Source organism: Wyeomyia smithii, chromosome 1 (assembly GCF_029784165.1).
Source record: "Wyeomyia smithii strain HCP4-BCI-WySm-NY-G18 chromosome 1, ASM2978416v1, whole genome shotgun sequence".
NCBI classification, from domain to species: domain Eukaryota; kingdom Metazoa; phylum Arthropoda; class Insecta; order Diptera; family Culicidae; genus Wyeomyia; species Wyeomyia smithii.
In genome coordinates, this window is record NC_073694.1 from 133,450,183 (window position 1) to 133,569,164 (window position 118,982).

Sequence of the window (118,982 nt, forward strand, 5' to 3'; positions counted from 1 at the left end):
GTCAAAAAATCTCTCAATTTTTCAAACGCTTTTTGACATTCATCTGTCCAGACGAAACGTACGTTTTTCTTCAACAATTCGTTTAAAGGTTTTCTGATTTCTGCAATTTTTGGTATGAATTTGCCATAAAAATTTACCGTACCTAAGAATGATCGCACTCCCTTTACTGTTTTAGGAATAGGCATATTTCTTACAGCTGTTATGTTATCCTTCATTGGGCGTATGCCTTTTTCGTCAACTATGTGTCCTAAATAATTAATTTCGGTGCGCAGAACTTGACATTTGGTTGACTCAATTTTTAAATTATGTTTTCGTAACGCTTTCAGAACCCTTACTAATTCTTGGTTGTGTTCTTAAATTGTTCTACCATATACAATTATGTCATCCAAGTAAACAATAGCTTGAATGTCCCCAAGTTCATAAAGTACTGTTTTCATCAATCTTTGAAATGTTGATGGACTGTTCCTTAGCCCCATAGGCATTCTAGTGAATTCATAATGGCCTTTTGGGGTTGAAAATGCCGTTTTAGCTGCATCTTTTGGGTTAATAGGCACCTGATAAAAGCCTGATTTTAAATCCACTGTAGTAAAATATTTGCTATGTCCAAGGTTATCGAGAATTTCATCGATTAGTGGTATAGGATAAACAAAAGGTTTAGTAATCAAATTAAGTTCTCTGAAATCTATCACAATTCTATATTTCTTACTTCCGTCGGCATCTAAGTCTTTCTTAGGTATGCACAGTGCTGGTGCATTCCATGGACGTACTAGGCGTACTAGGCCTTATTATACCTTGACGGTACATTTCATCAATTTCTTCGTTTATTAATTTCTTTGTACTTTCTGGGAATCTATATTGTCTTTTATTTATTGGTATATTAGTAGTTGTTTCTATATTGTGAATTGCTGCATCTGTAATGGTCAATTTATCTCCCTTTAAATAGAATACGTCACTGTATTCTGACATGATAGCCTTCATTACCGTAAATTCATGTTGTTCTAAATGATTCATGTTAAGTGAGTCTATTACTTTAGAAATTCTTTCTACTCCTTTCAGTTCACTTAGGTTTCTACTCTCTACTAGACTATAGTCTTGTCTGAAATCTATATCTTCAGCCTCAACTGCTTCCGTGTATAACTGCACATCATTGTTCGAGTAATCTGCACTCATTTGTTCATAAGTATCAAATTCTTGTTCCATCCTATTAAAATCATCTTGTTCATTTCCTACAGATATTCCTATGTGCTTATCTGTTAGATCGAAATATGTGTCCTCTAAACAATCAGTTTGACATTCTTTTTCGTTATTATTTTTAACTCCAATATATTCTTCAATGCATTCAGTTTGACATGATTTTTCATTTGATAATGTATATTTATGTTCAGAACGTTTCTGAAGCTCAGAATCTTTGCAATGCGGCTTTACCTTGCACTCAATTAACCCTCTGTTTTCATTAAATACCTCAGTATATGTGCTTCCCATATTTAGCTCTTTGTTACACCCATTGTCATTTTCACATGGCTTGCGCAAAATAATTGAAGTAAACTGTTCGCTTATATATATTGTATATTGTTTTAAAAATTGAGCCCCAATGATTGCCGGGACACATAAATCTTTCATTATAAAAAATTTAACCATGTAACATGAATCCCCTATTAATAATCCTACTTTTACTGATCCTTATGTTTCTTCTTGAGTTAGATTAAACCCTGTTAGTAATACCTTATCTGTATAATCTACATTTTCCAATTCCATATTGATAACGGTATTCCATCTAATTAGATTATTGTACGCTCCTGTGTCTAGCATGTACCGTTCTGTTTTTCTCGGGTTATCAACCGTAGCAATGTTTAAAATGAATTGATTATTCGCAGTAAATTCGATACTTAACTTCTCGTGTGCTGGGATGTAAGTGTTAAACTTTTCCCATAAGTTAGTAGTACTTTGACACATTTTGCTCTGATAATTTTCCGTCACGCTTGCTGAAATATAATTGCATTCGGTCGTATCCCTCTGAATGCGTCTCTGTTCGTTATTTTCTATATGTCGGAGTATTTGGACGCCATATTCGACACCCCCAGAATTCAGTTTTTTTGTTGGTTGTAGTTTCTTCCTTCATTGTATCCTCTATCGGTTGTATCCTGTCTAGGAAATTGATTTTGATTTCTATCGTAATTGTTGTTTGGATAATAAGTGCCACCCCTATTTTCAGTGTATACTCTATTTTGATTAAACGCTTGATAGTTATGAGGTTGTGAAGGCTGATTGAAATTGCTTCTATTATAAGAACCATTAGACTGGTACCGATTGTTCGTATAACCATTTTGAAAGCCGTTATCTCAAAAATTTTGCTGATTCAAGTTTCTAGAATTCCATGAATTATTATTGTTCCCTCTATTATGATTATTGCTTCCACGAAAATTATTATTGTAGTTATATTGCTGATTATTGTTTCCTCTAGAATAATTATTGTTAGTTCCACGGATGTTATTGTTGTAGTTCTGATGCTGATTATTGTTTCCTCTAGAATGATTATTATTAGGGTTTTGTCGTGTGCTGCCTACCATTCTCGTAGGGTGAAGTCTGTTATGAAAGTCTTTCAGTTCTTCTTCATCGTCATATTCTTTTTGGAGCCACTCTAATAAATCTAGAAATGATTTTTCCCTTTGTGATTTTCCTGCAAACGCTAATGCTCGACTGTTCAGACCTGCTAAAAAGTGTCTTCTTAATGACGCTCCTACAAAACATTCGTCATCGTTATCATGGTTTTTCAATTGGGTTGTTTGGTGGTAAAGTTTTGCAGCCCTACTTCTGTATTTTTCAAAACTTTCGGTATCTCCTTGAACTAAAGTTTCGATTTGTTTGATTAGAGATCCTATCGTCGATTCTCCATTGAAAGCGCTTTCTAAATTCGTTTTAACTTTCTCCCAGTTGTCGTCTTCTATTTCTGTGAGTCGCGTTAGCGCTTCTCCTCTTAGCTTTGTGTATACAACATTCAAGAGCGGTGTCTGATCTTCTTTTTCTGGTATTTTTTCTGCGAAGTAGTCGATTAATATCAGAAATGGACGAAGTTGTTCGTGCTTCCCATGAAACTCCGGAATCGATTGCATAGCCATGACCATTGGAAATTCGTAAGGTGCTGGGTCTGCCATCATGAATTTTGGTTTCAACATCCGATTGAAGTAGAAACTGTCTCTCGAAAATCGGTCTTTCAATTTCTCTATAACTACGCAAAAACTGGTTTCGTCTAAGTCTAAATCTTCAATTTGCTTTAGACTTATTTGGTTGATGGAAATATTATTTTCCACAAATTCTTCTTCTAGATCTTTGATATGATCTAGGAATTTACTTTCTATGTAGCTACCACTTTTTTCTTTTTCTACTTGCTTGAATGACGAAGTAAAAGGAAGATCCTCCCAAGCTTGTGATATCTCTAAAACAGATATGTCGTTCTGTTCGTATGCTGGAATGACAATTTCTAGACAATATTCCGAATTTCGGCGTTGTTTTCGTGCCTTTTCAGGGATTAAAACTGTTCTATTCAAAATTTTCAAAGATAATTCGACTTTTGTCTTAACGAACTCAAAGTCATCTGTTAATTTATTCCAATCTCTTGTCGGAATTTTATCTTCATATTTCTTTAGGATAGATTCAAACTCTTCTAAATGCTCTTCTAGCAACCGCCTCTTTGTATTAACTCCCGTTTGTGTTCTCGCCCTGTTTATGCTCTTGCAGAGGTTCTTATACTCCCTGTCAATATATTCTTTAATGTCTTCCAACCTAGTCTTCTACTATATTTTTTCACTTTAATCTATCACTAGCGATCACACACATCTTACGAAAAGAAAAAAAAAAACAAAAAAAATGGCTTGAGTTACTCACCACAGCTTGCCTACTTCCATGTTGCACGGTTGATTTCGTCCTTTATTGCTGGCGTTCCTAACACTTCCTAGTGTTTTTCCTGCTGTCACCATATGTAGCGGCGGCTGGGGCACTAGCTTTTTCCCTATTGATGTGATATTGCACTCGGCGTTTCACTTACAACTTCTTCCGATTTACTTGGTATTTATTCACACATCAACTTACACTACTTATAACTACACTCTACCTTTACACCTTCCTTTTTTTTTTCTTCGGTGGGACTCCGTGGTTTCTCCTCACCGGCTTGATCTCTACTCTTTCTGACTCAATTCAATTATCCAATTATATCCCTCTGGCCGCAGAACAGACCAGATAGCTCCTCAACCGCGGTCTTTATTTTGTAAACCTAAACATAAACTTTAAACAAAACATTGTTACCGTTGCGCATAAACCTAAACATTAACCTGACATAAACCTTGCTGCTCTGCTGCGCATGACTAAGGTCAATAACTGTTTACCTAATGTGTTGTTCTTGAACTTCTTGCGACTGTGTTGCTTGTCGCAGCTTATGTAAGTAAAAGGTTAGGTCATTGCAAGAAAGCTGAACAATTGTTGAACCGAGTTCCTCTAGCTGACCAACCTACTGAGATGTTTTTTTTTTTGTTTCTTTTTTTTTTATAATTTCTCTTCTACGTAATACTACAGGAATCGAAACGATACACTTGTATGGACTAAAGCAAGCAAGTAGATCCTGGAACAAACGTTTCAATGATGCTATGGCAGAGCTTGCATTTGTTCCACTTAAGAACGATTGCTGCATCTACAAATCAAAATCCAAGGGGATAATCCTAATACTCTATTTAGATGACATTCTGCTAATTGCCAAGAACATAGATGAGATATCATGGATTAAGGAAAAACTTGGAAGGTTATTCAAAATGAAAGATCTTTCTGAAGTGAAGCATTTTCTGGGAATGGAAATCAATCGTGATTTTGAAAATCAAATAATCGAGATTTCTCAGAAGAAATATGTTGAGAGACTTCTAGAAAGATATGGAATGGCTGAGTGTAAACCAGTGGGGACACCTCTGGATAGTAGCACTAAATGGTCGAAATCAGAAGGGGAACTTACTGATCAACCATATAGAGAATTGATCGGATGTCTTCAATATCTCTCATTAACATCAAGACCAGATATCTGTGCTGCAGTAAACGCCCTAAGCAAGTATACATTGCATTGGTCAGGATTAAAACGAATCCTGAGATACTTGAGGGGATCAAGTAACACGAAGATTGTGTATGTAAAACACAATGATGGACCAGCATTAGTTGGATTTGGAGATGCGGATTTTGCGAATGATCCTGACGACAGGAAGTCGGTATCAGGATATGCATATCAACTTTATGGAAATCTGGTTTCGTGGTCAACGAAACGACAGCCAACAATAAGCCTATCAACAAGCGAAGCAGAATTAATTGCATTGTGTGCTGCTGCGAAAGAAGGGATGTGGATAACAAAACTTCTTAATGAATTGGATGTGGTTATAACACCATTCATTATAATGGAGGATAGCATTCCGTGCATTAGCATAGCAGAGGAGCCGAGATCGCACCAGAGGATGGAACATCTGGACATCAAATATCTCTTCATACGGGATCTCATCAAGCAAGGACGAGTCAAGCTGCAATTCATCCCGAGTGTAAATCAACCAGCCGACGCGTTCACAAAGGGGTTACCTAAGAACACGCATCGGAGATTGCTGAATGTGCAAATTGTGGGGAAGTGTTGAGAATAACATTTCACTACAGTCACTATGAAATGTAAATAAAAGCAATTTGCCATTCATCAGGCGCTTTACTTATATCAGTTAAGAATGTATCTTGATAAGCCAGCATGCATACATAGCATGCATATTGCACGTAAAGCTTTAGGTGGGAAACTTAAAGCTGTACAACACGTGCGCGGCAGCTTAGGTGTGTGTGCTACAAGCAATAGTAGGTAGACAAGTCTAAGAAAGAGAAACACAAATTAAATGTAATAATCGCTAGACCAACACGGTCGCTTGTAATGACTTGACGAGATGAGTTCGATTAAAGATTACCTTTTAACCTGGAATTAAAACCGAGTAGTTTAATTTGGCTTTACATTCCAACACGACAATCGTTTGTAATTCCGAACCAATTTACTATTAACTGCTGCTAGGACGATGTTTACTTTTTTGACAGTACTTTCTGGTTTGTAGGTTATGTTTTCGTGCATAGGTAAGGCAATTTTGCCCCTACCAGCAGTGCCCGTTCTGCCCCATGAGAAACACTTATGAGAAAGAGCTGTTTTTAGATGATGTTTCATTTGAAAACACTGCATTATTTATTGAAACTGTTTGAATATCAATAACGATTACCGAAAATAAACTTTCGAGCCCAAACCGACACATACGCATGCAAAAACCCTCATTTTTCGCGCTTGTGAACTATAATATTATACGCAAGACGTGCATGAATGATACAATTGTCTATTGTGTAAAAGCGAACTTGTTTTGCCTTTCTCCTAGAAAGGTATAGCAATCACTGGAAAAACCAAAGGTATAAAAGTGCTCCAAAGGGTCGAATCTCGTATATCAATCGACTTAGTTTGACGAGCTGAGCATTTTCTGTATGTGTGTGTGTGTGTATGTAACGCTCTCCCAATCTCACTCGATTTTCTCAGAGATGGCTGGACCGATCTTCATGAAATTAATCGCAAATGAGAGGTCTAGTTGCCCCATAAGACCCTATTGAATTTTATTGCAATCGGATTTTTAGTTAGAGGTTATGTTTAAAAATGTGAAAATCACGAAACATCATTATCTCAGAAACTACTCAACCGATTTTAACAAAATTGGTTTTAAATGAACGAGCTACTTAAAACTTAAAACCCTTAACTTTTGAGTTTCATGAAGATTGAACTTGTGGTTCAGAAGTTATGAAAAGAAACGTGTTCTGGAGAGTGTTTAATCTCACTCATGTTTCTCAGAGATAGCTGAACCGATTTCCACAAAATCAGTGTCATTTGGAAGGTCTAATTACCCCATAAGACCCTATTGATTTTTTTTGCAATCGGACTATTACTTTGCCTGTTATGTTTAAAAATGTGAAATCCAGCTTTGAAAAGAAACATATTCCGAAAACTACTTGAACTCACTCACTCAGAGATGGCTGAACCGATTTTCACGAAATCAGTGTCAAATGAAAGGTCTAGCTGACTCATAACACTCTATTGAATTTTACTGTAATCGAACTGTGACTTCGTCTGTAATGTACCGAATTGTGAAAATCACGAAACTTCATTATCTCAGAAAGTACACAACCGATTTGATCAATCGTATTATCAGATGAACGGGCTAGTGAAGGGTTAATTGATGAATTATGATTTAATTCGTGGTTTCAAAGTTTGGCTGCCCTATCTATTATCTCAAAGATTACACGACTTATTTAAACATAACTAGTGTCATACGAACGAGTCATCTCTCAAACTTACAAATAACAAACTTCATAACAATTTGATATGTGGTTCAAAAGTTATGGAAAGAAAACAAATTCAAAGGCTATTTAAAACTATACCTGCTATGATCAGTATATGTGGCCACAATATAATTTAAATGTTGTATCGTACCATTTGAATGTTCGCGGTATCGCTCGTGATTGAATTGTTCGAAATTAAGAGTCATTTCTTTTATTTCGCTATTTCTTGAGCATTTACATTACGTCAAATTTCATATTTTATACTTCTGTTACAACATCATTATTTCAGAACCCAAAAAGTGAATACACATTTATTGGACTGAAGCGTTCATGTAAATATATTTTTACAAATAATAAGTTTGAACGAGAAAGGCTGGGTCTGACCGCTAGGTGGATTAATTTAGGTTTTTTCCAGTTATTTTGAATAAAATTACATCTTCAGATTAATGTTAATGATTCAAATTTATAACAGTTCCAAAATTACTACCAGAAACCTAGAAACAACATATGCCCATTCTGCCCCGTATGCCCCTTGTTCCCCTATTTGTGTTGGTAGCGTAACGGAAAAGTAGAGGGTAGGCTGATAATACCTTTCCTTACCCTATGAAAAAAATCGACGCGATTTTGCTTTTGTAATAAGTAATACTCAAAACTAACGTATCTCTATGTATTAACATGTTTTGTTGATTATTACGAGTAACAAATTACATTGAAATTCAAAACGTAAATATAATCTAGAGAAAATCTACTGTATTATGATATGTCCACATCCAGAACGTTCAATACCATGTCGAAAGCAAACACGGAAGAATAAAAAACGTACGGTTTACTGCGTATCACTCCGTAATCTGGTCCGAGGATCGGTTCCATTTGCATTAATGTCGGATCCGGTGGCACCAAACATCCAACTGGTTTCTTTACGTTTTTGCGCATCTTTTCTTTTCGCTGAACAAGTTTTTTCGTTTCACGTAACATGTAAATGGCTTCACGCGAAATCATATAACGTCGAATAATCTAAATTTTGAAAAAATATAAAATTATTATACTCGTTTTGAGTATTTCACAAACAGTTACATTTTTCTTGTGGGTATCGTGGGACAGGATCCAGAGAAGCGTACAAAGCGTATTGAAGATACCGCATTCTTTATCGCACCAACGAAGCAACATTTGCGACACAGTTACAAGACCGTTTTCCTGAGAAAGAGCATAATTTTGTTAATTTGTATGATATGTATTATAATTTTTATGGTATCATATATCAATTACCTGAAATGCCTGTTCCTTAGTACCCTCATACCTTGCCATGTTCAGAATTATGCGAGCGCATATTTCTATTAACTGCTTATCAAGTTCTGAACGAATGGCCTGTGCCATCGTCATGTAACAAAAACTAGCCAAAAATATTGAATATTTCGTAAGTAAATGTGGTACAAGCCGCGATATGTGCTCAATTCTTAGCAGGACTTTTATTGCCTCAGCGACCGCAAATCTTGTTTTCATGAACTTCATGCAAGATTTTAAAATATTGCCGACTCGATTTGACGGATCTCGTAATGCCTCTCTTCTACTGGCAACTATTCGCATAGCTACATCGCGCATGGTTACTGTTTGCTGTTTTTTTCTATGCTGATAACCTCGCCAATATGCTTGAATTACTTTAGCATTTTGCTCTCGAATGCGACGTTCTAGGTATTCTGGAGTAAGCTTTGCTCGAAATGCCTGACGAGCCAAGAAACCACGACTTCTGGTCTGAAGCCGGAGAGTTATTTCCTCTAAGAGCTGATATTGCGCTCGTTGGACGCGCATCTGTTGTGTGGCACGAAACTTACGCTGAATAGTAATTATAGCACTCCTGATATGTCTATAATTGATCTGCTCCACCACGCGCAATTGATAGGATCGGTAATAGTTTTGAATTACTCTGGCTGCTTTAATGGCGCTTTGGTACTGCAAATATTGTGTTCTCATTATCAATGTTGCTCGCCACTTCCGTTGAATAATTAGCGTGGCACATCGAAGAGTACCGTATTGGTATCTTTTTTCGAGCATTGCTACATTTGCACGGTATCGTCGTTGAAAAACCACACAAGCTTGCTTAATCTGTAAGAAATGTGTGCGGAAATATTTCATTTTAAGATATCCTCGGAAATAGCGTTGAATTATGATAGCTGAAGATCTCTGTTTCAGATATTGTTTTCTTAGCAACTGCATTTTTGTTAAAGCACGATATTTTTGCTGAATACAAAGTGTTGCTTGTTTCAATTGAATGTATATGGCCCTTTGCCGTTTCATTTCCATGAAACTACGGAAATATCGTTGTATTTGAATCGCTGCACTTTTCAAGCGCAAGTATTGGAAACAGATCTGCTTCATTTCACGTGTGGCTCTATATTTTCGTTGAATATGGATTACTGCTAACCTAATCTTTACAAATTCAGATCGAGTTGTTTTCATAGCTGTTAAAGCTCGGTAGCGATTTTGCAAAACAATAACTGCATATTTAAGTGTTTGATACTTTGTTCGATATGTTCTCGTGAGGATATTTGCACGCCAACGTCGTTGTATACAAGTAGTAGCTTGTCTTAGTTTCATGTATTCAATTCTCTGTTTGCGACCTATCAGGATTGCTCTATACCTGCGCTGACACAATATTATTGCTCTCAATGTGTTTTGAAAAACTTGCCTTTGCTTCTGCATCAACTTCGTAGCTCGGTATCTTTGCTGTATCATAACGACTGCTGTTCTAGTGATTGTAAAATTTAAGCGAGCTTTTTTGAACAATTTATACGCACGGTACTGTCGTTGAATATGAATAGCAGCTTGTCGTTTCTCCAAATACAGGTTTCTGTTAGATCGCATTAGCTGAATATTTCTCCAAAATCTTTGTATTACAATTATAGCTTTGCGTTTCATATGATAATCAGTTTGTACACACCGAGCGATCAATGTAGCTCGAAATCTTTTTTGAATACACATGGTAGCACTTTTAAGCTTTACATATTCCAATCGCTTTAATTTTGCTTCAACATTTGCTCTGAACTGTCTTTGTAGAACAATGGTGTAATATTGAAGTGTTAGGAATTCTAACCTCTGCTTCCTCATGACAAGGGTAGCTCTTAATCGACGTTGAATGGTGATGCATGCTGATCGCGCTTGTTGATAGCTATTAAGAGCTTGAATCATTGCAGTTTTAGCTCTAAATTTACACTGAACTGTGAGAACTGCTCGTTTCAATTCCAAAAACTTATGGTTTTCTATTTTCATTAGCCTTTGCGCTCGAAAACGTCGCTGTATTATTAATGCAGCAGATTTCAAACACTGAAACTCTCGCTGGTACATTCTCATGGTAATTAAAGATCGATAGCGTTGCTGAAAAGCTATCGCGGCATTCTTCAATTTCAAATATCTAAAACGCTCTTGTCTCATAACTAGCTTGGCTCTGAATTTTTGCTGAATGAACACTATCGTTGATATTTGTCGCTTATATTCTGCTTTGATCTGCATCATCAAACGGTACCCCCGTAATCTTTGCTGAATTATAATAGCACATTTTTTCATCTTTATATATTCTAACCTCTCCCTTCTGGCCTGCAAGTATTCCTTCCATCGACGTTGAATCGTAATTACTGCAACACGGAGGTTCAAGAATTCCTTACGCGATTTATGCATTCGTACCATGGCTTGAATCTTTGACGCAGATGAATGTTGCAGTGCTCTATGCCTGTTGTAAGTTACCATACCCAGCACAATTGACTGCAGTTTACGATGTATGACATAGGATTTAAGCGTTCTCTTGATAACAACAGCTTTCTCGTACTTCAAACGTGCTTCGATTTGTAACGAGCGTATAACACCAGAAGCTGCCAACAACCGCTTTGCAAGAGCGTGACGTCGAAAGCTGGTTTGTAGAAGAATTGCACTTTTCCGTTGCAACAGAAATCGTTCCCGTACAATCTTGGTTTTTTGAACAGACCGCCACCACCGCTGGATGCGTAAAAGTGCTGAATATTGGAGAGCAGCTTTCTTTTGTGCTAAGTATCTGTAAAGAGCGTGCAATGATTATCTCGAGATAAAATGGTGGATTGTGATCATCGTCTACTTTAATACTATTGTTTGTTGTTGAAATAATTTTGAAGAATGTTTTGAAACTATTGTGCAGGATGCAGAAGAAAATATTCAAAAATACTTCTCATAAGAAGAAACTATGAGAATATTGGACCGTTTAACTATACTAATAAGCATAAGACAAAAAAGGTAATAAAAAACGTAACAATTCGGAAAAGTTAGCAAAACTAGAAATATACCTTCGAGTGTATTTTTGAAGTACTATCACAGCCTGCGTTTTTTGATGTCGCATTTGTTTGAAGAGTCGCCTAGTGAAATGCCCTCGATAAAAGGACTGAATGAGTATTGCTGCTGTCTCCTTGCGTCGTAGCCATTTTTGTGTAATTCGTCTGCCGATGATAACCCTAAGCCAATTTTTTTTCCACCAGTTACGTATTACGTTTGCAGCGGCGTTGAACTTTGGTGCCCTGAACTTATACACAATTTGCCATAGTAACGAAAGAGTTTTCTCGCGATGACCATCGCAGATATCTTTGGCAGCTATGTCTCCCGCAATCTGGTAATTAGCTTCTGCGAGTGCCTTCAACGCTAGGTTAACATTATGAACCTTTTGCAGTCTTGAGATTGCAGGAACCCTCAAACTTTGCGTGAGGTCATCTCTCAGCAAAATTATTTCCATGACTCGAGTAAGCCGAATGCCATCACGAAGATCTGTGGCTAGATTTTCAAAGGCGTAATCAAACTCGTCTAAGAAAGTTTGTTTATGCGTTAGAATAAATCCAAATCTTTTTAAATATTTTGTGACGTCTCCGATTCCTGCTATAAGGTAGGATGAGAACCGAATCAAAATTTCTTTTGTTTCTTTATATGGTGCAGTCTTGACGAAGAGGCAGGGATTATGTCTGATAAGCCTCTGATTTTTAGCCATGTCCAGGAAGAACAATAGATACAAAACCATACGCAGAGTAAATTTCTTCATGTGCTCTGCATATGCAGGTGACAAATTATAGGCTCTGGAGTTTTTCGCTTCAAGATAACGATCTCGGAACAATCGGTTTATGATGAACGTACTTAATCCGATTACATCCCGATTAGATTGAAGTTCAATTTGTTCTCCGAAAGTCACTTCCAATCCAAGTCGCAACCAAAGTGGATTGAAACAAAGTAGTAACTCCAGAACATTCCTTTGTAATACCAGGTCCAAATGCAACTCCCGATCTGTTCGTAAAGCCATTGACTTCTTTTCAATGGCAGCTCGAACTTTTCGCAAAGGTTCAGCGACGTTCTCACTGAAATACAGTGAAATGCCTGCATTTCTCAGTTGGTTTAATCGGTTTCGGTAATAGTTCGATGAGATTAGCTCTTTCGTTGGCGCTAGTGTTAATTCTTTGCCCTTCACCTCATCGAATAATTTGGCAACATCAACAGGTTTATTTGGTTCCGTGTCTAAATCGGCTGGAATGGTTACTAGAGCGTTAAGCCATTTCTTCAACTGACGTTCGTATTTTTCAAAGCTTCGTTCGTCCAGATACATCGTGGCAGCAAGAAAAGGGTCACACGTAGTTGTTGCTGCGAATGGGTCTGGATTAATCAGGGCTCTAAGATGTCGATCAGAGTCGTACAGAAACACCCTTTTTTCGTCAATATTATACTTCTTGACTGCTGTTGCAGGACCCGGTATCCTTTTAAGCGTAAGGTTGCGTGAAGCTGCGACTTTTGGAACCTGGGAAAATAAGGTATGAAATATTTCATTTAGATTCTGATGTGTGAAATACTCAAACTGTTTTCTGTATATTAGTTAAAAAATACATAACTACATAACAATACATAACATAACATATAAATACATAACCGTAAGAAGGCACGTAGGTAACTTTGAAAATTATTATATATTTTTTAAGCTATCAAAACTACATGAAAATGAATTAATGTTTTTTTTGCTAAAGGCAATTTAACATTGTGTCATCGTTAAATATTTACGGATTCTTATCGGGCTATGCAATAGAGAACTAGTTGGTCATAATAAATTGATGAGTCCTCAAAATTTCCTTTTCTTATTTATGTTTGATTCCCCTGATATTATATCTCTAGGATGGATAAAGCAAAGTAGATAATTTAATAACACTTACTTGAAAGCTACTTTTTTCACCACGAAACGAGGAGTAAGTTTTAGACACCTTTGTAGTTGCGAATATTGTGATTGCTGAAGAAGAAACCACCTTACACTTCTTGGGCGGTGAAATTTCCATAGACAGTGGTTCATCTTTCTCGCTTTCTATTGAACTTCTGTCAAGTACCCGTTTTCCTAATGTAGTTTTAATTTCGTCACCACCAAAATCGATTTCGTGTAAATTGAATCGGCTGGATTGGGCTCGAATTTCATGCTCTTTAAACATGCGTGCTTCCTCATCGTCGCCATTGCTCAAGTTAGGCATTGAACCCTGTGTGATAGAATGTTGTTTGTTGTCCATGGTAAGGTTTTTAACTATGTTATCATCGGAGTTGGACTTAACCATACTATTGATATGAAATGTTTTCTGGTGTATCTTCAGTTCTTCCGGTTCATGATCAACCGCCGGAATACTTGTATGGTAGGTCAAACCCAGTTCACGGGAATTTTCCTCAGCTATCATTGATAGCTGCTGGTGAGAGTCGTTTGTTGATACTGTTTGTGTTTTATTCAATATCTTAGGGTGTTCGTTAAGTGCCGCATCGAGACTGTCCAGAAATACCAGCTGAATTTCATTGCAAGGTGAGAAACTGTCTGCTGCTCCGTTAAATTCCGTTGTTTTCACAACTGCATGTGGAAATTCTTTGATTTGGACATCTCCTAATTCAAACTCACAGGAGAAATTTAATTGCCTATTAATATCATTATTCGACTCTTCAGTTTTAATTTCGAATTCCGATTGCTTCGTGTCTCTCGTAGTAGTTGAAAAACAATTAGGGTCGAACACGTTTTCCACAAGTGGACTTTTCCGATTTATTGGAGTTATAGTGATTCCAGGGATACCAGACTTTTTGTAGATTGATTTCGGCGTTTCTTCCATGGCAAGAACGCTTTGATCTGGCAATGATGAAATATCTTTTTCATACTGATCGCAATTTCGTGAGGCACTGAGTCCCTTAAATATGTTGCTAGTTTTGTCAAACAAAAAAGTGTTACCTTTCGATGGATTTACGGGTGTGGGCAAATCAGCAAGGTAAGAGTTATCCATACGTGATGGTGTGAATTTAATACCTTTAAATGGGTTGACATATTTTTCTGGTGTTTGAGGACTAACGTTTTCTTTGTTTTGCACTTTGCCGTGCTGTGTAGGTTCTGAAGACATGCGAGAAAAGTTTATTTCGCTGAAAATATTTGGTGCAGTTCGTTCTGTTAAAACGTTGTTTTTAACAACAGAACAACTGGACAATGGTGATAAAACAGGCTTTTTCACTGGTGACTCTCTTTTTTTCATTACCACAGTTCGTTTTATCATTAGTTTTGGTGGCGAAGGTGCTTTGAGTTTTAATTTTTTTGGAATAACTGCTGCTTGTTTAGAAACTGTTTTTTTAGGCGCTGTTTTTTTCACATCTACAGATTTCATGATAAGTGCTACATCTTTCTTGGTGCCACAACTGTCAATCATTTGCAAGGTTTCCAAATTATTCATAACTTTCAGTGGATTCCAGACTAGTTCAAGCTGACGCTCCTCTCCAGTGTCAATATCCATGGAAGTCCACTCCAGCACTAAATTGAACTCTGGTTTAGGAATTTTTGTAATGAGCACCTGTAAGAAAAGACAGATAACTTTTAATTTGCAAATGAAGTTATATGAATCTTCTATAATCAATTCCGTTAACCAAACTTCTCTTTCAAAGAAAGCGCATAAATAAAACTGAAAAAATGTGCATAGCCTAATTTCATATTTTTCAAACCAGTCCCGATTGATTTTCTTGGTTAACACCGATGCGGGTTTCATAGAAATAAAATATTCGGGCAGGTACGGATTTGAAAAATATCAAACCTGACCATGTCTGCAGTATAGCATCTAGGTTTTGCTTTTATTAGAACTTAACTATTGAATGTTATTAGAATTCAACTATTGATCTATTGAACAAGCTTAAGCAATTTCACAAAAACGAGCATCCATTTTACCCGATTGTTCCCTGCGCCGAGTGCCTAATAATAACCAAAATAATAAATTTTTTTGACACATTTTAATTTTTTTAATTTTTCAATTGCTATTTTAAGTTAGATTATATTGTGTAGTTTTTGTAGAAAAAAAAATCAAACTCATGAAAAGTTAGTTTTAAAATTATAATTATATTTTTCTTTTTAATCTTTTTATCTCATGGCGTTTTTTTTCTGGAAGCACGAAAATACTGTCTATAACTTTGCAGAGACCAAACGTTCTGGCTTCAATTTTTTTTCGTTTTTCGGAAAAATGTTAGCTTTTTTGTTTTTCTTCTCTCCATGATCGGATAGCCATCAATGCTTGGCTAATCTTTTGCAGTTTTTATGAAAAATCAGTGAGTGCATAAAACAAAATTAATATCTACAATTTTGCTGCAGACGTCACGCCAACCGAACCGTTTTAGCTCTTAAAAATTATTCGTTATCATCAATACCTCTTTACATAGCTTTTCAAAACGAGACGGGATTTAAAATAAAAGAACAATAGTACAAAGTGGGTTTTCATGCCCATGGAAACTTCTATACAAAGTTTCAACCAAATCAAAAATGACAATTGAAAACAACAATTGAAACAGTTTTTGTGGTATTGGTTTCATTTTAAGAACACAACACTTATTTAAGCAATGCCGAAAAAATCATAAATTCCTCTAAAAAACGAGTGCATTATTATATTGCGCGGAGTCGAATGTTTTGTGAATACATTATTCTGTACCGTTCAATCACGCGCTTATGCTACTGTTTTTGCAATTAAATATTGAGTTCTAATTTTTGTTAGTAATTATAAAACAACAAATAAAATCAAATAACTAACATCAGTAAAACATCATTGGTATAGTTTTTTACCTTTATTTGTTCATTGTAGGGGTTCTTGATGAGCATCTGTCGTCGCGCTGTTTTACCTACTGGTATTCCCTCAAAAACAACCGTTGCTTTGGGCGTAAACGGACCAAGTTGAACCAAAGTTGGCTCACGGGTTTCCGTACGCTGCTTCGGTGGACAGCGAGTGGGAGTAATGGTGATCTGTTAGACGCAGAATTACTCACTGAACGTAAAAATCAGAATCAAAAAAATATCGCTTACTTGGAAAGCGCTCATATTGGTTGTTTCTGCATCTTTTTTCAGCAAACCAGTAGAGAGATCGCCAACTTCTCCTATTCTATAAATTGTTTTTATTTTCGTTGACGAATACAGTACAGTAGCACAAGAATAATATAATTATACAAAAACCGAAAAAGAATTTAACGAAATAATATTAAACTGTTAAAACGTTAAATACCGCGCTTACTATCTGAAAGTCGTTGGAAAAACTTGTTTTGACAACTTTAAAATGTAGCCCTCTGGAGGAAAACGTGTTATTCAAAGACGGGTTATCATTTTCAGCAATGCGAACGAACATTAGCACGCTTGTTCAGTTTTACTGTAAATAGTGTAAAAGTTACTCATCATCGTATTTTCACCCAGAACATTAAAACATGAACACTCTTTGACCAATGGTCAAATATTTGACCTTCTGACATAATGGTCAAATTTATTTGACATGATGGTTGTTGTTTGCCCGTGTTTGCCCCATGTAAAAATTGGAGAGTGACAAACCATTATCCTTGACCAAATTTTTATCTGTCAAAATTTGACGCTTGGTCAAAGAGTGTATTACAGCCTTAACACTGAAAAATCAGAGTCTATGTTTATAATAAGAGTCCCGCAAAGATGAAACCAAAGGAACCAAATCAGTGTCAAACGAGGGTACCAATCGAGCAATTTAATAAACAAGGTGATAATGTTAGGAGTGGATGAAAAGTGTTGTAATTGAGCGTAATAAATAATATGTGTTTTTTCCGAAGTTTCACTTACACATTTCAATCCAACATTAACCCTGTATACTGGTTCACTCAAATTTAACAAAACATTACCGGTGTAATCTTTCAAAACTGTGTACCTTGTGAAGAATTTCAAAAAATGATGTCCGCTTATGCATGGTGAAAAACAGAACTGTATAGTTCTTGGCAACAAACGGCACAGAAACTGTGTTGCCGAAACGATAGATTTTCTCTTCGCGCGACTCTATATACACATAGACTCTGTGAAAAATGATCGATTTAGCTATCATGACCCAAAAAAAACATGTAACATTATGGAACCCCGATGGGTTCGAAATAAAAATAAAGCCATAAATATGTCACACACAACACAGTGCAAAAGTATAGGCGCGTCAAAAGGCTGTATTCTGTATTATACCCCGTTCACACTATACCGCATATCACCTGATATAAGGTGATTCGTGCTATCGAGGCTAAATCACTGTCACTGGCTGTCATCGGATATCACCTCGGCTACATGATATCGCGGATATCATATTCGAAAACCAATAAAATCCAGATTTGCAGCAGTTTACGAATTTCGCAGTTTGCGTTGCATGCGAGAAAGAAGGAAGAAAATATTTTTGCTTTTCTCATCCCGCACTTTTGGACATTTGCATATGAGAGTTCGCGTTGGTGCGAGCCAACTAGCTGACATCTCTATCTTGATCGCATTGCTGTTGTTGTCTTGTTTTTGTTTTGACTTGTTTTTTTTCTCTTTTCCCGATTACCTAAGCATATGTTAAATCATATCAGCTCGCTGAAATGTGAACACCCGAAGTGATATCCGATATCAAAGGAAATATTTTTGCTTTTTCCATCCCGCACTTTTGGACGTTTGCATATGAGAGTTCACGTTGGTGCGAGCCAACTAGCTGACATCTCTATGTTGATCGCATTGCTGTTGTTGTCTTCTTGTTTTGACCTGTTTTTTTCCTCTCTTTCCAATTACCTAAGCATATGTCAAATCATATCAGCTCGCTGAAATGTGAACACCCGAAGTGATATCCGATATCATCTGGCGATATCAGGTGATTTGCAACGTAGTCTTAATGCCTTGTTCAGACTACGCCGGATATCACCTGATATCGCCAGATGATATCGGATATCACCTCGAGCGTTCACATTGGAGTGAGCTGATATGTTTTGACATTTGCTTTGGTGATTGAAAAGAGAAGAGACAAAAACAGGTCAAAGCTAAAACAAGACAACAAGAGCAATGGGATTGGGATAGAGATGTCAGTGAGTTGGCTCGCACCAACGCGAACTCTCATATGCAATTGTCAACATGTGCGGGATGAAAATAGCAAAAATATTTCCTTTTTTTCTCGTATGCAACGCGAAATTTGTAGGGTTGCGTCAAATGTCTGTTGGCCGTGTTGCCAACTGCTTGAAATGTGGTTATTATTGGTTTTCGAACATGATATCCGCGATAGCATGTAGCCGAGGTGATATCCGTTGACAGCTCGATTGTATGGGATATCAGGTAATATGGATGGTGATATGGCCTCGATAGCACGAATCGCCTGATATCAGGTGATATGCGGTGTAGTGTGAACGGGGTATTAACTATGATGTGTTAGCTTTGATAGAGTGCGGCGAGTGCATAACATTTTATAGCGAAACATTTTTTTGCTGCACATACTTCTTGCTTTGTTACTTTTTCCTCGATAGTACTCCAGTAGAACGTAGTATATTGCGTCTAGTAAACCTTTTAAGCTGAAACAAACAGCGTGTCTGACTGATCCTGCGACTGCGACGGAATATCCATATGCTAAAGTATAATATTATATTTGAAATGAAAAGAAGGGACATAGATTTTTGTAATTGTCCAGTAGGTAAATTTATAAGAAAATGTCTGCGTAAACGTTGACATACGGGAAATTGAAATGGTTTTTAGCTGGGAGTGACAAAGCTAAGAAAGTATACACCTTTGTTGACCAATCTTCTGGGATGGAACATTTGTCCTTTTGTTCGGGTTTCGAAACCATAGCGCCTTTACTCGCTTGCACTGGTCAGTCCAGAATACCTTGTCATTAACGTACCCTGGAGTGGCGCAGAGTCTGAAACAAGAAAAACTGACAGTGGGCACAAATGAGATTAAGACCAGGGCATGAGTTCATTGTCTTTCACTGTTACTGGGTATAGGGACGTCAATGGCTCGGTACTCCTTGCTATAATCTGGGGATCTCTGTTTTGTACAATTTTGTAAGCAAAAAGTCCAAAAATCGAAAACTTCGATTAACCGACCTGAGTAAAATTTACTCATGTGTTAACTTTCCACACACTACCTATAAATATTCACAATGTGATGGGTGCAGTAGCGATTTTCACGAAATTAGTTTCGAACGGAAGCTATAGCACAGAGAACAGACATTCATGTTCATATAAAGAAATTTGAAAATCGTGTGTAAAAATTTGAATCAAAATACGTTAATACACTAACGACATCTATCTAATGGTGCCCCAGTTGCACTGCATAAATATTGCTGTATCGATATTTTATCGATATAAGTGCTTGGTTTGTAAGTGACAAAAGCGCCACATAGCGGGAGCATTACCACTTAGTGGTAAATGACGGTTGCAAGTTTTTACGCATGTTTTGAAAAGAAGATGAACGTCTGTTCTCTGTGGCTATAGTAGCTCCATAGGTTCCCATTTAATTTTATTGAGATGGCATAACCGATTTTCATGAAAAGAGTGTTAAACGAAAGGTCTAGGTGCCCTGCAGCAGTGGTTCTCAACCCTTTTGGCTCCGCGGCTCCGTGATGAGATGACGAAGAAGTACACATGACTGAAGCCGGGATAAGACAGGATCAACCTCTCACCACGAATTTAGATTAGCGGAATGAAATCGAGGTGGCACACGGGTTCGTGTACCTGGGCTCACTGGCGACAGCTGATAACGACACCAGCAGAGAAATTCGTCGACGCCTTATGGCAGTGAATGTGCCTACTTTGGACTCCGTAGGACACTCGAATAAAATACGCCGTCGCAAGTAGTTGACCACCATCAAAATATTGATCCGACCGACAGCCCTCTACGGTCACGAAACTTGGACCATACCCGTGGTGGACCAACGCGCCATTGGGTCTTCGAACGGAAGGTGCTGCGTACCGTTTGCGGTATAGTGCAGATGCAAGATCATGGCAGAGACGGATGAACCATGAGTTGTATCAGTTGCTGGTAGAACCACTTCAACCGTTCAACCGGCGAAAATCGGGAGGCTAGGAGGGCTAGGTATGTTGTAAGGACTGAAAACGGCCCACTGAAAATGGTTCTTGATAACGATACGACGAGGCGCGCAGCGAGCAAGGTGGATCGATCAAGTGGAAGCGACCTTCGGAGCCTCCGCAGACGACATGCTTGGTGAGCTGTAGCCATGGACCAAATTGAATGGATCGTGATTTCTACGAACAGCAAGGGAAACTTCGGTCTGGAACTGGCAGCAGTTATTGGTTGTCAAAAATTATTATTTTGATGAAAAAAGGCATCAATATCGGACAGTATTTTGACGTAGAATTACATCTTACAGCAACATACACATTAGTGTGGGGTTCATTTTCAATAATATGTGAGGGACCTGTTTTCTGAGGCAAAAAGACCTTCTTGGGGTTTAATAAGCAACATATAAAAAATTAACTTGATTTTCATTAAGGTCTAGGACCTAAATGTCAAATTTGAAACGAGAGCACTTTTTAAACAAAACAAATACCTGTACACATTTAATTTATCTCGGCAAACTTCCCAACAGCTGATCGAGCTCGGCGAAGCTTCTAGCATGTGTCAGCAATATATTTCGACGAACATTCAGCAAATATATCGATCTACCGCAAACCAGCATGTATTCCCAAGAAACAATTTCGTTGATCAACAGTTTATTAAGCTATTATTAAGCGGATTTCGGTTGAACCATAGCTTAATAAGTTATTATTCGACAAAATTGTGTGTTGGGTTGACATTTTGATTGCCGAAGTTCATGAAAATTTTGCTGGAAACTCGTAGAACATTTCGCTGAATTTCTTAGCTGTTAAGTTCTCGGCAATAAAATCCAAGTGTGTATAGGTAAACCGGTATACACGTGATTTTGTGAACCTGTAGGGCGTAAATTTTGTCCGTTTTGCGTTAAATCTGTTTTTAGCGTACGTTTAAATTATTCGCTTAATCAAAATATGTATTTAAAGTGTTTTGTCTTTGATTTTCTCGCTGAAACTGGAATGTTTTATGTAGGGAAACTGCAAGCTGTGTAGTAAGGCACCAATCAAACGGAGAAAAGAAAACAAAACAATAATAATCTGGGTCAATTCAACTATAAGTTTGCTTTGATTTTTGTATAACCCTTGACACAGAATAAATATGCAACTTCGAACAAAACTCTGCAGCAAATCGGTGCCCAAGCTTTCGCATTCATTTTTTGCTGTTCCATCCTACATTGATTTTACAGTGCATCGTTCGAACAGTTCGCTCCAATAGTTTGAACATGCACCAAAAAATTATTTTTCTTTGCTTCAATGACCAGGCAAAAAGGTGATCTTGAATAGTTGAATCTACCAAAATCAAGTTAAGACAGGACCGCATTCAAGAGATCTTTAAAGCGGAAATTCCGTAACAATTCACAATCAACGTCAATACAACAAATTAAACTAAAAATCTTTCAACATTTCAAACATTGTTTAACAAATTTACTTGGATTGTACATCTCGCAACTGTTGAAACTATTTTAACCTGTTAGTTGATTTACTTGAATATCTTCGTTGGACTTGGAAACCGAATTTCTCGACCAACGACAATATTTTTTTCTCGTACCGTAATGTAGAAAAATGATTATCGTTAGTCAAGATATTCAGTTTTCATCTTGGGCAACAATGAAATTCATTAAAAATATATCTACGTAAAAAACCGTTGCACGTATGCGGGTGGTACTGTACGATTATCATGAAAAGGCACCCTCGCTATACCAGTCCTGGGGAGAACAAAGGATTCTCTCGGGGAAAAGCGGCGAGAGCTCATACAGTTCTTTTATTGAATGAATGGAATATAAGCGTAATAAAATTTCGAGTGTAAAGTGCGTCCTCTCCACCGCTAGAGGTCGATACTTGAAATAAAGATTTTGTCTCATTTTTGGTTCTTCAGTTGAACAGATGTGCCCTTGATCATGGTTGATGCAATACTTGTTTTTGGTTGAATCAATGTGCTTGACCCAAACCAAAAATATGGTTGAAACAACTATATTTTGTGATTGAGTGGTTTTGAAAATTCAACTACAATGTTCGTTGATTCAGCTGATGCAAATCGGTTGATTCAAATACAACTCTTGTTAAATCAACAGTTCCAAAAAGTTTGGTTCAATCATTTTATATGGTTATTTCTATTTACATAATTTATTTACATATTTTAGTTATTAAACCATATTTATAAAGTGTAATTAATATTTATATTGGGAGGAACAGAGTTGTTTATTTGGCGAATTTGTGTTAGCCAACAAAGTGGCTGCAACACAGCTTCTATTTCTTCTCATACGATTACTTTCAGAGATCCCACATCATATCCACTGGCTTAAGAAAACAAAAATTCATTACCATGATTTAATGAGAATCTCCATGAACATACTTACCCTCAAACTTAAATAGAATGGTTTTTATAATACTATTATTCCTACGTCTAGCACATAATCTGCGAGGTTCTTTCGTTTTCCTCTTCGGACGCCATGATGAAACGTGGCGAAGTTTGTGGTTGTTGGTTTGATTTTACTCATTGTTGTTTCAACTATACACATTGGTTGAAATAATACACAATTTTTTTTGGTTTAACATATGACAGATTTGTGATACTGATGGTAATTTCAACTATGCAGAAGTATTGTTATTTACAATAGAGAGTTTTTATTACAACAATAAATTTTGAAGTTAAATTGACAATGAGATAGTTATAAAGTTCAACTATAAAAATATTTGTTTCAATCACTATGACCTTCAAATATCGTTCAGCGGTAGGGCTCAAAGTCGACAATTTTATGAACTACTTACTACTTTAACCGGTGCGGTTGCAATTTCAGCATCGAGTGGAAAATTTATCTAATTTTTGGTAACGCTGCAAGAGCGTGTTCACGTGAAAATAACCCTTATTATGGGTACTTTTGCGAGGGAGTGTATTAGTGAAAATTACCCGCACTTGAACACCCCCGCAGCAGCGTGTACCCAACATGACAACTGTCACCACTTGCGCTGAATTTATCGTTCACATAAGTTTGTTTATTTTCGTTTAAATTCGTTCGTTTTTCCGTTTGTGAACGATATTGTCGCGTGAGATAGGTTCGATAATGTTTATGTCATGTTTGTAGATAAATTGTTAGGGTTAGATAGGCCGGTATTTTCCTCTAGCTGCGAAAAAGTGGTGCTGAATTAAGTCTCGGCGGGTTTGTTGTGGTTGGCAGCCATCGCGGGATAGTTAGTTTAGCCTCGATCTCGGTACGGGACACACGTCGCGTTTTGTTTTGGTTCATTTTTGTGCGCGGTTTTAACTGTATTTTTTTGCAGTTGGTGTCCCGTTTTTGTGTTGTTTGCAGTGAAGGTTGTTCCACTGCCAAGTTCAGTGAAGGTTGTTCCACTGGCCCGGGATTCGTGTTCTACGACTTGTGTTGGCTCGCCGGTGGTAAGCAGTGTTCGCTACCCCGGCTAAGTGACAAGGGGCGAAGGAAATCACCCCGCCGGAGTTTGCTGCAGAAGCTGTTGGAAACCGCCATTTCGACAACGAGCAGCAGCGTCTCCGCAGCACCCCCACTACTGACAGCTAGGGGAACTAGAATAAACGGATGAGTTTTTGTTTTGTTTATTTATTTTGTTAATTTTTTTCTTCTTAGTGTTCTAGCAAAGATCCGAAAGTCCGTTAGAGGTATCTGGCCGCCCTGTAAGGGTTTCGCCGGGCAAATTTAGTGTGTACAGGGTGACCCCCTGTTACACTACCTGTGATTTTCTTCATCAGTCAAAATAAACTTTCACCGCTTTGAAGCATTCGTTTTCCAAGCCCAATTGAGCTGAAATTTTATATCTAGTCTTCTATATCTATAAATGCGAATGTCTGTCTGTCTGTTTGTTCCCTATAGACTCAAAAACTACTGGACCGATTACCGTGAAAATTTGTACATAGGGGTTTTCGAGTACGGGTAGTCATCCTAAAATATTAGTTTTGCTCTATCTCATAAGCGTAGGCAAGGGGGGGTGAACTTGTGGATCATGAACGTGAAAATTTACTCCCCGATAACCGTGCTAATTTATATACAGATGTTTTTGAGCCTAAGATGTATTTTTGCGACGTTACACTGTCCGACGACCTTTCTGTATCTCAGACGCGTTGTAAGGATGAAAGGGGGGGGGGTTAACAATGTCAACCTTTGATGATTCTGAAACTGCTGGGCCGATCAGTATTAAATTCGATATGTAGAATCTATAGTAGCTGATGTAATGACTGAATCTTACCTGTTCCATAAGCGTAGCAAGGGAGGGAAGGCTAAAATTTGTTATTTGTAAACTCCTAAACACATAAATTGATCACTGTTCCAAATTGTATAAGTAGGTCCTCAAGTATGTTTATATAACATTGATTTTCCTGTATCTTAGTGGCGTAGTAAAGAGGAGGATTATATTTCATTATTTGTAAATTACTAGAACGTTTACTGGTTTGGGGACATAACTCTACCCCCCTCATCATACCTCCTCATAACTAGTTAAGAGGAGGTATGATGAGGGGGGGCGGGGATAGATGAATGTTGTCAACCTTTATTAATTTGAAATCGCCAAATCGATTATCATTTAATTTGGTAAATACACGTCGTATAACAGCGTATATGTCTCAATTACTTTGAATTATATCTATCTCATAAGCGTAGTTAAAGGGAGGGGGAGCTACTATAACCTTCATTATTTTTGAACCGTCTAATAGTTCATCTTGAAAATTGGTATCTAGGAGTTTTTGCGTATCGGACTGTTTTGTATGATATTATGGTGTCGCTTCATTCCACTAGCGTGTGCGAGGGGGAGCGGGGGGCGAATTTTTCGTATTGCAAAGTAGAGATCGTTATTTCCTATAATCAATTCATATTAATTGTAAGAGATTTTAAGCCTGAAGGATGTTTTTTTATGATTTTTTTTCCTCATCTATAATTTATTTGACACGGCACAAATACAATTCAATGTTTAACGGCGCCAATTATATCTGGTAGCTTACTCTTACTTTCTAAAGTATCTTAATAACTGAAAGCAAATTTTTTATCCTCGCTGCCGACTACGAGCTGAAACTAAATCTAACTTAAAGCTAGAATGTTTTGCATTAAAAGCACTGATTTGTTGTTTGATGGTTTTCCATCGCCATAGGTAAGCAGCATATTGAATATGTTCCGCTGCTGGGCCAAGATATTACGGACTGGCATATTGGGTTGTCTCCCTCAGGACCTGAGAGTATCGTTCGGGTCTAGTTGCTGTTTTCGGATCCGGGGTCTTAACGTGTTCTTGTCGTTTGGTTGGATGTAGGCGGAAGGGAATAGGATTAAACTGGGGCGTGGATGGATTTCAGGAAAACGTATATAAGGGACATGTAGGATAGGTCACGGCTCGCCAAGACATCACGAACAGGAACAGCCGGCTGCCTTTTTTTTTATGATGTTGGTTTTCATCGGTTTTTTTTATGATGTTGGTTTTCATCGGAGTTCCTTTGTTTTTGCAATAATCGGTTGAGAAATTAGTTATGCCTCCATCAACAAGCGGCAAATTTGTAATGGTATGATAAGAACTTTTGAACTATTGACAAATGTCAAGACATGCTTTGAGCTCAGACTTCGACCAATTGGAGCTGAAAAGAAGGCCAATGGGTGTTTACGGAACCGAGGTTTTATCTAAAGACGGGAAATGAACAAGATATCAAGATGACTCTCTCCGGTTTCTGGAAAACATTCTAAAATGGTCCAATACCACAATACCATCCAATAGGGATGGGCGATACTGACGAAAGTATCGATACTTTGGTATCGCGATACTTCAATGAACTTCGATACCAGGTATCGAAGTAACGGTCGAGAGAGTATCGATTATCGATGCTTCGATAGTATCGGTATCACAACTGCAATTTTTTTTCAAAAATCATCATTTAGAAAGTATCGATACCGGTACTCATCTCTCGCGGTAAGTACCGATGCCAAAATACTCGATGCCGAGACGTCTAGTATCGATACCGCTGGTATCGATGCTAGTATCGCCCATCCCTACCACCCAATATAAATATTTCTCAAACCAGAAACTGGGATTGGAAATCAAATCTAAACGCCATTTTGAAATCCAATATGGCGACTTTCGGTTTCAGAAAATTATCAAATTCCACCCATTGTGGTTATTGTGGAAACCAAAATGATACCCAGAGGCCGAAAATCGAGTTTAGACACTATTTTTGGAATCCAAAATGGCGATTTCCGGTTTCCAGTAAGCAGCCTGAAATGACCGAATACCACCCTATATGGGTATTTTTGGAACCTAAAATTGGACCAAAAATCAAATTTAGACACTTTTTCGAAATCCAAGACTTGCGGTTACCGACAATATCCAAATATTGTACCAATACGCCATTTTGAAATTCAAAGTAGCAAATTCCTGGAAAACAGCCAAAATAGTTATTCCAGAACCGAGATGAAATACAGGATGACGAAAGACTTTTTTCCAGCTACCGAAAATGCCCAAATACTAAATTGTATGGTTATTTCGAAAATCCAAATGATAGCCAGCGGGCGAGATCCGACTTCACAGACCATTTTTAATCCAACATGACGACTCCCGGTTTCCGAAAAACAATCTGTAATAACCGAACACCACCCAATATGGATATTTCTGTAATCGCAATGATGCCAAGAGATCTGAAATCAACTTAAGACGCCGTTTCGAAATCCAAAATGGTAGCTTCCGGTTTCCAGAAATCACCAAATACCACCCAAAATGGGGTTTTCCGTAATCAAGATGATGCACATTGGCTCTGACACAAGTAAAACAGATTTTTAAGGCTGTTCGCACCTACGCGAATTCTCATATGCAATTGTCAATTTATGTGTGAAAACATAAGCAAAAATATTTCCCTCCTTCACTTTCGCAGGTAAAAACCAAACCAATATCAACAGAGTCGTCAGGGCCAATAGGCCGTCAGGGGTACCTGACGCCATTTAATCCAAAGTGGCAACTTCCGGCTATGGAAAAATAAAATATTCATTTCGGAATCGAGATGACGCCCGGATACCGGAGAATAAATCTAGATGCCACTTTGAAATCCAACGTGGCGACTCCCGGCTTTCGGAAAACAGCCTTCAATGGCCAAACACCACCCAATACGGTGTTTTGGAGATCAAAATGTGGCCCAGAGACCGAAAATCAAATCCAGACACCATTTGAAAATTCATTGTGGCAATTTCCGGTTCTTGGAAAAGGTCAAATACCACCCAATATGGATATTTTCGTAATCAATATGATACACGGAGGCCAAAAATCGACACCAAATGTCATTTTGAAATCCAAAGTGGCAACCTCCGGTTGCTGGAAATCAGCCAAAAATGGTCATTCCAGAATCGAGATGATGCTCAGCGACCGTGAATCAAATTCAGATCCCATTTCAAAATCCAAGATGGTGACTTCCGGTTGCTGGACTACAGCAAAAATGACCAAATACCAAATTCTGAAATCAAAATGATGTTCAGAGTCCAGAAATCCAGTTTCTGAAAACAGCTGGTCAAATGGTCAAATACCACCTAATATGAATATTTTCAAACAGCAAAGATATCCAAAGGCCGGCAATCGACCCCAAATGAAATTTTCAATCTTCACAGGGCCACCACACAATTTCTAGAGAGGTTTTTCATTAGTTTTGGAGTGAGAAGTTGGCTTCGAACTTATTCTTGGTGATCATTCTCAAATGCAATTATGCAAGTAATGTAACAAACAGCATTATGTTGAGGTACTTATCGAAATGGATGAATACCCTTTTGTATTCGCAAAACACTTCACAAATTATTTTGAATCGAAATAACAGATTTCAAATTGTTTACATTTGGCACCTGGGTTCTTTTGCACGCGTTCTTGACTGAAGATTGGCACAATACGTTCCGAACCGGAATGCAGAACCAAGGCTCTGCTTTTACATCCAGTCTTTTATATATATATATATATATATATATATATATATATATATATATATATATATATATATATATATATATATATATATATATATATATATATATATATATATATATATATATATATATATATATATATATATATAATAATACCCGCCGCGTAAAAGAAAACGCGTAAATTTTGGAATCCGCGTAAAAAAACCGCGTAAGTTCCGAAATCCGCGTAAAAAAACCGCGTAAATTCCGGAATCAGCGTAAAAAAACCTGCGTAAAAAACCCCCGTAAATTCCGGAATCCGCGTAAAAAAACCAGCGTTAATTCGGCATTCCGAGTGAAGGGAAACCGAAATCCGCGCAAAAAAAATTACGCGTGAATTCCGGAATCCGCGTAAAAAAAACCGCGTAAATTCCGGAATCCGCGTAAAAACCCGCGTAAATTCCGGAATCCGCGTGAAAAAGCCGCGTAAAAAAACCTGCGTAAAAAACCGCGTAAAAAGCGACCATAGTGTATTAACATTTGATTGATATTATGTATATTTGAGAGATATGCGATTGTTGTCGTAAACTTAATGACGCAGCAACGCGGGCCGGGAATCAGCTAGTTATATTATATGTTTCATTTGCCCAAGCTCAAAACTTTCTAAGCCGATTTAAAAGAAATGTTTTTTACTGTGCAGGCACCCGAATATGCTACGGATTCAGCGAATTCAGTAGGATAAGTAAGTGTTTAAGATTTGAACATTTGTGATGTATTGACACTCAAACATGTACCCACTAAACGCAAAAGTTCAAGCTTACATCAACCGATGTGTTCTATTAGAACGCACATTAAATGCTCTGGCTTTGCACAACAAATGTGTCAATGTGTTTGGATTTTGAGCCGTCCAATACAATGAGTACCGATATTAAGCGATTTTTTATTATGCCCATTATGATTACATAATGTATTGATTGCCTGAATAGGAAAAAGAAAGATAGTTTCTGTTTCTTGCTACAATGGCCAATCAGCTGGCAGCATTTGCTTGTCTGGAGACTGCTTCTATATCGATAATTTTGCTATACAATACTAGACAAGTTCCTTTTTGCGTGCGACACTATAGGAGGTGTCTGACCGCATCACCATCACCACGCATCATCATAGTGAATCCTGATCGGTCAGTTACGGTCATTTTGTTAGGTTTTGCTTAAAATAATGACAAATAACAACTATTAGCACAGACACACAGACGTACCACGAAATTTGCTTTTGTGGATCAAAATAACTACCAGATGGTCTCGCGGTACGACGCTGGCCTAACAAGCCAGTTGTCATAGCAGTCATAGGTCCGAGTCTCGGCTCGGGAGAGACTGTTAGTGTCAGTAGGATCGTAGCATTAGCCCCGCAATTGTCCTGTACACTAAACAGTCGGCTGCAAAGATTATATATAAATAAACAAGTCAAGTTCCGAATCGAAATGTAGCCCCCAAGGCTTTGGATCAAAATAACGGTAAATTCAAATGAGTTTCAGTTATGCGGAATATTCCCGCCGCAGCGGTGGTGGCGTTGGTGTACTTTCCCCCTTGATTTCAGTTGACAGTTATCGCGCGGCGTGCTGCCAAAACAGCAGAAAGGCTGAAAGCTTATATTTTGCGGAATAGGTCCAATAGGTGTCGCACAAGTTAGTCGAAACCACAATTTTCTTAGGGGCCATCCACATTGGGTAATGTCCACGGTCCTTACAAATTTTTTTAACAATAACGGTTTACGATTCTTAACAAATGCCAGCTTTGTTCAGTTAGATTGATATTTTGCAATGGAAATAGTTTTTTTTGACCTATTATGCAAAAGTGCAGGTTCAAGAGTTTAAAAATTATGTTTTTCTCGGGATTTTTTTTCTAATGAATTTGTTTTCAATGGAGACACAATAACACACATTTTGGGTTTGATGAATAAGAATCCATTTATTACTACAAGGTACTACAAATAGATATGCATTCATTTATTGCATAAAACTGTCAACCATAAAATTGCGGAAATTATGTACACTAAAACAATACATCAAGACCTGAAATGCAATGTTAGTCTATTTCAATCTAATCTAATTCGGCCGTTCTTAGTAGATATGGTTTGGAAAATGTAAATATATCTATTATAGTGAGTTATTTCCTTATACTAATTTTATTTATGGTCTTGGAATCGTACGATTGATTGGGATTGAATTCGCTCATATAATCGTGATTTGTTCTACATTCGGTATTTACTGCAATATATAGCTGCCTAGATATCGGGAATAAATTATTTGTCTTTTAATCTTGTTTTCGTTAATTTGTTCGATTTTGATATAATAATGTTTGAACATTGGCTGCAAAGTTTTCAAGTGAACACAAGCGAGTCAATATGACACAGATGATTTATTTACCTTTTTTATAATTCTGATATTTTTGATTAACGAACAGTATGCTGTAACGAAACACAATAGACGTAAGCCATAACAAATCTGATTAACTCATAGCAACTTAAATTATCGATTATAAGAAAAATAAACAAAAGAAAGATATACGAAAATTAAATCAGGATATTGATTTCACGATGAAAAAGAATAAATTCTGTTTTACTTACTTGGGAAATTTAGGTATACTATGATTCTATTGCAGGTGATGCGTGTCTTCACGACTTTGATTTTTTTTATAATTATAAACTGTCGCTATACTGTTGTTAGGTTATATAGGCTTCACATATTTCTTTAAACTAATTTCGATGCACCGTTAAGTACAAAATAAAACAAACTGAAAACATATTAACATACCCGACTTCGATGTTCACTTGATAACATATTATTTCAGCGCTTTACGTTACTAAATTAGTGCACTTTGCGCCGGAAGCCGACGCGTCTAGGCCTGTTTCATTCGATAGCTTGTGAAGACCGTATCTCATTACGTACTGAAAAACGAACCTTCGGATTCAAGTGCCGATGATGAACGAATATCTCGTAATCGTCGTCCTCGTCTTCGTCCAGGTCTTCGTCTGGTTCGATGACAGTGTTCTTGAGGGAACCCGGAAAGGGCGTGATTTCGGCACTCTCTGACAGATCCTCGTCTGTTGATTGGCCGTCGCCAAAAGGGCTGACTGCAACATATGAAGCGGAGAAACCCTTGAAACCTACTGTGTCATCAGAGCGGAAACGAACTAGTAGGGCTTCGTTCATGGAGATTATTTCCGGTGGATTCTGAAATAACAAATGGCTACTTTATTTACTGTAAAATTGCGCAACATTCAATGGCATACAGTATTCCCACAATATTTCCCGTGTAGTGGACCGCTGGCGTCATCAAGGCCTCCATATACTTCAACATAGTCGTACGAACACATCCGTTCTTCTTCCACGTCGAATGTAAGAAATTTTAGTTGTACATTTTTATCTCGATCCGCCTCGATTGACCATTCGCAGTCGGCTCCATTGTCGTACATGCCAGCACCATACTTTGCATGAGAGTATATATGTTTCACTTTACTAGTTGCCTGCAGGTGTCCGCCACAGGCTGTGGAATGGCTTGCAAAAAAGCCTTTGCGCTGAACACTGGTATCGGTATTAAAGACCATGTACATCTCATTAGATGTAGATGATAGTGGATGAGGCAGTTTAGCGCCGCAGAAACGTCCAAGGGCAAAACTATCCGGAGAATCTCCATCGTAGATAACAATGTGATCATAAGCGCATTCCTAGTAAGCAAACAATACATTTTACCTTGTTTCACCTAGTAGAAACAATTTGAAAACGCAACTTATCTCATACATAAAATTGCGAAAAAATTGCAAGCTACACGTTTTCTTGCCGCGCCGTCAATGTCATCTTCATTATGAGCAGTTCCACAAAAAATGTCCCAGTTTTAATATTTTTTTGTCATTTTTAATTTGACTGAAACTTTGCATAAACGTTTCTATAGGCAAAAGATGCCATTTTGTGCTATTGGTTTAATTTTTTGAAACACGACTTATTTTTAAAATGCTATCGAAAAATGCTATTGTGGGAAGGTATTGATAATTACAAATAATTTAAAAAAAATGCCCCTTGAGAAAAAAAATTTATTTTTTTTTTCAAAAAATACCAGATTTTTTCAAGATCGGACCGGTTGCCAGGTCCGGATTTGAGGGGGGGGGCGGTGCAAAGGGGGCAAACGCCCCAAGCCTCCCGATTGAAGGGGCCCGCTAGTCCTAGGGCGACCATTTTTTTTCCTCGTCACCTTCCAGAACGTTACCTCTAAATATTTTAAGGAAAGAGGGCCTCACAAACAAATTTGCACCGGGCCCCTCAGCTTCTAAATCCGGCCCTGACGGTTGCATTGTTTAGGTAATCTTTTGTAGGTTTTATGAACAAAATAAGATTTTGAAAAAATTAGCTTTTTTCATAATTAATTTTCGATTTTTCTTTTACCTTTTTTCGAAAGATAAATTATTTTTTTGGAGTGTATATTTTTTTTCTGTAAGACAAAATTATTATCTACAACTTTGTCGAAGACGTCACACCGATCAAGCAAACCGTTGTGGCCCTAAAAATATTTGTAATCATCAGTACCTTTCCAAAATAGCATTCTTCAATAGCTTCTCAAAAATGAGTCATATTCCAAAAAATCAAACCAATAGCACAAGATGGCTTCTTTTGTCTATAGAAACGTCTATGCAAGGTTTCAGCCAAATCAAAAATGGTCAAGAGACCATCCACATACCACGTGAACAGCGGGGGGGGGGGGGGGTCATTATATGGGCAGTTGTCCCCGAAGATGTGGGTGGGGGCAAAATCGTTATAAATCTGTCCACGTGGTATGTGGATGGCCCCCAATTAAATTGGTTGCCCGTTTTTTTGTGTGGAATTACTCTACTGCGAAAAACACAGAATTTTACATATTTTTATTTAGAATTTCTTACTTGGTGAGGCTCGATATCGAATACGTTGAATACTAATCGAATTCGATGTCCTGGAGTTGTTGTGAAATGCCAAATGCAGTCCTTTTTGGACGGATAATAGTCGGGATAATTTGGACTAAAGATCTGTCCGTTTGGTGATGTGACTTCATATTTACATCCGCCTTCTTTACAATCATGGCCATTATCTTGTAGCATGTACCCGTTGTGACAGGAGCAAACATACGATCCTAGTGTATTTTTGCACTCGTGCTGACAACCTCCATTATTAACCGCACATTCATCTACATCGGTAGAGAAAATTGCTGCGAAACCTGACTTTTGAATCGTCTTATCGGATTTGAATTCCACCCGAAGGGCATTTCCTTCGGAAGTTATTGTCGATGGCACTTTTGTACCGCAAAACACGCCATGACGCTTGAGGTTGTCTTCAGTTAGCTTGGAATAAATGGTCACCGAATCATACTCACATTCCGATGCTTGATAAAACGTATTACCTTCCAGCTCAAAGTGCGTGAAATTAAGCGTTATTTTATGCTGGGCCGGTGCTATAATTTCCCATACACATTCCTTCATGATTGGATATTCGTTTGGAAAAGATGGCGAAAGTATCGTTCCATTCAGTTGCTTCAAAGTTCCACCACAAGCATCTGAAAATTATAGTAAAACGTATACTGTGAAAGTAATTTTTATGTAATATGATGGATTGAACATTACATTAGGTTCTGATTGTTTACATATTTTTATTTCTTTCAATTATGATGTAAATAATGAAAACAAACTTCTATGTATTATAAAGGATTTTTAAACTCCACATAAACATGCAAAAATAGGTTTATATTGGAGACGAAACCATTTCTACCAGTAATTTTGAGAGTGATGGCCTAAGCTAAGATGAAGTGTCGAATGTTGTATGAAATGGTGGATCTAAAGTTTATTTTTCGAGTGACATGTACTTACTAAAGGTATAAAAGTGCTCAAAAGGGCCGGATGTCGTATATCACTCGACTCAGTTCGACGAGCTGAGCATTTTCTGTATGTGTGTGTGTGTGTGTGTGTAACGCTCTCCCAATCTCACTCGATTTTCTCAGAGATGGCTGAACCGATTTCAATGAAATTAATTGCAAATGAAAGGTCTAGTTGCCCCATAAGACCCTATTGAATTTTATTGTAATCGGATTTTTAGTTTCGAAATTATGTATCAAAATGTGAAAATCACGAAACATCAATATCTCAAAAACTACACAACCGATTTGAACAAAATTAATTTCAAATGAACGGGCTACCTGAAAAACCCTTAACTTTTGAATTTTATGAAGATTGAACTTGTGGTTCAAAAGTTATGAAAAGAAACGTGTTCTGGAGACTATTTAATCTCACTCATGTTTCTCAGAGATGGCTGGACCGATTTTCATGAAATCACTGTCATATGGAAGGTCTTGCTGCACCATAAGACCCTATTGATTTTTTTTGTAATCGGACTATTACTTTGCCTGTTATGTTTAAAAATGTGAAATCCAGGTATGAAAAGAAACATATTCCAAAGACTACATAAACTCACTCACTTTTCTCAGAGATGGTTGAACCGATTTCCACAAAACTAATGTCAAATGAAAGGTCTAGCTGCCTCATAACACCTTATTGAATTTTGCTGTAATCGGACTGTAACTTCGTCTGTAATGTATCGAAATGTGAAAATAACGAAACTTCATTATCTTAAAAACTACACAACCGATTTGAACAATATTGATATAAGATGAACGGGCTAGTTAAGGGTTACCCGATGAATTATGATTGAACACGTGGTTTCAAATGTTGGCTGCTCTATACGTTCCCTTTTCATTTGCTTATAATTAAACTTAAGCAACCGTTATGTAATAAATTGGAAGAACAACGAAAGTCTATTATCTCAAAGATAACACGACTTATTTGAACATAACTAGTGTCATACAAACGAGTCATCTCTCAAACTTACAAATAACAAACTTCATAACAATTTGATATGTGGTTCAGAAGTTTTGGAACGAAAAGAAATTTAAAGACTATTCAAAATTATACCTGCTTTGATCAAAATATATGGCCTCAACATGATTTAAATGTGGTATCGCACTATTTGAACGTTCCCGGTATCGCTTGTGATTAAATTGTTCGAAATCAAGAGTCATTTCTTTTATTTCGCTATTTCTTAAGCACTAACATTACGTCAAATTTCATATTTTATACTTCAATTACAACATCAATATTTTAGAACCCAAAAAGTGAATTTACCTTTATTGGATTTAAGCATTCATGTAAATCTATTTTTACAAATAATAAGTTTGAATGAGAAAGGCTGAGTCTGACTGCTAGGTGGATTAATTTAGGTTTTATACGTGACGTACGCACAGGATAAGGATGCGAATTAAAATTTCTTTCGCATCTCATGAAACACTTTCTGTAAAGTGCGGTATGAAATTTCTTTTTATGAGTGGTACGCAACTGAAGATATCATAAACGGAAAGCTAGAGTGTCTGTATATACAGGCATTCTACGGAAAGTGACAACAAGGTTTACTTGGTGGAAATACTACTGTGCAGAGCTAATATTTTTTTCGGCGCTTTTGCATGAAATGAAAAAGTAACCACCATATACGTTACCGACCAGGTCTTACCATAACAAAGAAATATTACTTCACGATCTCACTACATTTTTTAACTTATGACTACATTTCAAGTTTTGTAAAGTGGGCAATGTATATAATTTTACGAGGATGCGAAAAATGAACAAGGACAGAAGGTGTGACTTAAACTTAGGGAAAATTTTCCTCATTCAGACAAGACTCGAACCGGCAATCTACGACAACTCTGTCATTGAGTTGTGTGCAAGGTTATGAGATATATAATTCAAATATTTTCAAATATTTTAAGCGCATTTAATTTACTGTTAGAGAAGTAGATCTGCTAAAATCTATTCATCACTACACTACACGATTGCTTTTAACATAAACAAATATGTTTTACAAACTCAAACATTTTTATAATAAAAGTTGAAAAAAAAACTAACATGGGTAGTTATACGCTTGTAACCTTACTCGCAAGAAGCGAAATGTATATTTTTTTTGTTCACACAACACAAAGGAATGTAGGTACAGCTCCTCCACAATTATGGGTCAGCTACAATTATGGGTAATTTTTACGCAAATACGTTTATTCTCACGAAACTGAACAATTTTCATTGCAGTGGCATTTTTCATAACTCAATTGTAACCCTATTCATACGATTGAAATGATTTATAAATGTTACTAAAAACAATAATTCTGCTCAATTACAACAAGTAAAGTGACCCATAATTGTAGTAATGTTACGTTTTGCGGTGCACAGTTGTGAGTCAGTCCATATTTTGGGCTATTTTTATTACCTTTGCATGAAAATACATCACGACCTAACAAAATAACTAATTGTGAAGCTTTTACAACAATAAAATAACTTTTGTGGTGGATTTTGAAAATTTTATAAACTAAATGATCTTGGAGGCCAAAAGTGACCCATAATTGTGTCTTTTGCTATGCAAGTACTATTTTCTCTTAACCGATTTACACACATCAACTGCAGTGAAACTAATTGTCGATCGAAAGTATACATCAGAACACAGATACATTCGTAGTTGATAACTTTTCCGATTTTATATTCATTGTTGAACATTCAGACAACACGTTGACTGACCCATAATTGTAGAGGGACTGTATATATTGACAGGCGCACAACTGGGCGCATGGCTCTGTTGCGCGCAACTTGTTTGATGGTCTGCGGGTTTCAGAAAAGAACCGCAATATCTAGAATGCCTATAAATTATTATTTTGATAACGCTCGCTGTTTAATTTTTATTTTCGCTTCGACTACAGCGATAATCTTTAGGTTGTATTTTCGTTTGTTTTTATTGCGTTTCCATGAACGATGCGGGTGAAATATTACATAAGAGTATGTATGACAGATAGTTACAAGGATACTATAAACCAGCGGTTCTCAACCTTGGGTACGCGTACCCCTAGGGGTACGCGAAAGCCTCTAGGGGGTACGCGAAAATAAAATCAGTAATGGCGGACAGAGCAATTTTTTTTTATTATACTTCATTTATTTTACAATATTGCTCTTTTTTTTCTCATATCAGCACAATATTGCTCTTAAAACAGGACTGTAGCAATTAAACAAACCATAGTTAAATTGAAACCTGAACTAGACCTTTACAACATGATCAACTATTACTCTCTCCCACGCTGCGAGATCAAACCAAGTCAGGGGGTACAATTGATTTGAAAAATATCGCCAAGGGGTACGTGGACAAAAAAAGGTTGAGAACCGCTGCCATGAAAGGTTCGTGAGCCGCTCACTCATCGCTAGGTGTACTGCCGTTCCAAGTATAGTTGTCCCATGTTCTACACAAACCTTATTCACGCTGGGACAAATATACTTGGAACGGCAGTGTAGCTAATGCAGAGAAAATGTTGAAATGAAAAGTTCTAGTGTAGCTACACCGCAAAAACCAAATCTACATACAACAAAAAAAATGGCTTAGCTTGATTACTTACTTTCGCAGGACTTCTTGTCACTATGCAACTCGTAGCCAATATAACAGGCACATTCGTATCCACCTAAAGTGTTAATACATTCATGCTCACAGCCGTGGTCCATTCGTTCGCATTCGTCGACCTCTTTCATGAAGGTAGCAGAAAATCCTGCCTTCTGTACTGAACCATCTGACACAAATTTCACAAACATTTTGTTTGTGGTAGATCTGTGGAAATATAATGTACAAGATAGTGTTTTACTCTATTTACATACTTTAATTTAATTCACCTCATATCTGGCGGAATTTTGTACCCGCAGAATACACCAATTACTCGGGAATCAGCCGAATCTCCGTCCCGCACTTCAACGTAATCGTACACACAGTTGTCATGGTTTTCCACCTCAAAGGACTGAAACTTCAGTGCCACCTGGTAGTCCTTCGGAACGGTGATTTTCCAGATACACTCTTTGTTAGGTAGGTAATCCATTGGGTAATTAGGAGACTCTAGGCGCCCACCGCTTTCTAAATTAACGTTCCCACCGCAAACAGCTGCAATAGACAGTACACATAGCAGTTTAGGGTAATGATTCAGAGCTCTACTCTCTCTGTCACCTCCCCTCATAGTAACCTCGAATACCATTACAGATTCTTACAGTCACCTGAGTCCTGAGAGGCTGTACCATCCCGATCAGAAAGACAAAACAAAAATGTAACAGAAGCTGTTATTTTGTTATACAAAAAACCTTTCAGGTTGTGTTTCAAATTAGATCCCGTTAGGTGTTAAAATAACAGAAATTATAACAATAAATATTCTACTTATATCAAACCCATATCAAGTTTTGTTACTAACGTATCAGCTTCCTAACAAAATGAGATAGCATATGGAACAGTATAATAACAACCATTGTTATAAACTACAGGTTTTGATAGAGACGAAAAAAATGTGAGATTTGTCTCAAAACAACTTTGTTTCAGGATTTGTTTTTTCAAAACTCATTCAGATTATATTTCGATATCAAAAGCATATGGGAAAATACAAAATCGTATCAAATTATGTTATTTGTATCTCGTGTTGATAGAATTTTGTAATTTTTTTGTTATGCTCTTCTGATCGGGATATGTTTACATAGGTTCATCAAGTCACTGCTGCAAGCGTAAACTTGGCTTTTACAAAGTGAGGTGACTGTGAGAGTAGCGGACTTAGAGTGACGTTAGTTTAATTCTGAACATGAGTGATCCTACTTAAAAACCAAATTGAAGGCTAAATTTTTAAAATAGGATCACTCTCGTTTGGTATTGTCATTAATTATTGATTATTGTCTGGAATGTATTTTTTTGTTAAAATTGGGACCACTGCGACAATTGTTTTGATCTTTTGTAGTTTTGTGGTGTGTATTTGTGGGATATATACTTTGCGCAATTGTTCTATAATATTCTTTAGTTTAACAGCATCTGGGAACTGTGTGCCACCTGCTCTTATATTTAAGCTAACGCGTCACAACCCGTGCTTTCGTTTGGTGCACCTTAAGAATTCGGCATGCTTATATCTGATACTGACTATAATGATAGGAGAACTATTTTTGGAATGGCTGAAGCGTTTAAAAAAGAAGCGTTTGAATTTAGAAGCAGCTTCGATCTGTCGCGACAATAGGATCCCGCTGTTCTCAATTCTCCCACATAGCAGCCACAAGACCCACTCTTGTGAGAGATCGATGTTTTTTTTTCAAATCCCATCACCAAATACCAATAGCAGAATTATATGGTGTTGGTTGGCAAACGGCTGGGCAGTGCGTACCGGTAGTACACCCGTACTAGTTGGCAAAAATTAGACTCCAGTGTGGTCAAAAGCCGAATGCCTAGCAATTCCTGTCCCTACCTCCACGTGGTACTGACTGGGATACGAACAACCAAGAAAACATCAATGAGCCGGTGGTAACTTGGTCGTATGCTGACAGGGAAGGGGAAGTTGTTCTCTTCGGAGAGCAGCTTGTCGGAGCGTCTTTCCGCAGGTTAGGGAAGCTCAAACAGCGTCTGATCCAAAGCGGACGGCTGAACTATGAAATGCGGTGTCTTGCCAGCTACACCCAAGACGGCAGCCGCGTCGCGAGACTAGGCGTCGCAGCCCTAGTAAGGCAGCATACTGAAAAAAACATACTACGAACAATCCAGAGAATTATACGAATCGGAAAAATCGGTATAGATGTAGGCAAACGAAAAAGGACAATGATTGAAAAATTGGTACCTGGAATGTTAGGACTCTGTTCGAGCTGGCACGCGCGGGCACCTTGGCCAGAGAGCTACGGAAGGCAAAAGTGGTGGTAGCAGCCATACAAAAGGTGCGCTGGCATAAACCCAAAAAATCGTGATTTCTGGGCGGTTGATCCGACCGCGGGTACTTCTTTTAGGTACCACATCTACAACAATAGCGGTGACAGAGTGGAACGGTGCGTCGGTTTCGTGCTACTAGGAAGCCAAATGAAGCGCGTCATTAGGTGGAGGCCTATTTGAGACCGTCTATGCGTATTGGGGATCAAGGGCAGATTCTTCATTTACAGCCTTATCAACGTGTACGCGCCGACAAACGATAAAACTGATGACGCACATAAGACGGTCTCCATGTAGACGAGTGGCCAAAATTACCAAAATAGGAATTCAATATTCAAGAAGTTTTGAGAACATGATTTTGTAGTTTTTGATCTATATTTTCATAATTCATCAATGAAATCTTGATATATCAAACGGTTCTGAACATTCTGGAATATATAAAATTCTACTATAGCTGTTATGGTATGTTTGCACACAATTGAGAGCTTATTATATTAGGTTTCTAAAACTGGAAGAGTGTTTGTATTAACCGTTATGTACTCGATAATTTTAACACACGTAAGTACTCGGCAGGGGACCTGGGTACCCACCAAAATGAAATGCTTCTTACTTCTTCAGTTCTTGACCTATTTTCGATTTTGACCTGTCAAAAGATTGGAAAATTTGTCTATTTCTATTATACGGGACCTAAAGAGCCATTGGTCCCCATATGGTTTCCTTAAATCCGGATCTTCGGAGCCATGTTCAAGATCGGGAATCTGCTCCAAAATGGCCTTTCGTACAAATTATCAGGTGGACTCAAAATGAATGAAAATCAACTCCTGGAGTGATTTCATGGATTTTGGTACCAATGTTGGTTGGTTTTATTGACAATTGTACTAACTTGTCTCAACGGAACATGCTCCCGAAAATCCGGGTTTACAGGAACCAGATGTCACTGGGTCATGTCGATCTCGGATTCTAAAAGTAGACAGATTTTCAAATCTTCCGACAGGCCAAGATCGAAAATCGATCAAGAAATTGAAAAGCAAGAAGCATTTCATTTTGTGGTTACCCGGTTACCCTGCCGAGTATTCAAGGGGTAAAAAAATTCGAATTTTCCAACCATTGTGCGACCATTAATTTTCCGACCATTGTGCGACGTAAAGCAGGAGTTCTATGAGCTCCTTGAGAAAACGTACGGAGAGCGCCCACAACACGACATGAAGACCGCCAGCGGAGATAAGAACGCACAAGTCAGACGAGAGGAGACGGACGACAACGAATTGAGGTTAGTGGACTTCGCCGCGGCCAGGGGAATTGCCATCTGTAGTGTCCATTTTGCACGTCTTATCATTCGGAAGCACACCTGGAGACCCCCTAATAGAGAGGCCAGCTCTCAGATCGACCACATGCTGTCACATTTTAGACGACATAGATGTGCGGTCCTTTCGAGGGCAAAACATCGGCCCGGGTCACTATCTCGTGGGAGGCGCCCGGCTGTCCAACGTGTTTAAATCGAGATCGGTGAGGAAGATAAGTCTGGACATCCAGAGGTTATCAGCGGAGGTGACAGAAGAGAAAACCCGAGCTTACGCCAACACGTTAGTAGAAGGCAATCGTGTGACGCGTCAGATGCGTGAGAAATACCGGGAGGCAAGAGCAGCAAGAAAGAGGCTTCACCACCGTAAGAAACGTGAGCACTACATCGCGTCTTCGCGGAGGCGGAGAATTGCTTCACCAGACACGTTACGAGGAGCTTTTATAGAACGATTAACGGAATCAGGAGCCGGGCCGTGCCAGTACCTACCATGTGTAATGACAGGGAGGGGAACCCGATTATCGATGAATCACAGGTGACCAGGCGTTGGAAGCAACATTTTAAAGTGGTGTTGTACGGTGAAGAAGGTAGGAGAGTTCTCGAGGGGAACAGGATAGAGATTGGGGAGGACGGAGAAGCTGTGGACCCACTAACATTGGACGAGGCAAAGAGCTGAAGAACCACAAACCGGGAAGGACGGCTTACCGGCCGAACTTTTCAAAGTCGGGAGCGAGCGGCTGTGTAAGGGTAGGGTCTGAAGAACAGCTATCTACGGACTGGTTGAAAGGGCTTTTATGCCCTTTCTACAAGAAGGGACATAGGCTCGACTGTAGTAATTATCGAGGCATAATCTTCCTCATTTCCGCTTATAAAATTCTCTCCTGTACAGGATACAGGAGAGAATTCAGCGACTGAAGCCGTTGCAGGAAGCCTTCGTTGGAGAGTACCAATGCGGGTGTCGAGCGGGACGATCTACAACGGGCCAGATGTTCACCTTAAGACAGATCCTCGACAAATTTCGAGAACACAACTTGCAGACACACCATCTGTTTATAGACTTTAAGGTGGCGTACGATACTGTGAAACGCAATGACTATGTTGAATATGGTTTTCCAACAAAACTAATTAAACTGTTACGTGCAACGCTTGACAGTTTTACATCAAGCGTCAGGACAAAGGGCAAATTTTCGGACGGACTAAAGCAAGGTGACGGGCTCTCGATCTTGCTGTTCAACATAGTTTTAGAAGGTGCAATACGAATACGAGCAGCACCACCATCACGAAGTCTCACATGCTTCAGGGTTTCGCGGAAGATATTGATATATTTTGTGTTAACCGTAGAGCTGTTGAAGAGGTCTTTACGGCTCTCAGAAGAGAAGCTGCGAGAATTGGACTCACCATAAACACTGCCAAAACAAAGTAAATGGTGACTGGCAGAGGGCGTGGTAGTTCTGCGGGTGTTGGTGATGCGGTGGAGATGGATGGGGATACTTTCGAAGTGGTCGACGATTTGTTTATCATGATACTCTCGTGACATTTGAGCCGTTGCGGAGCAGAGTGGTCTATGTGCCATCGAGCAAATTGTTCAGGAGAAGCAATCTTCGAAAAATCTCTGAATAAAATTCTGTTCAACGAATTCTTTCAAACGAAATGTTCTAATATAATGTATATGAAGTGGTTTAGCATGGGAATACATAAAATTAACAAAGTTTCTTTGCGAAACAAGTGATTTTATCTCACCAATGCAATGTACATAGACCACTCTGACTTCATATATATTTTCACTGGAATCCTTGAATCATTTCGGAACAGAGTGGTCTATGTACGAAAACCTGATAAATGACAAAGAAAATGACGGTAACTCGTATAAAATGGCTAGTGTCATATGTTATATGATACATATAACAAGTCACATGTAAGATGTCACGTGAAACATTACATGTAGCACAACATGTTACACAATACATAATATTTTACCTGTTACATTTTTCGAGTTACATTACGTGTAACATGTTACATATTACGTGTAACATGTACAAAACAAGTGACATGTTACTTATCACATGTAATATGCTACATGTTACGTGTTACATGATAGTATTACACCGATTTATGTACACAGACCACTCTGTTTCGAAACAAAATGGCCATTCTGTTTCTGACGAAATGTCCATACGGTATAAATCAGCTTTAAAATTCTACTTTTCGAAATTCTCTTAGTTTCCAAACTTCAGCTTCTTGAGTAGATGCGATTTATGCAGAAAACTCATTTTCGAAAAAAAATGGCCTTTAAACCACTTTGTTCCGCAACGGCTCATTTGACAACGAGGTGAGCCGCGAGGTGAAGAGATGGATAGCGGCAGCGAATAGGGCTTATTACGGATTGCGTAGCCAGCTTAGGTCCCGTAGCCTACAGATCTTGCCACCGTACCGATCATGAGTCTACGGACATTAATTGTGGACGTTAGAGGAGGCCGATCGACGAGCGTTTGGGGTCTTCGAGCGTAGTATCATGCGATCAACCCGGAGGCAAACTAGAAAGTGTGGTGTGCCGCAGACGCATGAATCACGAGCTGTACAAAGTATACAAACACGCCGATTCTGTCATGCTGATGAAACACGACAGGTACAGGGTTGGCCACGTAGCACGGATGGCTGATGATCGACCGGCAAAGATAACGTTTGGTAGAGAACCGGATAGAGGCCGACGACTTTGAGGAAGACCTCACACGCGCTGGATGTGTGCTGTCGACGAGGATGCCAGAGCAGCGGGTGTAAGGGGAGACTGGAGAGGAGCAACCCAAGACCGAGTTTTGTGGAGGCATATTCTGGATTCGGCATAGGATCTCAACAATCTGTAGTCATAAAAATAAAATAAAATATGGTGTTGCTTTTTGCAAATATGCTGCCGTGGAGAAAGCCAATACAGCGTTTAAAAATTGGAGCATTGAGCCTTTTAATCCAGATTTGTTTGACGATGATGACATTCGGCACGTTGTAACACATTCCGCAAGTTCATAGATACCCTTTAATACACAACAAAACCTCGATTCTACGTTACTACGATAACACAGTGCAACTTTTTTTTGCCTTGACTTCTATGTATGATTTTTCGATGAAGTTTGATGCGAAAATAAATTACTCCGAGTTTGAACATATTTCAACTTAAGGGGCAACAATGGCGCCATTTTAAATTTTTGAGAAATCGGAAATTTTTGATGTTTTTTCGACGCCATTTTGTTTTAAGACCAAATATCAAAATTCTAAGAGTTTGTCCACATATTAACATTTTCTTACCCATCTTTAAAAAAAAACAGATCTTAAATTGGATAAAAACTGAGCTTAAAACGGTGATTCTACGAAACCGATTTTGGCATGGTTTTAGTTTATTTCACAAAGCAAAATAATATCGAATATATCTGAGCATTATTGATAATGCGCTAATATCTAAAAATGGTAGTCAAATTATATCTTATATTGAGTAAAAAAGTCTCAGAAATCGAATGGTTGGTGTCTGATCTACGTCAAATGTCAGCAATATGTCGATTTTGCCCCAATTCCTCTACAATAAAAAAATAGATTTATCTCGACGTTAAATTACCTTATTTGAAATCTGTTTAATGTAATATCAAAACTGTAAGCGATACTCAAAGATACAATAACAATTTGTCTTCACATGATCCTCTCCTTTTTGCGGGGAGGGGGTCACATTTGACTTTATCGAAGACGCGATGATTCTGTCTCATAGCTGAAACGAGATTTTTATGTTCTGACCGGTTCTGGCCAAAAATGCAACCCCTCCCCGCAAAAGGGGGAGACAAATTGTTATTGTATCTTTGAGTATCGCTTACACTCTTGATATTATATTAAACAGATTTCAAATCTATCTTCTAAACATATAAAAATGCAGCTCTGTCTATCTGTCTGATTCATATAGGCTTCGAAACTACCGAACCGATCGGCGTGAAATTTTGTATATAGGGGTTTTAGGGGCCGGGAAAGGTGACTAAGATAGTTCGAGATCCCTCCCTCTTCTGCAAGGGAGGGGTCCCATACAAATAAAACACAAATTTCTGCACACCTCGAGAACTAACCTAGTAAATAGAACCAAATTTGGCATGTTGATGTTTTTAGGAGTAACAAATATGTATTTGTATATAGGGGTTTAAGGACCGGGAAAGGTGACTAAGATAGTTCGACACCCTTCTCTCTTCTGGAAGGGAGCGGTCCCATACAAATGAAACACAAATTTCTGCACATCTCGAGAACTAACAAAGTATATGGAAAAATATTTGGCCGGTGGATGTTTTTACGGGTAACAAATATATTCGTAATGGTTTGACACCCCTCCCTTTTCTATATGGAAGGGGTCTAATACAAATAAAATACAAATTTCGCACAGCTCGAGAACTAATCAACCAAATACAACCAAATTTGGCATGTGAATACTTTTAGAGGTAACAAATATGTCCATAATGGTTCGGCACCCCTCTACCAAACAAATGAAACACAAATATCTGCACATCTCCAACCAACCAAATAAATGAAACGAAATTTGGTAGGTGAATGTTTTTTGGGGTAACAAACATGACCATAATGTTTTTACACCCCTCCTTCTTCTGGAAGGAGGGGTATTAAATTGAAAATGTTGGTATTTGGTATGTGGAGGTTTTTGGAACCAAAAAAAAGTTTTCATGGTGGTTCGACACTCCTCCCACTTCTGGATGGGTGGGCTATTATACATATCACACACAAATTTCTATGGTGGTTTGACACTCCCCGGAAGGAGAGGGAGGTCTCCCATACAATCTCAACAGATATTTCATCCAGGTTTTCCGAAAAACAGCGTGAAATGATCGGGTCGATGCACTGGAGCCATTTTAAGAAATGGCCGATTTCCATCCAATATGAGCATCTCAGGAACCAGAATAATGCACAGAACATAAAAATCGATCACAGACACCATTTCAAATTCAAAGATGGCGACTTCCGGTGTCTGGCAAAAATGGTGTCGGTGAAAATGACCAAATACGATTCAACATAAATGTTTCCGGAGCTAGAATGACACCCAGAGGTCAGAAATTGATTTCACATGCCATTTTGAAATCCAAGATGGCAACTTCCGGTTTCTGAAAAACAGCGGCAAATGACCAAATATTACCCAATATGGGTATTTTCGAAATTGTTATGATGCACTAAAGCCACAAATCGACCTCAGGCATTATGTTGAATTGTAGAATGGCGACTTCCGGTGTCTGGAACACAGCCGAAAATGACCAAATAGCACCCAATATGGGTGTTTCTTTAACCAGAACGACGCTCAGAGGCCAGAAATTGTCTCCAAATGTTATTTTGAAATCCAAGATGGCGACTTCCGGTTTCTGTAAAATACCCAAAAATGACCAAAAACCACCCAATGTGCTCCAAATGCCATTTTGAATTTCAACATGGCGACTTCCAATTTCTGAAGAACCGCGGAAAATGACCAAGAACACCAAATATGGGTGTTTCTTAAACCGGAACAACACTCAAGAGTCAGAAATTGATAACATTAAAAAATCCAAGATGGCGACTTACGGTTTCTGAAAAATAGCCCAAAGTGATAAAATATCACTCAATATGAGTATCACTGGAATCATAATGATGCAAGGAGCTAAAAATTGACCTCAGACACAATTTTAAATTGTAAGATGGCAATTTCTGGGAAACAGCCGGAAATAATCGAATACTGCTACACATGGATGATTCCATAATCGAAATGATGTATAAAAGCCGAGCATTGACCCTGGACATCATTTTGAGTTTGTAGATGACCACTTTCAGTTTCTGGAAAAAAACGATAATAACTGAATACCATTGAATATGGGTATTTCCGGAAAAGAGGTGATGTACAAAAGCCAAAAGTCGAGGATGTTGTCATTCCGATAAAACCAATCATTTCAAACGATATAAGTCGTTACAAGTCGCAAGGGATCAATGAATTTGCAATGTTTAAAATTATTAAATTAAACACAAAAATAGACGGGACGAACTTTGCCGGGCCTGCTAGTGAGTTAATATAACGTCGAGATAAACCTATTTTAGTATTGTTGGGGAATTGGGGCAAAATTGATTGCTGACATTTTACGTGGATCAGACACCTACCAATCGATTCCTGAGCCTTTTTTACTCAATATAAGACATAATTTGACTACCACTTGTAGATATTAGCGCTTTACCATTAATGCTCAGACATATTCGATATGGTTTTGCTTTGTGAAATATACTGAAACCATACCAAAACCGGTTTCGTAGAATCACCGTTTTGGGCTCAGTTTTTGTCCGATTTATCTGTTTTTTTTAAAGATGGGTAAGAAGATGTTAATTTGTGGACAAACTCTTAGAATTTCAATATTTGGTCCTAAAACAAAATGGCGTTAGAAAAACATCGAAAATTTCCGATTTCTCAAAAATTCAAAAAGGGCGCCATTGTTGCCTCTTAGATTGAATATGTTCAAATTCGGGGAACTTTAGTTTTGCATCAAAATACACAAAAAAATTATATATAAGAACCAAGGCAGAAAAAAGTCAATTTTTGTTGCACTGTTAAATAGTTTATGCACTAACCGTCGCAATACTTTCGATCTCTGGTACAATGCACTTTGAAAAGACAAACGACGTCGACGACCTGCAAGTACAACCACTGACTGGATTTAAGTAAGTCATCCAGATTGACTCTAGCTGAAGCGACCACTTCCTAAGAGAAATGACCCTCAACAGAGAAAAACGACAGGACAGAAATCCAAGATAATTACAAGTACACCGGCAAAAGACAAACTATTATCTGCGCTCGCAAGTCCAAGGAGAAACGTGAGCTTGCATCAAAATACCCACAACGAAGTATCAAGAAAAAAGTAAACAATGATTGATCAATATTTAAATTTATTTGAGTAAGTGTAAATAGTTTTGTTTCCTTTACCGAATGCCCTGTGCAAAATTTTGTCGGAAAGAGAGTTAAAAATGTGTCTTTAAAGGTAAAGAAAACAATAACATGTTTCGTTTGGCAAATCTCTCAAAAAATTGGCCACAAACTCTTGAAGTTGATAAATATCGACAATTTCAATGACGGAAACGAAAACTCTGATTATCCAGCTGTCTCACGAATACATAATATAGGGGAAGGGGTAATAAAATGGACACCCTAAGTTATTTTCCAATTTTATTTAACATTAAAACCATGAGTCGATCGCGTACATTAACTGAGCAACTAATGATTGATCCAAAAAATAGGTAGAAATACTCTAATATAGTAATTTTCGAAGTTTTCATGAGCGTTTTTGAAAAAAGTTTTCTGGGGGTAAAATGGACACGTGTGGGTAGAATGAATATAGAGAGGTGGTAATATGAACACCTTGGACGTGAAGCTTGATTATCGCTTCACTGGTAGCAAAATGTTGTTCGATTACACCCTATGTTGCAACAAAGAAAAGTCTTTGCACAGTGTTTCCTCCAGCGAAGGGCCAGCACTATCGGTTTTTAATTTTCTTTTTTATCATCCCTTATTATACGAATGTGGTACGGGTTACATTTTTTCGGGTTTTCTGAGTTACTGTTTTTTTTTTAAATTTTATAAGTATGATTCTAATGATTACTCGAAACAAAAAATGTATGACTTGCTTTTCGTTCGATTTTTGTACACTTATGGCATGGTCACCTCTCGATTCTACATACCAACAGAATTAGGAGACTGCAGTTTTTTTTTATTCAATTATTGTTACCATTACCGTTTATGCAACTACTTCCAAATTTATTTGGTAAATTGTAAAAATTAACAAATTTGTCAACCGAAACCGCAGATATAATTAAATTTTACTGCATGTCTCATCCTAAGTTTTATAAACACAACGTTAAATTCTCTTCTAGTACAATTTACCTTCGTAACTGGCAGCGAATCCTCGCATGCTGGACTGTCGGTAAGTTGTGGTATACGTGAGCAGCATTCGACTTCCAGTTGATTTGATCAGATCGTTCACTTTTCCAGATCCGCAAAATTTACCGAGAATGGGTGATTTATGCCAGTAACCATCGCGGATTTCCAAATAGTCAGAGCGACAGTTGTTAGATTTATATATGTCCTATTTTGAATGTAATAAAAAAAATATCAATAGTAGTTTTTGGTGCAGCTAGCTTAAATTTAAAATTTAACTCGAATTCAATTTTTGATGTAGATTTAGGAATAATCGAGACACCATCATATGTTCTGCTTTTCAAATTGTTGATTCAGTTGGGTGCATCAAACGCCAAACGCCATTAAAAAAACAAAATGAGTTTTAAACTCCAGTGGATGTGGAAATTATTAATAATGAATGATGATGAGAATCGCGAAACCATTTGAACAGCTTTTAATCATATTATAACAAAAACTTTGAATGACAATTAATTTACAAAATAATTACTCAAAATAACGTATCTGCTGCTTGGTACAGTTTGGTTGTACCGCGACCGTATGTAAAATTTTTTTTTGATTTCATATTATTTGATCATTAGCATTTTGTGATTTGATTTACATGACCTTCACAGTGATTAATAGACGTGGTACGTTTTACTGAAAAAAATTCACTGAACTATTTATCATATCTGTGCAATTCCAAGCAACGATTTTCGATGAAAAAATAGTTTCAGAGCCAAGACTTTTTGCTTGATCGGTGTAGTGTCTTTGTTAAAGTTGTTGTTACTATCCACACCATTACCGTAAATATACAGGGATACCAAATTTTTATTGATTCGCAAATATTTGCAGTTTTATTATAGTTTCTGCAGATTTTTGTTAAAGTCTATTAATGTACGCGCAAAATTTTTCAGAATGTGTGCAATTTGTTCCGATTTTTCTGCGCGAGCGCAAAGTTTTCGAATCACGAATACATTTTCTTCTAATTTTAAGTTAATAATTCCAGCTTTTCGAGTAGTTGCAGACATTTTTCAAAAACATCTGACACCGTAGCCGAATGTTTAATTTTCGTAGAAACACCTCGCTCACTGCCATATGGCTCTGCTAGGCCTAATGCGAAACGAAGCGTTTTCAATTATGCTCACTTTGTTGATACTATACGGGGGACAACTAGAATTTTGGAATTTTTTTTCGAAGCTCTTTTATTCAACTACAAACACGCTTAGAGAGAAATGAGTGTATGTAAATGTAAGCTTTCTCTCGTTGCTCTCTCCACCAGTATTTTTTATTTTGCTAATGCATATCAGTAATGTTAAAAATGGCGTCGTAAGAAGTAGCCTTGTACGGTAAAAAAAATTAAAAGTAAAAATCTTTTGGCTTCGACTAGGTATAATTTCCTCTAAGCCGACCAAAATAAAGGACAAAAAAGGACTTCATCCTTCTTGTCTAAATCATGGTTCAAGTCTAGTGGTTTGTTTTTTTTTTATAAGGATGTGTACTATAACGAATGTTTGAAGGAAATTATCTTAAATACCATTTTGAAATCCAAGACGGCGACTTCCGGTTTGTGAAAAACAGCCCAAAATAACCAATCAGGCACCATTTTGAATTGCTTAATGGCAACTTCTAGGGAACAGTCGAAAATCACCGAATAATACTCAATATGGATATCGAGATGATGCATAGAAACCAAACATTGACCCTGGACACCATTTTGAATTTAAAGACGACCACTTTTAGTTTCTGGAAAACAACCAAAATAACTAAATTTCCGGTGTCAGATTGAGGCCAGAAAATCTGCTGAAAATGACCGAATACCACCCAATATGAATATATTGAATATATATATATATATATATATATATATATATATATATATATATATATATATATATATATATATATATATATATATATATATATATATATATATATATATATATATATATATATATATATATATATATATAGGAAATTTTGATTCCATTTCGTGTGTTTTGGTTGGATAGAGCATCATCACATGAGCCGTTACGGAACAGAGTGGTCTATGTGCCATTGAGCAAATTGTTCAGGAGAAGCAATTTTCGAAAAATCTCTGAATAAAATTCTGTTCAACGGATTCTTTCAACTCATTTTTCGATTTAGTGCTAACGTAAGAACTGTATTAATCACATAAAAACGCGACGCGCTAACGGACACAACACTTATTGTTCTTACAAACGTAAAAGGACAACAAAAAATTACCTTTCAAGTCGACCGGTTTCGGTTCCCGTGTGGATTCTTTCAAACAAAATGTTCTAATATAAAGGTTATGAAGTGGTTTAACATGGAGATACATACAATTACAATTAACAATTTCTTTGCGAAATCGGTGATTTTATCTCACCAATGTACATAGACCACTCTGACTTCATATATATATTCACTGCAATCCCCAAACCGTTTCGGAACAGAGTGTTCTATGTACACAAAACTGGTAAATGACAATGAAAATTATGGTAACTCGTATAAAATGGCTAGTGTCACCTGTTATATGATACATATAGCATGTCACATGTAAGATGTCACGTGTAACATTACATGTAACACAACATGTTACATGTTACATAATATTTTACATGTTACATTTTTCGTGTTACATTACGTGTAACATGTTACATATTACGTGTGACATGTACAGAACAAGTGACATGTTACTTATCATATATAATTTGGTACATGTTACGTGTTACATGTTAGTATTACACCGATTTATGTACATAGAAAAACTTTAATCGGAAAACCAGTTACAGACAACATTTATCATATGTTAAATAATCTTTTTTCGTTGATAATAAATGTATTTTTATGAGAAATAAATCGTTTTCTCTTTAGGTATATATACCTTTTTTGACAGTTTATTATTAGAAGATGGTCCAGCTATCGGAAACTGGTTCCAAGCCCAATGAACTATTCTAATTCTATGGCGGTGATTACAAAAAAAAAATAATGTCGCGAAAATCCTTAGCGGAACCAGTACTTTTTCCCAGATTGAATTCACACCAATCAAACAAACTGTTCTAGCCCGAGAATGTTTTCAATCATCAGTACCATTTTTACACAAACCCTGTTCAAAAATTACCAGGGATTAAAAAAAATACTACGTGATAGCCCAAAATGACGCCTCATTGTACATCTGTGCCAAGTTTCAGTCAAATAAAAAATGACAATTGAAAATTATTAGAATTACTAAATCTTACATGAATTTGGACATCTATCATATTTTTTCGTACACTAAAAAACATTCAATATATAACTGAAATGACATTTTAGATGCTGGATAAGCTTTTAGTACTTTACCAGATCCGTTATGTTAAGTACAATTCTTTCTCCGTGTGTGGCCGTTATTCGCCATTCGCATCTTTCTGGATCGGTGGGTGGTGTGACGGAGTAGTAACTAGGCGAGGTAAATGATGCCAAATTTTCTTGAAATGTGCGGCCGCACTCTGGAATAGTAACATAATTAAATACTGACCGCTTTTATAGAATATAATATTTGCTGAGTAACACGGACTGGCACATTTGTACAGGAGATTTGCTTGAGCGATGTCTCCTTCGCTAAGTCTCAATCTTTGACCGATTTCAGGACGCTTCCGGCCGGGCATTTCAATCGGGAAAATTGTATCTAGATAGGTGCCTTTGGAAAAAGTATTTCTTGCGTAATGCATGATGGAGTCGTAGTCATATGGCAGCCCCAGAGAATTAACCTCGTCTTCGGTTAATTTATTAAAGTTGTACTCCTGTCCGACCATGATGTTATTCTTTTCAATTACCACGTGGTTCTCGCGATCCGGCCGGGTGTGCTCATGCCAGAAACCTACCACGTGTCCTAATTCGTGCACAACGATGCCAAATTTGTCACAGTTTTTACCAATCGAAATAGCTTGCGGCCCATTGCCACGTTTTCCTACAAACGAGCAACAACTGGAACAGGACATTAGAGTGTGCTATCAATCATTGGAAATTTTTCGGGCACATGGTAAACACTGTAAGTGGCGTAGTAAGGTGTAAACTTCAAATCATGCCAAATTATTTTTAAACCTATTTTTACTGTGCATATAACTATGATTTGCATGTAATTTTGTTTTTTTTTTTATTAATTCTCATAACAGAGAATGAGAAGAATCACGACATAAAAATTCTCGTTTGATCAACTGGATTCTGTTGATGATAATGACCGAGTTGCAATCAATATTAGGAAACCGTACCTTTCAACGCCACTGTTTTGATTACATAAAACTCACCCGCATTGGCGTTCTGTAAAAACAATGTAGTTGGGATGTTCGATGGGATTCCGCTCGACAAATTTTATACACGTGTAGTTTTCCCAGTGACGCATTGCCTGTTTGAAGAGGGCTTTATGTAAACCACTAAAATTGCCATCAATCTCGTATGGGATGACACCAAAGTCCCAGATGCGCTCCTTCTTTGCAGTGGCAGCTCGTGTTGCTCGATGATGTTCGGGTAGCGTTCTGAAATCAGAAATAGTTTACACTTTACGTGGTTTGCGAAATGTACCGATTTTTATTATGCGGTGTACAGTCAACATATGCACTGAAGAAAGCTGAAAGTAGCAATACGAAGACAAGTAAATTGTTATTTACTTTTGAATTCAATAGACAAATTTATTGGAAACCTTTCTCTTCGTATTAAGTATTGAAATCTGTTTTACTTATAATCAGAAAAACGGTTTTTCAAATTTGACGTTGAGCCGACTTATAACCGAATATTGACCATTTTTGATTTGAATGAAAATTTGCACGCGTGTTTGACTCTGAGTATTTTTCACGGATGGAAGAATTTTTCAGACTCAAGACTACTTTCCTAGAAGGGCGTATGCATTTTGGCATAGGTTTTGTTCAAAGTATTGTAGCTCAGATACCCTGGTTGTACAGGAAAACTGCCTATTATATAGAATTATAGGGAGCTTGTGTGTACAACTCACAAAAAAACATATTTTCCCAAAAAACTGAAATCTTTCAAACCTTATATTGAAATATCTCAAAATCCAAATCAAAATTTGAATGTATTTAAAAGGGTAGTCACCGAGAGTGGTTTGAATTGATATTAAAATTACATTGCATCATTAGAATTCCAATATTCTCAAAAAAGTTGCAATGAAACTTAACTTTCAAGAAAAATTTGTCTTACATTTCTACATCCAGAACATTTTATCAAGAAATTTGGAATATTGTTGAATTCTAACAAAAAAAAAAAAATGTGAGGGAAAAATGTCATCCTGTTTTTAATCCATAATTTATAACTTACTAGCTGATACCTGGCCCACGTTGCTGGGCCTCTTAGCCTGTGACGACAACTACGTATCTCTCATATCTGCCATAATTTCAAACATATAATAACATTACCATGTAGTTAAAAAAACGCGTTTAAATTTACATTTCCTTACATGCACATAAAGAGAACATTGAAATTGATTATGTGTTATCATTTGTAATAGAAATTTTTGAAAATTCTGGCATATTTTTTTTTTATTCTCGCTTATTTTCTGTCGGTCTAGTTCCGCCACTGTTGTGGCCAATCACCGACGCCCAGGGAGGCGACTCCACACCCAGGACCCTAACTCACGATCCGTTTATTAACGGACCGGCGCCAACGGCTTTACTTCCTCATGCGATGGAAGGCGTGATCCCAGAGATTTTTCGCCTCAGAAAATCTCCCGGTGTCGGCTAGGATTGAATCTAGACCAGTTGGGTTGGTTGTGAGTGGATCACGCCACCCCACAACCATTGACACCTATGTCAGCGTTGGGATTCGAGCCCAGGCGTCGAGCGTGGTTGGCGGAGACGTTACCAACCACACTAGGCCCCCGCTCCTTCTGGTATATTTGTCTGGCCAGGGATAGATTCAGCATTATCAAAGATAACTAGAACAAGATACCTAACGTCCATATTTTTCATACATTTTTAACACGACCGATTTCTGACGGTTAGTGCTGCCATCTGCTAACTTAAATTCTCATAAAATTGTCACTATGAGCAAAATCGATTTTACGTGCATAGTCCGTCATCGATCGTTAAGCTGTTCAAGATTGTGTTATGAAAAAGGTTTAGCAGTTTGGTCAGCTCGACGCTTAAGATAACATGCAGATTATATTGTCGTTTTTTGCACTTAATGCTATTGCCATATTTTTTGCATTTCAAAGTACGAAAGAAAAGTGTGAAGTTGACTGTTAGAGTGGGGGTTTACATTGAGGAATTATATTTATTAAATCGATTTTTTTTATTCAAGATAATTTAAGAAGTGTTTTTGTTCAACATAAAAAGGGTATCCAGTCATTTTAATAACTACCTTCACCTGTTTATGTTGGGTGGTTAATCACTATATCTAACATTGTAAAATAAACTTTAAAAGGTCTAGTAAAATAAATGTTGGGGCCTAAATTTCAGATTCAGCTAAATCAATAGTATCCGTAAAAATCATTGATTTAAATTTGAATGAGGTATTATCTCGTAATATTGTTTGCAAAGCCACGACCGCAAATTTTACGTCTAACGCTGTTTGTTACATGGCTTGCATTATTGCATGTAAGAACGATCGTAAGGGATAAATTCAAAGTAAACTGCTCCTTTTCAATAATTCTTTGAATGATAGTCGATAAGATTACGATGGATTATCTCGTATCAATATGTTTATGTCAATAACTTCCACTAATCATTGTTGGCTGTTATTCAGAAACCGGAAATCGCCATCTTGGATTTGGCGTCAAAAACAACCAATAAATCCACCGAACTATCCGCTCATTTTCGAAAACCGGATATCGCCATTTGGGGTTTTAAAAAGGCGCCTGGATTTGATTTCCGATCTCTGGGTATCATAGCGTTTCCGGAATGATCTGTTTGGCTATTTTTGAGCAATTCTACGTTGCAATTCCAGATTCTAAGTTGCCACTTCGGATTGAAAAATGTCGTTAGGGGTCGATTTTTGGCATATGTGCATCATTTCGATTTCTGGAAACTGGAGGTCACCATTTTGGATTTCAGGTCTGACTATTTTGCGACTAAAAATCATTTCTATTAAACTAATTTTACAAACTTTACAGAATTTTTGCATATAACTGAAACTGGGATTGTCAATAGTAGTACTGCTCACTCGCTTCTCGCTTGAAAAATGCGTTGCGGCACCAACTTTGAAGGCCCATATTTTTTGATCAAAAAATATCACCACCGCGAAATTTTCAGGGCAGTTTCGAAATTTCGTCAAAAATACTTGTGATTTTTTTCAGATTTTTCAGTGCCCCAGAACATAGATTTTCAACATATTGTTTTAAATAGTTACTATTGAAAAAATATGTTTTTTCTTCAAAAAAAATATTTTCGTAAACTACGACTCAGGATGCATCTGATGTGAAAATTTCATCAAATTCGATGCAATATTTTTAAAGCTATGTCTATTTAAAAACAATTTTGACCTAAATTTCAAATGACAATAACAACTTGTAAATTTACTCAAATTCAATAAAAATTGGAAAATCAACTTCCCGAGTGAAACTCTTGAAGTTTTTAATACTTATTTGAAAAAATTAGACATCGCGATTTTTAGTGATCCGTTTCACGAATTCTGACCCATTTCCAAATAGCGTCTGGATTTGAATTTCGGTATTTGGGCATCATCTCGGCTATGGAATGACTATTTTTAGCTATTTTCCAGCAACCGGAAGTTACAACCTCGAATTTAAAAATGGCGTCTGTAAACGATTTTTGGTTTATGTGCATCATCTCGATTACAAAAATGCCCATTTTGGGTGGGGTGGAGAGCGACTCTATAAATTTCAAAATGGTATCTGTTGCCGTTTCGGTTTCTGGGTCCGTTTTGGTTCCATGATAAACCATAGTAGTCGTTGTTTGATAATTTCCTGAGACCGGATGTCGTCATCTTGGATTTTAAAATGGCGTCTAGAATTGATTTACAGTCTCGGCACTGTTCTGGTTTAAGAAACATTTATATTGGGTGGAATAGGAACGTTCTCTAGAAACCGGAAAATCTTGACATCTTGGGTCAATTTCCGGCCTCTAGATATTACCTCGGTTCCAAAATACTCTTTTTTTTTCTCATATATCATTTATTTGACACGGCACAATTACAATTTAATGTTTAACGACGCCAATTATATCTGGTGACTTAAAAACTAAAAGCAAATTTTTTATCCTCGCTGCCGACTACGAGCTGAAATTAAGTCTAACTTAAAACTAGCATGAATTTTTCAATGTTTTGTTTTTGAATGGTCGTCTGGTGCTCTTCGAATGGCCGATGTCATGAGCTGGGGCAGGGGCTTGTATCCTCGGATCCTGGAGGTATTGTGCGGGGTCTAGTTGCTGGTTATGGTTCGTTGTTGTTGTTCGCTAGTGTTCAAGTGGCCATATGGTATGTGCCGCTGAGCCAAGATATCACTGAAGGCCTCGGGTGGCGAATTCAAGTGGGGTGCAGTTGCTGATTCCAAAATCTGTGCTTAAGGTTCAAACGTGTTCTTGTCGTTTTGTTGGGTGTAGACGGAGGGGAACGGGACTAGACTGGGGCATGGATGGATTTTAGGAAAACGTATATAAGGGTCATGTAGGGTATGTCACGGCTCGCCAAGACATCACGAACAGGTACAGCTGGCCGTCTACCTCCGGCCTCAAGGGAAGCTACTAATTTAGACCTGGCGTCACGGTGGACAGGGCATGACCAAACAACGTGCTCTATGTCGTGATAACCTTCACCACAGGCACAGATACCACTTTCCCCGAGCCCAATACGACGGAGATGCGCATCAAATCTATAGTGATTGGACATAAGCCGAGACATCACGCAAATGAAATCTCGACCTACATCCAACCCCTTGAACCACGGATTCGTCGATATGTTGGGTATAATGGAATGTAACCACCTTCCCAATTCCCCTCTGGTCCAAGCATTTTGCCAACTGATGATCGTATTCTGACGTACAAGCGCGAAAAATTCATTAAAGGCAATTGGTCTTTCATAAATATCACCGTTTGTTGCGCCCACCTTAGCCAAAGAGTCCGCTTTTTCATTGCCCGGTATCGAGCAGTGAGAAGGGACCCACACTAAGGTAATCTGAGAAGATTTTTCGGATAAAGCACTCAGATGTTCCCGTATTTTCCCCAGGAAATACAGAGAGTGCTTAACATCTTTCATCGATCGGAGAGCCTCAATGGAACTGAGACTGTCCGTAAAGATGAAATAATGGTCCGTGGGCATTTTTTGGACAATCCCTAGGGTGTACTGAATTGCAGCTAATTCTGCGACGTAAACAGAAGCAAGATTATCGAGCTTATGGGAGACGGTTAAACTGTTATTGAAGATATCGAAGCCAGTGGACCCATCAAGAAGTGATCCGTCAGTGTAGAACATATTGTTGCAGTTGATATTTCGATATTTATTGGAAAAAATTTTGGGGATCTGCTGCACGCGTAAATGATCCGGGATTCCACGAGTTTCTTCTATCATGGATGTATCGAAAAACACAGTAGAATTAGAAGTATTTGATAAGTCGACACGATTTGGAATATTCGAAGAAGGGTTAATATTTTGGGACATGTGATTGAAATACAATGTCATAAAACGGGTTTGAGAATTAAGTTCGATTAACCTTTCAAAATTTTCAATCACGGGACGGTTCAAGACCTCACATTTGATAAGAATACGAGAAGACAGGCTCCAGAAGCTGTTTTTCAATGGTAGTACTCCAGCTAAGACCTCCAAACTCATCGTATGGGTCGACTGCATGCAACCTAAGGCGATACGCAAACAACGATATTGTATTCGCTCCAGTTTGATCAAATGTGTGTTTGCTGCGGAGCGGAAGCAGAAACACCCGTATTCTATAACAGACAATATCGTTGTTTGGTAAAGTCTTATAAGGTCTCCTGGATGGGCTCCCCACCATTGTCCGGTTATTGTACGAAGAAAATTCACTCTTTGTTGACATTTTTTCATCAGATACCTCACGTGACAACCCCAGGTGCCTTTAGAGTCGAACCAGACACCAAGATATTTGTGTACCAAAACCTGAGAAATCGTTTTACCCATTATTTGTGTTTGAAGCTGAGCAGGTTCATGCTTCCTAGAAAAAACTACTATCTCAGTCTTCTCCGGAGAGAATTCGATACCTAGCTGTAAAGCCCAAGCAGACAAATTGTCTAAGGTATCTTGCAATGGTCCTTGCAAATCGGCAGCTTTGGCTCCTGTAATAGAGATTACACTGTCGTCTGCAAGTTGTCTTATCGTGCATGAATTTGCCAGACATTCGTCAATGTCATTTACATAAAAATTGTAAAGAAGGGGGCTTAAACATGAGCCCTGGGGAAGACCCATGTAGCTAATTCGAAAAGTTGCCAAATCGCCATGCGTAAAATGCATATGCTTTTCGGACAACAAATTGTGCAAAAAATTGTTCAAAATTGGAGAAAATCCTTGTCGGTGAAGTTTACCCGAAAGAATGTCAATAGAAACGGAATCAAAAGCCCCCTTAATGTCCAAGAACGCAGACGCCATTTGTTCTTTGCGAGCATACGCCAGCTGAATATCTGTTGGAAGCAACGCAAGACAATCATTCGTCCCTTTGGCACGGCGGAAGCCAAATTGAGTATCTGATAGTAGACCATTTGATTCGACCCAGTGGTCTAAACGACGGAGTAACATTTTTTCCATCCATTTCCGGATACAGGATAGCATTGCAATCGGCCTATAAGAGTTGTGATCAGAAGCTGGTTTCCCTGGTTTTTGGATGGCGATCACCTTCACTTGCCTCCAATCCTGCGGTACAATGTTTTGCTCCAGGAACTTATTGAACAAGTTCAACAAGCGCCTCTTGGCATTGCCGGGTAAATTCTTCAACAAGTTGAATTTGATACTATCTAACCCTGGCGCGTTGTTGTTACAGGACAGGAGGGCAACTGAAAATTCTGCCATCGTAAAAGGTGATTCCATCGCGTCGTGGCCCGGAGACGCATCGCGAACAATATTTTGCTCAGGAACAGAGTCCGGACATACTTTCCTGGCAAAATCAAATATCCACCGACTTGAAGACTCCTCGCTTTCGTTGACCGTTACGCGATTCCGCATTCTTCGGGCTGTGTTCCAAAGAGAAGACGCCAATATCCGCGTTTCTTTGCTTTAGCCAAGCTTTTAAGCTTGGTATCAAGCTCCGAATACCGTATATAGTCGCCAGGTATACCTCCCTTCTGGAAGGCCAAAAACGCGTCGGATCTTTGCGTGTAGACATCGGAGCACTCTTTGTCCCACCACGGAGTTGGAGGCCGTTCTTTGATCGTTACGCCGGGATATTTCTTCGTTTGGGCTTGCAACGCGGCATCGAGAATCAAGCCCGCGAGGAGGTTGTATTCTTCAAGTGGTGGATGATGTTGAATCGAATCGACCGCTTTTGAAATCATTTCCTCGTATAATTTCCAATCGACATTCCGTGTGAGGTCATACGGAATGTCAATTGGTCGCATGCGAGTTGACCCGTTATTAATTGAAATAAGAATAGGCAAATGGTCGCTACCGTGAGGATCGAGGATTACCTTCCATGTGCAATCCAACCGTAGCGACGTCGAACATAAGGATATATCCAAAGCGCTTGGGCGCGCTGGAGGTTTCGGGATACGTGCCATTTCACCGTTGTTTAAAATAGTCATGTCGAAGTCATCGCAAAGGTTATAGATTAAAGAGGAGCGGTTATCATTGTAAGGGGAACCCCAAGCCACACCATGAGAGTTGAAGTCTCCCAAAATCAAACGTGGCGAGGGAAGAAGTTCTATTAAATCAAAGAACAGCCGTTGCCCAATCTGTGCTCTGGGAGGAATATATATTGAGGCAATACAAAGCTCTTTACCTTGTATTGTCATTTGACATGCGACAACTTCGATGCCTGGAATCGAGAGGAGGTTAATACGATAGAAAGAATAGCACTTTTTAATCCCTAAAAGTACTCCTCCATATGGGGTGTCTCGATCAAGGCGAATAATATTAAAATCATGGAAGTTGAGATCAATATTTGAAGTAAGCCAAGTTTCACAAAGGGAAAATGCATCGCATTTGTTTTTATTTATCAAAACTTTAAACGAATCAATTTTTGGTAAAATACTTCTACAATTCCACTGTAAGACAGAGATAGAGTCCTTCAGATTAGCAGATGAATTAGGCATCGAAGGATACGATCGCTGCAAGGAGGGGCCATTGAGCAGTCAACTGCTTCAAAAATGTTCTAACTGTTGGGAGGAATGCTGTAAGAAAAACTTTTATTGGATCGGGTACATTGAAAGTTTCAAAAATCCAGTCCACAATGTCAGAAAATTTCACCAGTCCAGCATTTGATTTTTCCACTGGATGTGCAAAAGGAACAACTGGGGTTTTAGATGTTCCAGGAAGTGCTGGGAACTCCTTCTGGGACTTTAAATTTGCAAGCCCAGGAGGAGTTTGCTTCGGTTTTTCCGCTGCACTTTTAGGTTTGTTTGTACCATTCATTTCACTTTGGGAAATCTTTGGACCTTTTCGGGGAAGTTTAGGAGAGGAAATATTTTTCCTCTTTCTAGACTCCCCAGGATTGGCATAGGATGTTCCCGCTGGTGAATCGTCAGAATCGGTTTCATCAGAGGACAACAGATCGAAGGCGTTCGAAGTAACGGGAGAAGTGGTAACGGTCTTCTTTAGCATGTCAGCGTAGGAACGCTTTGAACGCTCTTTGAGAGACCGTTTTATTTTATCCCTGCGCTGCATGTACACCGCACATGTCGAGAGCTCATGCAGATTTTCCCCGCAGTGAATACACTTTTTAGCGTTAACACTGCAAGAATCTTCCGCATGAGACTCCCCACACTTGCCACAACGTGCCTTATTGCAGCAGTAGGCGGCTATATGGCCTAACTGCTTGCAATTCAGGCAGTTCATGACGCGGGGCACGTAGAGCCTCACAGGGAGACGAACCCGGTGGATCGAGATGTGGCTTGGTAGTGCAGACCCGGCGAACGTAACTCGAAACGAGTCTGACGGAGTGTAAACTTTTTTGTCACCGACAAGCGATACCGACCGCAATTGCTTGCAGTCGAGCACCTTCGCATCGGGACATGTGCTGTTCTTGAAGCACCCTTTAGCACTTTTCAATATACACTCCACGGAAAGACTCGAATCGGTCACGACACCGTCGTTCTCCACATCTCTAGCGGGTACATAGACACGGTATTCCCGTGTAAAGATCTCGGAGCAAGCTTTATCGTTGGCCTCTTTAAGGTCATTGACCACGACACGGAGCTTGTTCGGCCTGATTTTAGAAATTTCAGTCACAGCTTTATAGTGTGACGTCAGGTCTTTCGAAATCTGTAATATATTCAATGATTTCGATTTCGGCCCTGCTTTAGGCCTGAGGAAAACTGCCACTGGAAGCGTCGATCCGTCTGGATACCTTACCTGACACGTGAGGAAGCTGAAGAATTAACAGTAGAAGGAGGGGCAGGAGGGACAGGGTCGGGGGATTCGAGGATGGAGGTGCGGAAGGTGGGGGATCTACATCCATCGCGCTAAAACTAGCGCGCCGATGGGACAGACAAGAAGCACGTACCTTCCTTTACTTCTCTCCTTCGTGTTGGATAAACGTCCACAGGAGTACACTGCTCTCACCACCAAATCGTTCGACAGCAGGCAGCTACAAAGCGACACAGTTACACAAAGGCACTTGACCTTGAATGCGAAACAGCAATCTAAACAAAAGACACCGGGCTCGGTCAAAGAATGCCAGCACTTGTGCACACGTTTTGAATTTTATAGGAGCGAATTCGAAACACAACCGATGCTGATGCGTGTTCGGCACAGAATGTCCAAAATACTCTCATTGGCTTTTTTTTTCAGTTCTAATTGGTCGAAATCTGAGTTCTTTTTGATAGTGCAATAGTTCCCGTCATAACATTACAATTTTGCCGCATATTGATGGAGACGTAAGTAATTTCCCAATCCACTGTTGCGAAAACGTAAATAATCTGTTGGAAACCAACATCATGAAAACACCCTTGAGACTTAAAACACCTTGCAATTAAATTAAATGATGATAAAAAATAACGATCTCTACTTTGCAATACAAAAAATTCAAATTGATGAACTGTTAGACGATTCAAAAATAATGAAGGTTGTAGCAATTAAACCCTCTTTAACTACGCCACCCGGATAGAGAGAAGTCAATGAATTTGAAAGTTTTTGACAAATACTTAACTTTTCATTAAAAAATGTTTTTTTATTTCTCCATCCTGAACTTTTTAACAAAAGTTTTGCTTTACCTATTTAATAAAAATAAAAAAGCAGAAAGTTTTATATGACACACAACCACATAATTGACGTAGGACAACGAGGAGCTTTTATTCATCAACAAACAAAACAATGAGCAGGTGGGTAGAAAACCAAATTACCATGTGAAGCGTGGTATGCAGTTGAAAAGAAATATCTTTTTTCATCTCAATCCCATGTAAAATTCAAATTTGTTTTCATTGTGTTTATTTTTTGTAGAGCACATCAGTTCTCTATAATTTGTTTTCAGACAGTTTTTCTGAGCTACAAACGAACGAAACCTATGCCAAAATGCATACGCCTTTTTTGAGAATTAGTCTTGAGTCATTTCAAACGATTAATTTTTTGCGAATTTACAGATCATTAGGCATGGAAACGCTCCATTTTTTCATTAAGGATTAGTTAAATATTGTATAAATTAATTTGTCAATATTTCAGTAAAGATCCAAAATGAGATTTCAATCGTTTTCAAAAAATCAAATGAAGTAAAAAGCTGTAGGGTTTATGCTTGAGTGTCTGGGCAGGTTTTCTGTAAGACTGTGAATGGAATGACAAATTGAACAACATCTCTTCTTGATATAACATCTCCATTGCAAAGCTACTTTTATACCATAACGTTTTAAAGCCAACTGCTATGATTCCCACTACAAAATATCTTTTTTTAACAATGACCGCACACAATTGTATAGAAAAGTTATATACTTCGACCAATGTAAAATTTACTCTCCTGTCGTGAAGATATTTTAAATTAACTCTTCGGTATAAAGGATTCACGTCAATGAAAATAATCGCACCGTGAGTGTACTTATAATATCATTTTTGTTGCCAGGCTGCTACAACTAAATCCACTGCTGGTCCTTTGCCTTTCAAACGAACATGTTAGGTCTTCGCTATAAGGTACATATTTTTGCCTAATGCTTTGATCGACCGTAATTGACTGGTATTTATCAATCCGAACTCAATGGAGTATTTTCCTATAAAATATGGTTGTTTTTCTGTTAGAATTCCAATTGTGAACGAACTTCTACTGTGTTATATTATTGCATATCATCATATCTTTCACATAAACTAAAGATAGAATTAAAAATTACATGGGACAATAATTTTACAATTACAGCAGATCCGTAGTTAATTTAAAAAGATAAAGGTAGATCACCTGCATGACTGTTCGTTACCTTTTTAAAATTATGCTCGTATATAGCACAATGATAAAGATAGAAATATACTTTATCTTTCTATTGCAACTTTTTATATTCCTCAGCGGTAATTTTTGCAATGCTACAATTATTTGCTCCTTATTTACCTGAGGTTAAGCATATATCCCACTGCCTGACTCAACCTAATACCACTCATTAAACACATTTAAACGTTTGATGCAGTTTGGCTTGCCCGGTAAATAAATGCGAATGAAATATTCTCAAACAAATGAGTGTATCCATGCCATGAACAGACATACCTCTTATGATCAATAGGTTGCGACTGGTGCATTTGCATTTTTCCATTTCCTCTACTGGATGTATGTATGGCTGCTGCTATGGATCCCGACTCGAGTGAATTTCCGTTTGAGTTTTTCATTGAAGCACCTAGTGACTTGCCTGTCATGTCTGGTTTTTTGTCTTCGATAATGATGTCGTCCAGGATACGGTCATGAAGCTGCCGTTTGCGTTCGCTCTTGTCTACAGTTAGAATGTTGCTATTTTTTGGTTCGTTGGTTTTACCAATCTGTTTTTGACGGACCTTTCGCACACGTTGTTCGTCATTTCCGTACCATGCTTTACTTGTCAACTTGAATTTGTTTTTGGTCTGCTTGTTTCTGAGAGTCTTATTACGTCCTTTTCTTAACAATTTCAGATTGGAATCATCGATTGAGAGAGATGGGTTGCTTAATTCACTTTTCAACCTTTCTAACCGTGCTCTGTAAGTGTCTGATTTTGCGTCATTGGGTTTTGGTACATGTTTATTAGAAAAAAAATCTTCTGTCGTGCTACTTTTACGTCCGCTACCTTGCCGCCTTCGACGTCGATGTCGTTTATGAGTGATAATACTACCATCGCCATTCAGCACTTGAACATCTTCTAATGTTCTTCCGTTGCCGCCAGCATTGCTAAAATGATTAGCATGGGTGGTACGAAATGCTCTCATAGTTGTTGTAGGGGTTGCAATAGCTGTTAGCGCAATTTTTCTGCTGGGGTGGCTATTGCTAATAATATTGTTACTTGAACCGTCTATAACAATATCCTTCGTGTCAGATTGGATACGATTATGATCTATGTTGCGAGCATATGTTGTCTTTTCTTTTTTCTTATTTAACTCTGTCTTCAAACCTTCGTTGGTGTCTTCGGTTATAGTTGATCCATTCAATGCAAAATTATGATTTGTTAAAGATTGCAGTTCTTCTCTACGATGTATGAAGCTTGTATTTCTAATGATGATGTTGTCATTATTGTCAATTATGGTTGCCTTTATTTGTGATTCACTATGATAACTATCGGTGATTGCGTTATCGCCGTTTTCATTACGAAGTGGCTTTCGATTCAGTGACTTATAATCCAATGGATGCAATTCGGAATTATCTATTGTTGGGTCATTTAGATTTTTATTTGGCGCGTTGAAAGAAGCGCCACTATTAACGTCTGGTGTAAGTTGTTTAGTTTTTTTACGGATGATATCAGTAAGTCCTTCTTCCTCAACCTGTAACCCCTCGTGATAGACCTCTTGTTTAAGTTTCTCTAGTTCTTGTTGAATCGTTTTGTTCAGTCTTTGTTTTTGCCACTCCGATTCGTAGTTTATATTTGGCAGTGCAATGTCACCCAAAAATGCGCCTGAAAAAAATACAGATAAATCTTATCAATAAAGTTCCTCGATTATTTTGGTTTGTTTGCAGTTGTTTATAAAAAAGCTTAATATATCAATAAATAATACTATCGATGTATAGCTTCATCTATACATTTGACTTGTTGTTATAAACTACAAGTTTATTTGTCACAAAACAGCTGAACAAGAATAACAACTTCAACACAATCTCTACGAAAATATTGTTGAGTCATAACAAAACGATTCTGTATTTATAGTAGCATTTTTCACTCGAACTCATATCTTCCAGAGTTTCCATTTTTTAGCCGTGTGCAGTCTTAGCTGTTGGCTTAGTTCGAGTAAAAGTAGAGCATTGGCGCGAAACCACTGCAAATGACCTAGCGTCGGATAGAGACCATTTTCCATTTGAATGAATTGTCTGTAATTTTCGCGCGTGGAAAATTTTTTAAGAATAAATTATAGGGAACGGATTCTGCCTTGTGAAAAATATACGTTGTAAAAAAAATTTTCACTACGAATAAAATCTAAACAAACAAAAAATTTTGATTTACAAATAAAAATTGAAATTTGTCTTTTTTTGCAAAGAAACCTGTCATTATATTAAAACTTTCGGTAGAAAGTCCACAATGAAGGAATGAAAGATAATTTTAACATTAACGGATTATTCTTAAAGATTTCATAAAGCTCTTGGCAACTAACTTCCCAAATAAATGTTGTGTACAAAAAAAAACTAACTTTTCAAATGCATTCGGTTTTTGAAATATTTCCATATAAAGTTTGGGATGTTTTAGTTTTTTATTAAAATACGCTGTTTTGTGTTTTTTTTTGTGATTTTACATTAACAAAAATAAATGTATTGAAATGCACGATGAATGTGACACAATTCATTCATTGATGTCAAAGAACCATATCAAAAACTCGACAGAGCCTAACCCCCTACGGCATGAAGTTAGCGAGGGGTAGGTAAAATATTTTTAGCAATATTGCTGAAAAGTGCATCAACTCTATTTAAAAAAAAAGAGATTTTCAAGAAAAATTTCAGCATTAATTGTATTCAATAAAGGGTAATGATTTGAGCAGTTATTTTAAATCTATACAGCGGTCCATTTATGAAAAATTAAACATCAAGAGCGTCCCGAAAATTGTCCACTCTCACGTTTAACTCAGTCAGTTTTTAACCGATTTCCTCCATTCTTACAGTAATCGATTGGAAAATCATCTGTGCAGCTCCCCAACCGAAAAAAGTTATAATTTGATACTATTGTATTGTTGAAAAATGCAAGCCTTGTTGAAACGTAGAATTCGACCTCTGATTGGTCGCTTAGTGCTTGCTTTCCCTAACACGGTCGACAAAATATTATACTTTGTTAACAGAGAATGCACTCTTTGTGCATATATAATTCCTTCCAAGACTGCACCGGTACCATACAGACGTTGGGTGCTGATCGTGGCGAAGAAAGAAAAACCGGATTTCAATTTCTGGCGGGTCGCTCTGGGCGCCTTGGTGCTTGAGTACCCGTCTATCTGGCGGCTGCTATGAAGTTTTTGGCATCTGCAGTTCTACTGGAAATGGCAGGAAATTCTGCTAAAGAAAACGAAAGAATTAGTATCATCGGCGAATGACAATCCGATATGACGATAATTTGAACAAACTTGTCGGTGTTGTTACTGTTGTGAAACACAATGGCACCTTTTGGTGCCCCAAACTTATGTGATTGAAGAAGTTGATATTTTAATATTACTCGCTAGAACATTGTTGATAGTAGTAAAAACCTTGAATCATATAATTCAATTCTCGCTTCTTGTGAGCCACAATGGCACCTTTTAGCGACCCAAAATTATGTAATTGAAATAGTTGAGATGTTTGGAACAAACGTTTATAATTGATACTTGGAATATTCCATAACTTGCAGCGTAAGAAAAAATTCAGCATTACGTGTTTGTGGCCCTGATAAGGGCTGACTGTAACTTGTACTTGTGGGCAGCTGCGTAGCCACAAGGTTACAGAGTCCGCTTTGTCAAGCGGATGGTCGTGGGTTCGAATCTTAGTAGAATCAGGCCATTCGATGTCAAGAAGAACTTTTAGGCATGGGTTTATTCTCAGGTTCCCCACCAGTTACCCTTTCTTTACGTTGAAATCTACAATATTTTTGCGTGACTTCCTCTTAACAAAAATAAGTCCCTCTTATCAATAAAACTGGCCAGAAGGACGTAAGACGAAACTTCTCCAGGGAATTATAACTGGCGATATTTGGCAGGAGGAAGGAGGCTCGGTATAGGAGAACAGTAAGCGTGTTAAAGGAAGGGTAGGGTAAACTGGTATAATACGCCTCCCCCTAAAGAACATCGTCAATAACGTTTGCGTTAAAGAATGGACAAAATTTGACACTTTTTCATGGGTTTACCTTTACACGCACTGACAAAACTACACATGCAGCATCAATCATATCAACCTATGAGTCAGCAGAAGAAGTTTGACAGCTCTATCAGTCGAACTCTAACCGTGATGGCGAAAATAGTGAAACTACTCCGCTCAGAAGTGTGCGCGTTCAAAGAACGGTACCCCGTCGCGTCGAGAAAGCACATCGTGTGGCAGCTCCTGGACACCGGATATGCCCGTCCCGGCATTTACAACATCTTGGCACTATTTGATAACAATCAGAGCATTGAAAGGAAGCCCGATTCCGGACGGCCGATGACCCTGAGCGACAAGAAGCTTCAAAGGATGCTGAAGAGGAAGACCGGGGGAAAAGTAGCTACATCGCTGCGTGCGCTCGACCAGGAGATCGGTGCCACCGGCTAAACATTGTAAAAGAACCTGGCGAACATGGACATACATGTCAGGAAGCAGCAGTCCCGTTCACTAGTCTCGGAGCTGTAGTCAATGACGCAGCGGCAGCGCTTGAATAAGATGGTCAAGTCGATTTTCCTGGCAAATCACGACGTGGCGATGGTGATGGACGACGAAACCCTGTCTCACCATGGATGGCAACGACTAGCAGGGCACTTCGTATTCTACCTCTCCCACGAAGGAAGTGAGCACCGAGATGAAGTTTATTTCACAAACCAAGCTCCCCAACAAGGTGTGGCTGACAATCAGCGAGAAAGGGATGTCAAAGTTGCTCTTCTTTCGATCCGGACTGGCCGTGGACGGAGAAATTTATAGTGCGAAGTGCCTGCCGGGAGTGCGTCGTTCATCAAGAAATACCAAAAGGCCGAAAACGCGGTGTTTTGGTAGGATCTGGCGTCGGCCCACAACTCAAAGCGATCGTTAGAGGCTGAAAATGGATGTGGTACCTAAGTTGGCGGACCCGCCCAACGTCCCCAAGTTGCGTCCCATCGAGGATTTCTGGCCAAGTCTGAAGCGTAAGATCTACTCCAACAATTTTGTCGCGAAAACTGAGAAGAAATTGGTAAACATAAGGACGAAAGAATTAAAAAACATGTTTACGTCCTCCATGTCAGTGTTCCGGTTAACTACCGGAAGGCCGCACGCAAGGACGTAAAATTTTTTTTCGCGAGGGAGCTGACATGATTACATTTCATGGGAAATTTATCAAACTCAATTATCTGTCTTAGTTATTTTTTTATCGCCATCCGAAAAAGTCCATTTTTTTACGCATACGTTATTGTAGTTATGTTTATTACAAACAACAAATCTTTCATGCAGTTAGATACACTATTTAGTTGGTAATAACTGTTACACAAAAACGCTATAATTTTATTAAAAAATATGATTAAATCGCAAGCTTTCCAATCTAGCAGGGCAAAACGTCCCAGATGCAGTATAATATGCCCCATGCAGAACCTTCATATGCCAGCTCAGCACGCGAAGTGAAACAGCGCTCAGAAGTAAACGCTAAAGCAATGAACAATTCAGCTCGAATAGCGGTGGGGCATATTGCCTGGAGCTGTAGTGTAGCAGAAAGTGTTTAATATTCATTAATATTTTTGCTGCTAGTGACAATTATCAAACTTGCACAGAAGGTTGGTCCCATGACCCACTACGGATTCCAAATAGTCTCTTATCTTATTTTTTGTGTGTTTCCGAATAAATAAACTGGGGCGTTATGCCCAAGTTGCGTTATACCCGCCCAAGCAACCAGAGGTTCGAATTTCACTTAACAAACGAACTTAGAAGTTCACATAAGGTTAAGATTTGGCTCCGTGGCACTTTCTTGCTGAACAACAGGACACATTACGCACAAAGCGAACTTTATTCTAAATAAAGTACCGTCAACACCTGAAAGCAACTTGAAAGTTCATGAGAAGCTGCTTGTTCCTTGTTGTTTGTTTATTGGAACCTTAAAGTTCACACGTGAACATCAAAACCCGCGGAAATTTAAGTTCGGTTAGTATTTTATCCGTACTTTAATCAGCACGAAAGTTCAGGAGAAGCTGCTTGTTCATCTTCATTGGAACCTTGAAGTCCACATAAAGTTCACACGTGAACCTCAAAGCCGCCGGAAATTAATGTTCGGTTAGCATTTTATCCGTACTCTTAATCAGCACGGAAGTTCAGGAGAAGTCTATGTCGTACTTCATTTCCACTTTAAAGTTCATGCTAAGTTCTGACTGATGCTTTACTCGGCTTTGGCGAAAGTGAAGTTTGCTTCAGGATTAGTGACAAAAAATGAGTTTTTTTAAAACAATTAAGAAAAGTGGTTTATTTTGTTATCATCGGAATTTTTTTATCTAAATAAATGGCAAAAGGAAAACAAAGCTATAATTTCAATACGTAATATTAGGGTGTTTGAAGGTTTTTTCCTGAGAGTTTTCTCTATCTAAACACTCTCTTTTGTTACCTTACAGGAAATCAATTATGACTTCAGATACCCAGGAATGTGCAGATGGAAAGAAAGAAGAAACCGGATGTAAGCTGTGAATTCCCGTTAGACACTTGTTTGCGCGTGATGCTTTCATCCCTGGGCATTTTGTCCAAATCTTGGGTGTTTTTTACGTTCAGCCACGGCATGAAGTTGCCGGTTTTGGAGGTCCGTCCGAATCCATTTCTCGGACACCACCGAGAGTTTCCTATGTCTCAAGCCGTTGGTCGTTTCGACTACGGCTAACAGCATATCTATTGATCGAAAAAGTTTTTATCGATTCTGAACATTCATCATATGTTGTATATACTGCTAACCAGAATAAATTTTCAATAAACGTTTGGAAGGAAAATATTGCGTACACAACCTTTTTCAATTACATTACCAACAAACTGCAGCTAAATCAAAACAAACTAGAAAACTGTCAAACTTAAGTCCACATTGCATTCCGCGTGTACTTTTTCTGAACTTGAAAGTGGGGGCGTTTACATGCTTACCCTACGTTCGTATCACGAAACTAGGACAAACTGTGGGAACTTGAAATAAAGACGGAGCTATTCAGAAGATATCTCTAAAACAAAATGAAATGAAATTTATTTCTTGTATATTAGAATTCGAATACACGAAAAAAAATTTTACGCAGGTAGGGAAATGGGAGAACTAGAAGCAATTATGTAGCCTATTTTATTATGTTATTACGCGATATGACCATGGCGCATTTATGCGATAATTGAATGAAATCTGCAATTGCATTTATCGGCCTTTTTCAAAGCTAGTACATGTTTTTGGAAGAGCACAATGATTGTTTCTTTATAGGCTGACCAGACGTACCGTTTTGAACGGGAGTCTTTTTGCCATTTTGTACTGTTTTCGGATACTCCTTGAAAAAAGCTAAAATCGAGCTTTGCATTGAAATTTTTCTAAATGGAAAAAAAGTTTCCAATCAGCCAGAGTTTTTTTAATATTACTGATTACGTTTTGTGCCTTCCTGACAGTATCGCACCACTGCACTGGAAAGATATTCCCTATCGTGAACTGAACAAAAAGTCGCGTTTGAAAGTTGAGACCATGATAATTGTTAGTCAAAATCTCGATCATCATGTGACAAATTTCGGGAACTCATTGCAAAAAATCACACTGTTCAGGATCGGGTAAGTTTATCAAAGCAATGAATATTTTTTTGCTTGGTTTGGTTGGTAATAATTTTCAAAAATTAATTTTATCATGTGTCCCGTTTTTTGAACCCATTTGTCCCGTTTTTATCCCGAGAAAATCTGGTCAGCCTATTTCTTTATTAAACGACAACTGTGATTGGAAGCCGCTTCTCAAACAAGCGCTACCAAAGTGGACAATCCTGATGTAAATACAATGTAATTCGAGAGTAAAGTAAAACAGCAACCAAAGCGCACACCAGAGATGAAAACAGTAATGTGAATTTGTAAAAACATGTGAGATACCCAACAAACGCATGAAAATCCGGAAAATACAGATAAACTTAAACAAAAACAATTCAACTTTATTCTTGTTCTGGATACGGCAGCGAGTGAAACCGCATAACTGCGCATAGCTTCCATACTTGTTTATTGTTGTCACACCGGTACTGGCGGAGCAGAGAGCTTATCACCATCAAATTGATTAACCCCAATCGAGTGTATTTCTAAATGCATGCAGTGGCGTAGCTACGGTTTGGTGGGCCTGGTGCGGTACCAAAAACGTGGGCCCCCAATGAAAATGACTGGGAAGTTTTTTCTTCCATAAAAGGAATTGAGACAAACAAAAAACTTACTTTTCTATTTATTTGTTCCGTTGTCGGCAAAATCAATAATTAGGCATTTAGATACTCACTTTCCGAGCCGTTTGGTTGGCAAAATCAGAAATTACAGATTCCAAATAAATGGAATCAGTGATTTCACGTTCGATTGATAAAATGGCAAGGTTTGTTAATCTCAAGTTACTCATCGTTGACGTCAAATAGTTCTTGATCACCTTAAATTTAGAGAAACTTGATCAACTTTAACTTAGAGCCAACTGTTTTTGGCGGCATTTAGTCTCGCGTGAACGCAGATTATTTACATTTGTAGATAGACAGCGTTTTCCAGACTTGGTAAAAGCACCGCTCCGAGCCGCTCGGTGACATCGCCAAATTATAGACACCAAGCACCACGAGGGTATGACATTCGTAGTAAGCACCAGCTCGGCACAAGAGCTTAAAAAGCTACGAATGCAGTGCGATAATCTTGTGTTCTTCATCTGGAGGCACGTTGAGCGTTTTTTTCTTTTTCGTTTTGTTTTTAGGAATTTTGTAATATTTTTTTCGTTTTGTTTGATTAGGAATTTTGTAATATTTTTTTTAAATATAAACTCGTTTTTTGAATGCAGATTGATGATTATGCTTCCTGAAACGACGGAAAGTATCAAATCAAGACACTACTTGATTATATTGCACTGTATTTTCTGGCTGAAGGCTCAAACATATAAAGAAATTTAAACCTCATATTACAGGGAATATTTACCGAAACACATGCTTTCTTTAAACGAAACAAACAAGTCCAAGTAATTGCAACTGTTGCAAAAATTGTAAAAAATTTTCACGGCATGTTCTTTTGAAACTATTAAACAGAGCATTATTTTGCTGCTTCATTACATTTAATTTCATTTCATTGAATTCATGACATTTCATTTCAAAAACAACACAAATATAAATCACCCGCACACGTCGTCTGCGTTTACCCTCTGCACTAGCTGTTACGTGTAATATACACAGCAGAGTACAAGAAGACAGAAATGCCACGAAGCAAAAAAGCAAGCAAATGATTCAGGGCTGCACCGTGCTATGTAACTTTAGAAAAACAACCATCCGCTCTGTGGTGGTATTCTTCATTCTTCGCGTGCCGAATCATCGACCGAAGCACCCAGCTCAAGTGCGTGATACCTAGCAAGAGCTCAATTTTTGTTCCGCCTCTAGTGCGGTGCGTGCTTTACCAAGTCTGGTTTTCATCATTGCAAAAAATCGTTCCTTCGTTGCGTGTTTCCTTCCACGTTGCATCGAATGTTCCACGGCGTCAGTCGAATCACGAATCATGGTAAAAATGAACATCGGTATCACGTATACTTTGTCCGAGTGGATCACGAGAGCATAGTAGCGAGCACAGATACATGAGGTTAAGTTCAGATGGGCATGTTGACCGGTTCGGTGTTCGCAAGATTTTGGGGCCCCCTTGAGTGGTGGGCCTGGTGCGGACCGCACCAACCGCACCCCCCTAGCTACGCTACTGGCGGCATGTCTCATAAACAACCTATTCAACTATTAACATGGCAGCATCCGTTTCCTACAACTCATTCTCTGTACAACCAAAGGTTTCTCAGCTACAATGCTTTAAATATGGCATGTGCCAAAATACAAAGGGTAAGGAATGGCACAGCATTCAATGATAACAACGAAAACTCTGATCAACTAGTTGTGATCGAGGAGATTGAAATAATGTTTCTCGAATGAAAATATTAATTCTGGAGTACTCTGTGAAAAGGTCGTATGTCTAAACGTAAATAAAACGAGTGAGAGATAATTTGTGCTTGTGAAGTACAAGGAATACCATTCTGTGCCGAACACGCATCAGTATCGGACGTGTGATCGGTGATCGCTCCGATAGAATATAAAACAAAAGATGTGTGAACAAGTGTTGGCATTGTTTGCCTGGTCGAGTGAAATAAATCCGGGTTCAAGGTCGCGCCTCTGTGCAACTGTTTCGCATCGTGACTGGTGCGTAAGCCGATTTGGCTGCTGGCTGAATTGTGCTACAGCAGTGGACGAGACACAAAAGAGGAAAAAGAAGAAGCCATCAGTTGACAGTGAGTTGTATCGCTGTGTGGAGTGATCTCACACCTGGCTCGCTGCTGGTGGCTGCTTGGTGCTGCTGTATTGGTGCTGCTGGCTGTAACGGCTGCAACTTCGAACGATCGGACAACCAACCTTACTGGAAGGGAGAAGTAAAAAGGTACGTGCTCTTGTCGGCGCTAGTGCGCTAGACTTAGCGGGATGGATGTAGATCCCTCGCCTCCCGCGCCACCATCCCCGAACCCCTCTGACCCTGACCCTTCTGTTACCCCCTCCCCTGTTCATTCTTCAGTCCCCCCTCGCCCCAGGCTTTACCCAGACGGAGCCCAGGGCAGCGTCTATTTTCGGCCAAAGGCGGGACCGAAATCGAAACAGTTGAACCTCTTGCAGATTTCTAAAGACCTGACGAAGGAGTACAAGGGCGTGACCGAAATTTCCAAGGTCCGGCCTAACAAGCTCCGTGTCGTGGTCAGTAACCTGAGAGAGGCCAACGATATAGCTTGCTCTGAGCTCTTCACACGCGAGTATCGCGTTTACATACCCGCACGAGACGTGGAGATCGACGGTGTCATAACCGATTCGAGTCTGTCCGTCGAGTGTATACTGACAAGTGCCAAAGGGTGCTTTAAAAACAAAACCTGTCCCGATGTAAAGGTGCTCGACTGCAAGCAATTGCGGTCAGCATCGATCATCGGTGGCAAAACAGTATACACCCCGTCAGACTTGTTTCGAGTTTCGTTCGCCGGGTCAGCGCTACCAAGCCACGTCTCGATCCACCAGGTTCGTCTCCCTGTGCGATTATATGTGCCTCGCGTCATGAACTGCCTGAATTGTAAGCAGTTAGGCCACACCGCCGCCTACTGCTGCAATAAGGCACGTTGTGGCAAGTGTGGGGAGAATCATGCGGATGATTCCTGCAGTAAAAATGCTGAAAAATGCATTCACTGTGGGGAGAGTCAGCATGAGCTCTCGACATGTGCGGTGTACATGCAGCGCAGGGATAAAATAAAGAGGTCTCTCAAAGAGCGTTCGAAGCGTTCTTACGCTGAGATGCTGAAGAAGACCGTTACCACTTCTCCCATTACATCAAACCCTTATGATCTGTTGTCCTCTGATGAAACCGATTCTGACGATTCACCAGCGGGAACATCTTACGCCAATCCTGGGGAGTCTAGAAATAGGAAAAATATTCCCTCTCCTAAACTTCCCAGAAAAGGTCCTAAGATTTCTCAAAGTGAAATGAAAGTTACAAGCAAACCAAACAGTGCTGCGGAAAAACCGAAGCAAACTCCTCCTGGGCTTGCAAATTTAAAGTCCCAGAAGGAGTTCCCAGCACTTCCTGGAACATCTAAAACCCCAGTTGTTCCTTTTGCACATCCAGTTGATGAAACAAACTCTGGATTAGTGAAATTTTCTGACATTGTGGACTGGATTTTTGAAACTTTCAATCTACCCGATCCAATTAAAATTTTTCTTACAGCATTTCTCCCAACAGTTAGATCATTTTTGAAGCAGTTGACTGCCCAATGGCCCCTCCTTGCAGCGATTGTATCCTTCGATGCCTAATTCAACTGCGTATATGAAGGATTCTATCTCTGTCTTACAGTGGAATTGTAGAAGTATTTTACCAAAAATTGATTCGTTTAAAGTTTTGTTAAATAAAAACAAATGCGATGCATTTTCCCTTTGTGAAACTTGGCTTACTTCAAATATTGATCTCAACTTCCATGATTTTAATATTATTCGCCTTGATCGAGACACCCCATATGGAGGAGTACTTTTAGGGATTAAAAAGTGCTATTCTTTCTATCGTATTAACCTCCCCTCGATTCCAGGCATCGAAGTTGTCGCATGTCAAATGACAATACAAGGTAAAGAGCTTTGTATTGCCTCAATATATATTCCTCCCAGAGCACAGGTTGGGCAACGGCTGCTCTTTGATTTAATAGAACTTCTTCCCTCGCCACGTTTGACTTGGGAGACTTCAACTCTCATGGTGTGGCTTGGGGTTCCCCTTACAATGATAACCGCTCCTCTTTAATCTATAACCTTTGCGATGACTTCGACATGACTATTTTAAACAACGGCGAAATGACACGTATCCCGAAACCTCCAGCGCGCCCAAGCGCTTTGGATCTATCCTTATGTTCGACGTCGCTACGGTTGGATTGCACATGGAAGGTAATCCTCGATCCTCACGGTAGCGACCATTTGCCTATTCTTATTTCAATTAATAACGGGTCAACTCGCATGCGACCAGTTGACATTCCGTATGACCTCACACGGAATGTCGATTGGAAGTTATATGAGGAAATGATTTCAAAAGCGGTCGATTCGATTCAACATCATCCACCACTTGAAGAATACAACCTCCTCGCGGGCTTGATTCTCGACGCCGCGTTGCAAGCCCAAACGAAGAAATATCCCGGCGTAACGATCAAAGAACGGCCTCCCACTCCGTGGTGGGACCAAGAGTGCTCCGATGTCTACACGCAAAGATCCGACGCGTTTTTGGCCTACCAGAAGGGAGGTATACCTGGCGACTATTTACGGTATTCGGAGCTTGATACCAAGCTTAAAAGCTTGGCTAAAGCAAAGAAACGCGGATATTGGCGTCGATTCGTGAACGAGACGTCGAGAGAGACATCGATGAGCACTCTTTGGAACACAGCCCGAAGAATGCGGAATCGCGTAGCGGTCAACGAAAGCGAGGAGTCTTCAAGTAGGTGGATATTTGATTTCGCCAGGAAAGTATGTCCGGACTCTGTTCCTGAGCAAAATATTGTTCGTGATGCGTCTCCGGGCCACGACGCGATAGAATCACCTTTTACGATGGCAGAATTTTCAGTTGCCCTCCTGTCCTGTAACAATAACGCGCCTGGGTTAGATAGAATCAAATTCAACTTGTTGAAGAATTTACCCGGCAATGCCAAGAGGCGCTTGTTGAACTTGTTCAATAAGTTCCTGGAGCAAAACATTGTACCGCAGGATTGAGGCAAGTGAAGGTGATCGCCATCCAAAAACCAGGGAAACCAGCTTCTGATCACAACTCTTATAGGCCGATTGCAATGCTATCCTGTATCCGGAAATTGATGGAAAAAATGATACTCCGTCGTTTAGACCATTGGGTCGAATCAAATGGCCTACTATCGGATACTCAATTTGGCTTCCGCCGTGCCAAAGGGACGAATGATTGTCTTGCGCTGCTTTCAACAGATATTCAGCTGGCGTATGCTCGCAAAGAACAAATGGCGTCTGCGTTCTTGGACATTAAGGGGGCTTTTGATTCCGTTTCTATTGACATTCTTTCGGGCAAACTTCACCGACAAGGATTTTGAAAAAAAAGGAAATGACATCGACGAATGTCTGGCAAATTCATGCACGATAAGACAACTTGCAGACGACAGTGTAATCTCTGTTACAGGAGCCAAAGCTGCCGATTTGCAAGGACCATTGCAAGATACCTTGGACAATTTGTCTGCTTGGGCTTTACAGCTAGGTATCGAATTCTCTCCGGAGAAGACTGAGATAGTAGTTTTTTCTAGAAGCATGAACCTGCTCAGCTTCAAACACAAATAATGGGTAAAACGATTTTAAAGGTTTTGGTACACAAATATCTTGGTATCTAGTTCGACTTTAAAGGCACCTGGGGTTGTCACGTGAGGTATCTGATGAAAAAATGTCAACAAAGAGTGAATTTTCTTCGTACAATAACCGGACAATGGTGGGGAGCCCATCCAGGAGACCTTATAAGGCTTTACCAAACAACGATATTGTCTGTTATTGAATACGGGTGTTTCTGCTTCCGCTCCGCAGCAAACACACATTTGATCAAACTGGAGCGAATACAATATCGTTGTTTGCGTATCGCCTCAGGCTTGCATGCAATCGACCCATACGATGAGTTTGGAGGTCTTAGCTGGAGTACTACCATTGAAAAACCGCTTTTGGAGCCTGTCTTCTCGTATTCTTATCAAATGTGAGGTCTTGAACCGTCCCGTGATTGAAAATTTTGAAAGGTTAATCGAACTTAATTCTCAAACCCGTTTTTTGACATTGTATTTCCATCACATGTCCCAAAATATTAACCCTTCTTCGAATATTCCAAATCGTGTCGACTTATCAAATACTTCTGATTCTACTGTGTTTTTCGATACATCCATGATAGAAGAAACTCGTGGAATCCCGGATCATTTACGCGTGCAGCAGATCCCCAAAATTTTTTCCAATAAATATCGAAACATCAACTGCAACAATATGTTCTACACTGACGGATCACTTCTTGATGGGTCCACTGGCTTCGGTATTTTCAATAACAATTTAACCGTCTCCCATAAGCTCGATAATCCTGCTTCTGTTTACGTCGCAGAATTGGCTGCAATTAAGTACACCCTAGGGATTATCGAAAAAATGCCCACGGACCATTATTTCATCTTTACGGACAGTCTCAGTTCCATTGAGGCTCTCCGATCGATGAAAGATGTTAAGCACTCTCCGTATTTCCTGGGGAAAATACGGGAACATCTGAGTGCTTTCTCCGAAAAATCGTTTCAGATTACCTTAGCGTGGGTCCCTTCTCACTGCTCGATACCGGGCAATGAGAAAGCGGACTCTTTGGCTAAGGTGGGCGCAACAAACGGTGATATTTATGAAAGACCAATTGCTTTTAATGAATTTTTCGCACTTGTACGTCAGAATACGATCATCAGTTGGCAAAATGCTTGGACCAGAGGGGAATTGGGAAGGTGGTTACATTCCATAATCCCCAAAGTATCGACGAACCCGTGGTTCAAGGGGTTGGATGTAGGTCGGGATTTCATTTGCGTGATGTCCCGGCTTATGTCCAATCACTATAGATTTGACGCGCATCTCCGTCGTGTTGGGCTCGGGGAAAGTGGTATCTGTGCCTGTGGTGAGGGTTATCACGACATAGAGCATGTGGTTTGGTCATGTCCTGTACACCGTGACGCCAGGTCTAAATTAATAGCTTCCCTGCAGGCCGAAAGTAGGCAGCCGGCTGTTCCTGTTCGTGATGTCTTGGCGAGCCGTGACCTATCCTACATGTCCCTTATATACGTTTTCCTGAAATCCATCCACGCCCCAGTTTAATCCTATTCCCTTCCGCCTACATCCAACCAAACGACAAGAACACGTTAAGACCCCGGATCCGGAAACAGCAACTAGACCCGCACGATACTCTCAGGTCCCGAGGGAGACAACCCAATATGCCAGTCCGTAATATCTTGGCCCAGCAGCAGAACATATTCAATATGCTGCTTACCTATGGCGATGGAAAACCATCAAACAACAAATCAGTGCTTTTAATGCAAAACATTCTAGCTTTAAGTTAGATTTAGTTTCAGCTCGTAGTCGGCAGCGAGGATAAAAAATTTGCTTTTAGTTATTAAGATACTTTAGAAAGTAAGCTACCAGATATAATTGGCGCCGTTAAACATTAAATTGTATTTGTGCCGTGTCAAATAAATTATAGATGAAGAAAAAAAAAAGTACAAGGAATATAACTCCCACTCGCTTTGTTAACGTTTAGACATACGACCTTATTATTACAAAGTAGTCGAGAATTGATCACTGCTAAAGTTTGCAAAATCAGTTTTATAATCTCAAAACAAGCGCTGATAGAAACCCGAAAACAAAATTACGATGTGTTTTGCGGTGAGAACAATAAACGGACAATGTTTTTTATTGTAACCATAAAAAACGCGGTATTTTTACTGTAAGCTGGCAAACGATTGTTGTCATTACCATGTTTTTACAACGTTTTTTGTTGTCGAATCTACCACCGACAATAATTTTACCATGAAAAACATTGTCAGTGACTTCTAAATGTATGGGAAAAATGCCTGAAAAAATGCTGTTAGATACATAACGACCCCCCTTTTTCATGGTAAAAATGGCAAAAACGACGTTATTTATTGTTTTGGATATTTAATGTAAAATTGATGTATTTACAATAAAAAACCTAAATTAATCCACCTAGCGGTGAGACCCATCCTTTCTCATTCGAACTTATTATTTTTTAAAATTGATTTACACCAACACCTCAAAACTACAACTTGATAATTTCTGCTGGATTTATTATTCATTCTAAACAACAAATTTTTGGTAGCCAACAGCACAACTATAACGAACATTTAAAATATAACATTCACACACATATGAACATACATTACCACATATACATGCAAATAACATTAAATTCTTTCAAATATATGATGCGATTTTGTTCCTGATCGTGATATAATCGAGTTGTACTTATATACTGCGTATAAATATTTAGATTGTTTATGTCAACTTTAGTCAGTACATTACATATATTGTATAATTAAATGTTGTTCCTTATACATTAGTTTGAATGATCTGATCAGTGAAAATGAAATTCCTTAACGCAGTTGATATTACTGATCGTTTCTGAGGGGCATCGAATGAATGGACAAATACCAATCAATATGGGTTCTCGAAACCTGGATTATACCCAGTGGTCAGTATCATTTTTAGTCCAGATGACCACTTCTGGTTGCCCGATAATCATAAAATCATAAAATCCATCATAAAATTGACGAATATTGCCTAATCTGGGTATTTCGATGGCGAAGATGGCGACAGTTTCCGATCAATAGCCTAAAGTGACAAATATCATACAATACGATTTGGGGAAGCGGTATGATACCCGGAGGCCAGAAGTCATCTTCAGACGTCATTTCAAATTTCTAGACAGTAGCTTCCGGTTTCACCAATCCAAAAGGGACAAACATTACCCAATGTGAGTTTTTCAGTACCCGGGATGATGCTCAGAGGCCAAAAGTCAACTTCACACTTCATTTTGAAATCGGAATTTGCGACTTCCGGTTTCTGGAAACATCCTTCAATTGCCAAATACAATCCAATAAAGGTATATCAACACTTTGGTTTTTAAAATATTGATGTTGTCTTTGAAGGAATAATTGAAGCATAATACAGTAAAACCTGTTTTTGTGCGACTTAGTTTTGTGCGAAATTTATTTTGTGCGACTTTTTTTATGCGATTTTTTTTTGTGCGACTGTATATGAAAAAGGACCACTTCCGACAACATTTTCAGCGATTTATTTTTTCCGATTCTTGGAATGAATTCCAACGCATTATATAAGTGTTGCGTCAAAAAATTACTATTTGAGCCAGTTTTACGTAGGAAAAGTCACGAATTGCTAGCCTACGAAGGAAAGTGGTTGAAAGGATTAGTATGTTTGAAAAAGTTACGTTTATCAATCCGATGTTTTAAAATTGTTCTCATAGGTAATCTAAATCAGAATCAACAACTTTCGAGTTATTTTTAACTGAGAATTTTTTTTATGCAGTCCCTATCCACCGTATAAAAAAGTTTTTTTTTTCAATAATGTTGTGGAAATATTGTTTTGTAGCGGCACGTGAAGTTTCAAATGATTTTTTTTATGCGATTCAGCCCGTTCTTTTGATACCAATTTTGTTCAAATCGGTAGTGTAGTTTCTGAGATAATGAGGTTTTGTGATTTTCACATTTTGATACATAACCTCGAAACTAAAAATCCGATTGCAATAAAATTCAATAGGGTCTCATGGGGCAACTAGACCTTTCATTTGAAATTCGTTTCATTAAAATCGGTCCTGCCATCTCTGAGAAAATTGAGTGAGATTGGGAGACCGTTACATACATACACACACACATACACACATCCACACACACACACACACATACAGAAAATGCTCAGCTCGTCGAACCAAGTCGATTGATATAAGAGATTCGACCCCTTGGAGCACTTTTATACCTTTGGTTTTTCCAGTGATTGCTATACCTTTCTAGGAGAAAGGCAAAACATAGTTAAATTATGGCATAACTATGTAGAATTACAGCAACTTTTAAGGTTTTTTTAATGTTACTTTTTTTCGGGAAGTCAGACACTCATTTCTAGTATTATAATAATCTAGTATAATAGGTTCACTATCGTACGTCTTTATAGAAAACAGTTTTTGAGTCTAAACAATTTTTCTACTCGCGAAAAATTATCAGTTTACTTAGTCGTCACACTATATATATATATATATATATATATATATATATATATATATATATATATATATATATATATATATATATATATATATATATATATATATATATATATATATATATATATATATATATATGTATATATATATATATATATATATATATATATATATATATATATATATATATATATATATATATATATATATATATATGTATATTATATATATATATATATATATATATATATAACTATATATATATATATATATATATATATATATATATATATATATATATATATATATATATATATATTATATATATATATATATATATATATATATATATATATATATATATATATATATATATGTATATATATATATATACATATATATATATATATATATATATATATATATATATATATATATATATATATATATATATATATATATATATAAATATATATATAAATATATATATACATATATATATATATATATATATATATATATATATATATATATATATATATATATATATATATATATATATATATATATATATATATATATATATATATATTTTTTTTTTTTGTTTCAGGTGGAGGGGAAATTTGCATCCAAACCCCTGAGGTGACCAACCTCAGGGAGTGTGGGGTTGGTTTGAATCAGTGACCGGACCCACTAAAACCCCTCCAGTCTCCAGCCCATAATACTCCCCGGGACCACCGCTAGGTATTGCTTCGGGGAGCGGCTTTTATGCTCTGTGCACCCTCTTGGTTCTAAAGACTAACCTGGAGACTGGCCGTTAGCTAACACTGGCGTATCGGTGGTCAACCTGTCGCCTGTTTTGCAATTCTGAAACTATTTGAGAGGCGGCTGTACAAACCGCCCTCCAAATGTTTGGGTCTTTACACATCCTCCGAACTAGGTTGTCCGGAGTGGTGTCTGGCCCGCTCACTACCATCATGTCGCTCCGCGCATGCACAAAACGAGGGCACACGAAGAAGACATGCTCAGCAGTTTCTTCCGCATCCGCGCACTCGGGACACATGGGGGACCCCGCATGCCCGAATCTGTGTAGATACTGCCTGAAGCAACCATGACCTGACAGAATCTGTGTCAAGTGGAATTTAACTTCTCCATGGCGCCTCCCGACCCATCCGGATACGTCCGGAATAAGTCGATGCGTCCATCTACCCTTTGCGGAATTGGACCATTCCTGCTGCCATCTGATCATCGAGAATGACCTTCTGGTGCTTCGTATACCCCTTGTGTCACGTTGATCGAAGCATTCTACGTCCTCCTTAATGGCTATGCTGATAGGCATCATGCCGGACAGGACGCAGATTGCGTCGTATGACACTGTACGGTACGCGCTCACAACCTTCAGGCACATGAGCCTGTAGGTACTTTCCAGTTTACGACGATGACTGTTGGTACCTAACGCTTTGGACCACGCTGGCCCACCATACCTAAGTATGGACGAAACCACGCTGGCAAGAAGTTTACGCTTGCTGCCATATACCGCTGAGCTATTGGACAGCATTCGAGATAGTCCTGCAGCGGCCGTTGAAGCCCTCTTACAGGCATAGTCGACGTGACTCTTAAATGTGAGCTTATCGTCAACCATAACCCCCAAGAGCTTCAAGGAACGCCTTGAGGTAATGGTGCAGTCACCGACTCTGACCACCGCCTGTTGCTCTAATTTGCGGTTGTTCACAACCGTAACCTCCGTTTTATGGTGCGCTAGCTCTAGTTTCCTAGAGTGCATCCAGTCTTCGACCTTGCGTATGCAGTGCGCGGCCGTCAACTCGACCTCTTCGATCGACTCGCCGTAGACCTCTAGCGTGATGTCGTCTGCGAAACCGACGATCACAACCCCTACAGGGAACTTTAGTTTCAACACCCCGTCATACATGACATTCCACAACACCGGGCCCAGGATGGAACCTTGCGGTACCCCTGCGGTGATTGGGACGCACTTCTGACCCTCCTCCGTGTTGTAAACTAGTACCCGATTCTGGAAATAATTTTCCAAAATCTTGTACAACGACACCGGTACGTGGATGCTCCTAAGCGCCAGCGCTATGGAGTCCCAACTGGCGCTATTGAATGCATTCTTCACGTCAAGCGTGACGATTGCGCAATAGCGAATGCCCCAACTCTTACGCTGGAGTGCTACCTCTGCCGTCTTGGTGACAGAGAGAATAGCATCCAGTGTGGATCTACCTTTCCGGAAGCCGAACTGGTTACTTGCCAGACCATTTACACCCTCTGTGTACTTCACCAGTCTGTTGAGGATAATCCTCTCAAGCACCTTGCCCGTAGTGTCCAGCAGACAGATAGGTCTGTATGCCGATGGGTCCCCTGGCGGTTTCCCAGCCTTCGGCAACAGCACCAATCTCTGTCGCTTCCACCTGTCCGGAAAGAGGCAGTCATCCAGGCACTTCTGCATGACTGCTCGAAATAGATCGGGGGCCACTTTAATGGCCGTCCTGATGGCCAAGTTCGGGATTCCATCCGGTCCCGGTGCCTTGCTCACCTTTAGGGAGTTGGCGATCACGATGAGTTCCTCATTCGTAACCCTTACCTCCTCCACAACCTCTGCACGGCTGCCGTCTCTCACGGATTGGATGCCCGGCAGGTTGGCCGACCATCCTTGGTCTGTGTCTGAGATACTGGAACGTCGGACGTGAGACTCAGCAACCGGAGGCCAAGGATTTGGCTCGTGGCGTGGAAAGAGTCCCTCGATGATACGCTCCAGCATCGCTGGTGATCGCTCTGCAGGCGCCAACACGCCTTTGGTCTTCGCCATTACGACCTTGTAGGCGTTGCCCCACGGATTCGTATTGGCACTCGCGCATAGCCTATCGAAGCAGGCCCTTTTGCTCGCCTTTATCGCACTTTTAAGCGCCGATCTTGCAGATCCGAATACTACCCGGCGCTCTACCCTCTGTGCATCGGTACGTGCACGTTGCAACATCCGTCTTGCATGGAGGCACGCGCTACGGAGGTCCACTATCGCGTCGGTCCACCAGTATACCGGTGACTTACCATTCCTAGGTTGACGGGTCCTAGGCATGGTGGCGTCGCACGCCCGCGATAATGTGGCAACTAATTGGTCAGCACTCGGGCGGAGCCAACTGCCCCCCTCGCGCTCTCTTCTCATTGCTTCTGCAAATACCTCGGCATCGAAATGCGATGTCTTCCACCCGCGGACGGTCGGAGTATTGGCTCTACCCGTCGCCTGCCGCCTCACGTTCTGGACTACGCTATAGCAGACCGACTGGTGGTCGCTATAGGTGTAGCCATCGTCTACCCTCCAGTTCACGATCAGTCCTGGGCTGGAGAACGTCACGTCGATGATCGACTCCGCACCATTTCTGCTGAATGTACACTTGGTTCCAACGTTGGCCAGATCTAGGTTGAGCTTTGCCAAAGCTTCCAACAAGATCTGACCCCTCCGGTTCGTGCGGCGGCTTCCCCACTCAACAGCCCAAGCGTTGAAGTCGCCCGCCACTACTAAGGGTGTTAGTCCCGTCAGCTCCATAGATAACAAATCGACCATCTGGGTGAACCTTTCGATAGACCAACGCGGCGGAGCATAACAACTGCAGTAGAACACTCCGTCCACCTTGGCAACCGCGTATCCTCCATTTGAGGTTGACACAACCTCCTGAACCGGGAACTTGCTGGCCGTGCATATGGCCGCCGTACTGGACTTATCTGCAACCCAATTACCGTTTCCGGGAGGAATGCAGTAGGGGTCCGATACGATTGCGATGTCCGACCGCGACTCAGACGCTGCTTGGTATAGCAGCTGCTGTGCCGCATAGCAATGGTTCAGGTTCAATTGTGTCACCCTCACGCCCGTGGTTTCGTGGCCGCCTTACCGGCTGGGCACCGTGGGCCTCCCATAAAGTGCTTGGCGTCCCGTTTTCCAGTACATACCAAGCACTTGGGAGGCTCCCCGCAGTCTTTAGCTTTATGGCCAGCACCACCACAACGCCTACATAACTGGCTCCTATCGGGCCCCTTGCAGGTCCAGGACTTGTGTCCTCCCTCGAAACACCTGAAGCAAACGTCCGGCTGCTGGAGTATGCTCAGGGGACATACTGACCAGCCAACCTTAAGTTTGGCTGTCTTCAGGGCCAGAGTTGCATCGGCCGATGCAAGCCGGAAAGTGGCCACCTGGGTCCCCGCTGGACCCTTTCGGAGGCGAATTACCTCAGTGGCTACTTCCACTCCGCACTTCTCCTTGAGGGCCTGTGCAATATCGCACCTCTCGGTGATTTCATCCAGGTTTTTGAGCTGGAGAGTCACCTCTGAGGTGAGTGCCCGAATTTGCACATCTTTCCCGAGGACCTGCTCGGCTACCGTCTTGTAGGCAGCGCCCTTGTTTTTAGCATCCTTACGGAGCTCAAGGATCATCTCGCCGGTGCGAGAACGACGGATGGTCCGCACATCCGCTCCCAGATCCTTGAGCTGGGTTTCGCCTCTCATTTTCTTCAAGACTTCGGAGTACTTGGACCCCTCCGTCTTGAATATGAGGGCGTCGCCCCTGCTTCGCGCCTTCTTTCCCATTTTTGGACGATTTGTCACCTTCTCGTCGTTGCGCTTGCTGTCTTTTTGGCGCTTCCTTCCTCCCACGGTAACCCAAGGGTTTCCCGTAGCTGCCACTTCGGCAGACTTTTCGGCGGACTTGGAGGCCGTTGGTGTGCTATCTCGCGGGCTTAGCACAACCAACCGTTTCTTGCTGTTCTCGGGGGCTTCCCCCGGAGACTGCCTTGCTCTTTTTGCGGCTGACCCGGAGGCGCAAACCGCTGCAAACATGCAGGTGTCCGTTTGGACCGACTTCGTCGCCCTTCCGGTCACCTCCGTTGCATTCTTCTCTGCAGCCACCGCTCTTGCCTTGAGCTCGGCGTGCTCCTTCTTCGCAGCATCGACGGAGGACCGAAGCATGTAGAGAGCCTGCTTCAGGTACTTCGTCGTGTTGGTGCGACTTTTCGCAAACTCGATTATGGCATCGAGCTGCTCCGACAGCGCTACTACCTTCGGTAGCGTGTCTCGCTGTCTTCCGACCGCCTTTATCAACAGTGGACCAGCCACTGCGATGTCTTGCGTCGATCCGGTAGGCGTACTGCCTTTGCCGTCTTCGCAGGCGTCCTTTACTGCATCCATCTCCGCCTTTCTCGGCGGAGACCTCTGGATGCCTCCTCGTGCAAACGGGTTTTTCAACCCATCTGCGCCCAATTGTTGATCTTCATTATTTTCACTGTTCATTTTTGTTAAGTGGGTCCCCCTTCCAGCCGCTATCCTTATCCATACTGGAGTGGTCGCCTATCTGGTCCCATGGTAGTCTATGCCGAAGCAGTGAGGCCATGGCTAGGGGCGGCTGCCATAGCGCCTTATGAGCAACTATGACACCCCCGACCGGCGCAAGTCAGGAAAGGACATCTGATCCCACTCCTGCCCGGTTCCCACCGGGCAATGAATTTGGAACGTACTGGAAGGCCTGCCAGGTTTTACGGAACGGAGACCCCTGCACCGGTTGTTGTCTCGCCGTTTCAAGCCGTTGTCACACGACCTTACTAAGGGAGCTCGGCGCAGGTGCCAGCCCAGAATCGTAGTACGAAAACAAAATCCGACTCTTATCATATGACGTTGCGACCAGTCGCCGTAATTGGGAAATTACTGGCATCAATCCCAATGGGCGAATTAGTGCATTTGGGTGGTGGGAGCGGCACTATTCGCTCCGTCAGAGCTGCTTCCAGATAATGTGGCTTTTGCGAGAATTCGGCGGCCCAATGCCTGAGTCTCACCACAACCTAGGCTAGCTCTCGCTGATGGTCCGGGACTTGCAGTTGCTTGCAGTGAGCACTTCCGTGGCCTACGGTAATCGCCAAATACCGACCCGTGGTGGCATACAGCTCTGCCAAATACATATATATATATATATATATATATATATATATATATATATATATATATATATATATATATATATATATATATATATATATATATATATATATATATATATATATATATATATATATATATATATATATATATATATATATATATATATATATATATATATATATATAAAAATATATATGCAAATTCGGGCACTCACCTCAGAGGTGACTCTCCAGCTCAAAAACCTGGATGAAATCACCGAGAGGTGCGATATTGCACAGGCCCTCAAGGAGAAGTGCGGAGTGATTCGCCTCCGAAAGGGTCCAGCGGGGACCCAGGTGGCCACTTTCCGGCTTGCATCGGCCGATGCAACTCTGGCCCTGAAGACAGCCAAACTTAAGGTTGGCTGGTCAGTATGTCCCCTGAGCATACTCCAGCAGCCGGACGTTTGCTTCAGGTGTTTCGAGGGAGGACACAAGTCCTGGACCTGCAAGGGGCCCGATAGGAGCCAGTTATGTAGGCGTTGTGGTGGTGCTGGCCATAAAGCTAAAGACTGCGGGGAGCCTCCCAAGTGCTTGGTATGTACTGGAAAACGGGACGCCAAGCACTTTATGGGAGGCCCACGGTGCCCAGCCGGTAAGGCGGCCACGAAACCACGGGCGTGAGGGTGACACAATTGAACCTGAACCATTGCTATGCGGCACAGCAGCTGCTATACCAAGCAGCGTCTGAGTCGCGGTCGGACATCGCAATCGTATCGGTCCCCTACTGCATTCCTCCCGGAAACGGTAATTGGGTTGCAGATAAATCCAGTACGGCGGCCATATGCACGACCAGCAAGTTCCCGGTTCAGGAGGTTGTGTCAACCTCAAATGAAGGATACGCGGTTGCCAAGGTGGACGGAGTGTTCTACTGCAGTTGTTATGCTCCGCCACGTTGGTCTATCGAAAGGTTCACCCAGATGGTCGATTTGTTATCTATGGAGCTGACGGGACTAACACCCTTAGTAGTGGCGGGCGACTTCAACGCTTGGGCTGTTGAGTGGGGAAGCCGCCGCACGACCCGGAGGGGTCAGATCTTGTTGGAAGCTTTGGCAAAGCTCAACCTAGATCTGGCCAACGTTGGAACCAAGTGTACATTCAGCAGAAATGGTGCGGAGTCGATCATCGACGTGACGTTCTCCAGCCCAGGACTGATCGTGAACTGGAGGGTAGACGATGGCTACACCTATAGTGACCACCAGTCGGTCTGCTATAGCGTAGTCCAGAACGTGAGGCGGCAGGCGACGGGTAGAGCCAATACTCCGACCATCCGCGGGTGGAAGACATCGCATTTCGATGCCGAGGTATTTGCAGAAGCAATGAGAAGAGAGCGCGAGGGGGGCAGTTGGCTCCGCCCGAGTGCTGACCAATTAGTTGCCACATTATCGCGGGCGTGCGACGCCACCATGCCTAGGACCCGCCAACCTAGGAATGGTAAGTCACCGGTATACTGGTGGACCGACACGATAGCGGACCTCCGTAGCGCGTGCCTCCGTGCAAGACGGATGTTGCAACGTGCACGTACCGATGCACAGAGGGTAGAGCGCCGTGTAGTATTCGGATCTGCAAGATCGGCGCTTAAAAGTGCGATAAAGGCGAGCATGGGGGCCTGCTTCGATAGGCTATGCGCAGGTGCCAATACGAATCCGTGGGGCAACGCCTACAGAGTCGTAATGGCGAAGACCAAAGGCGTGTTGGCGCCTGCAGAGCGATCACCAGCGATGCTGGAGCGCATCATCGAGGGACTCTTTCCACGACACAAGCCAAATCCTTGGCCTCCGGTTGCTGAGTCTCACGTCCGACGTTCCAGTATCTCAGACACAGACCAGGGATGGTCGGCCAACCTGCCGGGCATCCAATCCGTGAGAGACGGCAGCCGTGCAGAGGTTGTGGAGGAGGTAAGGGTTATGAATGAGGAACTCATCGTGATCGCCAACTCCCTAAAGGTGAGCAAGGCACCGGGACCGGATGGAATCCCGAACTTGGCCATCAGGACGGCCATGAAAGTGGCCCCTGATCTATTTCGAGCAGTCATGCAGAAGTGCCTGGATGACTGCCTCTTTCCGGACAGGTGGAAGCGACAGAGATTGGTGCTGTTGCCGAAGGCTGGGAAACCGCCAGGGGACCCATCGGCATACAGACCTATCTGTCTGCTAGACACTACGGGCAAGGTGCTTGAGAGGATTATCCTCAACAGACTGGTGAAGTACACAGAGGGTGTAAACGGTCTGGCAAGTAACCAGTTCGGCTTCCGGAAAGGTAGATCCAAGCTGGATGCTATTCTCTCTGTCACCAAGACGGCAGAGGTAGCACTCCAGCGTAAGAGTTGGGGCATTCGCTATTGCGCAATCGTCACGCTTGACGTGAAGAATGCATTCAATAGCGCCAGCTGGGACTCCATAGCGCTCGCGCTTAGGAGCATCCACGTACCGGTGTCGTTGTACAAGATTTTGGAAAATTATTTCCAGAATCGGGTACTAGTTTACAACACGGAGGAGGGTCAGAAGTGCGTCCCAATCACCGCAGGGGTACCGCAAGGTTCCATCCTGGGCCCGGTGTTGTGGAATGTCATGTATGACGGGGTGTTGAAACTAAAGTTCCCTGTAGGGGTTGTGATCGTCGGTTTCGCAGACGACATCACGCTAGAGGTCTACGGCGAGTCGATCGAAGAGGTCGAGTTGACGGCCGCGCACTGCATACGCAAGGTCGAAGACTGGATGCACTCTAGGAAACTGGAGTTAGCGCACCATAAAACGGAGGTTACGGTTGTGAACAACCGCAAATTAGAGCAACAGGCGGTGGTCAGAGTCGGTGACTGCACCATTACCTCAAGGCGTTCCTTGAAGCTCTTGGGGGTTATGGTTGACGATAAGCTCACATTTAAGAGTCACGTCGACTATGCCTGTAAGAGGGCTTCAACGGCCGCCGCAGGACTATCTCGAATGATGTCCAATAGCTCAGCGGTATATGGCAGCAAGCGTAAACTTCTTGCCAGCGTGGTTTCGTCCATACTTAGGTATGGTGGGCCAGCGTGGTCCAAAGCGTTAGGTACCAACAGTCATCGTCGTAAACTGGAAAGTACCTACAGGCTCATGTGCCTGAGGGTTGTGAGCGCGTACCGTACAGTGTCATACGACGCAATCTGCGTCCTGTCCGGCATGATGCCTATCAGCATAGCCATTAAGGAGGACGTAGAATGCTTCAATCAACGTGACACAAGGGGTTTACGAGGCACCAGAGGTCATTCTCGATGATCAGATGGCAGCAGGAATGGTCCAATTCCGCAAAGGGTAGATGGACGCATCGACTTATTCCGGACGTATCCGGATGGGTCGGGAGGCGCCATGGAGAAGTTAACTTCCACTTGACACAGATTCTGTCAGGTCATGGTTGCTTCAGGCAGTATCTACACAGATTCGGGCATGCGGGGTCCCCCATGTGTCCCGAGTGCGCGGATGCGGAAGAAACTGCTGAGCATGTCTTCTTCGTGTGCCCTCGTTTTGTGCATGCGCGGAGCGACATGATGGTAGTGAGCGGGCCAGACACCACTCCGGACAACCTAGTTCGAAGGATGTGTAAAGACCCAAACATTTGGAGGGCGGTTTGTACAGCCGCCTCTCAAATAGTTTTAGAATTGCAAAACAGGCGACAGGTTGACCACCGACACGCCAGTGTTAGCTAACGGCCAGTCTCCAGGTTAGTTAGCTAAGTTAGCAAAGAGATCTATAGAACCAAGAGGGTGCACAGAGCACAAAAGCCGCTCCCCGAAGCAATACCTAGCGGTGGTCCCGGGGAGTATTATGGGCTGGAGACTGGAGGGCTTTTAGTGGGTCCGGTCACTGATTCAAACCAACCCCACACTCCCTGAGGTTGGTCACCTCAGGGGTTTGGATGCAAATTTCCCCTCCACCTGAAACAAAAAAAAAAAATATATATATATATAAATATATATATATATAAATATATATATATATATATATATATATATATATATATATATATATATATATATATATATATATATATATATATATATATATATATATATATATATATATATATATATATATATATATATATATATATATATATATATATATATATATATATATATATATATATATATATAGGCACTCCCTGTTTCCCATTATCAGACTGTCAGTGTTGTTACATTTTCATCTGTACATGGAGCTGCAAAAATCTTTTTTATATGTATTCTCTCTGGAAAAAGTCTGCACTAAAATCTGTACCATTGGACCATTGTTTTTTATTTTGTGATTTTCCGAAGAAACAACTTCAGCGATGTTTGCTTATTATTTCAAGGAAACCTTGACTGCATTGACACTTCTAGTATTGAACTGCTAACTCGCTAATCAATTAAACTTTAACACACTTAAGAATGTTTCTCGAGCTCGGTAATAAGTATTACCAAGCCATCATGGTTCAATCTTATTTTACTAAGTATTCAGCAAAAACAAATCTATCTTCTTCTAAACATATAAAAATGCAGCTCTGTTTGTCTGATCCATATAGGCTTGGAAACTACTGAACCGATCAGCGTGAAATTTTGTATATAGAGGTTTTAGGGGCCGATAAAGGTGACTAAAATAGTTCGAGACCCCTTCCTCTTCTAGAAGGCAGGGGTCCCATACAAATGAAACACAAATTTATGCACATCTCGAAAACTAATCAAGCAAATGGAACCAAATTTGGCATGTGGATGTTTTCAGCAGTAACAAACATGCCCACATTGGTTCGACACCCTTCCCTCTTCTGGAAGGGAGGAGTTCCATACAAATGAAACACAAATTTATGCACATCTCATGAACTAACCAAGTAAATGGAACCAAATTTGACAGGCGGATGTTTTTAGGGGTGACAAATATATCCCTAATGGTTTGGCACCCCTCCCTCTTCTCTAGGGGAGGGGTTCTATACAAATGAAACACAAATTTCGCACAGCTCGAGAACCAATCAACCAACTGCAACCAAATTTGGCAGGTGAATATTTTTAGGGGTAACTACCATATCCATATTGTTTCGGCACCCTTTCTTATTCTGTATGGGAGGGGTTCCACACAAATGAAACACAAATGCACATCTCGAGAAATAATCAAGTGCATGGAACAAAATTTGGCATGTTGAAGTTTTTGGGAGCAAGAAATATTCTCATGGTGGTTCGACACGCCCCCTCCACTTCTTGATGGGAGGGCTCTTATATAAATCGAACACAAATTTCTATGATGGTTTGCCACTCCCCCGAAAGGTGAGGTAGGTTTCCCATACAAGCTAAACAGAAATTTCAACTAGACCTGTGCGCCGACCATATCATCGGCGGCGGCGGCGTAGAAAACATTTTACCTCGGCGGCGACCGGCGCGCCGGCGTGACGCCGTTGGCTTATATCGGCAGCGGCGGCGGCGCACTGTGGTCCAGAAATGAAAAAAGGAGGTCAAAAGTCATTTTCTCATAAACGTTACATTTTAGAGCAATACTGTCTTCGGAAAAGTTTTAGAGTAAAAAAAGACCCTTCTTTGGACATCAACAGATCCGTGATTAATCCCCCTACAAGTGAGATAAAAGAAATATTTTCTCTAAAAATCAATATTTTTTATCGCCGTCTTTGGCAAAGTTTTCCAAAATAACATAACAAAAAACTTTGCTGAAGACACTAGGTAGCTATTTCTCAATCTTACTGAGCTATCTGATTATGTTCGATGATGGTTAAAAAAAAAGTTTTTTGCCGTTAAAATTCATATTTTATACCACTATACCTCTGATATTCTTACTGAACTTTTAAAACAACATCAGACCTTTATTTTTTATATGTTACAGCAGATTTCATTTGATGATAATTAGGTTACCTAGATGCATCAGAAGGTAAAAATGCAAAGTTTGCTATTTTTTTCGCAACAAAGATCCGATATTGATCAACATGACTTAAATGAACTCACGTTGTTGAAGTTGTTTTGTTTCATGATTTTATAAGTTTCTGCAAATTTCTGTAAGAAATTTTAACTGCCGTGTGTGCAGAGCACATGGACAATTCAATTAGTGGTAATATTGCCGTGGGATGTGTTGGGAAACGGCAGAAAATCAAAAATTACTTGTCAAAAGTGAATTTTTTGCCACGAAAAATTGAAAGAAACCTAATTATCATCAAATAAAGCCTGCTGTAACATATAAAAAATAAAGGTCTGATGTTGTTTTAAAAGTTCAGTAAGAATATCAGAGGTATAGTGGTATAAAATATGAATTTTAACGGCAAAAACCTTATTTTTTTAAATATCATTGAACATAATCAGATAGCTCAGTAAGATTGAGAAATAGCTACCTAGTGTCTTCAGCAAAGTTTTTGTTATGTTATTTTGGAAAACTTTGCCAAAGACGGCGATAAAAAATATTGATTTTTAGAGAAAATATTTCTTTTATCTCACTTGTAGGGGGATTAATCACGGATCTGTTGATGTCCAAAGAAGGATCTTTTTTTACTCTAAAACTTTCCCGAAGACAGTATTGCTCTAAAATGTAACGTTTATGAGAAAATGACTTTTGACCACCTTTTCTCATTTCTGGACCACAGTGCGGCGACGTGTATCGGCGTGACACTAATTACCACTTATAATTGCGCATAATGTGTGCTTTGAGCTCTCATTTTCGGTTTTTTGTTAATTCAACGTTAATAAAAAAATATTGCGTCAGGGTTGACATGATGTCAAAACTAGAAATAAAAATGGTTAGAAATCAAGTAAATAAACAATTGAGCAACCAGAAAATAATAAACCAAGCAGAGAAAGTAAAGCAATTGTAAATCCCAAAAAAATTGCAAGGAGCACTATTTCCAAAGACGTTCAGTTTTGAAAAAAAAAAGACAGATAGTTTGTCGATGAGTTCATTTTGATTAACCGTAGACCGACTTTGGGAAAATTCGATAGATCTTACGTTAGAGGGTCGTTTTCAACATCCATATATTTTGTTAGGTTACCCATGGAAAAACTGAAAAAATGGGATACTCTGTTCATTCAAATAGAGTTCTTCGTTAAACTCCACAGATTCTTCATTACCATCTGAAAAATTTTCGTTTGCTCGAAATAGCGTTGAAAAAAGCAACAATCACATGAACTATGTGATGTCATTATTATGTAAATCACCCTTAAATATGATGGGTCGAAGGCGATCCATTCTGACCGAAAAATCCGCAAATATCACCATGGTAACGAAAAATAGCTGAAAGTGTTTTTTTTCGATGCCTTAACGTTCAAGCAACAAAGTAAGTAGAATTCAGCAAAAACATAGTCGATTTTTAGTGAATTCTCGCACATAAAAACTCGCAAACGCATATAAAAACTTAGTATTCTAGAGAAAACTAAAATCTTTACCAAAAAATAGATGAAAAACCACTAATCATTTTTTCTTAAGTTTTTAACATTTCCGGATTGCTCATACGTTTACATAAAAATTGAAAATAAAAATAAACATATAAACTTATATTATAATGACTGAAACAATATTCTCGAAGCAAACTAGCCCCGTGCAAATTTTTGATAATGACTTCGAAATTTTTTATATCTTTCGATAAAAAAGACTAAAGTCTAAATATTTAATGTCAAATATTGTATCAAATTTCCACAAATTAAAATAATTTACACCTAGGGAACATTCGTAAATGATAACAACCCGTTAAGCATACAGACGGAAGGCATACGGACGCAAGGCATAGAACGCTAGGCATAATAGATGGCAGACATACGGGCACGAGGCATATGGACGCGAGGCCGAATGGACGCGAGGCCGAATAGACGCGAAGCAGAAGGGACGCGAGGCCGAATGGACACAAGGCCGATGGGAAGTGAGGCGGAATACGGTTTTATCGTCATCATCACTGCCCTCAGGGTGTCATTTAGAAAGCAATACACTCGCGGCCTTCGGCCTACTCGCTGTTCGAGCGAATGATGTCCTTACTCGCTTTGAATTTGAGTAGACCTAGCAAATCTGTAGATCAGTCGTTTGTGTGCAAAAGGCCGCCGCTTCCGACGGCGGGTCGGCGGCCGGCACGGACTGTGGAAACCACGGCAGCTTAGTGCTGCCACGTTTCCTTGCCCTCGATTATGCGTCTGCGCCACATGATTTGAAAAAAATTTGCCCAACCTAAACTATTTAGGAATATATTTACGCTTAAACTACATACGTAGAGTATAAAATATCTGAGTTAAATATAGAATTCATTGAATGACGCTTTTTGTCAATCATCAAGGGTGCAACATATTTTTCAATAGACTCTGCTGCGGAATATATGTTGCAAATCCGGAACACATAGTCATGATAATTGGATCTCATGCGATCATACAATATCGTATTCAGCCTCGCGTCCATTCGGCCTTGCGTCTATTCGGCCTCGCGTCCATTCGGCCTCACGTCCATTCGACCTCACGTCCATTCGGCCTCGCGTCCGTTATGCCTTATGGCAGTATGCCTCGTATCCATTATGCCTCACATCCATTAAGCCTCGCGTCTGTATGCCTAGCATACAATGCCTAACATCCATATGCCTAGCGTCCATATGTCTCGTGTCCCGTACCCTTCGTAAATACGTAAATACAGGGGAGGTACTTAGCGAAGTGTTACACTGCGTGAGGCCACCATGCAAAATTGCGTTACGTCGGAGTGAAGGGGTATTAAGAATTGCCAAATTCCGCGTTACTTAATATACGAGTGTTCCCTTATCGGCTGTGATTTGCGGTATTTCTATAATCAGGAAAAAATCCAGCATACACAATCACTATCGGCGCGGTAAAAATCATCGGCGGCGGCGGCGTGCGTAAAAGTGTCGGCGGCGGCGGCGCGGCGTGGCGGCGCACAGGACTAATTTCAACTAGGTTTCCCGAAAAACAGCCTAAAATGATAGGGGTCGATGCACAGAAGCCAAAACTCGACTCCAGATGCCATTGTTAAATTTAAGATGAAAACTTCCGGTTTCTATTCGGAAAATGTCTCCAAATACCATTTTGAAATCCAAGATAACGACTTCCGGTGTCTGGAAAACAGCCGGAAATAACCAAATACCACCCAAAATGGTTGTTTTTTTAACCAGAATGACGCTCAGAGGCCAGAAATTGTCTCCAAATACCATTGTGAATCCCAAGATGGCGACTTCCGATTTCTGAAAAACAGCGGCAAATGACCAAATACTACCCAATATGGGTATTTCCGGAATTGTTATGATGCACTGGAGCCACAAATCGACCTGAGACAACATTTTGAACTGTAAGATGGCGTCTTCCGGTGTCAAAAAAACAGCCGGAAATGACAGAGGCCAAATTGTCTCCAATTGCCATTTTTGGCGACTTCTGGTTTCTGGAAGTTAGCCGAAAAAGAACAAATAACACCCAATATGGGTGTTCCTTTAACCATAATGATGCTCAGGGGCCAGAAATTGTCTTCCAATGTCATTTTGAAATCCAAGATGGCGACTTCCGGTGTCTGGAAAACAGCGGAAGGTGACCAAATACCACCCAATGTGAGTATTTTCGGAATCGCAATGATGCACTGAAGCCACAAATCGATCTTAGACAACATTTTGAATTGTAAGATTGTGACTTCCGGTTTCTAGAGCCGAAAATGGATGATTCCCACCCAACATAATTATACCGGAACCAGAATGATACACAGGACCCAAAATCGCCTACAGACATTACTTTGAATTTTAAGATGACGACTTCCGGTTTCTAGAAAACAGCCGAAAATGACCAAATTACACCCAATATGGAAATTTCCATATGACCATATAACCAGATTGATGCCCAGAGGTCAGAAATTGATTTCACAAGTCATTTTGAAGTCCAAGATGACGACTTTCGGTTTCTGGAAAACAGCCTAAAGTGACCAAATACTACCCAATATGAGTTTCCCTGGAACCACAATGATGCAAGAAGCTAAAAATTTACCTCACACACCATTTTGAGTTGTAAGATGGCAACTACCGGTTTCTGAAAAACAGCCGAAAATGACCAAATAACACCCAATATGGATGTTTCATAAGCCAGAATGACGCTCAGGGGCCTGAAATTGTTTTCCAATGCCATTTTGAAATCCAAGATGGCGATAGCCTAAAGTGACCAAATATCACTCATAAGTATCCCTGGAACCAGAATGATGCAAGGAGTTAAAAATTGACCTGCAACACCATTTTGAATTGTAAGATGGCAACTTCTGGGAAGCAGCCTGACCCTGGACACCATTTTGAATTCAAAGACTGAATAACACCCAATATGGATATCTACAGAACCCAAAAGTCGAGGATGTTGTCATTCCGATAAAACCAATCATTTCAAACGATTTGTCCTTTGACTTTGATCATATCCTATAACCGATTCGTCGTGCATTTGCAGACTATAAGCAAATCGCAAGGAGTTAATGAATTTGGAATGTTTAAAATTATTTAATTAAACACAAAAATGGGCGGGACGAAGTTTGTCGGGTCAGCTAGTAAATAACAAAATTCATGATTCAGAAACACTACTGCAATTTCGGATATTTTGTGCTAACCAAATTGTTTTAGTTTTTACAAAAAATTGTGACAGCTGTCATTTTTTCAACCGAGCTGTAGTAAATTTTGAATGTGTGAATTGCACGATAGCATTCATTACATCGTTGCAGAGTTTGTTACAAAGTTTTGTCTAATCTGTTCTAACTATTTAAAAAATCTGTACTTATCTGTACTTTTTCACAAAAAACTGTAATATGTAGGGTACAGAATTTGTAACGAAAAAAACTAGAACATCTGTACGTTTCCAGATAAATCTGTACTGTTGTCAACAGTACAGAGTTAGTAATTCCGCTTTTAGCGTATTGCAGCTGTGAGACTCCGCAAATGAAAGGAATCACTTTCTAATGTGAGCCTATATCTGGTTTCAGTAGTACTGAATATACTGTACAACTGCATTCTCGTCGCCGTAGCAAACAAATTAGGCCTCATCAAACGGTCACCAGTTGTTGCATACAAATCGATTTAACGTCATAATTTCATTAATTTCAATTTATCATCATCATTCCATTTGTATACGCTGTATTTGTTTATCACAACCTTTACTCTTGTTAGCATTACATTCAATTTTAGTATGTTCGTAGGGTAGGGAATCTATTTAAACCAGCTTATGCAAACGAAATAGTCGAAATGTGTAAAGTGAATTACAAACATAAGTATAGTATAGTATAGTGAACACACTATCATTTTGTTTCTCAGCACTTGGCTTTAGATTATAAAACTAATTTAGCAAACTTGGACAATAGTGAATTGAAGTTCCCAATCGAAGGACATTATTTCAATCACCCCGAGCCTGTTTTAAGCTGTTTGCATTGGTTTTGCAGGGGATTTTCTTCACCATAATTTAGGTAGATTTTTTTACTTTTTTCTTACTTTTTTTTACAGATATTGGAGAATGAGTGTTATTTGAATTAGTAAGACCAGTCTAGAGGTCTAGACTCTAGACCATGATAGATGGCGAAACTTCTGAGAATCTCGAAGAAGATTAAAGATAAAGCGCAACTATCTGACCAATTGTGTCAAACGCAAATTGTATAGAGAAAATGTTTTCATATAGTTCCACTATTTATAACTAACCCGTTATAGCCGTGGGTTATTGTTATTGTGATATACTAGTAAATGGGCATTGAGTTCTGAGAAATAACTTTTGTTAGATTTCAAAATTTAAGTTTTCGACTTTAATAATAATTAATAATGTCGATCAAACAATTAATCGCAGGCTCACGAACTAGCAATAAAAGTATGTACACTAAGTCGTTTTTGACGCGGGGGATTCCAAATTTGTATGGGCCCGCGTGAAAAAAACGACTTTTTTGAGTTGCAAATATAACAAAGAAAACCGTCCTAAAACGTTAAAAAACTTCGTTTGAATATATAATTGACTCTTATGGCAGTCGATACCTCTAAAGGACCAGGACCTGACGGTTCACCTCCACTATTCTTGAAACAATGCTCTGCAACATTAGCTTTGCCACTTACAATTATACTAAATAGCTCTCTCACCAGCGGAGTTTTTCCTCACGCATGGAAGCACGCCTCGATAACTCCTGTTCATAAATGTGGTAATTTACATAACGTTAAGAACTACCGGGGTATATCTGTTTTAAGCAGTATATCGAAAGTCTTCGAGAAAATTGTTCATAACTTTTATATTCAGCTGTTCGTCACGTAATCTCTGACTATCAACACGGATTCGTGAAAAAACGATCAACAGTCTCAAACCTCATGTGCTTTGTGACAAACGTTTTGAAACGTATTGAGAAACGTCAGCAGGTAGATGCAATATACATCGATTTTTCCAAAGCATTTGACAAGGTTCCGCACATGTTAGCTGTAGAAAAAATGAAACGACTTGGCATGCCCGAATGGATAATCAATTGGCTATTATCATATCTTACGGGTCGAACAGCCTTCGTTCATGTCCTAGGAAGCCATTCTTACTGTTTTTCCATACCTTCCGGATCTTCGTACTCTTTGCGAATGACATCTGCGACTCCATCGCCTCCGAAAAATTATTGTATGCAGACGATCTTAAAATCTTTCGCAATATTGCATCTGTTTCTGATGGCAATGCCCTGCAGCATGATGTAGACAGCATATTGCATTGGTGCCTTGTGAGCGGCATGAAAGTGAACACGGACAAATGTTACATCATTTCGTTTAGTAGGCTTCGGAGCCCACAACACTTTACGTACAGAATAAACGAAAGAAATTTGATTCGATGTGAATCTAGAAAAGATCTTGGAGCCTCGATTGACAGTAAGCTATGATTCGACGAGCATATCACCACCGTTTCGTCTAAAGCATACGCCATACTTGGTTTCATTCGACGGAACACCTCGGATTTCGAAGACTAGCTTCAGCTGAAAAAACTAAGCTCACTAGCCGAGCGTAGAGTGTTATCGCAAAGGTTATTTATTTATGATCTTCTGATGAACACAGTCGACTGTAGTTATCTTCTTCAACAATTAAACATCTATGCGCCCCATCGTCGCTTACGCAACCGAACGTTTCTTTGGACTCCAACCCATCGCACCACGTATGGCCAGCATAATCCTTTAGATTACAGTTGTAGGCTCTTCAACGAAATTAGCCACGAATTTTAATTAAAATTTGGTTTAATTGTCTGTACTGTATTATACTGGAGACTAAACAATAAACATAAACAAATATGATAGTGGCCAATCTAGAGACCAAAATTCAATATTTTAAATTTTGAGTATTTACACCAAAAATTGTGATTTATTTTGAAAACTGATATATGATTACTCGTGACCTAAAACGGAAAACGTGATTGAAATGAGGTCGATATCTTGTACCGTTTTTGAGTAATGGAGGAAAGCAACCCGCGTAAAAAAGCCGCGTAAAAAGCGACCTTACTGTACTGTAAATATTATTCACATATAAATTTACGTTATGTGTATCAATAAGATCAAGATATACTTACTTGATTTGCAAGGATCCATATCGATATCGTTAGAAATTCTGTTCGGAAATTTAATGCTTAGCAGTTCGTCTACGGTGTAACGTTGATGTATGTGTCTCACGCCGGTTTCATTCATCTCCAGGCTAATGCTGAAATCTGCGTGGATTGCCAGACAAAACAATACTGCTATAGCATTGCTAATATGTGAAGCTGTTCTGGTTTTATAATGTTTTTGAAGCTGTTTAGCTGTTGAAAACTTCCGAGCACCGTTTGATGACATCTTGATATTCTTTACTTCGCTCCAATCGTCTATTGGAACATCTGGTTCCAATGTGCGGTTACGATGTATGCTTATCGTCGAAGTAAGCATTCAAGGAAATCGTATTTGCTGTTAGTAAACCGTTGAGGTTATTTTCAATTCTTATCTGTATTCTTCATCTGTGATTTTACATAGCCTATTTTAACGGTTTACAGTAAAAAAGTTAATAGTTTATGTATGCAAACTAGTTGAGATTCAATATTCCCATTCCTCTGTGATATCGGCGATTCTTATAGTGCTAAGTTACATTTTCAATAACAGAACAGAAACTGAACTTGAATGGTCACTTGTATACAGTATCGTTTGACTATTTGATTGCTGCCGTAGTGAATGTATGATGAGAGAAAGGGATTCACTGCGATACAGCGTTATACTCTCCACAGTAGACAGAGAGTAAAAGATTAGCCATGTGTAAGGCAGTGGGGCAAATTACAATGGTAGAAAAAACTCATTCACGATCAAATTTCCTAGATGCCCATTTTACTCTGTTTCCTTAGTATTTTAATAAGAACCTTACTTTGTTTTTTTTTCTTTATTGAAAAACCTTATGTTGAATATACAGTTAAAAAGCTTTGATTTAAAAGCTATTTAATTTTAACTTGAATATCGCTTTATTATCAGATCAGAAATACACATGGCGTGTCTAAGTTGAGGCACTTGATTTATATGTAAACTAAGTTTTAGCTTGTTTCTGGTGTATATCTAACGCATGTTACGAATACTTTTTACCACTTAGAAATATAGTAGGGGGATTCATGTCGAGCTCGTAAACAAATACCCAGCCGTAAAAATACTCACCTCCATTGACGAGTAATGGAAGATACGCAGTTTACGGCTCGGTATTCGTATACGAGCTCGATGTGAAGACCCCTAGTATCAATCTTTACGCTTACATTTTCAATGAAATGAGAGCAATAATGCTTCAATTGTTTACATTGTTGACATTGGAACACAATCATATCAAGTTCCAATTTTGAGTATTATTAAACAAAAAAGGCTTCGCCTTTAAAAAGGCTATTCTCATTAAAGCTTATCAACAGAAAGATATATTACCTAAGCTGGTCTGTTATGCCCCACACTACTCAAAGACAATTGGACTGTAAAAAGGGACACATGTGTTCTTGTTATACGCATTCTGGCTGTTCACAAATTAAGATAGCCTCACACAATTGTTAGTTCGAAATAAGCTATTTATATATTCATATTTTCCTATATTCATGCATGTTTCTGTTCTACTTGACCAGATTTTGGTGCTTATCAAAAGCGATTTAGCTTAAGTGCATGTCACTCTTTCACTTCTTCTAAATCCACTTAATTCCAACGTGACTTGGTTGAAACTATTGGTAAAATGTTGCACCATATTGGTTGATACTAATAAACATTGCAAAGAAATTTGTAAGGGATCCCGCCAAACATTATCAGCTGGATAGATTCGGGACCTTTTTCAAGTAATAGCACCCCGAAACAATTTCCAACTTCAATAGTGCTGATGATAACTCAAAAAACAATAACAATACATGATGATTTAGATAAAATAAACATGAGTAGACAAGTAGTGTGATTCATTCATAACACCTTCTATCTCACGAAGAAGTAAATGATCGTTAGTTAGGACCCGATAAGCAAAAAAGTGGTGAGAGTAACCCGGTGGAAAATAAACAAATTGTTTTTCCGATTTTTCCTTGCGATTCTCCTGCATCGTGTGATGTTTGTTTTAATTGTTCTTCAAAATAAATTACTATTTGGTGTACTATTATTTTATTTGACTTTTTTCAAGGGAACAACATAAAAATTTTGGTACTTTCCATTCAAAGGTACGTGAATGTTTTGGGAGCAACAAAAAACCCACCACCGAAGTTTTGCAACTCTGAATATTTCAAACAAATAGTTTTTGAAAAAAGGTAATACTGGCATAGTTTTTTCAACAGTTCTTTGCGACTTATTTCGAATGTAAATGTTTTGTCTTTGCCTCTAGGACACAGGAAATCACGTTGAAAGAACTCATTGTTTTTTAGTTTGATACAAAAAATGCAAAACAATGCAATGTGACATTGGAACATCTGGCAATCAACAAATAGCCAATCCGTTTCTGTACTGTTTAGTGCCAGGTTCTTTGAAATTACACTTAGCATCACTGATTATGGAACAACACTTCACATCACTAAACGAGCACAAGAAAAGTTCAGTCTCAAATTATAGCAATAGTTGTCACTGGTAGACAGAATTTTCTTGTTCTTGGATGAATCCAGTATCCTTAGCAAGTTGCGTAAACCGTTTGCCGGTATCAATATAGAACGATCACGTTTAATATCACTAGTTGGGTTCATCAATAATCAAGCATCATTCTTCTTCGGGAAAACGCTGGAACGTCCGGAAGCAAAAGTTGCTCCTACATTTTAAATACAAAAACTTCACTTCTAATCTCTCTGCTCCATAGTCCCACCAAAGAATAAATGTGGTGTAAAATCATAGAATCACTACACTGTTGAATTACTCACTTTTTCTTTAAAAACAACAAAGGGCAAGTTAATGCTTATCCCTCCTCGCTGAAATGTATGCAAGAATTGTGTTATAGGTTTCCTTATCCGACCATTATATTTTAAACACAAAACAGATGAGTTTTCCTAGTGAGCAGGCAGCAGGGTCGAAAAAGGACCAAAGTGAGTTGATAAAGGAGAAGAGGTGTAAACAGACACTGGCGTAAACACAATTGTCTACGGAGAAGATATGTCCACTGATAAGCGAAGGGAGCACGGGCACGCAAAAATAGAATAACAGCGCGAGGAGCAACGATAGAGATAGGCACAAAAAACAGTGCTGAACAGTTAAACCGCGGGTCGAGGGGAAGGCGATTTCAGAAAACGCGACCGAACCGATCCAGCATCCGATACGAACTGAATGAACGAGATGTTTACTCATCTCATCTCTGCACTAAAGTCAGAATGATTAACCAGTGCCACATACTAGGCAGCAGCAGAATCAAACGAAAACAGAGTCTATTGGTAAGCTCTCTTCCCATTGCTGAAGGAATCAGATGAAATAGAGTGTAGCATGCCATGCGGTCGCGAGACATTCATGATGGTGCTGTTTTCGGTGCGTTCGCCGCCGTGAGCAGGACAACCGAAAGGATACTAGTTCATTTTCATCTCTTGAAAATACGCTCCGTTCTCAATTGGCAAATCATGTTCTCTCTCGCATAGATAGTAATAACAATAGAGGAAAAGCAGCCTGTTGGTAGCGAAGATTATCGCTCATGGGAAACGTTTTTCGAAAAGAGCGCAGTGAAAATGACAGGAAACGTTATCCTTTGTGCAAAAATGCCGTATATGCAACACAGCGCTGTTCATCACGTTTTACTACAGATATTTGCAGAACATCAATCATATCAATAGGGGTCTTCACGTCGAGCTCGTATGCAAATACCTAGTCGTAAACGGTGTCTTTTTCATTACTCGTCAATGGATGTGAGTATTTTTACGGCTAGGTATTTGTATACGAGCTCTACGTGAAGACCCATAATATCAGCGACTTCGTTCGTATTGGTTAACTATGTTGATGTTTATAATGCAAAGCAAAGCCTTGGTGCTACATTCCGATTCGGAATTTGACCTTCTGTTTGTTATACACAGACTTCGCAGCCAACTGCTTAGTGTACAGGATAATTGCGGGGCTAGCGCTACGATCCTACTGACACTAACAGGCCAGCATCTCACCTCGAGATCATCTGGGAGATGATACATGATAATTCAATGCAAAGGATGTAAATCTAAATTTTGAAGTAGAATACTTCTCTCAGGAAGTTCGGCTACATAGGGATGTGAAATGAAAATCTAAAACCGAAAAAGTGAAAGATATGTCCAATTTCAAATGCTAATAAATCGGTTAGTATTCGATGGATTTCCTTCGTTCTTGCAGCAATAGATTGGAAAATCTTCTAAGATTCTTTCCAAAATAAGATAATTTTAATTTTATTATTTACATTATTGTACTATTGAAAATAGTCAAGCCTTGTCAAAACGAAAAATTCGACCTCTGATTGGTCGTTATATGCTTGCTTCCCAAGCACGGTCGACAGGATCATATACCTTGCAATTGAAAACATGCTATTTGGCCTATATAAGAGCCTGCTTCAGCCGGAGCCGCTCATAATAGTTCTAGACAGCGACAACAGCAGTTGTCCTTCCTTAGCAGCAGCACTAGCCCTGTGGTTGGTCACCACGTCTCAGGAGCAGCGCGGTTTTTCTCAGCGTGTGTCGCCAGACAGCCATTATTCCCCCCGTGTTGGGGCAGCATGAAGATTGCCATCAGGAAATCCAATTTTGGAAATCAAAATGCCTTTTTGAAGGCAAATAAACAAGTCATTGAAAGTTAATAACTTTTGTCAACGCAAGCAAGTATTCTGTGTTGCATCCTAGCAATTTAAATTTGTCGCACCCGTCATATTTACTGAATGTGAAATCGCTTCCACAGTGCATGTTGTCCGTGTATCTTAATTCCCCCAATGTTAGGGCAGCTCAAAGGTTGTAATTAGCAACCGATTTTGAACCGCAACATGCTTTTTTGAAGGCAAATAAAAAAATAATTGAAGGTTAATAATTTTCTGGCATCAACACAAGCAGACATACTGTGCGGGATACAATCAAATTCTGTTGTAGTTGTCTAATTTTTACTTTCACTTTATTTAGTAAACCCCCCACTGTAGGGGCAGCGTAAAGGCTGCGATCAGCATAACCGACATTGAATAACAAACTGCCCTGTTAGTACGCATTCACAAAAGCAGTTAGTTCGACTATGCAGAGCTAATATGAAGTCGATTCAATCAATCAGCATAAACAGAATTTCGTCGTCTCCCAGCTGCCAAGTTGCAACATGATGCAACACGCAACAGCGTGCAAACGAAATCGCTTGATGTTACAAACCGCAATAAGATACGGGTTAAAACCGTAGCGTGTGTGAGAGCACCATCGGTGTTTATTCGCTGGATACACTATCTACTGTCTACTGAACGCAATAATCTGCCTCCATGCGACATGGGGACGGGAACATTTTCTTCAACCAAGCTGCACAACACGACAGAAAACATGTTATTATGTTGCTTCAATGAGAGTGCTATCGGTCCGGCTCGACAAGAAATCATTTTTGTGCATCCGTGCTACGAAACTGAGGAAAAACTTTAGAAACTGAAAAAAGAGGTGGAGCTTATCAAATGATCGCTCTGAGCCGGAATGAAGTCACACATATTTTTCAAGTTATGTCATTCCACCACCTACGAAAAATAATTCATTCCTATTTTCATCCCTATATAAGAGCCTGTTTTAGTCGAAGCCGCTCATAGTAGTTCTGAACAGCGACGACAGCAGTCCTCCCTTAGCAGCAGCGGGAGCGATTAGTGGGTACCATCGATAGCGGATAGCGGCCACAACTGTGGCATGGCTGCGAATAAGCGTAGCAGTTTCAGCGGATCTCACCATCGATAGCAGCAGGGCCAGCAGATGCAGGTACAGCCGATACCAATGGCGGCCACAACTGTGGCATGGCTACGGATAGCGTTGCAGTTGCTCAGCAGTTGGGCCAGCGTATAGCGGCCACAACTGTGGCATGGCTATGCATAGCGTAGCTGTTGCAGCGGGTATATCAGCATCGATAGTAGCAGGGTCAGCTGATGCAACGACACTCCCTTCACTAAAATGCTGTTTCAGTGTGGTAGCGGGAAGCATCAGCAGCAGGCTTGCATGAAGTGAATAAATCAGCCGGCAACTTCCTCTAAGGCCTCTGCCATAGTAGACGCGAAAAGCGGCGCGAACCGATTCGCTCGGCCGTAGGTTGATGTACAGCTCTACTGATGGCTGTACATTAACCTACAGCTGAGCGAATCGGTTCGCGTCGCTTTTCGCGTCTATTATGGCAGAGGCCTAATGGAAAAGTTGTATCAGTTTGTTCAGAAGAATATTATTGTCGGTAATATTACAGAGATGCGATTGCGTAAATCCGATTTTGAATTGAACATTTGTTCTTTTGAGAACAAAAAAAACACTAATTTGAAGAGTTAATAGCTTTTGGTACCAAAAGCAGTATAGTGACAGCCTCAGCGGTAGATGCAGATGCAGCCGGTACTTCCCTGAGGCCGATGTAAAGGTAAATGGGAGCAGCACGGCGAAACAGTTCGGGTTATGCTTAGACGCGCGTCATTTTTCGTTGCTGATATTTCCCACATGAAACGACGCGCTTTCGTATGATAGCGGTGGTATTAGCGGTAGATGCATTTGCCACCACTTCCTCCAGTAAAGCCGTGTCTAGTTTTCAATGTGAAAACACCTTTCTCATTGTGTTGACCGTGCGCCTTAGTCCTCACTATCAATGATAAATTGAATAATTGTCCTTATAAGGACAACAAATGAATTAATGAAGATTTAATTTTGAATTAGAATACTTCTTTCAGGAAATTCGGCTACATAGGGATGTAAAATGAAAATCTAAAACTGAAAAAAGTGAGAAAAATTTCAAATGCTAATAAATCGGTTAGTTTTCGATGGATTTCCTTCGTTTGTGCAGCAATCGATTAGAAAATCTTCTAAAATTCCTACCAAATGCATGAAATTGTAATTTTATCATTCGAACTATTGTACTATTGAAAACTCTTAAGCCTTGTCAAAACACAAAATTCGACCTCTGATTGGTCGTTATACCGCGCTTTCCCAAGCACGGTCGGCAGAGTTATGGACCTAGTAAATTGGGAATGCATCATTTGGCCTATATAAGAGCTTCATCAGATAATAAACAAACATTTCAACGGATATTAAATTGAACAACTGAAATTTGAAGAACACAAATGATTATTTGAAGAGTTAATATTTTCTCGTTTTGCGCTATAATCCAAAGTTAATTATCTTCATCTACATGCATACGCGTCGCTTAGTGTTTGGCTACGGTCATGCAGAACGCAAATAACGGCGCGATGCGATTCGGGAAGACGAAATCTGTTGAAATGTATAGCTCTACTTCGCCTTAAAAGAGCTGTACATTTCACCACGGTAAGGCGAATCGCATCTCGCCGGCATTCGCGTTCTGCATAACCGTAGCCTTTGTTCCGTTCCCGTTTAATGATGTCGTATTAAATGTGAATATTACAATTCGGCAGCACTTCAACTTCTCATTTGCACAAAATTTAAAAATATCCAATGAACTTCATTCAAAATATCAGACAAAAAGAAATTACAATACTGCCAATGAACGGTCAACGTTATTTACTAGAAAAAATGACTGACACGCAAGCAGCCAGGTTATCTTTCTTGTAAAAGTATTCTACTTCAACCTTGCGGTCGTGGCTTTGCATACAACCTTCTTGTGATTTTTTCTATAAATTTGATTATAAAATTGATTAGTTAAAGTTATTCCACTATACATGCATACAAAAATCAGACAAAAGGAAATAAGTACCTAAGATAAAAATCTTTTCTAACAAATGCATGTGCCGGCGAAAATATGTAGTTAAGTAGAACTGAATGTTTAGTGGAATATGAATGAAAATTTCCCAAAACTAGCCGTGGAACGATGAGATATTTCCCCAAATGATATGTAACTCAATTTTTTCATGTATAGTAGTTCTGAGAAGATATCGTTAGGCGTGCATTCTCATGCATTGCATAACGGTTAAAGCACAGAGAACAGATATTCGTTCATATAAAGAAATTTGAAAATCGTATGTAAAAATTTTAATCAAAATACGTTAATACACTAACGACATCTGTCTTGTGGTGCCCCAGTTGCACTGCATAAATATTACCGTATCGATATTTCATCGATATCAGTGCTTGGTTTGTCAGTGACGCGAGCGTCACATAGCGGGAGCATTATCACTTACTGTTAAATGACGGTTTCAAGTTTTAACACATACTTTGAAAATGAGATGAACGTTTATTCTCTGTGGTTAAAGCACTCTATCCTACACTGTAAAAATCGACACGTTACTGCCAACTGGATTCCACTTACTTCTGTGCTAATAGATGAAACAATTCATATCTACGTGAAATACACTTGCGTTTCAGTGCACAGCACAGAATCAAGTGTCTTACACTTCGGTTTGCCATGTCATGCATACCAAAATCAATCATTTTACACTCAGATTTCATTGCTTACACACGTCATATGCCAAAACACGTTAAAATAGCGTGGGGTCCAATAAAAATCGATATGGGTCGACATAATAAAATGCTTAGGATCGTTTATTGACATTCATATGTAAAGAGCATTAGGGATTAGCGTGCGATTTATTTTCAGTGTAGGGTGCTTTGCAGAGATCTAAGTTGTAAGTAGAGATAGTGATAATTGGGTTGTTTAGCTATACTAGCTTTTTTACATCATTTGAAAAGGCTGCGTTTTTGGGCTGAACGTGATTTGAAAAAATTATATGGTTTTTCTTCGGTTTTTGTATCACGAATTAAAACTGCTATACAAACTGTTATTTAAGCGATTTAGAGCGATTTCTATTTTTCATTTAAAAATTAAACGAAAACGGTAGAATTTTTATGTAAATAACGATTTACTCAGACAGCGAAACTTTTCTTTAGAAATTGTTAAATAAAATGATGGTTTTTTACAAAAAGAAGCAACTACAATTATATTCAAAGAATATCCGGTAATTAATCGTACGATTCATGATTTTTTTGCATTGTTGGCCTAACGCACAAAACAGATATGCAACTAAAGAACCAAAAACGAGACCAAATCTCTTTATTTTAAGTGTCGCCATCTAGCGGTGGAGAGGACGCATTCTACACTCAAAAATTTATTACACTTTTACCTTTCATACCTGCTCGTGGTGTAGAATTATTTCGGTCTCTCTTGTCCTCATACAAAACAAACGGTGCGACCTCTCGCCGCTCGTTCGTCGAGAGAATTCTTTGTTTTTTTCGGTACTGGTATACACTGAAAATAAATCGCACGCTAATCCCTAATGCTCTTTACATATGAATGACAATGAACGAACCAATCATTTCATTATGTCGACCCAAATCGATTTTTATTGGAATCCACGGTATGTTAACGTGTTTTGGCATTTGACGTGTGTAAGCTTTGAAATCTGTGTGTAAGAAGATTGATTCCGGTGTGCATGACATAACAAATTGACGTGTAAAACACTTGATGTTGTGCTGTGAACTGAAACCCAAATGTATGCTACGTAGATATGAAATGTTTCTACTATTAGCACAGTTAAAGTTGAATTTACTTCGCAGTACCACGTCAATTTTTTACAGTGTAAGCAAGCAGTGATGTGTATTGCGCGTCTGGTATGCATTCGCGACTACGAAGTTGAAAGAGATTTTTAAGGCTGTTCGCACCTAGGCGAACTCTCATATGCAATTGTCAAAATGTGTGTGATGACAAAAGCAAAAATATTTCCTTCCTTCTTTTTCTCATGCAAAAACCAAACAAATATCAGCACCTTCGTAGTCGCGAATTACACGCAATGTTAGGTATAATAAAAGATACGAGAAAAAAATTACTGTCGTCGATTCCAACGAAAATATTTAAGTAATTCAACCAACTGGTTAAAATGGTTTCAACAGTCGCGGGGTGTACGATCCAAGAAAATTTGTTAAGTAATGTTTGAATGGTTGGGAGATATTTAGTTTATTTTTTTCTTTTCATGCGGATTGTGAGTCGTTACTGAATATCCGCTTGAAAAATCTCTTGAATGCGGATCTGTCGTAACTCGATTTTGATAGATTTGGGATCACCTTTTTGTTTGGCCAATAAAGCAAAACAAGAATGAAAAAATTATATAAATTTCACGTGTAGCTATGAAACATGGTTTCGCATACAAAAACTTCTCAGTTAAAAATAACTCGAAACTCGATAATTATGATTTAGAAAATATCTATAAGAACATTTTTGGACATCTGATTGATACCGTAACTTTTTTAAACATACTAATCTTTCCAAGTGCTGTTCCTCGTAGGCTAGCAACTCGTGACTTTTCTTGCGTAGAGCTGGCTCAAATAGTAATTGGCTGAGGCAATACTTAAGTAATATGATAAACAAAACGGCTGAAAATCTCTTCGGATATGGTCCTTTTTCATATATCGCACAAAAACAGTCACACAAATATAAAAACCGCATATAAAAAATCCCACAAAAAATGTCGCACAAAAACAGGTTTTACTGTAAAAACAATGGCGAGTTTTTCGTATCTTTTCGTTGCTGTAGCAAACACGAGCAAAAAAATAGAAAAGATCAAAAACATTGAACTTGTCGTTCAATGTTGTTCTCTCAATTTAAGCCTCCTGTCACGTCCTAGATTGGATTTTTTTTCGCAATATATCAGAAGTGTCTTGCCTTTAGCAATATCCTCTTTCGGTTTCATTGAAAATAAAAATCAGCGATTTTCTTTATTCCCAGTTCTCACCCATAGTTTTGACTTGCAGCCAACCTAACTAATGTCAAAACCAGGACTATGCTATCGCTGTCAAATCTCATATGTTTGCTGCTTATCCGCGGTTCCCCTGGCAGATATGAAAAAAAATCCAGCAAAAATTCCATTCAACTTGAAATGGTTGCAGGAATAACTTTTCACCCTCGCATTAGAAAGAGATAGCATGGTCAAAATTCTTCTTTATTTACTTGCTTTTGACCCAGTATTGACCTGACAGTACCTCTGAGGCGCACCGTACAATTTGTCAGTTTCAGGACACCACCTACACCGCATAGAGTTCTTGATTTGATTCTGTACTGGTGGAATTTATTTATTTATTTATTTCGTCAATCATAGTAGACTACATCTTAAAAACTATTGCTATCATCACAAATATAGTTATGTAATTCTAGTGTTCAATATTTTTCTAAGAGCATTTCGTGACATCGTTAAATCAATAACTTCACAATATTTATTGTAAAGACTCATCATACTATTAACTGGCCCGGCCATGGCATATTCTGTTCTATAAGAATTTAATACGAAAATTTTTCGCGTTCTTAATGAGCGTGTAGGAGCATAAAAGTTGAGTTTTCCAAGCAGATTTTCCGAACTTATGCGTTGTGAAACTAAATCGTTGACAAGAGTTACCGAAGCAATTTCTCCTCTTTTTTCAAGCGTTTCTATATTAATAAGCATGCAACGCGATTCATAACAAGGGAGAGGAAATGAATTCCAACCTAGTTTTCTTAGTGCATATAACAAAAACTGTTTTTGTACGGATTCGATTCTATTGGAATGGACGTCTTGATAAGGCGACCAAACAACACTACAGTATTCTAAGATAGATCTAACATATGTAACAAAGAGAGTTTTTATAGTGTACGGGTCTACGAAATGATAACTGAACCTTTTTATAAAACTTAGCATACTGTTGCTCTATTGATGATCGTATTGTAGTGATCAATGAATGTTAACTTAGAATCCATAATTACTCCTAAATCTCTAATTTGATAACACCTTTCTACAACTTGATGTGCAAGAGTGCAACTGGCATGTTCAGGATTTCTTTTCCTTGTGTAGGATATAATATTACATTTTTTTACGTTGAGATCAAGAAGACTTTTTTTACACCAAATGTAGAAAATGTCAACCTCTTGTTGGAATTGTTGGATGTCTGATTTGTGTTTTATTTCCATGTACAGTTTCATGTCATCGGCATATATCAATACTTTGAGACGATTCAACACAAGGGTAACGTCATTAACAAATAAAATGAAGAGCAAAGGGCCTAAATGGGAGCCTTGTGGAACTCCAGATGTCACTTTTACTGGTACAGAAAGGTGTCCCTTAAACCTAACCGTTTGTGTCCTGTTCGTCAAATAAGATTCAATCCATTTAAGTAGGCCTGACTCAAATCCCAGTTTTTTTAATTTGAACATAAGCATGGAAATATCTACTCTGTCAAAAGCTTTACTAAAATCCGTGTATAGAGTTTCCCCGAAGTTGCCTCTGTCCATAGACGCAAGAGAGAAATCGACAAATTCAAGTAAGTTGGTAGCCGTAGACCTCCCTTTGTAAAAACCATGTTGGTTACACGTTATGCGATTCTTTACCTGATTAAATATTTTTTGGTTTACGATAGCTTCAAAAAGTTTAGGAATACATGATATTATTGCAATGCCACGATAATTTTTGATGTCAGATCTCTTACCTGACTTGAAAATCGGTATAAGAAAAGATTTTTTCCAGACTGATGGAAACTGTCCGGACGTAAGGGATAAGTTGAAAAGCCAAAACAAGGGTTTTACGAAGGCAGGAGCAAGATTTTTCATGAGTGGGGGTGGAATTCCATCTGGACCTGGACCTTTTGAAGCGTCCAGTTCTTTTAGTGTTGCGAGGATTTCTTGAACAGTTATTTGCTTAATAGATACGTTATTTATTCGTTCATGCAAGTGCGAAAAATACTCAAAGTCCCTGACTTCGTCGCTATTTTTATAAACGGTTTGAAAAAAACTCGCAAACTTGTTGCAGATTTGCTTTGAGTCAGTACTGGCAAAGTCTTCATATTGCATGCGAGATGGGAAGTTATTAGACTTCATTTTATCGTTTGCAAATTAAAAAAACTGTTTTGGGTCTGATTTAATGTTATTTTCCACCCTTTTGTTGTAGTTCTCATACGCAATAGATATTTTAGTATTCAGTTCATCACAAATGTTCAAATATTTGTCCAAATTTCTTTGGTCTTTAAGTTTTTTGTGAGTTTTATGAGCTTTTTGTTTCCTATTCTTTAAATTTTTGATTTCTCTGGTGAACCAAATGGGATCTTTTGAGCTAACCGTTTTCTTTTTTGATTTTGGTACAGTTGAGTCTAAAACACTATACAGTGATGATAAAAAATTATCAACCGCTTTGTTCATATCTATTTCATTTTTAAGAAGTGATTGCCAGTCGATGTCAGTTAATTTACGATTGATTAGTTCAAAGTTTGCTTTAGTGAAGTCATATTTATATTCAGGCTCATGATCAGAGGGTCGTGATCTCTCGGTATCAATCATTAGCGAGTACTCAATTGCAGTATGAAATTTTTCATTTTTCCATAGGGGATATTCTGCTTTGTCAACACTAAAATCTTCCGTGCAATTGGTGAATAAAAAGTCTAAAAAACAGTTTTGCTCATTCCGGATTGAGTTTACCTGATTTAATCCAAGTTGACTAAAACCGTCAAAAATAAATGCAGAGTTTCGTTTTCTCCTACTACAGGAAGTAAAAGCGATTCATTATCATCGTTTACAATAAAATCAGCGTCATTTTGATTGAAATCTCCATATATATGAATTTTTGAGTTAGTGTGGGACTCATCATTCACTAATTCTACCGTCCTTAAAAATTTTTCATATGATTGCTTTTTGGCAAAGTGGGGTGGAAAGTAAACAGATACGAAAATATGGATTTCACCCTTCAACAGAACTTTAACCCAGACATCTTCAAATTCGGCATGTTTCTGGGTTATGATTTGCTCAGAATCATGCTGAACCCCAACAGCTACAAGCACTCCTCCACCTGATTTCTTATCAGATAGTGATAAATCACGATCGCTCCTGAACACATTAAAGGAACTGTTGAAAACTTCTTCACTTTTAATATCTTCGTTCCAGTTCGTTTCCGTTGCTAAGATGATTGAGTATGAACATCCACTTATTCTGTTATTAATGTGATTAATTTTGAGTGCACTGCGCATCCTGTTGAAATTCTGAGCATAAATCAAAACTTCATTGACTACTGGCGTTGTTTTTTCTTTCTCTGAGCGTCACTGATTTTGAGAACACGAATGCTTACAATAACATCCATCACACGGGAAACTTGCTGATCTAAAATTATTGTTATTGTTATAGTTGTGGCTGCCAGCCAAATGGTAAGGACACGATACAGCTGAAGAGGTCGCGGGAGTCGTTAAGTTGAGCGGGCTCGTTGAAACGGTAGGCATGAAAGATGATTGTGACTCATTATTCGCTGGGCACGGATTAAGTATTTCGCCTCGTTGAAAAGAGATATGCTGGAGATTAGGTGGGGGTCGAGAAAATTTATCCTTCGCTGCAGCAAGAAGCACACGGTCTGGTGGTAGTTGGTTGTAGTAGCTGTTGTTAAGATTCCTGTTAAGATTGAGGTAACGATTCGGGATTTGATTGTTGTTATTATTGATGCTGTTATTGTTGTTGTTGGAGTTGTTAATGTTGCGGTTGTTGTAGATGTTATTATTGCGATTGAAGTTATTATTGTTGCGGTTCTGGTGGTTGTTGTTTTGCTGCGGTTGTTGTAGATGTTATTGTTGTGATTGTAGTTGTTATTGTTGCGGTTCTGGTGGTTGTTTTTGCTGCGGTGGTTGTAGATGTTATTGTTGCGATTGTAATTGTCATTGTTGTTCAGGTGGTTGTTATTGTTGCGGTTGTTGTAATTGTTACCATTGCGGTTGTTGTTGTTAGTATTGTTGTTGTAAGCCTGTTGTCGTCGATTCCTCCTTCTTCTGGCTGCATCTGCATTCTTCAACTGTACCAAACGACGCCTTTTACGTTCATCATAATCTGTCCAATCCGCTTTCCAAACTTTTTTTGAACCTAGAAACCGCCAACCTGAATTATTGGCATTATCCAAATTAAGTTCTGTTGCCAAACTTGGAAGTGAAACAGGTAAAGCTATTGGGGGAGCGGCAACACTCGCTGACTTAGATCTTAGTTCTTCGATGCAGGATGACAGAGTTTTAAGTTCATCTACAATGTTTATCTCTAACGGATTGGTTTGTATTGAACAGCTGGTTGCTGTTTCTACAAACAGCTGTCCTAACTGAGAAAGTTCGTTATTTATGCTGGTCAGCGATTCCGTTAATTCGTTCCGAAGTTCGTTCTTGAATTCCGAAAAAGCAATGTTAACGAGCTGCGTCAGGTGATTTTTAAGTGTAGGCATAACACCAGCCACACTGTTGGCTTTGATGTTTGACGTTAGCGCTTGGTTTATTTGTATAAGTGACTTGTCGATACCCTCTAGAGTTTCTGGAATTGTGCTTGGTTGTTCGAGTTGGGTCACAAGTCGATGAATCACCTCTGTATTATCATCAATCAATTTCGTCAGCTTGTTCTGCTGTTTGGTCAACGTGTTCAATTCAAACGATGCCGTTACTAAAAGTTGGCAGGAATCGCAGCACGGTAGCAGAAATGCAGTTGGATCTACGGCTGGTTTATCTTGTTTGTCTTTTTTAACGATACGCAGAGAACTTCTGCTTTTAGCAACTACTTCGGGGGGGGCACGATACTCCCACACAGGAGGCATGGAATTTTCGATTACACCCTCCAACACACGACCAGAACACTTCGGCACCGGATTTTTTCGCGCAGACTTCGCAAATTTGATTCATTTTTACCGACACAAAAACACAACAAGCAAAATGAAAACTAAGCGAAAAACAATAATTTGATTTAAATTCGCGCGTGGATAGGAGCTAACAACAAACACGTCCAACTTGGTTGACGACTGATTAAATTAATGCATTAAGGCTGTATTACACTCTTTGACCAAGCGTCAAATATTTGTCACTTTTTGACAGATAAAAGTTTGGCCAAAGGAAATTGTTTGTCACTCTCCAATTTACGCTTTTCTCCTAGAAAGGAATAGCAATCACTTGCAAAACCGAAGATATAAAAGTGTTCCAAAGGGCCTTATGGCATATATCACTCGGCTCAGTTCGACGAGCTGAGCATTTTCTCTCTCTGTGTGTGTGTGTGTGTGTGTGTGTGTGTGTGTGTGTGTGTGTGTGCGTGTATGTGTGCGTGTGTGTGTGTG

General features: G+C 39.3%; 2 protein-coding genes across 7 annotated transcripts; both read right to left on the reverse strand.

The window, feature by feature from the left end:
• Nucleotides 1-8,015: 8,015 nt before the first annotated feature.
• LOC129718349 (protein abnormal spindle) lies at nucleotides 8,016-16,912 on the reverse strand. Its single transcript, XM_055669045.1, has 7 exons — nucleotides 16,688-16,912; nucleotides 16,451-16,627; nucleotides 13,557-15,200; nucleotides 11,667-13,150; nucleotides 8,629-11,401; nucleotides 8,437-8,556; nucleotides 8,016-8,376 (listed from the first exon to the last, which is right to left on the reverse strand). Exons 1-7 carry the CDS (start codon nucleotides 16,700-16,702, stop codon nucleotides 8,116-8,118), a joined length of 6,474 nt encoding a protein of 2,157 aa, XP_055525020.1. The 5' UTR covers nucleotides 16,703-16,912; the 3' UTR covers nucleotides 8,016-8,115.
• A 13,626-nt stretch (nucleotides 16,913-30,538) lies between these two features.
• LOC129718350 (tolloid-like protein 1) lies at nucleotides 30,539-106,144 on the reverse strand. 6 transcript variants are annotated; one of them, XM_055669052.1, is made up of 13 exons: nucleotides 105,932-106,144; nucleotides 105,736-105,783; nucleotides 102,940-103,373; nucleotides 65,416-66,781; nucleotides 53,906-54,133; nucleotides 53,176-53,585; nucleotides 52,962-53,107; nucleotides 49,608-49,809; nucleotides 38,358-38,619; nucleotides 38,090-38,295; nucleotides 33,528-34,174; nucleotides 31,890-32,324; nucleotides 30,539-31,830 (listed from the first exon to the last, which is right to left on the reverse strand). In XM_055669052.1, exons 3-13 carry the CDS (start codon nucleotides 103,286-103,288, stop codon nucleotides 31,507-31,509), a joined length of 4,575 nt encoding a protein of 1,524 aa, XP_055525027.1. In that variant the 5' UTR covers nucleotides 103,289-103,373; nucleotides 105,736-105,783; nucleotides 105,932-106,144; the 3' UTR covers nucleotides 30,539-31,506. The 6 variants fall into 6 exon arrangements, with proteins under 6 accessions (XP_055525027.1, XP_055525025.1, XP_055525024.1 ...); XM_055669050.1 differs by having other exon boundaries at nucleotides 102,940-103,475; XM_055669049.1 differs by adding an exon at nucleotides 105,361-105,626 and having other exon boundaries at nucleotides 105,736-106,144.
• Nucleotides 106,145-118,982: the final 12,838 nt, after the last annotated feature.

What these genes read in the sequence shown, in the direction of transcription:
- LOC129718349 (XM_055669045.1), bottom strand. An exon ending in CTAAGGAACAGGCATTTCAG is followed by an intron (nt 8,557 to 8,628) that starts GTAATTGATATA and finishes GCTCTTTCTCAG; the next exon opens with GAAAACGGTCTTGTAACTGT. An exon ending in ACGATACCCACAAGAAAAAT is followed by an intron (nt 8,377 to 8,436) that starts GTAACTGTTTGT and finishes TTCAAAATTTAG; the next exon opens with ATTATTCGACGTTATATGAT.
- LOC129718350 (XM_055669052.1), bottom strand. Translation starts at nt 103,288, where the DNA reads ATGCTTACTTCGACGATAAGCATACATCGTAACCGCACATTGGAACCA. An exon ending in CAACCTATTGATCATAAGAG is followed by an intron (nt 54,134 to 65,415) that starts GTATGTCTGTTC and finishes TTCTGATTTCAG; the next exon opens with AACGCTACCCGAACATCATC. An exon ending in TCTCCTGTACAAATGTGCCA is followed by an intron (nt 53,108 to 53,175) that starts GTCCGTGTTACT and finishes TTACTATTCCAG; the next exon opens with AGTGCGGCCGCACATTTCAA.